This window comes from Echeneis naucrates, chromosome 6 (assembly GCF_900963305.1).
Source record: "Echeneis naucrates chromosome 6, fEcheNa1.1, whole genome shotgun sequence".
Classification (NCBI taxonomy): Eukaryota; Metazoa; Chordata; class Actinopteri; order Carangiformes; family Echeneidae; genus Echeneis; species Echeneis naucrates.
In genome coordinates, this window is record NC_042516.1 from 15923977 (window position 1) to 16045872 (window position 121896).

Here is a 121896-nt window from a genome sequence, read left to right on the forward strand (position 1 = left end):
TTTATCATGTTAATGAACATTTATCTGAAGGCCAGCTTATAATTACATTCATCTAATAAACAACAGCTGCCACAGCACACACTGCATCAGGATCCTGCACAGTTCCTCTGCTTACAGTTCTATCTGAGAAAAAACCTCAGAAGATTTATGCCCGCTGTTGTAGGTCAATGATTGGATCATAAATTATACTGAAATCCCTCCATTGTCTTTTACGCTGTCACCACTAGGGTGCAGGATTGTTCTGCTTGACTTTATTCCAAATCTACAGGTAGCAAGAAATTTGGCATGGCTGATGTTCATTTCTCTCTCTATCTGTGTCTGTTTGTGTATGCTGGATGGCGTGCCAACCGTTCATCTTTCAACTTTACTGCTTGAATTCTCCAGGAGCCTCAGCCAGAGCCTACAACGCCCTCTATGCCTCCAGCGATGATGCCAATGTCTGAACCATTCCCTGCAGTCATGTCCCCAACTCCTGTCCTACCCTGTCCACCGGTCCACACCCTAGGTCCCAGCAAAGTCAAAGTGGGGATCCATGACTTCAACTTCCTCATGGTGCTTGGCAAAGGCAGCTTTGGCAAGGTAACAACAGCAGCCGAAGAGACAAAATGTCACCTTTTCTACACACAATCAGCACCTCTGATCCAACGGCTGTAAGTGATATGAAAAGGCTCATTCATGCTGAAAATCTCAAAGGCCATTCCTGGCTTTAAATATTTTCTTCTATTGATGGACTTGACCTTCAGGTGGCATTTCATACGAGAGCTCCTGGCCACAGCAAAGCAGAATCTCAAAAAGAAAAAGAAGAAGAAGAAGAAGCAAAACTCCTCTTAGTAACATGCTCATTGTCTGTCCACTTACTGCCAAATTATTTGTTTAATGCTTTGGCTCTTTCATGCTGTCAGCAGTCGTGAGCTCAGGCTGGCTGCCTTCCTACATGCCACACAGAGAGACAGTTCTCCTGGAGGTGTTCATTTCAAGGGAGCCTCTGCTCTCCATTTTCTTTTTAATTCCCCAGTAGATGAGCCATAATGAAGAGAGTGGAGTTTTTGAGTCCTTCTTCCTCCTCTGAAATCCCTCTGTGCTGTTTCATAACTGTCAGAAGAGAGTCTACAGAGGGCAGGAGAAATAGACTCGACTTACGTAAGATGTGAGGAAAAAAAGCAACCCAAGAAAGGAGAGACAGACCCCGGGGCTGCTGAGTGAGAGAAAGTGAGAAAGAGACAGAGAGATACGGAGAAGTGTTACCGTGCTGCAGAAAGTAACAAAGTGACCAAAAGGAAAGCGGATATCAACAGGAGAAACAAGCAGAAATACATGAGACAGCGTCTGTGAGGTCTGTGATATGCTGAAGGGATAATGACTCCCATTTTCAGGAGTTAGTTTGTCACAACAGGGATGAGCAGAGCAGACGTGATCACAGAGGACGGCAGAGTTTCTCTCATCGACTGGCAGCTCATCAATAGCCCTGCACACACAATTACACAGAGAAAGAGAGAGTCAGCTTCTGCACCAGCACCTTTATCTAGACCACAAGGATTTCTGAAAAATGAACTTGTGTCATTTTCTGTACTATTCATTGCTATGTAAGTAAAGTGAGAGCCTTTATCGCCACCAGCCAGTGACCACAACCAGCACTGAGAGCTGAAGACTGGCCAGGCAATTTAAAACTGCCTTGTTGTCAGCACTTTCCAGTGCTCTTGACCACATCTTTCCTGCTAAAACATGGGTCACGTGGCTCCCATTGTAGAAAATATAGCATCATTAGCTCTCAGAACAACCCTGCCAGAAGCCAATTTCACAGGAGTGTGAAATTACAGCTGAATGTGTTTTTAATGTCTGATTGAGAGAGAGAGAAAAAAAAAACATGCTCGCTCCTTTGCCTTTTCACTGATGACATTAGGCTGTATGAAATCTTCAGGCATGGAGCAGCTTTAATTAAACATTACACGTCATTTCACTATTTCACTGTGTTGGCATAAATGGGCACGCTATTGAGCTTGTTTAAGCATTTTCAATGATAATGTAATAGCTCTTTTTTTTTTCTACTGCAAATACAAAATTCTCCTTTTCTTCACCACATAGTGTTAGAAACAATCCAGGACAGTCACAAGAACAAATGCCACAGTATGAACTGACAAGATGCTTTTAAATATGTAAATAAGATATAAACAACAACAATTTAAACTTAAAAAGGCAAGCATTTGTCCATCCAGGGCATTTGATCCTAATCCTAACTTTAGTTGATGGCCCAAACTTTCTAAATATTATCTGTACGTCACATTATTTTAATTCAAAACAAAACATATTTGTTTATTTATGGACAGCTTTGTCTCCCCTCTCTGATTCTCTTCAGGTGCTGCTGGCAGAGGAGCGAGGCAGCGAGCGCCTGTTCGCAGTTAAAGTGCTGAAGAAAGACGTTCTCTTCCAGGACGAAGACACAGAGAGCGCCCTGGTGGAGAGGAGGGTCCTAGCACTTTCCTCTCGCCCTCACTTCCTCACATCTCTCTACTGTGCCTTTCAGACAGAGGTGTGTGCCTGTCGCTCTCTGTGTGTAGGAATTTCAAAGGGTTCGTCTAAAATGGAACACACAACTTTCATTAAATCGTCTGTAAAGCTGCCCCAAGATTTTGTCTGCAGTGCCGTCCCAGGAGTTGTTTCAGGGCAGATTGGCTCTGAATTTTGATTAATAAATGAAATAATTAGCTGGCTTTCTTTAACAAGGTCCTTGGTCCTGGAGGAGAGGTTTTAAGAGATTGCTTTTTAATTTGGACAAGAGGTCATGTGTTTTGTGTGTGTGTGTGTGTGTTTTGTGTCTGCAGGACCGTCTGTATTATGTGATGGAATATGTCAACGGGGGAGACCTGATGTTTCACATTCAGATAGTTGGCAAGTTCAAAGAGGCTCATGCAGCGTATGTAGTTAAGAAGCTCCTTTCTTTGCCTGTAATCACAGTCCTCATCTACATGATCTCATTTCCTACCTCTTTTCCTCTTTTCTGTTCCGTACATGCACACTCGTCTCTGAGCTTTGTTCATTATATCTGGTGACTCATAAAATCTCATAAAAAAGAGTCATCAAGTACCTGCACTTCTGTCTTTCCCTGTCCGATTTTCTCCTCCCACTAATCTAATCTTTTCATCAACCCCCCACCGGCTGTACCTCTTATCAATAATGTTTGATCAATCATCTAAAACTAATTTATACACTGTTGCTTGTTTCGAGCTCTATTTCTTCATCTATTTGGTTCCTCTCCCTTTCATCACCATCTCAAGCTCCATTTCCTCTCTCCACAAAAAAAAAAAAAAAACTTGGGCAACCATCGGTGAGTGCCCTCTTCCTCTCCCCGCAGGTTTTATGCAGCAGAGATAGCAGTCGGCCTCCTGTTCCTCCACAGTAAAGGCATCATCTACAGGTAACAAAGTGGGTTACTCTTTTGGCATGGCCTGGTTTGATGCTGTCGCTGCTCTACGTGTCATATCATATCATATCATATATCATAACAGTCATTATCATGTAGATAATGACTGTTCTTTGATCTTATTCATCATAATGATTCACACCAGCGTGATGTATCTCTTTCTTTCTCAGGGATCTAAAGCTGGATAATGTGCTGCTTGACAGCGAGGGCCACATAAAAATAGCTGACTTTGGGATGTGCAGGGAGGGCATGTTTGAGGGTGACAGCACTCGTACCTTCTGCGGCACCCCTGACTACATCGCTCCTGAGGTATGACCTCACATCAGAGTCCGCAGTTTCTCTCATTTGTTCCTGACCATTCTCCTCATTTCCTGTTGTTTCACCCTGTTTGTTTGCGTGACCTGTTTTCACGGTGCTGTGAGACGACAACTTGCTTCTCTGCAGCTCCTCATCTCTTCCATCCTCTCTGACCTTGTCAGTGTTTTTGAATAATTAAGTTTGCATGATTCAATTAGCAGTGGCGTGTGCTTGTCCTATCATTGCACAGGAATCTCGGTCATCTTTCAGAGACCTTGTAATTCTAGTTTTGCCACCTCCTTTTTTTTTTTTTTTTTTTTTTTACTGCGACAAATTTATATTAACATTTTTCCTCACATCTGACCAATATCCATATCTGTAGTGAAATTGTACTTCAGTTACACAAAGGCATTAATTGATTCTATTCTAACAATTTAACTGCAGTGTAAAATAAACAAGATGGGGGACAATCCAGAGCATAAGCTTTCTCAGTTTGTCAAATCAAGTCCTAAAATCAGCGAAGGTGGTTGTCATCCATTTGATATGTAAAATTCTACATATTGTGCGATGTTTACCATACAAATCACCTGAAGTGTGTCTATGTGTGTGTTTGTGTGAAGTGATCGCAAATAAATGTATTCACAGAAAGCATGAAGAAGATTTCCAGCCTTTGGTTTCCTGACTAGCAGACACAGCAGAGCGAGACAGAGTGGATTTGACTGTTGCGCACGTCTTTGATATAGTAAATCTTGCTGTGGGACCCCTGGGTATTGACTCTCTTATGTAAACACACATTGATTCTCTTGCCTCTGCCATTTTGGAAGAGATACAATATATTTCCCTAGAGGCTGGGTCCTGTTCCCTACCCACCCCACACACACACACACACACACACACACACACACAAACATAGAAATTCAAAGTCATGTGTTGATTATTACTGAGCTCATTCATACATTTACCCTCACTACCTTTTGCTGCCTCTCTCTCTCTCTCTCTCTCTCTCTCTCTCTCTCTCTCTCTCTCTCTCTCTCTCTCTCTCTCTCTCTCTCTCTCTCTCTCTCTCTCTCTGTCTGTCTTCTGACTCCAGCTCCATGTCATCCTGCCAGTTCACTGTTGAAACTCTGCTTTCTCGTACTGCCATTTTCTCCTTTATGGGCTCTTCTCTGCATCCTTTGCAGATTGTGGCATATCAGCCCTATAACAAAGCAGTGGACTGGTGGTCTTATGGAGTGCTCCTGTATGAAATGCTGGCAGGACAGGTAACACTCAGCTTAATTCAAACATAGACCTTTGTGTGAAGATACTCAAGCCTCCAGTACTTGTCCTTTATAGTCACTTCAAACAAACTTAAATTTCAATATATTTGCATTGAGTTTGCCCGCAGATCCTCCTGGCTCCGCTCATTTAATAGCTTCTCTTATTTTCTTTTCCAGCCACCATTTGATGGTATTGATGAGGAGGAGCTGTTTCAGTCCATCATGGAGCAAAGTGTCTCATACCCAAAGAGTCTCTCTCGGGAAGCTGTTGCTATCTGCAAGGGAGTGAGTCACTTTTAATTTTCTCTTCAGCCATATAATTTTGAGTGCACAGTTAAGATTAATGGCATGAAATTACATCATATTAACTTCGCCTGACACCAGCATTGTTTCTGTCTCTTCAATGAGCACACACAATTAAGATAAATGCATATTAGAACGAGGAAAATTATACTATATGTGATACATAGAAAGAAAATAGAGCAAAACGCTGTTGTGTGACTATAGCCTGGTTATCTGTTATCCCCCCCCCCCTCCCCACCACCCTTTTCTTTACACTCATCATCCAGCTCCTTACGAAGCACCCGGCCAAACGTCTGGGAGTTGGAGAGGATGCAGAGAGAGAGATCAAAGAGCATCCATTCTTCCGGTGGATTGACTGGGACCGTCTGGAGAGACTGGAGATCCAGCCACCTTTCAAACCCAGAACTGTCAGTTTCCTTTTGCTTCTTTGTTTATTTGTTTCTTTCTTTCTTTCTTTCTTCTCACCCTCCTGTCTCTCATTCTTTCTGTCTGTCTCTCAGAGGGCACTTTTGGGGAATAGAAGCTGTTACGCTTTCCCTTTCTTTCATCCACTCAGTGTTGCCATAACGCCGTGTTCAAACAGCTGCCTCCCTCCCTCCCTCTCCCTCATTTCCCTCTGTTTCCCTCTGCTTCCTTCCATCATCTGTGTTGGTTCCTCAAGATGGGCACCTGCAGACAGTCCAGCCATAAAAGACAGGACCCTCTGACCTTGAGGTCCTGCCGTCTCCTCCCATATGCAAATGTATGTCATCATTAGTCTGCCACACACCAGTTAGTCGGCCCACTGGCAAATGTTGAGTTGTGCCTTGAGTGAGCTGAGCATACTCTGGGGTTAAAGGCCAAGCCCATTAGCTAAATGAGATTCAACAGAATGGCTGCCATGTGCTGTAAGGAGCAGGAGCAGAGATGTGAGCAGTAGGTGTGGTAGAGAAATTCTCTCCTGCTCCTGCAGGAGAAGAAGAGACTGTTGGTGAGAAATAAAAACAGGAGTTGGTAATTTTCCTCATCTTCTGTCTTCCTTCATGACAACTGGCTGAATGTGGATACAATGGCACCTGTTCTTATACGTCTTTATCTTAATCTTGTGTGTACATGCCTTCCTCTTCTTCTTCATCAGGGTGGAAAAAAAGGTGAGAACTTTGACAAGTTCTTCACAGCAGCTCCGTCAGCGCTCACTCCCTCTGACCCGGAAATACTAGCAGCCATCAACCAAGAAGACTTTGAGGGTTTCTCCTTCCTCAACCCAGACTTTGCCCCCTCACCTCTCACTGCAGTTTGAAAATATCTCCCACGCCTGCTCCTGCAGTCCCTTTAGGTGCACCCAAATCTCCCGGTTCTCCCCTTAACAGTAGTTTTATAACCAAGAATTTGAACATCTTGACACCTCTAATCAACAAATTCGGATGTTTACGGGAAAATGCCAAGATATCTTTATATCCAAACAGTCTCTTTGATGTATGTATTTTATCATTATAGTCACTTTGCAACAATGCAAACAACACCAATGTACTAGATAGCCATCTTAGAGTTTTTTGTAAGACATCTCTTAACTTGGTGTAAGAGTACTGTAGTGTGATTGTAGTATGATTACATTCTCCATCTGTATGCATGCAGTGTTTTAGAATGAATTTCTTTCAGATTCTAATTTTCTATAGCATAGATTATCCCAGAAAGATAAATAACATGACAGCCATTTCCTTTTTCTTTGCTTCGGTTGGAATCGTTTTGTGTTGTGAGAAACCAAACGTGTCAGGACTTTTCTCATGTAGGGGTGATGAACAAATCCAGATAATAGACAAAATAAGCAGTTTCCAATCACAATGAGGTTCATATACATGACATGAGGTTTCCTAGCAGGTACATACACAGTACAGGAGCTCACTATCGGAAGCACTGCAATTTTAATTATCCGCATTGTGTGTGACTGTTGACACTCGGGTAGCTGTTTTTTAATGTTTCTGATGTCAAGTAGAAGGGCTCAGTCGAGTTCCCCTGGCCGAGCACAGCCGCTCAGTAAAACATCATTGTAGTGACCTCAGAGGACCTGCTGAGGTGCTGCAGCAGCGCAGTGTGCACAATGTGACAGTCAATGTAGGCTGCAGAGCTGCCTGCGCCCCAACCCCTGCAGCTCAGGGCAACTCTGTGTTTTTCTTTTATCACCAGGAGGAAGTTCCCACATTGCTGCCATAATATGGCTGGCATCATTTTTTCTTTTATTTAATTTGTTTTTGTTTTGTTTTGTTTTTTTTAATATGGTTCTTGCGCCTACTGCAGGATTAGGCCTTATAAACAACAGACACTTCTAGTCACATCCCACTCAAAAATTTGATTGCAGCTTATGAAAATATGCCTTTTAGAAATGTATTTTGCAGGCCAATTAAGAGACTTGTTAGTTTGCTCTGGTATACACAGTATATTATGTTAGTGGTGTATACCATAAAGTGTTTTGCTGTGTAATGGCATACTCACAGCATTGATTAGGATGTAATTAAAAGGGAGGCTCACTGGGACTGTTCAATACATGGAAAAATAATAGCAGCACTGCCATTAAACACTATCTGAGCAGGCCAGGTGGCTGCAAACACATAGCTTTATAATCCAGTTTTAGAGCTCTTATCTCACAAAGCAGATGCTCATTACACACAGAAAATCTGTTTGGGTTCTATTAATGCTTTTTTATTATCATTATCACTATTTTTGTCCACATTCTGTGGAATCATATTAATTGCTGCAATCATGTCTCTTCGGGAGGAACAAACGGTAACAGTTTTGCGTTCAGAGCAGATGCTTGTGCCCCTGTAATTGTGGTCAACTGCAAAAGGTCAGAGCAGTCAATCTCTTAGTTTCAGCTCAGTTTACCTCGAGGTCAAATGTCACAACACACAACACTTCAATATGGTATAGATGTTAAATAAAACAATCAGCAATAGATAATGCGGTAGATAATTCGTTAATTGAGTTTATTTCTGTTTTTATGTGCTGGAAAAACAATGTTGAAATAAAGTCACTGAAAAAGTCGTGAAATAAGAACAAGTGTTTCATTCTGTAATATTTGTGTGAAGCTGCCAAAAAACGAGCACGCACAGCCTCTTGCTTTGTCCTTTCCACACGCCTCTCTGTCACGCTCCCTCCCTTCTTGCTCGCCTTTCACACATACTCACACTCAAAAGTGCAATCTCAAGAATGTGCGCACACTTGCAGGCTTTTACACACACGCACAGAAGATGCTGACCCCTCGATTTACTGTGGTACTCTAGTTGTCGAACCAGCAAAACCACGTCTGAGGCATTCCTCTTCCTACTCCTCCAAAGTGGCTCCTCTGCCCCCATCTGCCCCTCCCTCCCTTCAGTATCATGATGGGACTGATATCCCTGTAGAGATCTGAGTTATAACAAGTTGACCTTCACATTAAAATCTCATCAGCTTCCAATCTCCCTCCGTACCTCCTTCTCTTCCTCGTTATCTGCCCTTCATCTCTCTTCCTTGCCGCTTGACTTTTTGTGCCAGTCCTGGACTGTAAAGACTTTACTGTATTACTTTTTGTCACTCTATAAAATGGAGTGTCAGAATTTGTTGTTGTTGCCTTTAGACATCCTCGACTGTTTCCTGTTGATAAAAGTTTCTTGTTTTGTCAGGTGTTGTCTTGTCCCAGCTTTCCCATTAATAATCAATATCATGATCTGTTTCACACTTATTTTCACCTGAATGTTCAGAAGGCAGTGGAAGTGTGAGGATAAACCCTGCTCCCCTTAGTCTGCCCCATAATGCTCTGATCTGACAGACATTCATGATGAAGAGATATTTCCTACTTTTGTCTGTGTGTAAACCTGACATTTAAAACTCCCCACAACAACCTTTACTCCAACCTTGACAGCATCTGTCTTTGAGTAACCGAACCTCCAGCGCTCACTTGTGAGTACAGTCCGTCACTCGCCCTCACTGTGGCATGTCATCCCTCTTCTTCACTGCTGCCTCCTCTTCCTCCATCTTCCTCCTTCCTGTATCTCACTTCAATCTCTCATTTTCACCCCCCTCCCTCTCCTGCTCATGCCCTTAGGTCAGAGTGTGCTGTAGACTATTGATATAGTTTCTAAAAATATAGGATTCCTCCACGAGCCAGCTAAAAATAGAGCAAGGGACAGGGACCACAGGAGACTAAGGAGGTGGGGGCACAAAGTAGAAGAACAGAGAGATGGAGAAAGACAGAAAAAGCGAGAGAGAGGTCAGCAGCTGTGCTAATTTATCTTTGCTCACCTGTATTCAGGGTGGGGGTCAAATGAAAGCCACAGGCTTTTATACTTTCTCCAGAGTGCCAGTCATGTAAATCTGTGTCATATGGACTAAACTTTGCAGCCTGCAGCCCCTTCCCACTCCAAAGTCAGCTCCTTTGCCAAAGCAGTTAGGCTTACAAACCAAAGTGAAATGATTTATAAATGGTAGAAATTAGAAGTATACTGAAAAACAAGACACTGGTCAGTGCATTTCTCATTGTTTTCCTATCGTAGACTGACAGGCTGCGACCAGAAGTCAGTACAAGAAATAAAAGAATATTTAGGCAAAAGAAATTATCAATAAAATTTCTAGACATTTTTGACGCTACTGTATACACACTCTGCCTTGTTCAACATTATTCATCTAGAGGCAAAGAAAGGAAAAAACGATGTATGAAACGTAGAAAAGGAAGATATGTAGAAGTTTGCCCCCCCCCTCGCTCTCTCTCTCTCCCCCCAGCCCCCCGCCCCCTTACACTATGTCTCTTCAGTAGCCGAAGTCTCCTGCTGAACCGAACCGATCCACCGCAGTGCCTGGGACAGATGAGTGGAGGGGAGAGAGTGAAGGATTTAGAGGATGGGTAAGGGGGCTTAAGGCTAAAGACACGGGAAAAGAGAGCGAGAGAGGTTTGTGTGTGTGTGTTGTGGGGGGCTGGGGGGGAGATAGATAGAGAGGGAGACCAAAATCCACCAAACCTCCATGGTGTGAGCTTTCTTGGCTACTGACGTGTGCGCACGACTCTCGTGGCAGGGTGAGTATTTTATCTTTTGAATCCCACTTCTCTCTGCGTCTGCGGCTCTGCGTGTGTGTTTTGGCACTAATTTGTGATGACGACGCCCTTTCAGCATGACAGTCATTATAGATGTGTATATACTGCATGTGTGTGTGACAGAGATATGATGGATGTCAGCTTTGAGAAGAGCAGCATCCCTGACGTGTCCTCGTGCCGTTCTTCAGCTCGGAGCGCACATCTGATCAGTCAGATGTTTCCTGATCAGATCTTCTTTTTCAGCTTTTTATCATGAGCACTATCTGTTTTTCGTTTTTATCTCCACTGTATGTCTTAAGTCGCTCACATGCTCGCTGCTCTGTTTATCATCTCCAAACTCCGCGTGTGAGTGTGTGTGACAGTAGGGGGGAGGGATGGTGTGGGGGGGGGGGGGGCAGCTAAACAATCCTATGCGCACATCTCTGCTTCACTCAGTCCTCCGCGAGGATCCCGATCCGTGTTTACATACATGTGATAAACGGAAAACACCGTGAATGTTCCGGTATAATTGAAAGTGTGGCAGCGCAGCTCGGAGAGGTCCTGATGAGCAAACCAAACCCACCCACTGAGTCACGATATCTGCCGTTCGCTCCTCATGAAGTCATTTATTTATTTCCTGCTTAGTGACCCCATCATCCCCATCCAGCAGCTTTCTGCAGTCAAGGCTGGTCAGTTTAGCACAGGTGTAGGCGCGTCCTCGTTCGTGCACGCGAGTCCAGGCTAGGTACTCCCTCCATTGTTTTGTTTTTTTTTTTTTTTTGGGGGGGGGGGCAAGGTCTTTCTGTTCCCGCCGTATAGACTACAAACATATTTTGCACTCCTCCTCGCAGTTCTCCCGTCTTCCTCCTCCTCTTTTCTCTTTCCTCGGTCTTAGAGGTGATGTCAGTCTGTAGATTGTGACAGATTAGAGGGAATTAAACCTTTTGTCCCCCTTGTAGCTCCTATCTGACCAATTCAATTGGCTCATTTCTTTCTGGGTGAGAGAAGTGAGAAGCCAATCTCACAGTGCTAAAGTGGGACTGTTATCTCACATCTAACAAAAAAAAATAGATTTTTTTCCCCCCACTCAATCCAAATCCCAACTTCACAGCGTGGATTTGATCAGAATCCACTCTGAGCCATCTGAGGTTTTTTTGTCGTCACTTTTCTTGTGTTTGTCTGTGGTTTGTGTTCTGGAGAGATGGGGAGCTGTCCGTGGTGCTGAATAAGTCTGGACGAGCCACCGGTTTCTGCTATGTCGCAAAGACAATTGATTTACACTCCGAACCACTTTGGCACATCCTCCAACTGCTGGAAGGTGTGATAGTTAATCCCCGAGCCCCACTCCTCTTTGCTCTCTGCTCTTTATGCGCCCCCACTCCTCCCTGCCCTATCTGTGGCTTCACTTATCTGTCATTTTAGTGAGGGATTTTTTTTTTTTTTTTAATCTTACAGCGACTCTACCTCAGACTCTCTTACTTACACAGGCTCAGACTCTTCTCTGCCACGCTTGCCTGACTTCTGGCCTGAGTGTCAGTAACAGTGGTGGCCACTGAGGGGCAGCTCTGTGAGTCACAACTGCAGTTTAAAGACAAAGATGGAAAATTAATGGGACGGCTGTTACATATATCAACGCAGTCTCTACAGAAAAAATGCATGGTCAGGAATTTGCCATACACAAATGGCTTTTTGCGTGACTCTTGTGACCCCCATGTGGCACTTAGTTAGTAAGTTAGTCCTTAACACTTTTTGGCATCACTTTCTTGGCTGCTGAAGCACATATGTTATCTCAACAAGGTTAAAACAAGACATTAACGCGACTATAGTATAATATGGTCAACATGAATCACATGAATTTTATAAAGACCCATAACCCATTTTATTTTTCTAATTTGAAATTTTCTTATCTGCTCTGTTTGTCCATCTGTGGTTCCTCTCATCTTGCTTCAACTGCTCCCATCAGCCTTAACATGTCCAAACTTATTATATATCTGAGGCTTTTTGGTTCGTGTACCCTTTACCAACAACCAGCTCTCTTCTATCATATCATCCTTAAGCCTTGGTCACAAAAGGAACTCTATCCATCCCTGCAGCTGCATAGAAACTCAACTTACTCCTGTAGCTGCCATATCTGCCACACTGGCTGTTCAGATAAAATGAGACTGGGCTTAATCTTTAAGAGTTTATTCCGACACTAGAATTAATGGTTCTATCACAGCTGGGCTCTTGAAAGACTCAAAGGTTTGTCATGCAAAGAAGGAACAGAAGATGGAACAAAGTGGTTCTCATGTCTCCTTCATTCATTTGGCATTTTCTTCTGTTAAAGCTTGCTGCGTGCTTAATGAAATGGTAACCCTAAGAATTTTGTATTTTCTATTTATGGAATTATAATGTGGTAAAAAGGTCAGATCACCTGGCATTTTTGGCTCAGCATTCAGAGGGAAAAACAACTATAGCTGTAACACTCGAGGAATGAAAGTTAAATAGGCAAGCCGCAAGTATGCAGATGATCAGCACAGCGCAACAGCCATATGCAGTGGGAAAGCTCAAACACGTGTTTTCTCAAGCAGCTGTCAACTTCTATGAGAACAGGAGGATGAGGCTGTAGCTGTAGTTACTTGATGGTACAAACTGAAAAGCTCACAGGTGAAAAACACTGGACTCCTCCCTGAGAGTGAGGCTCAACCTCTCGGATACAGTTCAGACTGTGCATCTAATGCTAAGCAGATTCTTTTGTACATAACTGGGTTCTTCCAGGTAGTTGTTAATGTGTCACATTTCATATCTGTTGACAGAAATGAACTTCAATGACCTGCACAATCTGTAAGATACAATATGAAGCCACAGCATACGTGTAACAACAAATTAATCTGTGTCCACTGAGAAATAATACGCAAAGTAAAACAGCAGGTTATACACAATGAAATATAAAGAACCCAAAAGAGTCCCCAGATACCAACAATGATGGAAGATATGAGATGGCATGACAGGTCAGTTACAGTAATCATCCCCCTGTTGTGACTCCTAATGTGCTGTATAAATCAACAAAATTATGGTGACATTTTTCCAACATGCATTTATTCCCCATTTCTTGTCAAGCTGATGGTGCTGAACAGGCTTCCAAAAGAAACAGAATATGTGTGTGTGTGTGTGAACAATTGCACACATACTCACAAAAGCATGTGCACAGAGACTAACAAATCCATACAGACAGTGTATTCAAAAGATCTGTAGCAAAGTCTTTCTGCCAGAATTAAATCAAAGAAAGACCATGTGTGAGTCACACAGGAACTCTCTTCCCCTTCCTGATCTGTGTGTGTGTGTGTTTTTTTTTTTGAGTATCCGTCTTTCAGTTTTTCAAATCTTTGCCTGTTGCAATGCCTTCTCTCCGACCTTTAACAGGATTGGTTGCAACTGGATGTGTCACTAACTCATCTTTAGTGATAACATGGAAGACAGGGAAATAGCCAGGAGCTGTTTGTGTGAGTTCACATCACGTGTCTCTCTCTGTCACTGCGCCCCTGCTCCTGATGACCGCTCACCCATCACCCCTTCCACACATACCTACGTTTCTTTCACCCTTCAGTTCTGATACACATTTCCATTTCTACTCCTCCTCTAACACCCCTGGCTCCCTCGCTCTGCCCTCCAGATGAGTTCTTGCAGCAGCCGTGCATTGACGATCCTGTCCACAGTGTTTGGAGCCTGTGGGCTGCTGCTGGTCGGGGTTGCCGTATCCACAGACTACTGGCTGATCATGGTGGAGGGCATCATCCTGCAGCAGAACCAAAGTATGGAGGTGAAGATGGCGCTGCATTCAGGCCTCTGGAGAGTGTGCTTTGTGGCTGGTAAGGAGACACAACAGAATTTTTAAGCCTTCAGAAATTCAAGGGCGACTGTAAGAGACAGATATGTGTGAACATTCAGACGCTGAAGCACACAACACAAATCCAAACAATGCTGCGTGTGTATGTGCATATGTACACGTTGTTACCAAAAGCAATGCGAGAGAGAGAGAGAGAGAGAGAGAGAGAGAGAGAGAGAGAGAGAGAGAGAGAGAGAGAGAGAGAGAGAGAGCAGCACGGGGAAAAAAGAACGAGGGAGCTTCTGGCTTCTGAAATCATAGCTATCACAAAACATGACTGTTACCTGTGAGCAGGCCTGCAGAGACTCACACGTTTTATTCTGTCATTGTTTTGTTTTGTGGCTGCTGCTGTTGTTGTTTTTGTCAGCATGGAGCACAGATATGATCCAAAAAACAAACACTAATATTTTTCTCTTTTTCCCTGTGTGTTTCATCACAGGATCTGAAAACGGGAAATGTGTTGCATCAGAATACTTCACTGAACCAGACATAGAGATCACCACTGAAAATACTGCAAACATTCTCAGTGAGTAGAACACACAACAGCAGCAATGATTTTATCCATCACCTGCTGCTTCTGTGAGGTACTGCAGAGTCCCCCTATTGATTGGTTGTGATAACTAACATTTGATCATAATTTTAGAGGAAAGCAACAATGATTGGATTGATCAAATTTACACTGTAACACTTCTGATAGTTACCAAATGTCTCTAATTATTTTTCTAACAAATTCATAAAAATAAGTTTTTTCCACTTTTCTGATTTTGATATTACATATATATATATATATAAAGGTTTCATTTAAAATATATTAGAATAATTTGAACATGAGTTTCATCTTTGCTTTTTCAAACAGTAAATAATGTACAAGATGCAAGGTCATGGGTTATATTTATTCTTTAAAAGTTTCATTCATTTTGCTCAGACAGTACTTGGCATCAAATTCTACCAAAGTAAAACTGAGAAAGAAAGATGAATAAACATTGATTAAAATGTTCCTTATTTCTCTTTGCACTTTAGTAACAATTTACCCCATCACTCTGTTTCCTTGAGCATCAGAAGACACGTGGACTCTTTAATCCAAATGAATCCTGTTAGTTAGTCACTTGTAGACTACAGTGAAAAAAACTGTAATGTCCTCGAGGCGTCTCACAACATAACATCATCGTTTACCTTTCCAGCAGTTAAAGGACTTGTCCCGTCAGCTTTGTTTAACACTGTGACCTTTCTGTCCCCACAGAGATGGTTCGTACAGCCACACCCTTTCCGATGGTGTCATTGCTCTTTGTCTTCACGGCTTTTGTCATCAGTAACATCGGGCACATTCGGCCTCAACGCACCATCCTGGCCTTTGTGTCCGGCATCTTCTTCATTCTCTCAGGTGAGAACCCATTACTCACATCCTTCTGTCACAACTCCTCTGCTCTGTGATGGATTAGCTCTGCCTGGTGTGTCCTGTGTCACACATTGAGACACTCCATCATGGCCCTATTTTTAGTGCATTATACAGGTGTGTGGACTGTCAATGGGAAAGATTGATATTAGTCTTCTTGACTCCTGCAAGGTGAGAGTTTTCTGCTCTTCTGACTTTGCTTCACTCTGGGATCAAACTGACATCACTATCATGAGCGGGAGTTCGTCAGATTTCCATGAAATACACCTGAAAAATGGGGAGGGAAAAAAAAGCCAGATTTTTAAGTAGGGGCTTCTGCATCTGTGTAATTAACCTTGTTGAACAGCAGGTGGCTGTAATGCTCTCATTTCCTGTACTCACTGTGTGGAGGAAAAACTGTCAGCAGCCAAATTGGAGCTCATGTTCTCTGAAGACTGTTTCACTCAGCGTGTTGGAGAGGGAAGCAGCACTGCAGAGCTCAGAGGAGCATCAAACAGCCTCATATGACGGCTCCAACCTCTCATAGCACGGACTCACTGATAAAGGGTGTTGCAGTATAATAGGTGTTATGTAATGGGGGGAGCTTATGTAATGTTTATAGCTGTGCTGGAAGTGCTGCAGTGTTTTACTTTATGAGGCATTTTGATAATGGGGATATAATAAAGGGGCATGTGTGTCAAATTGCTTCTCAGCAGTTGCATATTTTCTGCACTAAGCCTCTATCGTGAAATACTGCCTTCCCCACTCACCCTCTCCCCTCCTCCCTCTGCCCCCCCCCCCTTCCTATTCATGCAGCTTCTCAGATTTCCATGCTTTTTCTGTCCCCCCTTCTCAGTCACTCCCTTCCTCTCACTTCCTACTCACTTGTTCATTCACAGTATATTCTTTCAGTATTTGGAGTCTGGTTGCGTTTGTGGGCCACTGAGAGTTTGAATCTATTCTGCTGGGATGACTGACACAGTGATCTGCTAAATATTGTAGTTTGGGTCGACTGTGTTCACGTTAACGGCAGCAGAGACAGTGTGAAGCCACATCAGTTCAGCTGCTCTCTTCCTCTGGCAAACACGCCACCGCAGACATTTTGCACATGTATTTGTACTTGCAGTTACTTCATTTATTTCAAAATGTTCTCCCTTCTTGCCTCACGTTTTTTTCTGCTTTCATTTTCCCTCAGTGCAAATGTGCAAGTGTGTTTCCCTGAGTTTACTGCTGTTACTTATTTAGATAAGGATGTACTTCCACCACAGGATTGACAGCAGCATGGTTTCTGCATTTCCCTTGCTTTTCAATTTTAAATTGACAACACAACCTCTTAAACCGACCATTCATGTAAAGGACATAAGTGCTTGGCAGCCCTGTGGTATATTTGAATATTGCAGCGAAAGCTAAAAATAACAATTTTTGGCTGCTTACAGCATGCGGTTTTCTTTGAATATTGATTCTTCGATGTTGGCCATATGTTGTATTGCATGAATTTAACATTTTCTCGGGCAGATGTAGTGTGTGAGTGTTCCTGGAAGAAGAGGGAGGTTTAATGTTCTATGGGTTGCTTCCGGCTGAAAAGCCTCTTTTGGTGGATGCAGCATGCAGAAATGCTTCACATGTAAGACATTTCAAAAATTTATCATGGAAGAATTTTCTAAAATCTCTTCTGCCCTTTTTTTTTTTTTTTTTTACTATGAAATAATACATTTTTTGGCTACTATAGTAAGAGGCAACATTTTACATTTGGAGAAGTAATTAATCAATATTTCTTTATCCTTCATTGTGATTTATATGCACACTCTCTTTATTAATGTTGGCATTTTGGAGGCTAATTGCTCGATCTCTTCACATCCCATCTCTTCCACTCCGTCTCTGTCTTTTAAATGCTCACCACACTGGGGCAGCTGTCTGCACTGCCATTTAATGATCTGACTCTGTATCTCTCTCTGACATTTTTAATGGGCTGCATGCAGGCCTGAGTCTGGTGGTGGGACTTGTGCTCTACATCTCCAGCATTAATGATGAGGTGATGAACCGGCCCAGGGAGCCAGAGCAGTTCTTCAACTATTACTATGGCTGGTCCTTTGCCTTCGCTGCCTCTTCCTTCTTACTCAAAGAGGTCAGTGTGAGCTCTCTCTGTTACTGTGCGTGTTTGTATGTGTGATAGAGAAAGAAATATGGGAAAGAGAAGGACATAGTTTTGGTTGTGTGGGTAGTTTTACACCACACAGCAGGTACAGTGGACTGCTGCTGCTGAGTGAGCACCCAGGTAATAGTATTAGTATTCTACAGATAATGTTATGACGCAAAGCTGCAGCATGGGCTAGTGTGTATCTCTGTGTGTGTGTGTCCTCATGTGATCACCCATGCATGATTCATTTTCATGTGACTCTTGTGCTCATCTCCCCACCTCCCCTCCCTCCTTTCCCCTCATCAGCTGAACAGCACTCGATGTGGTGCAGTAGACAAATCACAACCCTTTCCATCTTTTCTTCACGTTATTCTTTCCCTCTTTTGCCTTTTTCCAAAGCTTTAAATCCACTTAAGCTTAAAACAACTCATTCCATCTTGAATCCTTTACAGATGAAAGTACTTGCCACTTCCTACTTTGCACGTCACCTTTCACTTTTTCTTTTGATCACTTTCAATCCAGTCTCTCCAATCATCATTTCTAACAGCTACTGTAACTAAGCTCCTCTGTTGCAGCAGATCTCTTCCCATCGCTCACTTCTATCTTTTTTCACACACTGTCTCAGGGGGCCGGAGTGATGTCAGTCTACCTGTTTATGAAGCGGTATGCTGAGGAGGAGATGTACCGCCCTCACCCTGCTCTGTACCACCCCCGCCTCTCTGAAAGCAGTGACTACAGTGGCCAGTTCCTCCACCCTGAATCCTCCTGGCCCCCACCAAACCGAGGTCGAAGCACCTCTGAGGCCTCCAGTGACATCTCCATCCAGCTCAACCAGGCACCGCCAGCGCCAACCAAAAGCAACCTCCAAGCAGGGATCCAGGGAAGCCCACCTTCTGGGTCCTCCTCTGCAGGGAGCTACCAAATGCCCCCACAGTCTGCTGGCTACCCCAGCACGCACACCCTGCCCAGGTCACACTCCTCACATCCCCAAGGCCAGGCTCTTCCCATGGCCATGCCCCCATCACCCGTACCTCCCCCTCACTATCACACACACATGCAAATGAGCGCCTCCCCCTGTTAGGAAGAGGGAACGATTGGCAGGAAGGGAGCTACTGACTCCTCTTTAACATATAAAATGTACAGTTAGATCTGAATGAGATTTAATGCGGAGAGTGGAGGGAATCACACGTATCTTTGGAACAGTATCACACAAGAACAAAAGAGGTTTTGGAGATTGACAAGGAACCTTGATGGAGATACATAAAGAGACAAATATGACGAAAGAAATCAAAAAAGTTTGTCATGAAGGAAAGAAGAACAAAAGTGTTTCCTAAAAAGACTTCAGAGGTGAGGCTGAGTGACAGAGGAAATACAGGGGAGGGAGAGCAAGGCAGGGAGAGAGCAAGGAGCTGCGGTATATCACAAAGATACTGCAGTGCTGCGGCAAATTTGTATGCACTTAGAAATGTACAATGCAAAACACCTATCACAACTGGGGATGACATAGTTTTATGCGTACATAACTCATAAAGTACACGAACTATGTACTTTTGTACTAGAAGGTAAATGTGGTTAAACATTCTTGTCTTGAATTTCTTACATCATCAATCCAGTTTCATAGCTCACAATTTTGTCATGATAGTACTATAATATTATAAATTCTAATTTATTAGTTAATAATAAGGTTAATTCTGAAATGAGATCACTGTATGTGAATGTTACTGCCATTTGTGAAGCAACATGCAGGCAGACGCGGGTGACGATCTGAAATATCATGAGGAGAACTCAACATTATATTTTACATATTTATTTAAGATACACATTTCTAACTTCTTGTACATAAAATTGCACATGAGGACTTCTATATAGCTATTGTAGATTATGAATGAGGCTTTGGCACAAGTCACATTGAGATGTTATCTGAAGACTCTGCAACAGGCACATCACAACCAACACCACACCCCCCTGGATGCAGTGTATACTGGTTTGAAGGAGGATCCACCCAGCACAGATACAGAAGTCTGATGCCCCCTATTGGCCATTGCACTGTAATGACCCTGGACCAGTTCACTACTTCTTCATGCACCCGGCTTTCCTCACGGATCTGCACTCTGTCAGTAGATGGTGCATCACAGAGAGATGGCAGTTGGAGGCAGAGCTGTACATGGATCTTGATAAAAGCTATACAAAGTGATTAGAAGTATTTTAAGGAGGAATTTATTTTAACAGGATGTGAGAGAGAGACAGGAAAGATATGCCACAGGTCAGATTCAGAGCCGAGCTGCTGCAGGACAAAACCTTAATGGTATGCGCTCAACGACGTGAACCACTGGAGCGCCCCATTAAGACTGCTTTTTAAAGCTCTAATGCTGTTTGTATATCTGGAAGTCTCACATGATGAAAATATTAATTACATTTACACTTGATGTTTAAAAAGGACAATACCACTGTTTGGAAGACTCAGGTCCTCTTGTTCTGACCCAGCCAAGATGCCACCACTTTATTAAAACAGACGCGGTGGTCATTTGTGAGAGATTCCACATCTATACCTTTTAAAGGGTATGAAAAACTGTTGAATATGTGATCAGAGCCGTGGCGTGAGGAGGGCCTAAAGTATTGATTGTTTACATCAAGATAATAATATTTTTCTCTCTAATTGTCCTCTATTCAGCATTATTAAGCAGGATATGAACATTTAAAGGCTAGTTTGTTAGACATACTGTAATTATAAGCAGAAGTATTTATTCTTATTTGTCAACAACTATAGCTCTCCCTGTGGTTCAGTGAAATATTCACTGGATTTTGTAATTCTAAATAAGGTGGATTTTAAAGTGAGGTGCTGCCAAATTAATTTCTTCTGCAGTCATTGTCTCTTTCATTTCTGCAACTCTGAATGCGTCACTTTCTGTCTGAGTAGATAAAGCAGTTTTTCCATGTATTAACTTTCTGAATCGTAGCATGTCCTTCAGACGCAGCAAGGTAGCAGCCCAGAGAGTTACTGTGTGGAATCTCAAAGCTGTGCAATAATACTGATTCTCAATATTATCACTTCTTAAGAACAAAAGGACCTGCATGCCAGAAACAGTGGTACCTTCATTTAGTGCATCTATATTTTGTTTGCTTCTTTTTAAGGCACAACAAACATAAGGACATTTTGATACGATGTATCTGTGTAATGAGAATAAATCACAGCGTCATTGTGTAATGGCTGGCTTTCATTATCACTGTGATGCTGGAGAGAGGGAAACACAGTGATGTCCTACGGATGATATCATAGAGACTTACAGGGGAAATGTAAACTGAGATCACTGAGATATTGTCTCGTTGTATTTATTCTGCAGAGCTTTGCTAATTGTGCATGCAGTTTTTCAACAGCACCCTGTCTTTTTTCCCCTCTCTCTCTCTTTTTTTTATTGCAGCTGTGCAAATTCACATTGAGGTGAAGCCCTGTGTAACTGCAGCCTTCTGCTGTTGGTTCAGCAGTTACAGTTTGGGGGTTAAGTGCCTTGCTCGAGGGCACCTCAGCCGTAGCTGAAATCAAAGTATTTACTTGTATAGGTTCTTTCTAAAGTCCACCTGTCTGAACTTTAGACCACTGCCGACCCTGTCGTGACCTTTGAGACTGTGGAACACTTGGAAGCATTTCTGTTCCCTTCTGTCATCCACTCAGATATTTGTGGATATTTACGTTTTCCATGATTCGAACCATTTGATTATCATTTTCTGGCTCTTTAACGGCAGCACTTCTTTTCTTTTTCGTCTATGTATCACTTTGTTTTTCCCTCTCTACCTGCAGTCTTTTTATTTGCCTCTACATGATTACATAAAAGGGTTTAGCTTTGCTTGCTTCTGCAGAGAACGTTTTCTTTGTGCACAGGTCCATCTTTGATAAGAAAAACATGGGTAAAACAAATGCTTTTCAATGCTTCAATTAAACCAATGCTATATAATCTGGAGATACATCAGTCAGTAGGAATTGTAGTAAGATCAAAAAAAAAAAAAAAAAAAAGTATGTAGTAAGATCACTGTTCATAAAAGTGCTGACATCTGTCACTCACTTTTCTCAGATATTCCTGAATTAAACTTTTAACATGGATTAATTTCACCCTGTATGTGCCCCTGCTGGCTGCTTTTGCTTTAAAATGTGTTCAAGACATTTTCTTTTCAGAGAGCCATGAAAGTGTTTGTCTGGTAAGAACTGAAAAAGTAATTCCTAATTTTTGTGGCTGTTCCAGCGATATGATCCCACCACACACTTTCATTTAATTTTGAACGGTCAATTTGTAAGCGTCAGGGGTCACTTACATTTATATAACACATAAAGAGTGTTTTCTGGCTGGTAATGGAGGGAATAGCATAGAAGTGCAGACTATGCTGCAGTGAACCACTGTATGTTAACCAGACTCAAGGCAAGCCACCACAGCCTAAGGGCAACCATTGATCAGAGTGTTTTATGGGTATGTGTGCTTGTGCTTGACAAATTTTTTGCCGCACTTGTTTGTGTATGTGTGAAGGTTAAAAAATTGTTCATCGGAAGCAGCCTGAAAATAAACCGCAGGATTAAAACATTACAATAAATTATAACATTAAGTATTCCCATTTAAGGAAAGTCACAAATCCTTACATAAAATCTTCTCCTTTCACCAGACTTTGAAGACTTTGGCGCGTCGAAGAATTTCTTTCGCAGAATGGAAGTTTTTTTAGTCACATTCAAAAATGACAATCATGGAAGGTGTCATGTAGGTCGATGGATACTGAAATGAATATATAGCAGAATATAAATATATTAATGTCACAGTAAAGGTTTGCCACTAATTCCAAACTAACGTTTCTATTAAAGGTTTTATCTCATTGGTGTGTGTGTGTGTGTGATATAGTGAAGCTAAGACGAGTTACATTAGGAAGTCAGACATCAAACATCCACAGATCAATAAAACTAAAAAGGGTGAGCACTCTGCTGTCTGACTTCCAGGACTGAGACTTGTGTGTGTGTGTGTGTTTGTAAGCATCCCTCCTGATGAATGAAGCCTGACTGCTGGTGTAAACAATTGAGATTAAATTGTGACTTGTGGTTGTTCTGTGGCCACTTTTCGGTGATGTGAGTGAGAGAGTGTGTGTGTACTCGGGTCAGAGTGTGTGTTTGCTTCTGTCTCTTTTTCTTTTGTTTGTTTGTGTGTGTGTGTGTGTGTGTGTGTGTGTTAGTGTGGGTTGAGTGGATCTCTCTTTTCACCATCACCATTACTGCATGAAAGACCTGTCACTCTCTATTAGCTCTCTCCAGCTCTCCCTCTCCCCTTTCTGTGCGTTTATATGAGAGAGAGAGAGAGAGAGAGAGGGGTGAAGTGGACAGCAAAGCCATTTTAAAGCTATTGAAGGTCATTGTCTGCTCAGTTTTGTGCATCCTAACTGCTGTATGTGATCATCAGCTCAGCCACTGGCTCCATGTTTATAGATCCGTGGATAACAATCTATTCCATATCATAAACAGAGAGTGTCACGTGACCAAATAATGACGACAGTAACCGTTAATTATCACCATCATTACATAGCTTCTGTTGAGTTTCTGTCTATATTAATGGACTGATATTGACCTGTAAATATTTGACTCCATGATTTACCGCCTCTCTCTCTCTCTCTCTCTCTGTCTCTCGCTCTGCAGGGCTGCGCTCGTGCTGCATTTCCCAGAACAACCAGCGCGACCATCATCATCATCATCATCATCATCATCATCACCACAGAGGAAAACTGTCCCACTGCCGCTCTCTAGCAGAAAAAACAAAACAAAACAAAACACCAACATCGAATCAATAGCACACACACACACACACACACACACACACACACACACCCTGGCCATGGCTAATAGGCTCGTTCTAAACACACAGCCTCTCGCGCCCTGCACACGCTCCAATAAGCACATCCAGACCAGTTTCCTCAATATGAGGACTCAGAGGGGGGGCTAACCCTCCGCCATGATCTTATAACACAACATGCTGTGGCGTAAAAACAACCTTGGCTCGATTCTGACAGTATCCACCATCACTCACATCACTGAGGAGTTTTGGCGTGATGCGACAAGTTGCTTGCGTCGGTCTCAGAGAGAGCGGAGCAGACAGGCAGACAGGCGGGCAGGAGAGCGCTGTCCACCGGGGGAGAGGGGGAGGGGGGGGGGGGGGGGGGGGCGCATCCTCCAGAGCAGGCTACACACAAGCAAGCGACCACATCCACTGTAGACAAATCCGTGTTCAGTGACGTGTTTTGTATCAGCCTCTTTTTTTTTTTTTTTTTTTTTTTTTTTTCCTTAAACACACGTTCAACCACTTTTTCCATCACTGGCTGTTTTAAATGTAATCAGGAATTGAACCTTCAGTCCCTTGCCAGCTTCTTATTTTCATCAGTCTCACTCCCCCCCCCCTCCCCCGTGTATTTATTTATTTAATTTTTTGCCTCGATAGACCGGTTATTCAGCCCCTCCACCGTCCGCCCCCTCTCTCCTTTTCTCCCTGAGTCTCCTTCTCTCTGGGAGTGCGACGCGCTGCGAATCTGAGAAATAAAAAAAGAGAAGAAAAGGCCTGCAGGTAAGACGCGCTTCTTTAAATGATTATAATTTCTCTGTGTCACTGTTGTTTTCACTTTGCAGCCTAATGGATCACAGTTGATCCGGTGGATGTACACGCCACATTGATTTGTTTCACGTTGCCTGCAACTTAGCCCACTACTGTTGGAATTTAGGGTGAAAAAATAATTACTATAATCTTGAGACTTGTGCGGCTTCTCTGATTAAATACAGAACCGTCATTTTCTCACCTATTTGCGCGGGCCTATAATTAGCGACTGCAACGTCTATTATGCAAATGAGAGCCTTATAATAGCTCGTTTGAAGCTCTCCCTGCATCCTTTACCTCAGGTGTTGGCGCTGAAATATCTACTGTGTGCGACGAAATGTTACTTTACCCCACTATCAGGACTTATTCCTCTTATTTTCTGTTTCCTCTCAGTGTGTGATGTATCTCAGTCCGCTGAGTTTTCTCTGATGCTGGGCGTCCATTTTCCCCTGTGCAGCCTGTGCAGCCTGTGCATGCAGGGTGATGTGTGTGTAGCGTACTCTGTTAATGAATGCACCGCAGTCCGCATCACTATACTTGAGCTTTGCACGCTCCGAGCTCTGTGTGCGCCCGTTATGTGTCTGTTCTCTGCTCTGCTCAGCATCTGCTCACCGTGCGGGGCCGGCAGAGCTTCACGCCGGACCCGGGCCGCCCCGTTTCATCTGATGCGTTATGAAATTCATTTTCTATTCAGCCCACCTTCTCCTCCTCACCGGCCGGCCCCGTGCTCTGTCTTCTGACAGATCTAGAGGCAAAGGGCGCCAAACATCTGGCAGCCCCTTCAGTCATTCACTTTTCATCAGAGCTCACATGACACATGGGCAGAAGGTGGAATAAAATGTGTTGAATTTAAGATGGTATAGCGGGGTTCACTGCAGCACAGGGATTTCACTATCAAAAAACAGGCTTGTGAGCGATGCCTGCCATCAGCCGGGCTTCAGACCATGACAGGTACAGCCCTGATTGTTTTCTCAGAGATGAATAATCTTCTGTGAAATACCATGTTGTGTTTGTTTGCAGTTTTTGCTATAGCAGTGTCTGCCCACCGAGCTGAGCTTCTGATTCAGATGCTGCATCACTTTCGTACAGGAGAGTCAGCATAAATGACCAGGAGCACCTGCTCCTTCACGGTTTAATGCAGATCCACTCTGCTCTCACCTGATGTGGGCAGCATCGCTGGTTTACTGTTGAACTTCTTAATATTCAGGTGATTTCATACATTTGTGAAGTGCCTGTGTCAGAGTGTGGGCACCGACTGCCAGCTTATAAGAAATATTCCACTATAATTAAAAGCAAAGGTTAATTATGGAATTATTGTCAGTTAATCTGACAATAAGTGAGGTATGATATGACTTTTCATAGCAGAAAAAGTAAAAATCAAGCATTTTTCATAGAGAAGCGTAATTCCTCCAGTCACAGTGCAGCTCAGCCTTTAGTGAATTTTTCAGAGGTGTGGTTGACTGAAGGCCCCCCCCCCCCAGCCCTTCCACCTCCCACATAATCTACTAAACATCATCTTTACTATGTGCGTGGCTTTTATTATTATTTCCTTTTGGAATACTTTCAAAACTCAGCTGGCGCTCAGATCTGCTGTTTACGCTGTAAGGTGACTCACTGCAGTCAATACTGGTGCGTAGCCCACACAGGCACTGGTGGTGTTTGAGTACTGGCCAAATCATAATCATCTAATGCACAAGTGGACCAGAACAATTTGAAAATAAATAAATAAATAAATCTGTTAAACGTGTGAAGGTTTCCACTTGTTTTGGCTCACTGTGTCACTACAATTTCACACTATGTTTGGAAGGTCAATTCTCTTCTTACTCTCTGTCTCTCTGAAGAGAAGCACATCTGCATTGATCATCACACCTGCCATTCAGCAGCTATTGTTCAGAAGATAAACGCCTTTGCTGCAATTTTCTTGATGGCACTAGTTAGCTTATCTCAATATAATCTCAGGGTCCTAACAAATGTAATCATCAAAACACCTTTGTACAGTCACATTGCTGTATAACTTGTGTCCTCTGCCTCATTGTCAGTAAAATTACTTGGCGATAAAGTCTAAACCTGCAAATGTACCCGACTGAATTCAGATGACACGGGCTTGCTGCATTCGTTGATTCTGTTGTACATAATTCGAGGGAGCAGAGGCTTTTATGCGCAGATTTCTAATTGACCCGTGCATCAATTAACCCTCAGCTTTGGTGTTGTGTCACGCAAGGCAGCACACCCTCTGAGAGCGGGGTTGTCAGAGTCTGTGACTGAACCGTATCGTGTCAGTGATCTATTGTACTCTGACCTGTCTGTATGCAGCGGCATGCAGCATAAACATAAAGCAGACGCAGTGTTAGCATGTCTGACAGGCAAGCATGCTCACTGGACTGTAGACACACAACATGGGACCTGTGATGACTAACTACAACAGAATGCAGGAGTGTGATAGTCCCAGATGTATAAAATATTGAAGTTCATCAGCTCAAATTTCATCAACATTTTCAGGATTTACGTCAACCAGATCATCAAAATGAGATGACTGAGAGTCTTATGATTGTGTCACACATCATATATCATTCTCAGGTGTGTGGTTAGTATGAAGCTGGGTGGATTAGTTTAGCATAAAGACTGAAATCAGGGGAAAAGCTGGTCTTTTCTTCATATCAGCTTATTAAATAGCGTGGTTGGCTTGAATATTTAATCTATACAAAAACAACAGTATAAAAATGCCAATATGTGCTTTTAAATGGAGTTGGGTACTCAAGCTATATTTCTTGGCTCACTGCAGTGACTCCCAGGAGTCCCTTTTGGTGATGACAGGACTCCCATGTAGATACCATGCCAGCCAAGGAATATGAAGCTAGAGCCAACTGGCAGCTAATTTAGCTTATCACAAAGAATGAGAGATATTTTCTTAGCACTCAGCAAGGAAGCGAATGAGTGCATTTCCCAAAAGTACATAATAATTACTATTTTTTGGCAGATTGCTGGTTCCAAGGCCAAAATGAACTTCCAAAAGCTCAACAGTCATGACAATTGACTTATCATTTAGGCAATTTTAAGCACGATCAGCAGATATGGTCTCATGGACACTCTGAGTTGAGGCCATTTGTTACTTTTCTGTTTTATGAGATGTAAATTGACCATCAAAAAGCTCAACCCAGAGAAAATTTTTTCCCTTAGTGCAGGGGTCGGCAACTTTCAGCATTAAAAGAGCCATTTGGGTGCGATTCCCACCAAATAAAACCCACCTGGACCCACAAAACTTGTTTGACCGCTATAATGAAAATAGTTTCATAACAGCTATGCTACCTATATAAGAACTGTAGTTTGCTGCATTTGTGAAATAAAAGAACTACCTTTCCTCAGAAACTTTACTTTTTTGGGGGGATGCATCCATGGTTAGCTCACCGGGGGTCAAGAGCTCAAAAGAAGGAACCAGCCTGTTGGAAACAAGGTGCATATTTTGATCCGCAAAATAAAAATCCATTATTTATTCACATTATTTTCTCAAAGCCACAGGAAACCACGGCAGAGGGATGAAAGAGCCACGTGTTACCCACCCCTGCCTTCGACCAATCAAACGATGGATTAATCAAGATGCGCTGCACATGATTGGCATTAGCTGTCCTAATTGGACTGTTGTAATTTCATTTTTTCCCCCTCAAAAATTTGCCAAGATAAAATTGTAAATAATAATCAGTTATCATTATTAATGTTAGCCACAGAGTCTGCACTTGGGGAAACTGTTCATTTCTTCCTTATACATAGCAGGATAATTTAATAGCAATACATTTCTTTCTGTATAAAAACATGAATGTCAGAGGCCAAGTTTCCTTAAATCTGCTGCCAGAGAGTAGATTCCTTCTGAATATGGGTTTATTATGCATGTGCCTTGTTGCACATGTGCATGTTTGAGCGTCAGGTCATCCGGAGACACTTTATTTTTGGAGCCTCTTAGACCAAGGTGTTACTGTCACTGGCTCCTCAGGCTGTTCTGCTCAGACAGTCAGAGACTTGGTCACATGTAGTCTGATGATCTTGGTGGACTTCTGCTCTGCTTTGAAGTGGCCTAATTATGATTTTATTGTCATTTTGATACATGTGGGGGTTTGAGGCTGCATATGCGCTTGCATGCAAAAGGCTTGTTTGTGCGTTGATCTTTTTCTGTGCACCTGTGTTTGTGTCTTTTTGCCAGCCTGTGAGTGTGCCTGGGTGTAAATGTGTGTGCATGCCTGCCAGCTGCAGGATTGCAGCAGTAAGATCAGGTGTGTGGTTATTTTTTTGATGAAGGAGAGAAATAATCTCGGCCACTGCTCTGAATATTTAGACATGTTTTCTAAACGTTCACTGCAGGCATCAAGCACTCAGAATAGAATACGCTGCATGTATTTTTAGAGCTGTCATCATAAGTAGGCCTAATGCACTTTTTCTCTTGGTCAAGCAATCAGCATTAGCTTATGTCATCTCCACGAACTACAATCCTAAATTTGATCATTTGGAGAAGAGACATATCTTCTCTCCTCGATGCGGTGCGACTTTGTTGTGTATCTACATTGCGGCTATTACAACAGGCACACACAGAGCTATTGCTTTTCACATGTGTGGAAAAATTTATTACAAATGTCATCATTTATTCAACAAGCAGTTTGGTAGTTGATTTATGCAATGAATAGCTAATGGAGCAGCTGCTACAAAATTCAAATCTCCTGTGTGATTTATGACTGCATCATTGGAGCCACAACTCAGTGGGTGTGCTTATACTTCATACAAGCATGGCTTTCTGTCATGCTGTGGATGAGTCACACAGGTAGATCTGATTGCAACTGAAGCTTTTTGGACAAGTGAGAGCCTGGTCCTGTAATGGTTCATGCAGCAGCTAGCTCCCACAGCTATGCTCTTGGCCTTTGATACTGCAGTACCTCCTGCTGAAACTAATTGGCTCAGAGTCCTTTAAGTGTTGCAAACATACTACAAAACTACAACACTGTAAGGGTGAGTAGCCTCTTGGAAGCCCAGAAACATGTAGCCCACTATTGTTTTTAATCCAGCTATGTTCTAAATTTGAAATTACCCAGAAGGTCTTCCTACTCCCACCATACTGATTGCAATTAGAGACTACATGGAGTTTACAGGTTTAGTGATGAAATCTTACACACACACACACACACACACACACACAAAAAACAAAAAAACAAAACCAAACAAGGCCCTTCCTCCAGTTGTGAAGAGAGTACTCAGTAAATTGAGCACTCCACTCTTACAACATTGTTGGACTCATGTTGAGGAAAGGACTGGAAATTAATGACCAGAGATAATGTGCTATGCTGAGATGTGTAAGATCCCTTCTCCCCGACTGCACAAGGCCATACTGTTCCCTGATGATCGACCAAGCTTCCAAGCTACCAATCCCTATCAGACCAGATTCTCTTGACGACTCATCTCTTCTGAGTGCACCAACACCAACTCTAATATGTCTATCCAACACTTACTATGCACTTCAATGCCCTTACCCATTTAACTTGCACTTATTTAATAAGTGCAGTAGCTAGTACTTTCATGAATTCTCCAAATACACTAAAACTATAGTGTTGTACTCACTTTGAAGGGTCTTTAAAAAGAAAGCATCTATCAGTGTAATGAAATCTTAATGTGAGTCACATCACATTTATCAGTTTTAACATCCATCTAATACAGTTTCTTTCCCATATGTACTCAGCTTGACCTATACGTGGTTATAATGTTGAAAATGTATGCCAAATAAAACCTTTCCTGGAACTCCCCCCAAAAATCTGACGACCTAGCCATCAGCCAAACTGCCCCAACAGTTGATTAAAACTCTCACACTTTGTTTTTTTCTTGTCTTCTTGCTCTTTCACGCTCTCGTGCTTTAATCCCCCTTCCTCCCCTCTTTCTTAATTATTGGTGGAAAATAGAAATTACAGATAGTTAAATGACAATTATGATCTGCCACACAAGGGAGTTTTTGCTATGGGGAATAACTTAGTAGGTTACTCTTAAGGTCATTCATTAAATACTGGAGTCAGAGACCACACACTCACACACACACACAAGTACACACAAACACACATTAGATGCAGCATTTTTAGGCTTTGGAGATAGTGTATTCCCCTTCTGGACAAGTATTTTCCTCAGGGAGAGGCAGTATGTTGATAGGGTTGGAAGGTCATAGATGACACAAAATACATACACACACACAAAACACACACATGCATAATCACATTCACTTGTTTGCTTGCACATATGAACCCACGATGTATAAATAAGCTGCGCTGTGTTGGTGTCATTTGACGGTTTACATAATAAGAAGCCTGAACGCAGAGATAGGAGGCTAACTGTCTAACTGAGAGGAGCTGAGGGGAACATTACTGGAATTCAATCAGATTGGACTAGACCCATCCTCAGATGCAGTGGAGAGGAAAGAGACACACACATAATAAAAAAAAAACAAAAAACCACACACCCAGCACACCGTTTTTTCCTCCCATCTCTCCTTCTGTCTCTGGGGCAAAGCTTGGTTTTGGGTCTCACAATGCAAACAGGATGTAACCTATTTTGATCACGGTGCCATATTGCATCATAAAATATTAACAGACTTGACAGCACCACGTTATGTCTGCTGAATAATGTTTGCTGAATAATGGCCATTGCTTCATCTGCACACTGAGACTTTGTTCATGTGTATTCAGACATGCACATGCGCGTGTGTGTGCCTGGGAGCATCTGTGTTGCAGTGGTGACACACACAAGTCTATTGATAAAGCACTAGCGCACTGTCCGCCTGTCTGTCTGGGGTTTCAGACTCAACACTCCTAACTTGAAATATTCCCCCTCATTTCTGCCTCTCCTCTCTCTGTTCTCTCTCGTCGGTCCCCTCTCTGCTTCGCTCTCTCTGTTTCTTTCTCCCTCTATCTCTTGCCTGCCCCTCTCCCTTTCCCCCTCGCTCTATGCTGATCCAGACTTTGGAATTCAATGTTGCTATGGTAACAATGTCGGGTTGGTCCTTTCTGCCTCCCCCTCTTGCTCCTCTTATTCAGACTGGATGCAGTGAAACTCACTCTGGAGTCATTCAGTCTTTAGCCTGTGATGCTGTTACTACTATGATTGGTCTTTTTAGTGCATTTAAAGCGTCAGCCGTCAAAAAGATCACTTTGAACTGTTTTTACGGGAAAATGAATCTGCAACTCTAGCCGAATGAAACCAGGATCACTTCAGTTATTTCCGAGGAGCAAGAATCAGCCGTCAGTTACTCTTGCAGCTCCAAGCACAGAGGTGCTTTGAGCTAAATGCTACTGTCAGCATGCTAACATGCAGACTGATAATACTAACATGCAAATGTTCTCAATCTTATATTTAGTGTGTTAGGATGCTAACTTTTGACCAAAATGTGTAGCTGCAGTTGTTTTTTTCTTTGTTTGTTGTTGTTTTTTGATGTATTACATATTTGAATGTAAAATAAATACTCAGCAGAATCTATTTTTGAACTTTGGATGAAGCTGAATTAAAAAGCCACAGGAGATCACCAAAGTGGTTTGCTCACAATTCTTGCTGAGGGGAACATGAATGTGTAAACCAAATTTCATGACAATCTATCCAGTAGTTATTCAGATATCTCAATCCAACATTGTCATCCCCGGAGCCATATCACTAGCATGTCTATAAATATCTCAGCACAAGCGTCTCAGTTACTGATTACTGATTTTCTGCTTAGTTTCATTTTATGAGACAGTAAAGTGAATATCATCAGGTTTTTGAAACTTGGTATATGTATTTCTTCAACCTTTAATTATACAGATTGATTGAAAGAGAGTAGGTCGTTCTCTCATTATGGGAGGCATTGAATTTTAAACACAGCTGGTTAACATAATTATCAGATGAATCCAAAGTGAAAAGAATTGCTAAAATATAAGTAATTAACTGACGATACTATTGTTAAGAAACTGAACATATCTGTCCTCACAATACTTAATAAACCAGTAAAATGCAACATAAGTCTTTTGCTTTATTTCATGCAGCAGCAGAGTGATGGCCACGGGTTTTCTGCTTCACGCTTCCTGTTAACTGTGAACGGACAGAGAGCGGGACAACCGTTCAAGCCTTAACCTGCATTGCCCCCACCTTTCCTGGGAGGAAGAATAAGAGAGGGAGAGAAGAAGAGAGAAAGAGGCAAAAGACAGAGGAAAAAGTGCAAGAAAGAGAGAGGGGAGCGGGTGAAAACAGTCGATGGATGCTGTCCGGATTGAGGGGACAGCACGTTCTTCACTGACGAGGAAAAGAAAGATTTCAAAATTGAGTCGAAGGATAGAAACTCGCCGTCAGGTAAAATTTTACTTTACTTTCAAGTTTTACTTTACCGGATCAAAAGTCTGACTGTATCAGTTTAGTCAAAGCAAAAACCAAATTTTTGTTCTTAGAAATAATATATAAGTATCTTAAGTATCCATTTTAGGCAGCTGAAGTAAGTTTTCAGGCCAATGTGGTGAGCTGTAAATGAATTCAGGATTTGTTGTACATGTACATGCTATATGCGCCTTCATTGCCATTATTATAGACTTAACAGTACGAACGTGTGTATGTGAGTGCGTGTGTGTGTGCTCTGAGCTGGGGAGAGTGTCATGGTCATGAATATGGAGTAGCCACAGACTGGGAGGGTGTGAGCTGTTGTGTTTCACATCAATTTTGTCTTGTTAAGCTCAGTCAGCAGAGCCATCCAACTCTCCTCCAAGGACACATCATAAACCCACTTATGCGTCTCGTACATCTGCTTCCTCCTGGCTCTCATCTGCTTTCATCACTTCCCTCCTTTCCTCCCTCTCACTGGTGCCCCTCACCTCTTTCTGCCCCTCATGATCTCACTTGCACGTTGGCTGTCTTCTCTTATTAAACTCCACTTTCGGTGTTATTGCGAACACACTCATGCGTGGTTATCCCATTCTTACTCATTTTCTCGAACCACATGTTTATTCTTTGTCTTTCTCGTATTCAACCTTGCCCCTTCTTTCTGTCTGCCTCTAACTCCTCTCTCTCAAGGCATGGTGTGTGAGAAGGGAATCCAGATCCTTCTCACCACCGTGGGGGCATTCGCTGCCTTCGGCCTGATGACGGTGGCAATAGGGACGGATTACTGGCTGTACTCCCGTGCCCTCATCTGCAACAGCACAGCCAACATCACCCAGGATGACCCCCACAACAAGGACAAGAAGGACCCTGGAGCGCTCACCCACTCTGGACTGTGGAGGATATGCTGCCTCGAAGGTAGAGAAGAAGCTGTGGGAGACATTTTGGATTTGGTTGTTGGGATTTGGACTGATCAGGATGCATGTAGGAAGTTTGATGCCCCTAATTTCATTTTAAAGGATACAGTGAAGACTGCCATGGGGCATTACAGCTCTGGTAACATTATCCGAATACTTATTGTACTTTAGTACTTATTGTAGATTTAAATGCAGTCACACTACATCTCGTTGCCTTAAGGGCATGTTGAGATTTAACTCAAGCAGGAAAAGTAAAAAAGGAAAAGAAAAAAGTTTTTTTTTTTTTCCATGTAAGAGGGAATAGACCTGTTGAAATTACAAGTCAATATATACAAAATCATAAGATAAAAAAGTCGATCACAACTCCAATGTTCACATCATTGAGAAGCATCAAATTTGGCAACTGTGGCATGGTGTTTTGTTCAAAAGTGCCAGCCACAATGAAACAAAGTGTAACAACCATGTATAAACCAGAGCCAACAAAAAAGTCCGCCACAACCATTTGCCTACCCTGGCATGGCTGTGATAGACTCCTCAGCAGCGCTGACAGTAAGCCACAGAGCAATAACAGGACTACACAATACTGTTAACAACAAGTTAGCAAACTTTATTGTGTATTCTGTAGCTGTCACTAATGAAAACGGATGTGGAGGCCTATCATTATGATACCATACTCATTCAGCAAGGAGAGAAAAAGCCAGTTTGGAGTCAAGTTGGAGCCAGTTTGTAGGCAAAATCTTTTGAAACCTTCGGCTGGATGTGAGCTACTGTGACATCACCCGCTGGTTTGTGAACTGCTGTTTTGACGCCTCCAAGGAGGACGAGAGCATCTGGATTCTTTATCAGCTGCTACGGAGACAGCAGATGTATATTATTACTGCTGGATCATAAAAACATGAAGCCCTTCATTATAGCACAGTGTTCAATGAAGGTTTCTGTATTTAGACATCACACAATCGTATCTCTTTGACTAATCAATCAAGCTGATGGAGGTAATGACGAATCTAACTTATCAGCACTGACTGAATTGAAGTCATTGTGGTAAAAACCTTTTATCTCTGACAGAGGTGGCAAAAGTATTCTGTACTTAAGTAGAAGTACAGATACGTGTGTAAAAAAAAAAAACAAAAAAACTCTGGTACTGATTCAACTCCTTTACTCAAGTGAAAGTAAGAAAGTACAGGCTCTGAAATGTACTTTTAAAGTAAAAGTAAAAAAAAAAAAAAGTAAAAATGAATTTTTGCTGTTAATGAAACACAATACATCCTTTGATAGTTTCTGCTACAGTACAACTTGGTTCTCTCTCTACCGTCCCCTCACTCACTCGACTTCTTCCCACGGTTACCTGTCCCCAACGCTTATTCTCCCTCTTTCCCTCTCTAGTTCGTCACGTCTTTTACGTATGCTTTTACGTTGTGTTGTCATCTTAGGAGGTTTTTCTTTTATAAAAAAAGTCATGAACCTGTCTTTACAATGTAAGCATTAGAAAGCACATATTTTTGTGTATAAATGTAGGGAGTAAACGTGAAAAGTTGTCAGAAAAATAAATACTCAAGTAAAGTACGGGCAGTTAACGATCTCTCGGTTTACATTTAAACTGAGGTTGAAGTGCATCTGTCTCCAGGAAATAACTTCCTGGCTCTCCTGGCTCTCCTAGTCCTTCCTGTACTCGGTCATTTTCCAAAGCTAATATGTCCTCATCGCTAAGCTCCCTGATAGAAAAGCACCCAGTTCGAGATAAGCTTGCAGCTCTTCTGCAGTGCGCCCCACCCACTCCCTCCATTGTCTCGCTCTTTCCGTTTCTCCACTTGTTATCCCTCGTTCTCGCTCCCCCAAAAATGACTTTTCATCTTTCACTAGTTCCTCTTCTTCTTGCCTTCCCTGTTGCGTTTGGTCGTTCTCTTTGAGTCTTGTTTCTCACATTGTGGTGCAGTAAAGCAGACAGTGTCTTGGCACGGCTTAGAGGTCAAGTATCCTTGATGTCTGTGGAGTGTTCAGCCAAGATAGATGCTCAGTAGTCATGCAGTGATGCAGTGAGGTGTAGCTGGAGTGGAAATGCAGGACATGCTAGCTCTAAAAGATTTATGCCTGCGGGTGGGTGGCACATTATGCTGTGGATAGAGATGTGTGTCCTGTTGTCCTCTCCAGCAATTCTGCAGGTTTACTGAAGTTAGTGTTGCAATGAATTACCGGCCATTGAATATTTTATTTTATTTGTAGGATTTTTGTTCACAGATTTCTAAGCTTTTGAGAGATTAAATGACTTTCATTCGAGCCATTCAGGGAAAAAAAAGGATAAATCCTCCAGTGAGCAAGTATCACTATGTAAATACGTTCTTTTACTGTTCTTCAGCACAATCACAAAGTGCTCACGCTTTGCTTAAGTGTTTCCATTCTATGCTCTTTACCTGACATTTGAGGCTACTGGTCCATTTCAGATTGTTTCTTTCTAAAATATTGGCAGATTTCATAGAAAATGTCCAAATAAAGGTACTTCAATTTGCCTGGAAACCCTTTGGAGGGGACACGACCCCCCGCCAGATTCTATTCCCTGTCTGCATATAGAGCGGTTCACCTGATCAGCCATTTGTAAAATGCACTTTGCTCGTCGAGGCTTTGTATTAACAACACACCTTCGCCCAGAGGAAAATACTATAAATCCATTTTCCTGTCTATTTCTTTTACACTGAAGTATATTTAGCTCATAATATAGCTGCACCTTCATGTGAGTGCACGATTTAAAATATTTCTACCTGTGGGGTTTTCCTCTAAACACATGCTTTTATAATTTAGGACATCTGTCAAAAATGCTAACTTACATTCATCCATCACAAGGTGTAAAAAAAAAAAAAGTCTGTTGTAAAGGTGCATGAGCTTCAGAGTATGTTTCACCCAAAGCAGTCTGTTGAGCCTGTATCTGATACTGGTAACACTGATCCACGCGGCCCCCTTTGTACCTCCATCTGTTTCTTTACAGACCAACCTGTGGAAACATAGGAGCTGTGAGAAAGAGACCAGCTCATGTCACATCTGTCCATTTCTCCCTCCATCTGTGTCTCTTCATTCCATCACTCCATCTTTCTCACAATCCATCCATCAGCAACAGTGGTGTGCTGTCATCATCGTGCGTGCATCCCTCCGTTCGTCTGTCTGTCTACGTGCAAGACCCCACCGGGTACTTATCTGTCTGCCTGTGTGTCTGCATACTTGGATGCATTTACATGTTTGTATGTGATGTGACTAACTGCCGTTTCCTAAAGGAACCGTTAACCTTTGTGATGTTTTGTATGAGGATGCTGAAATGTAGCATTGGGCACATACTTTGAGCTTGGAGTAAGAAAAAAGGGGGATTTGACTGTGATGACTGTGTTCAAGTGTCAATCCGTTTGTCTCTCTGGAGGATATTTGCTGCTATGTTTTCTTAAGGTTGCAGTTATGAATTCTTGACTTTTGTTGTGTCTGGTCACAGTTTTTTTTTTTTTCCCTCCTTTTTGCATCCCAGGAGTGAAGAGAGGAGTGTGCTCTCAGATCAACCACTTCCCCGAGGATGCGGACTTTGACCATGATGGGGCAGAGTACGTCCTACGTAAGTCGATTGCAGCATTACAAGGTGTGGATGATGAGAGCGAGGGAAGCTCTACCAGGAGCCGAAGAAATGAGGAGAAAATAAGCCTAAATCTGCTCTCCATAACCTGTTAGTCCTGGTGTTTCTATTACTCATTCCTTGGACGAAAATCTCAGGAAAGAATGAACACATGAGAGTGCAGAGACAGTCATGGGAGATGGCATGCCCTGGTTGATAGTCTATGCCCTGCAGTGGTATGTTTCTGCTCCATGATATGCTGCACGTCTGCCTGTGCATACACAAGCAAAAGCTTGTGTCATGTTTACAATGTTGTGGAGACATTTTGCTGGCATTTAGGTGGCATTTTCTCTCCCGTGGCCTAGTTCTCCTCGATGTGAGGGGGGTGTTAATGTATGTTTGTATGTGAGTTGACTGCATGTGTGTGCATGTGTGTGCATGGTTGGCAGACCTCCTGAAAAGACTGAAGGCCACATGGAAAGTTTGGCTCAGTTGTGTGCTCAGAAATGTGAGTGTTTGTTTAATGGAGCAGTTTTCATTTTCTTCAGCCACCTTGTCTAGCTTCAAAACCTGGGTTGCATGGTATTGGCAGGTAATTGGCAGCTATGTGTTCGTTCTGCAGTGTAATACTGCAGTTACAGCTACATTGCAAAAGTACAGAGAACTGGTCTATCTTTTACCAAACACATGCAAACTTAATAGAGAAGTAGAGGTCAAAGAAAAAGACTGTCTTTGTAGAAGCATTTTTGCTCAATATATTGTCATATTTGTTATATTTCCCATGTGTGCCTTAAGATAAATGTCAGCAGTTGAATCCTTTTGGTGTGTATTAGCAGCAGGGGGAACTAGTAGTAGTCTGCATTAGCGGTAACTGAGAGAGAGCGACGCTGCATTTCATCCAAGAAGAATACAAGACCGGCAGAATGCAGTTTAACACAAATTTATACTCCTTTTCCTTGTTGTTTTCCCTTTGACTCTCTATTTAGGGGTAGTCAGGGCTTCCAACATCTTCCCAATCCTCAGTGCCATCCTGCTGCTTATGGGAGGGGTATGCATTGCTGCTAGTCGTTTCTATAAGAGCAAAAGAAACATCATCCTGGGGGCAGGAATCCTCTTTGTGGCTGCAGGTACGTGCATCTGTGTCTCAATACATGTGCTTACTCGTGCTCATGTCTGTCTGCATGTGTGAGTAGTTGTCTGGAAAATATCAAGTGCCATAACAGTTTTTATGCTTTGTTTGTGACTGTCAACTTGGGCTGAGACCGTTCTGTCAGTTCAATGTCGGGTTTTACATCGTCTGTCACAGCTGTCTTTACAGACTGTCGCTCATCATTGTGTCATACAAACTTTATTTGTACTGTAAGCTGGTCTGGTGGAGTCTTTTTTAGCCCTTCAGTAAATACCTTGTATTGTATTGCTATCTCAGGTCTGAGTAACATAATTGGTGTGATCGTGTACATCTCGGCTGCACTGGGGGACATCTCTCCAAAGAAGGACGAGGACAAGAAGTGGCAGTACTCCTACGGCTGGTCCTTTTACTTTGGAGGCCTGTCCTTCATCATGGCCGAGATGGTCGGGGTGCTGGCCGTCAACATCTACATTGAGAAGAACAAGGAGCTGCGTTGCCGCTCACGCACCGACATCTTCAAAAGTACCACACACGCCATGCTCCGCCTGCCCAGCTACCGCTTCCGCCGCCGATCCCGCTCCTCATCCCGTTCCACCGACCCCTCGCGCTCCCGAGACCCCTCGCCTGTAGGAGGAGGTGGGAGCAAGAACTTTGGCCTGCCCCCATCTGCGCTGCTCTCCCAGGGCCCCATTTCAGTGTCCACCCTACCAAACCCCCACTCCCGCTCTCACACAGCCCTGGCTGGAGGCGACATCTCCCTCTACACATTATCCCGTGACCCCAAACTGGGGGGTTTACCGCCCATGTATGGAACGGTGGACAGGGCCACACTCTATCAGCTCCACAACTGCTTTCCCAAAGATGGGGGTGGAGGGGGAGTGATGATGAGCGGTACTCTCCCCTCGCTTAAGTCCCACAATCCTTCAAATTCTTCCAACTCAAATGCACCGATGCCCAACTCGGTGGGCTCCGGCCCTCCACCCTTCACCTCATCCACAGTAGACAGAGAGCGTGGCATGGGGACTCTGGACAGGCTGAAGGGGGACAGGGAAAGCAACTCGAACACCCTCAATAGGAAGACAACGCCTGTGTAGAGAGAGGGAATGATGGGGGGAGCAAGGGGTGAGGGAGAGAAGAGGGAGAATGGCTGGCAGTGAAAGACGGCAGATTAGGGAGGAGCACTGTGTTTGTGTGGCTCAGCAGGAAATAGGAGAACAAACAGACAAATGAAAATGAAATGGGATATCTCTCCCTTCATGTTCACTGTTATTTAGTCTACTCTATCTCACTGAGAACAACAACAAAAAAAGAGTAATAACAGAGTGATAATAACAACAACAATGAACTTTCACAATAAAACTATTTTGATATTTTAATGTGCTAGAAATGATTTATTTTGTTAATGATCAAACGCAATTACCCTTGGGCTATTATGAAAATGTTCCACATTTTTCGTGCAATATTACTGCTAATTTAACCACATCATTATTAAATGTAAAATTGTTGTTGTGATTATTCTTAGCGTTATTACAGGCTAGCTGTATTTGCAAACACCATAGTTTGGAATGAAATCTTAATTTTTGTGCTTTGTTTTGATTCTCTTTCGTTTTAGATCTTGACAACTTTTACTGTGAATTTCTTCCATGCACAGCCTCTGGGATTGTCGGTGAGCTGTGTGTAACTGTCATGCATGAGTGTGCACAATATGTGGGAGAATGAGAACTTCTATTATTTTTCCTTAACCCTCACATTATATGATTTTCATTTATAACATGAAGTCAGATGTGAATACTGTAAATTGTCTTCCAATACTGATACAGAAAGAAATGCAACAATAATGTGAGTGACTGAGACAACTGACAAACTTCATTGTTATTACGAGTCTTGAGTTTTCTATGGGCCTCTGTTCGTCTTATTTCCATTCTAATCAGTGTTAACAGTAGTACTTGTAGGTATAGTCGTGTTGAAGATGTTCGTTCTTGGGCATTAACAGAAACCTCTGGCTGGAGGAAGCAGAAAAAAGAGACATAGTATAATACATTTGTACAGAATCAGGTAAAGATTGTTGCCTGAGCAAAAAAAAAAAATATATATATATATATATATATATTAAAAAAAAGAATCATTTTTTCTATGAAGAGTCCCAAAGTGGCACATGCAACTCGTCATTTTCAGTGGCAAAAAATACAATATGTATATGTGGGTTGAAAGGGTTTAAAAAAAAAAAAAAAAAAAAAAACACTAGAGAGAAAAACTTTTGGAAAAATAGCTGTACATTGTAATTTAAGCATTCATATATTTGTAACGTCTACCAATATGTTTCAGGCCCACTGTTCAGACCGGGTATGCAGTTTGGGCAGGGCGGATACGGCTCGAGGGTTTTGTTCCTGGTGTCCTCCCAGGATTTGGGTTGGGTGGTGTCATCTGCCCGCCCTATGGCGCCACTCTTGGCTGCTCCCCTGCCCATATTTGGTCACATGATCAGTGTTTCTCATACTTTGTCACATGACCAATAACAGATTCACCACACAGACGGTCCCTTAACCTCCCCAACGATTGCTTTCACTGTGCTTCCCCTGTGACTGTGGACTCCTGCGTCTGGACTCCAACCTGTTCTGTTTATGTTGATGAGAATGTGAAGACGTGTAGCCCCACCCCCACCCCACGTCTCTTTTAAATGAACCACAGTGGCGGCAGATCCGGGTTGAAACCAAGAACACACCTCCTACATGACATGATGAAGAAACAAAAGAACAACCAGATGCTTCCAGATTCTATATATTTTCATTTCTTTGATTTCACTTCAGAAAAAGAAAAAATGTGATAAAACTGCACACAGATAGCATTTATGTGGGCAATATGAATAGTATGTAGTTGAGAATAGATATATCTAGACAAATGATTATGGTTTATCTAAATGTGTGATAAACTTAAACACTGTACTGCACGAAGTTTATAAAAAAAACAAACAACAATAACAGACATATTCACAGACTTCTGTCTTTTGTTTTTTTGTTTTTTTTGCTGAGGAAGAATTTGGGGTCTCCCATGAAGAACAGCCTGAGCACATAAATGTGTTTTGAATATCCCTCAAGATTATTGGTTGACGGGCTACAGCAGCTGTGGAAGAGGTATTCTTAGTTGTAGCAGATGTCATTCTCCATTACAAGTCCTGCATCAAGGATGCCTCCACTCAGGAATATGTTTTGAGCGTTGCTCCTTCACTTGAGTGCTTGAGCTTAACTCTGCAGGATGACATCTGGGCAGAGATTGATACTAGAAACTCACCTTAAATCTCAGTTTACGAATATACAAGATGAGTGTGATGTTGAAACTGTCCTGTGCATCCATATGAGAGGGAAGCATTTTGTTCTGCAGTTAAACTTTTGAATTAGAGGGATGTGGATGCAAGTTTAAATACTTTAAACTTTTTTTTGTTTCTGTTTTTTTTTTTTTTTTTGCGCTTAGAAATTATATCAGATATAAATTATGATTTAAATAGGAGAACATATAATTCTTGAAACATATATACAAAAGTCCATCTATATGTGTAGAACAAAAATACTGACTAATAGACAAACCTAAAAATTTGTATCAAAGTACAGTACGTAACCTCTCCACCACTGGACTATAACACACAAACAGTTCATCACTGGTGAGCAAACGTTTTTCTTATAAGCAAAAGAAGTTCAAGGACTCTTTGGTAATCTTTGGCATGCTGTGATGCTAAAAGACACTGTCAGACCTGAGGCTCATAAAATTTATTTATGAATAGCGCCAGATGGGTGGTGATTAGCCAAGAAGGATAATGAAAATCAACTGAAAGTTAATTCAGAGTGCTCTTCTCCGACCACTGTCCTTCCTGAGTACAATGTGTGTTTTTTGTTTTTTTTTAATAGTCCCATCTGGTTCCTCATGCATGATTTTGCATGAATAATTAAAAAAAGCTGTCATTGTCTGCTTTGGTCACTTGACCTCACTGGTGGGAGGGAGGAATATGGAATATCTTTCAGAGAGGATCAAACTCCAAGAGAGTCCAAGAGTACCCTGAGAGAGTAAAGATAATGCAGATAGGTTTGGACAACAGGGAGGCGGTGTCACATCCTTGACAGGGAGTCTGAGATTCTTAGTAGTGCTCCTGGACCTAGAGGATTAGTTATCTGCAGGACTCTTCCCTGCTATTATCATACCTTCTGCAATAGTTACATGCTCACTGATGCAGTGATGATATTTTCGATGAGGAATTCTAAGAGTCTGCCAAAGCAAACTCGTTTCAAACCTGGCATTGTCCTTTATCACGGTCTGAAAAAATGTTGTCACTTATATTTGTGGTAAAATATCACTCATAAGAGTTTCACTTCCAATTTACAAGTCCTTTATCAAGAATTCCAGGAAGCCCATTTCCATTTGCAAACATGTACTAGTGTCCATGCAGACAGTCTCAGTAGAACTATTAACAGCTATATATACAACCAGGATAATGTGTCATGTGGATTCAGTTTCTGCCTACTGGGAGTTGACAGCATGTTTGTGTGTGTTAAAGTGAGCATGTGAGCAAATGTGACTGTCCAGATGCCACTAAAATCCAGCTGTGACAAAGTTATGAAGACATTTTTGAGTTGATCAGTTGTGCGTATTGATGTGGGGGGAAGTGAGGAGTGGAGGAGTTCTCACCCCCCTCCCCAGAGACATCAGAGAAAGTGGTGCACTGAGGTCAGGAGTGGAGAAGAAGAGGAGAGGGCGCAGAGGGCACGGAGGTATGAGGATAGGCCGACGGGGGGTACATCGTTGAAATTCAAGGGTAAGGTTTCCTAACCTCTGCAGTGAAATGCATTGCAATGAGCTCTGGTCTAATTATAGAGCAGCAGGTTTGGAGCGGGGGGCGTGTTTGGCAGAGAGGTTAGGAGTCACACTGTGCAGGGGTGAAAATGGGGTAAAGTTTGAGGGCAGACAGGGTCTTATGCCAACAAATAAGGGAGGCCATGATTGTTTGTCAAATCCCTTTAATGAAAAGCAGAACTTGTGTCTGCATACTGTCCTGTATGCAGACACAAGTCCAAATGAGTAAAATCTATATCAGGGAAAATATAATTTCTTCGTGGAGACAAAAGTTAAGCATCCTATGACACAAAATGTATATTGGCTACATACATGTTTCTAATAAAGGGACTGACATGAAATCAACAAACAAGGAACCTTTACAAAATATAAACAAATTCATTTCATGTACAGAGTTGATCTTACAAATGGAGTCCATAAAATAGTTTGATATACAAAACGGTATTTGAATCTCTTATCACAGTTGATTTCATCCATCTTACATTCATATACTAAAGCAACATTCACCCAATAGTTGTAAAACACACACAAGTAATAAATAATGGCAACTATAGCCTCTTTGTTACTAAGTATTAGGTGTAAAAAATGCTGTGTAGGACTGACTGCTAGAATATTAATGACACTGATTTCATAAGGTAAAATATAACAGATATCAGTAAATACTTGTTACTATTAAGTGAATATTTCTATAATGGAGCTGTTTTCATTTTCTTCGAGGCTGTTACTCAGCCACCTTGTCTAGCTTCATGGTATTGGTAGGTAATTGGCAGCCCTGTGTTCATTCTGCAGTGTAATACTGCAGTTACAGCTACATTACAAAACTACAGAGAACTGCAGCGAATACTAAGTTCTTTGTTTCTGTGGCTTTGTTGTGATGCTTCTGAAATTGAGACTGTGAAAGACAGCTTAGAGGTTTAAAAGGTGCAAGGTTCAATTAATAATACGCATTCCAAATCTTTTCATTCACTTACACATTTTTTGCTTTTTCATCAAGTCATAGTTTTGTAAAACAAAATTTTTACATTCAGATTCAGCCCCCCTATGTTATCTGATAATGTTGAGCATTGTCTTTTTCTAACCACCGTTTTCCTGGATCACCTGAACATGGAGGATGACTTTACATTTGAAAATCAAATAACTTTTGTGTTGACTTTACAAACCTCATCTGCATCTGTTCACTAATGGGATAATAGTTCATTTTCAAGCATTAAAATTTATGTAAATTTACATTGAAATGTAAGGTGAAATGAAAGGCAAACACAAATAAAATAGGCTATAACAGGCTATAGCCAGGAGCCAGGAGAGCCCAAGAAAAGTGCATAGGCATGTTGAGCTGTAGTCAAAATACAATTTCATTATTGTAATAATTGAAAAAAATGCAATTTATTATAAATGATTTTCCACCTACACATCTTGTCACATTTTTTTTTTGTAATTTTGTAATGTAAAATATATTTGCTCTACCTATGCACAACACAAAACTAGATATATAGGTTGTGCAATTTTAGGCAAGTTAACAAGCCTCCATCTATTTTTCTACAAAAAAAAAAAAAAAAAAAAAAAAAAAACCCAACAAGACTAATTATAGCCTAAATGAAAGAGCTTTCTCATGTGCTGTTGGCTTTTCTTATGTTTGATTAAGACCTAGTATGACCTCTCTGACAAATTAAATGCCAAGAGCAAGCTCATGGTTAGTGTCATCAGGAAATGAGCTCTCATGGAGGCCCTCAAGCGCTTCATCAAGATAATCATTTTGAGATTTCATAATTCGTGTGCTAGGTGGCGCTGTTCTTGTGTGGCAAGCATTTCTGCCAGGGGCTGAAAGGAAGAGAGAGGATGACAAAGAGAAAACCTCCAAAAATAAGAGTGACTCCAGCTGAACCTACAGAGGCCACTGACCAGGAGAGCTCGTGGTGTAACGGTACGGTATGGTCACTGGAGAGTAAGGCCAGCACAGACTGGTGGAATATCAGGATTGACAGAAGGATCAGTACGCCTGAACAAAGGGAAGGGAGTGAATAAAAAAAAAAAAAAAAAAACAACTATGAATACATCACAACATTTTAAAACAAGGTGCCCTCTAAGCCATGAAAAATATTTAAATACGATTGACGATAAAGATCAAATAGAAATGATCTTAACACACATCAGTTTATATGGGACATTCCCATGCTTCAGGGCAAAAAGGTTCACTCTTCCTCTCTACAGTTGAGTTATACCTGATAGGATGAAACAGAAGGCAGCTGGCTTGAGAAAAAAGCGCACTCCTTTGCTCAGCGACATGACAATACAGATGGACCCCATGACCATCATGGTGAGACTCAAAAGGGCCACGATAGCTGCTGCAAGATTCAAGTCTGTAAAAGAGAACAAAGAGACATGAATGATGGCGACATAATAAGAGTATAAAGATGTGTGTAAGATTTTAGGAAAATAGATGTTGCTCAAGCTTTCACCTGTAACTGACTGCAGATGCACTGAGATAGAAAAATGCTGTGGATTGTGCCTCTTCTCGTCGCTGCTTCTGTTTTTTGTTTTTTTATTATTATTTATATTTTGGCAATGTAAACCTGAACAGGTGCAACCCAAAAAGCAGACCCACATTTCATAAAAGCCAGTGCCAGGTGTGTCTTTCCACACACCACCACTCAGGCATTTTATTAATTTATATACAGATAAAACAGATAAAAGCTTTAGGAAAGAGACTTGTTAGTGAAAAGAAGAAGAAGCCAGATACCGCTTTTTATTGATTCACAATAAAAAGCGGTATAATAAGACTAGTATAATTGCGGCTTTGTTTTTTGTGTGTGTGACGGATTGAAAGATTAACTTTTCAGCTAGCGTGCCACTGTGAGTTTGGCAGTCATGAATTAGCGTGAAATGAACAGATTATTTAACGATTGTCATAAAATTTGATTCAGTTATTCACAAGCCTGTGAGAATGACTTGTGGGAACTAATGGAAAGTGTGTATAGAAAACATTATAATCACTTGGCATCAGCATGTTGGCATGGCATTTTTAGCATTTTAATATATAGATGTTGAGTCTTTCAGCTGTTAGCATGCCATTAGGCCATTTATGGCAGCCATTGGTTTATGATTCATGGACAATTTAGAAGCTACAAGATGACCATAAATGGTTTGGGGATAAATTAAATCAAGACACCCCTGTAATAGTTTCGACACTAACTAAGCATATTCATCTGCTTCTGTTATTTGAATTGTTACGTTTAGCTAAAAACCGTTCACTTAGTGTGTATCACATGTCGATGAAATGTATCAAGAAAGAAGTTTTCAGAGGAGATAAGGGTGATTCTAAGTTCACTGTGATGTAACTACCAAGAGCTCAAACTGCACTGAAGGCAGTGGCTCCTGGGATGGGAAGGTAAACACATTAATCAGTGTGAGAGCTTAGGGGTTTGTTCTGGAAAATGGGTGGCAGCAGAAGTTAATGAGCTAAAACATGCAAAAACTATCAGGATGGTCTGTGAGCACAGGGCTGAACATCTTTATATTGATGCTGGATGCTGGCTAACTGTTAGTACGTATCTGTATGTCAGAAATTGCAGGGGAAGATATGATGTCTCACTCCTGGTAGTTGTTTTCTTGAATATGACTGCATTCTCCCCAGAGGTGAAGAATTTGAAGTAGGTGCAGTTTGTCTCTGTGGGTAAAAAGAAAAGAGATAAGTGCTACAGACACAGACACACACACACACACACACACACACACACACACACACTCACTCTACGTATGGCTGCTGGTCTTCTATGATGTGCCTACTATGCATCCATACTCGCTGTCCTTCCAGGCATCATTCCTATTTATATCCAAGTGTTGAGCATTAGCTGGAATATCCAGAGACACACATTGCTAAACACACACACACACACACACACAAACACTGCCAAGCACTGCACATATGGTGCCGCCAGAGAGGGTGAGAGACAGCAAAACACTGAGGGTGAATGGCAGAGGGGAGGAAGGAATGGGAGACAGAGAGAAGGGGCAGATGGAGGTTAGAAATGGAGAGGCCCAGGAAGAGGATATGTGGGGCCAAAGATGAAGAGGGAAGCAAGAAATATGGATAAAAGCTCAGAGAGAGAGAGAGAGAGAGAGAGAGAGAGAGAGAGAGAGAGCGAGAGACGGCGTGGAAAAGGACGAGTAAGGCCGGTGGTGAGTGAAGGGGAAAAGGGAAGGGAGCCACAGATGGAAAAGGAGGTGAGGGGAGCAGGAGATGTCAAGAGGGGGAGGAAGCACAGAGGGGTTGGTTAATACTGCATTAGACACACTTCTCCCTCCGTCCATGTCTGTCCCTCTTCCTCATTTCCCCCTCTCTATATTTAGACAAAAACTGTGAAGTAGTCAGATTCCACTTGGCTTCACAAGCACATAGTGATGACTTCGATTGGCTGAACATTATGTGGTCCAAAGTGACCACATGCTTGCACACGCTCGCAAATTTACCACATAAATGTTTATGTCGGGGAAAATACGTAAACATTTTTATAAAAGTCGACCCAGACATTTATCAACCTACTCATTTCTTTTTCGCACATTATGGTATCATAGTCAACTGGTTTTGCTTTTGCTAGCCCTGCTGAGGCTGTAATTATTGAGCTGTCATGTTCCTCTCCAGCAGGCAGCAAAGATGGATAACTGGTCTTCAGATGACAGGCGCAGCATCAGCGTGCTGCACTTTGCTTGGGACATGAGCCAAAGGCATGTAAACAGGGATGTGACAGAGAGAAGCAGAGATGGCAAAAACAGTTGTTTTCCTCCAAACATGGGGAGCCCACGGCCATCTGCAACAGGCAGCGTGGGCCAACAGTGTGAGAAAGATTGTCAGAAGCATACTGGCTGCATTCACACACTAACAGGCCATCTTGGAAGTGCAGAGATATATTGTAGCTTGTGGGAAAAAGCGTGAAATGTAGGTCTTGTGACGGGAAAGATGAATTAGTCCATGAAAACTGATTATAAAACAATCCAGTGACACACCAGTCAAGGAGATGTATTGGAATTTTATTTTGTGCTCATATATATGATGTTATAGTGAATTGTTGCTGGATGAGGAAATTTCTTTTGTGTCTTCAGCGCTTTGTTGCATCTCCAAAAATTCCCTGAGACAAGAACTGATCCCAGGAGCAGCTCCTCATAAAGCCTGCCATGCCGTGCCCATCTCTATCTTACAATACCTGCATCTCGGTTTCTGACTCTTTTCAGACAGAAATAGGTCACCGTGCATATAATTGACGCACACAGAAGAACGTAACCAGGATCAAGTTGAATAAAGTGTTTTTAGAACAGCGCTGTCACGACGCTTAACATGGATGCTCATCAACACAATAAACCTGTATCCTTTATCACCTGTCTGCGTTGAGTGCGCGACAGATGTGAAGAGAAGAGAAGTGAAGAGAAAAGCTTAAAATTAAAAATGCTGAGACAACGAGACAACATTATGAATCACAAGGACAGTGTTATGTAATGTCGTCCCTACATGCAGCTTTGTGTGGTTACAGTAGGAGAACAATGGAAAACAGCTTTAGTGGCATCTTTTCCACAAGATCTGTTTCCAACTATCGTATTTCTTTAATGATTCAATGTGCACATTATATGTAGGATGACCTAGATACATATGTATGCAGGCAGCTTCACAGACTCTACTATCCTCCGTCTATTCCTTTGCAAGGTTATAGTGGATACAGATAAGCAGAATGCAGACACAATATGTCAAATTTCAGAAATGTGTTGATGACAATGCTTCATTATGTTTAAGGAACGCAAATTATTTAGATTTAAACCTATGGCATCTTGATTTCACTTGGTGTCTCATGGGTTCAGATGAAAGTCCTACAGATGCAAGCGTATTCCCAGAGGCCATACACCATATTAGTTATGCCTGCTCCCTCTGTTTTCACATCACTGATGATTGCAAAGAAATGCACATGTTTTTTTCCTCGATGTCAACAACTTACAGCTTCTCAGAAGTATCTCTTCCACCCTTTTCTATCAGCTCACTTTCACACTGATGCATGTTCTTCAGTATGGAGGGAGTCTTAATGTAGACTTGCGTCGCTGGGCAATTCAGTTTGCAGAAAAGCAGACATAAGCAGACAGTCAGAGAAACATTGAACAGACACATTCCCTCCAGAATCCTCACCTGCTCACCTCACAAAGAGTACAAAGAGGGTGAGGGGGGACAAATGAGCAAAAACTCACACGATCTCACACAGATATACTGGCCACAGGCCTCACCTCCAGGTAGTTCTGCAGGGCCACAGCTTGTCCTCTCTGGGTCGATGTCAGCCACCCACAGGGTGCGGATGCAGCCCTTCCACAGGCCATAGTGGGCCATCTGGCAAGTCTGGTTGCCACTGAAATTCTTGGGTTGGGCAAGCTCCACCCAAAACTCTGTCCCCACACCCAAAACCGTCAGGGTCACACCAATGATAGACACGAAGAAAGCCAGCTTGATCTTCCCTTCCTGGCTGTCACTTATCTTGTGGATCCGCCTCTGTCCCCTTCCTCCTTTCATTCCACCCAGACCCCCACCTTGTCCAGCCCCGGCGACTCCAATGCGACCTTCCTCATCCTGCTGTACAAAGAAGTTGGACCACATACTCTCAAATGGCCAGGCCTGACCAGAAGGACCAGGGGATGGGCCAACAAACGTGGGCTAAATATTACCCGAATATATGTTTATAATAATAGATAATAAAAGGTGAAAAAGATGTAAGGAAGAGATTCTCAGGTTAGATAGAGTGTTTCTTCAGGAAGGATAAACATGTATTGAAATAAAGGAGACACAGCTATGAACTTTCCTGTTACAAAAAGAGATTTGATTGAAGCTACAATGAAGTCGGGGTGTGAATGAAGTAGGTATTGATAGAATGAGAAGAGATGGAGGCAGGACCAGGAGGGCCAGTGTTTGTGTTTTGTCCAATCCACTAAAATAGAGAAATGAAAGAGAAAGATGAGAGATCATTCAGCATATGCTTCACATGAGCAAAATCCTTTCATCACCAGTGTGATTGTAATTTACAAAAGCTTCATCAGCATCTACACAATCCCCTCCTAAAAGCCATATGATTCACTCTCAGCCAATAAGCCATATGGTGTTTTCCTGAAAGGCAGATTTTGCTTCAGAGATAGAAACAATTTTGTTGAATGAACAAATGGAGTTGTTTGGTATGAGGTCAAGGTGAGAGATTACTCCATGGTGCCAGACAAAACCACCCATCTTCTATTTTCCCAAAGGAGCTGACAGCAGATCTCATCCCAGAGCAGGTAAACTATCTCTGGCTGAGAGGCACATCACCTATGATCTAAAGGGATAACAAGTTACCATAAATACCTCCCATCCTGCATCATGTGTATCAGAAAAGACTGAATCTTCAGAAACATGTTGAGTGTGTTTCAGTGTGTGTAGCTTACACACTGTAGCTTACGCACAGTTTCAGTTATTCCAAACTGTGAGTAAGTTTAAACAACATGAGTGACGGGGTGCACCGGTGTCGCCACTCTGCGCAGGGCGCATGGGAGGTGATAATTCAAGCCTGAACCCTCTGACAGAGTGGGGGCTGCAATAATTAACTCAGTCCAACAGGTCACATAGTGGGGGCCAGCGGTTAGGAGGGCAGCACCAACCGGCCACACACAGTTGGTAGATCACTTAATTCAGAGCTTTGTGCTGACAGCATCAGAGGTTTTATATAGGCAGGGAGCTACGTTAACCCACTCAGAGTATCATCTTTTATACAATATTAGTATATACACAGTGTAAACATAAGAAGCAGTGCACAACTTCTAACCCTAACCCTAGAAATGACAGTTTCTTTGGATATACATTTTGAAATTATTTCCTGCATAGTATTATAAAGATGGTCAAAAGTAAGGCCTTTCTAAACAGAAATATATATATATATATATCCCAAACAGGAGACTTCAGAAATTATTTAGAGCAGAGTTAATTATATAATTGATAAGATGAAAACAAAAACTTTCAAGAAACTGTTTTGATACAAGATTTGCTCCTTTATTCTGTTTTGTGTTATTGTAAACTTAAAATCTCTGAAACTGATCAGCTTTTGCTTTTGGAAGTGACTCCTTTAATCAGATAAGAGATGAATTTGATTGAATACTATGTACTTCTACTGGTAGGGCTATTTTGTTCAATAATCTTATGGAAGCTCTCTGTCTGTCTAAAAAATCAAGCTAATGTTCATGTTTGTGCTGCAAAAGCAGAATGAATTGTTTTCATTTACTGTTCATCTGTGAAACATGGAGCTTGTGTGAGAGCTGGTGTTTCTTTGAAGATTAGTGGTCTGTGCTTTTCACCTTTTTCTGATCATTAATGGATAGTAGAAATGTCTTCAACAATAACACATAACAAAGATCTTTATCAACATAATATTTTTGCTGTCAAAAGTATACTAACAATAATTCTGATTTATTGCTGTAAAACTAACTGACAGTAAGATTTGTAAAGAGATGTAATTGTCTTATCTGACACGCTAACATGTCTCTGATTAACTAATACTTTGGAATAGCAGCAATGCATTAAAATACTGCTCCAATATTAACTGTAATGAACATCAAGACTTCAGCTGCTGACGGCAAAGTCAGTGATCACACAATTACAAAACTCGACCACATTACATCCATATTAACCAGGATGATCAGAGGGGTTAAAGAACAATGGGGGCAGATAACAAATGCAAACCTTACTTTGTAATGAAGGATTATCCAGATCTGTACTGAGACATGTCTATGTTGTTTATAATGGATCAAAAACTATGGTGCACTGACTGCAGCTCCACAGCAGCTGAGCAGAGGGTCAGCTTGTACATACGGGCAGTTTTATGGTGTGCAAAAAGGGAACCCTCAAAATCAGTTGACCAACAGCAGCCCTCGCCATCTGTTTGACACATGGGCAGAAGAAAGCAACAACTAACTAACGCACTGGAGTGAAAAGAAGAATAAGTCTGACCTGTTTGGTGGTGTTGCTCAGTTCAGGAGGAAGAGACGCTTGAAACTTAACAGAGGGGGCGAGTGGTGATGGGAGAGTTAGTGGCAGAGAGAGAGGGAAAGGGGGTGGGAAGGAGGTACGTAAGAGGTATGGAAAGTGAGGATAACAGGGGAGGGGGCTGTGGTATGGCTGGTTAACACTGTTGATGATTAAATGTATGTGTTTGTGTACGTATGTCCCACACGCTGCCCCCGTAACACTCAGGAGCAGCACACGTCCATATCGCTGTCATGTCTGAAACCTTAAAGCAGTGAGCCAGGGTGACGCAGGGTGGTCCTCACATGACAGCAGTCCTGGCAGCATGATTAAAAACATGTCTGTAACTGTGACATCCGTGCTGTTTGCGTACTTGGGTCTATTTTCGAAAGCCACCTGTTAATGACATTAAGTAAGAGTAAAGGAGGAGCCTATGTTTATATGAGAGGGGCCAGGGCAGCATTTTAAAGTAACACAAGACACCGAGAGGAGAGTGAAAATCTGACACAGAGACAGAGTGAAAGCGAAACAGCAGACAGGGACACATATGGACTGGAGGTAGACACAGAAACGAACTACACAGCCTGAAAATGAAGCAGTTAAGAGCTGAAAAATCTAAATGTGCAATCCCATTTCATTCCTCGCTTAGCATGGTGTACAGAGACTGAGGGAGTCAGGCTGGTCTTGTGGAAAGCTTTCCTTGTGGCCCAGCCCTGCTTGGCTCCTGCACAGTTTAGGTTACATACGTGGCAAAGCGTGAGAGGAGCCAACCCAGCAGCCAGCCAGAGCTCAGGGGAGGAGGAGGAGGAGGAGGAGGAGGAGGCAGGGGTTAGAAACGGAGAGAGTCGAGAACAGAGAGGCAGAACAGGAGAGAATGGGACAAAACATGCTGCGGGCTGTGACAGAAAACAAACACCTACAATGTCCAAAACAGTCAAGCCCCATTCGCTTTCTTTTTTATTTCTTTAGAGGTTACAGTGAAATCACAGTTCTGATATTGGTGCAGTTTGCAGATGGACAAAGAATTTGGCAAATGGTAGCTATGATTAATGCATTCAACAGCAGGGCAACTACCTTTTTTGTGCCAATATATGTGTCTATTTTTTACACTATCTTTTTTCTCATTACATAGCTGGTCTCTGCTCCTCCATCATGTGAAATTGATAGAAAGTGTCCACACTCAGTCTGAGGCCATCAATAATCCACAGTATGCTGATGTGAACAATCTTGTCTCTGCATCACTCAACTGCCCCTGTCAGCAGTGCTGATTTATGCTTGAGCACGCTGAAATGCACACATGTATGCAGCCATGCACATACGGGTCATACTTGTGAACATCACAGCTGCATCATTTCCTTCCTGCGATGTTGGCAGCATCGGGGGAAGGAACTGAGAATATATTTTTTGGTTAAAGGCTGACTCAAGGCAGCTCCTCATATTATTCAATTTTGTTTTACAAATCCAATGAACAGCAATTAATCTATTGATCCTGAGGTATGTATTGTTTGTCAATTCATTCCCTCTGTGGAAGTTTTCAGTTGTTATCCAGCAACCATTAAAGGCTCATCAATCAGCCACACTGCAATGTGGGCAACTTCAGTTGATCCCTATTGCTCCATTTGGATGCTGGAAATACAAGTTAGTATCCATTAATCTGGTCACTTCTGCCACCTTTAATGTTACTATATAAAACAATTTTGGCAAATTATTATTATTATATTATATTTTTTTTATTTTAGCTGTTTTACCTATGGCCCATATTCCAATTCAACTTTAGCCAGACAGACAGACAGAGACATACTGTCTCATAGAAAGTTTTTAAACTCTTAACCTTTGTATAATACTATCAGCCAATACAAAGTAAAAATAAGGCCACAAACACTTAAGAGATTGTGGCTGTAACTCTCAAGTAACAAACCCCTTGTTGAAAATGGTGCAACACAGGTGAGTCACATCAGTTGTAAGAATACTGCTTAAAGCACTACTGACTGTACACAGTATTCTGTGTTTAAGACCACTCTCCTTTTTGCATGTGCAATTTTTAGCTGTTTGACAAATCCATTAGCCATATCCATAGGCTCAGTGTATAGTGGTATGTGTACACATGGTACTGAATGCAGCCTCCTCCAGTGTTGCACTCTCCACTGCTGCAGTGTTGTATCTTACTGAATGAAGATCAATGGGCAGGCACTGCCCAGAATGACAAAGACAGCCACCAGGCTTCACCTCACCACTAGAGGGAGATAAAGCATGTACAATCTGCACTGCAGCATCAGCCTGGAGAGGGTTGCTAATGGCATTTAAAAATGTCTTGTGTTAAGCAGCTGGGATGTCTGTAATCTGTAAGAGAGGCAGGTTCAGTTTCCATGTTTCCCCTAGTGACTGTAGCTTCAGCTGCCATTTTATCTTTCCCGTCGGACAACAGAGAAAACAAGAGTGCCGCCTGAGTGGCCCCACTGCTAGGTTTTGTGCAGTGAGGTGCAGCGATGCAGATTGTGATGGGCAGCCCAGAGCTGATACAGGACATTGTTTTATGTCAGAGACTTGTTGCTTTCTTGTAACTGCTTTACAGGAGATCCCTGTTGAATAAGACCCAGGTGACTCCAGCCTTCAAGGCATTTACTGCTATTGAGCAAAACTAAGTACTCTTGGGGACTGACGAAACATAATAAAAACAGGCATCATCGCAGCAGGCAGAGGCTGTAATCAAATGAAAGACATACTTCCTAAGCAATTTATGATTCAATACATTTGCCCGATAAGGGGTATAAAGATTACTTATGCTCATTTGCATAGAATCAGAATCAGAATCGAGACAACAGTCCCATTGATTACTTTAACCTTAAATATGTTAATGGACCACCCTGCAATGTACTAAAGATAAGATTACTGTCTGGCTAAGTAGAAGTGAATTTGTGACTATGACCTTATAAAAACAAAATACATATTTGACATTTTTTCATAGATTGGGAATTGATTTTTTTTTAAACAAAGTAATCAGTGATGACAAGAAAAGTTATTCAGAGTTCTGGAAAATGTATTGACTGTAAAAAAGCTCCATCATTCGGAGATTCCTATTAACTATTATATATTTACAGGGCTTGATAGATTGGCATCCAGTGAAGGAAAGTGTCCGGACATGGGTCCAGTCTACTCCAGCCCCAAAATGAGCTGTGAAGGTCATCACTTCCTGGATGAATGCAACTGTGCTGCACTCTGGTGTTAAAGGAAGATTTCTCCTGTCCACCTATTTGTGGCTGACTCAGGGTCAGAGGTTACTGTGAGACCTACAACTGATACGACAGCTACTGCACTAAATTTTAAGGCCTCAAGACAATTAGACAAAGCAAGTCATCCAGGACTCTGCTGCTTTCTTCATTATTTACAATAAGGGTTAGGGTTAACAATCTGGCTTCAGGAATTGGATGACCTGCACTAAGGATGTTTATTGAAACTGTATTATTCAAGGAGAATGGCTGATTCACCAGTGCAGTGACAAGCACAATGCCATTTTAACTCTTCCCTAGCAACCCTGGACAATGACGTTATATACAACTATACATAGTTGATCTTCCAGGATTGGCCAAATACCCAGAAAAAAGGTGGGAAGGAATGCGTGACTATGCAATCAGTTTCTTAACCGTAATCTCCACTATCTGAGAACACAGAGCCACTTGTTAGACCATCCAAGGTCTGTATATCAATCCAGGCTCCAGTAATATTTACAAAAAACTGCAGCTGTGTGACTGTCCGAGTGTTTCAATACCTCAAGATTTAATGCAGCATCAGATCTAGGCCTCACAGTGATTGCTGACCCTGACCCTCTCTTTCACGTGGTGGTTGTGCATATCAAAGGAAGCAAAAAAGAAAAGACCTCATGTAAATTCAGTTTTTAATCAACATTTGAAAACAAATTGGACAAATGAAACTGTTTCTGCTTTTATAAACTAGATGCTTTTAGGTTTTAAATCATTTAAGAAATCACATTTATTTTTCAGAGAAAAAAAAAGAAATTAAATGACACAGTGACACTGAAAAAGCAGATTTTCAGAAAGTAAGGAGTAACATTTCAAAAGTGTTATCACTGACACAACCTCTCTTCAACGCCATCTTAAGCAACCCAAAGTATCAAATGAAAGCAGAGTTTCAAGCCCATACAGTGTGAACATGTGGTCCTCAAAGAAACAAGGGTAGAAGATGAGGGAAATTAGAGAGTGGCAAATTTTTTAGGTTCATGCAATTTCAAATCTTTAGACAGGTACCTCTTAGATTTCATGAAAATCCCCCAAAGGTGAAGAGTAAAATGATGACATCTGCACAGTAAAAGTTATTTGTTGATTTTTTTGTCAGAAAGCCATTGCAGTGTTCAGGTTACTTTTTTCTTCAGTGTGGAAGTTATTCCTTATCAATTTATCAGCCTGGGAGTAGTTGTGTTGTGTAATTTTTAATTCACTGTAGCACAACATGAGTCATGAGAATCAGTAACACATTTATTTGGTCTTGTAAAAGAGGTTGAGATGCCTGCAAAAAAAAAAAAAATCCAGGAGGAGCCTACAAATCTTACATGCTGAATCTGCAGGGAAATGATGAAGAACAATAACTCCAAATGCAAGGCTAAAGCACAAGACTGACATTTATGAACAGAGACATCACTGATATAGGGGCAAGCCAAATTTCCTTCCTCAGCAAATTGAACTGGAATAACATTAAGGCTTTTTGGTAAGGAAAAGATAAATCCCCCATTGGAAACCAATCTCTTTGCTTCTCCCGGTCTTTCTTTGTTTATTTCCTCTTTAATAAATTCAAGACTCAACTGATGTGACACAACAATCTCACCTGTTAAAAGCTGTGCAGAAAGATGGGCGTGAAAAGGTTACAGTAAATAAAAAAAAACAGAACTGAATTGGTATAGATGAAAATGCTCTTTTCTGCAGTTCATGTTATTCTGTAGGCTGAATACAAGGCGATATCACAGCTCAAATAAGATTAGCTACACACAGTATCAGAACAATTACAGTTGACATTCAGATAGAGTCCAACCAGACAACAGATTCTCTAACAATCATCCTGAGGGGGGCAGTAGTTGGATGAAAATGAGGGAACCTGAAGTAAAAGCCCAAACATAGAAAAAAGTCTGCCCTTGGCTTTCTAATGATGGCAAACACAGCTACAGCACATCTACATTAGATGGTCAAACAAAAATGGGTCTTCATCTCCCCCACATTTCCCTTTCACAAATAAACACTCCCATCTTCTCCACCCAGTCACAATAGTCCAGTTAGTTCCATACTGCAACTCTTTTCTAATGTACTTAAAACAGGCTACCTCCATTTAAATACAAAGCTTAAAGCGTGGCACCCCCCTCCCACCCATGACATCCCTGTCTCACAAAGTATAAAAACTGTTGACCCAACCCTGGACCTATTATTACACACATTTCTCAAAAATTTTTTGATACCCCCCCCACCCAGCTACACCCTCACCAACCCAACCTAGCCCCCATGATGGACTGAATAGAAACCCTCCCCAGTTTTCTCCTGTCCAAATTCCAAATATCCTTTTTAACTGATTTTGTGTAGATTTCAAATGAAAAAACTCGATGTCACCAAAGCCATTTGTCAAATGCTTAATATTTTCAGGTCTACCTGAAAAGTAGCTCTACCAAATCAATCAGTGGGCTGATTTGGAAATAGACGGTATACACCCACCCACACCCCAACCCCCTTCATGCCTGCTCTACCAGAAGTCCCGGCGGTGGTAAGCGTCTGGATCGCAGTATTTGGTCACCACCACCCTGTTGGCAAACTTCCTTCCTGTCAGCCCCTGCATGGCCTTCTGGGAGTCAAAAACTGATGTGAACTCCACAAAGATCTACAGAGTGATAAAAAAGTTGAATAATCATTATCACTTTAAAAATTATTATTTCACGTCTTGATATTTACATTTTTATATGATATATTATTTTGTTTGCATGAATAGAATAAAACTGTTCTAACCTTGCCAGTCCCAGGCACTTCCAGGCCGTCCACAGGTCGAGGTATCTCAATGCTCTTGACTTGGCCGTACTTGCTGCACTCATCCCTGACATCCTCCACAATCTCCTCATACTCCTCATCATCCAGTAGCTCCTCGGGGGCCACCATGTTCATCAGACACAGTACTTCAGTGGGCAGACCTCCCATCTGAGTCACTGAGCTGTTCAGACCTGGCACCTGCAGCGTCACTGGGGTCTGGTTCATGCTTGTCTGAAAGGATAGTTTGCATTTAGCATAAGGTCTTCCCCAGCCCCCCCAAAAAAGTCTCATAACTACACTTATTCAGAGCATTACAAACTCATTCTTTCACCTGTTATCAAAAATTAAACCAAGATGGTGTACTATATTTTGGAAGCCACCAAGATGAAATACTGAAGTTGAGTGACTTTGCACAGTGTTGTGCTTACAGTTCATGACATGAGACCACGCACAAAACTGGCCGTTTGCTCACTGGTTGCATATTAGTCAATACCTTATACGTATGCCAAATCTTTGCATTAAAAATGCAGCTACCTTTACTGGAAATGAACTTGTCAGTCTGTTTACAGTAGCACATAAATTGCTACACAAGATCTGAAAAGCAGTTTGTCTTTATCCTTTTGAGAAAATCTAAAAGTGCATTGAGCCTCCCACCACCCTGCTGTCATTTGTCCAGCCCCTGGACACTCACCAGAGTGGCGTTCTTGGATCCCACACTGGCTCTTTGGACCAGTAGCTTCTTGTCTCCAAGCTGCATGCCGTTCAGTCCAGCAATAGCCTGTAATGATATCAAGCTTTTAAAACATACTTTCAAAATTTTGTGAAAGTTTTATTTGGCTTTGCAGCAATGTGTCACCAATTCAGCCTTGTTGTTTTACACATCCACCAACAAGCCAATTTGTAGAAAATACGGTCATTTTTATTGACAACTGACTATTTGGATTTGGAAATCACATCACCACTTAAGCCAATGAGACATAGGTATTAAATTGTGTGATTAAAAATCGTATGATCAGCTATCCCCATAAGGTCATGGTACCCTTGACGTTAACCTGTCAAAGTCTAATCAGTCTAATCACCATTTGCAACACAATGGCTCGACTAAGCTGTCCTACATTGAAAGCTGTAAAATGCAGCCTTCTCTTTCTTGGGCAGAAGGATCCAAGTGGTGAATCCTTCTTCCCTCAACCTATCTGAAGATTTCAACAGAATGCTGATCTGACTCTACTGCATGTACAAGAAAAAAACAAAACAAAACACAACTTCAGGGTATTGGTGAGATGTTACATGAATAAGAATGGTACCAATAGATTGAAGCACGGAAAACCTTAAAATAAAATGTCTCTGCTCTGGTTGCACAGTGATAAATTAATATCATGTTAACATGATTCTTTTGTTGCACTGATTACCTGGTCATTAAGGTTGACATCAACATATTCACAGAAGGCATATCCTTTAGATAAGCCTGTGGCACTGTCCTTCACCAGGTTGAAGGCCTTCAGGGGGCCAAATGATGTCAACAGCTCCTTAACCTGAGAGACAGGAAACAGAAAAGTCACTGAAAGCTCAATTTTTTTTTGTTTTGTTTTTTAAAACATCCACTGACTCCATAATCCCAAGACATAAATAAGATGAGTATTGCCCTAGATGACAGCTCCATTACCTTTCCTTCAATGATTAATTTCTGATTTTTCTGTGTATGTATGCTGTGTATACTGCTACATGAAGCAGGGTATCACCCAACAACATTAACACAGTATACTTCCAATTTGCTTAGCAGTGATCAATACAGAATCACAGACTAGGTAACTGGGTAGTTAATATTGTTTTCGAAGGGAGTTTGTGCGGTTACGTTGTGGTATATTAGCTGTACGTTTTAAGGCAAATCTGTTGAATGCAAAAATACTGACCTGGTCATCATTCAGGTAGTTGGGCAAGCCACCAATGAAAAGCTTGTGAGCAGAGTCAGGCACCACTGTGGACACCACTCCTACAAGAGAAACAAAGACAAGAAGCACACACATAAGTAGAAAAGCACAGAACACAAGCCCCCAATAGAGGGCGGATTACTGATTGATTATGAATTATGCAACAAGTACTTAGAGTTAAAAACCATTAATTGTCTGTGTACCAGGCACATATACACTGGGGTTCTCGCTCATGCCCGGCAGGGGCTGGTAATCATGGGGACGGCGAATCTTGAGGCTCTGGCCTTGAAAGATGATACCATCAAAGGCCATGGCCTGAGTTGTTTCATCCACTGAACGGAACTACACAAAAAAAATAAATGTAAATAAATTTAAACTGGTTCTTGAAACAAAGATTGATACTCCCAGGGAGAACAAATTGCATGTTTGTGAGGGAAATTTTCTCACCTCAAGGAAGGCAAAATTCTTATCCTGGTTGATCTGTACTGCTAAGACAGGGTTTCCAGGGGCCTGAGTAAGACCACCCAAACGCATCTGGGCATTGAAGAAGTCCATCATGGATTCCTACAGATAACAGAGAAAAGTTTCGATTTTTTTTTTTTACTATTACTGAAATTCCTAATAAGAAAAAAATGAAGCACAGTCCAACATGCTCATAACCCAGAACTGAAACAGCAAGCACTGTCCTGTTCCTCACCTCTGTGATACCAAAGGGAATATTGCCCACATAGAGTCGGCGGGCCTGCCGGGTCATCTGGCTGCCCACTACAGGTACGGGGGTGGGAGTAACAGCCAGGCCGTCTGGTGTCATAGTCGGCAGGAGAGCTGTGGCTGGGATCTGGCCTGCAGCTGGAGAGCAAAGATTCAATAATCTAATTAAGTTTATCTTTTTTACTTTAACCATTTACTGCAGTCAGGTAAGCTTGCTAACTACTGATGCACAATGCTAATTGTGTTATGTTATACTCTGAAGGCAAGAACATTTTTTAAAAATAGATCTAAGAAGAAAAAAAGACAGGAGATTGTTACCTTGCATGGCTTTGTACTGCATTGGAGTGATGTGCTCGAAACCAGGTGGGGGGACATCCCAGTACTTCTTCACCTTCTTCTTCTTCTCACGGTGTGGAGAACGGCTATTGTGGGAAGAAAAGACAGGTAAAACAAAAACAGAATGATCAATACACCAATGGGTAGACTTTTTGGGCTCAGGAGTAAAATGTGATATCTGATAGGGAGACAAATCTTTCAAAATATCAAAATATTCAATGCAAAATCTATCAACTTTGGGGGGGGGCATTCAAATCATTATAAAACTGATATCAGGAAAGGGAAATATTAAATAGAAAACCCAATCCAGGGCGATGGCTACACAATGAGGCAATAGTACTTGATTTGGTCAACTGATTGGCAGTTGTTGCAATAATGCACAAACCAGCTTTGTGTTAGTTTGCTGTATTACCTTCCAGCATTGTCCTGGGGGTAGCTGGATGGTGAGCTGAAATGACATTGGAAGGGTTTCACATTTCTCTTAAAATCATGACATTCACCAAAATTTCCACTATTTCTATTTCCACAGAAATAGAACCCAAATTTCTACAATCCTTGTTTGATACCCAAAAAAAAAAAAAAAAAAAAAAAAACACAACCCAAAAAACAATAAGGAACCCTGGCAACCCTTGTGTTTCTTAATCTTAATTCCATAGCAATATTATTTGAGAACAACTAATGATGCAAAGAAAGCATAATTTAAAATCTAACAAACACAGCAGCAGCAAATGGAAGGAGTCAAATTTTACACCCTCTAACCAAGGGCTCAAACTTGGAGAAACTCTGCTACTTAAAATTAGCCCTGAAAGAGAAGCAACAGCCATTCACAGGCCACAAGCAGTGGAGTTTACAAACATCACAACTATATCTTGGAAAGAATGATTTCCACACGTATCATTAGACGCCTCTAATCACATTCAAATCCAGATGGTGGGCAGTTTTCTCTGGTGGTGTTAATTTTCTGAGAGGAACTTGCACCTATATGAAACTTTCTCTGCTGCACAAGGTCTAAAGGAAATCTAACAATATAGCTAAGGCTCAGCAGACAATTACTGATGTGCTGCATGGATACATAATTTGCTGATTTTGTGGAGGAGTTCTAGGTATGAATTGTGTTTCTGGTAGAACTGGACCAAGTATTAGGGATTAATAACAGAGTCTGACTCAAACTCAACAGGCATGCTATTTTTAGAGAACACAACCCAAGCCTTATGCAGATAGCTTTACTTAAGCATTGCTTTTGTATTGTCCTGTCATACACTTCTTGTTGTTACCATGGTCACAAATTGTCTGGTTAACCTGATTATGCAGAAGACACAAACACGCATTGCCCCTTGGTAAATGACTTTGAAAAGATCAATATGCCTGATCCAAAGATCATTTTTTCAAAAATTATTTTTACAAATCTAGAACAACCCATAAGATCCCTTGAGACTCAGGTCGGGTATTTGACCTCTATTATTAACAATTCTTGAGGATGTAAGAGAAGCTGTAGCAGCTGTCAATTTGTGTATTCACAACTGTAGCCCAATGTTATGCTTGATTCGTGATTAGTACACTATCATTAGCAAAAGTGACAGAAGGCTTTGGGACAAAGAAATAAATAACATTATCCCAAATAGACTAAAAAGTCAAAATGTTCTTGAAGTAGCATGAAGAAATAATGTTTCTTTAACTAAGAGACAGCTTTCAGTAGTCCAATAAGCTCATTTATAGTCAAAATATGTTCAAGTTGGTCACATGAACATATTACAGATCTTGGTATCAGAAGTCATGTAGACAGCAGCTCTAACACTTTGGGTAATCCCTCTGGTATCCAGAATAAATTGATAGTTAGATGGCTTTATGGAGAGTTTTAGTTTGTCTGTTTCTTGTTTTTTTTTTTTTTTTTTTTATCAATCCAAATAGGTTGTTATTTCAGGTGTGCATTTGCTTGAATTTTAAATCTCCTGCCACCTAAAGTACAGCAGGTAAATCTTTGGATGCAGATATCAAGCTGAAGGCATAGTGAAGTTATGCTGGTGTGCACTGTGATATCAAACTTCAACAAGTGTCCATATTTGTGTACATTTTCTGAGCCATGGCTCAGTCCTTTAATGAACTACTTATGAAACAACCTTGCGGGTGAGGAAAATTGCTTTTTCAAATTGATGTAGTCAGAATCATTCAAATCCTTGTTGTGTGCTTGAGTGAAACATTTCCTGTTTACTTAGTGGAATATGAATTGCAAGGTCAATGAGGGGGGACATGATGATGAGATGTAGAAATTTTAAAAGCCTGGTTTTCTAATTACTAACCTGCGTCTGTGCCTGCGCTCCTTACTATCTCCACGGCGGTCCCTGCTGCGTCTATCCCTGTCTCTGCTCCTCCTTTTCCTCTCTCTGCTACGGCTGCGTGAGGAGGATCGGCGGTGGTGGCGGTTCTCTTTGTCCCTTTCAGCTGCAGAAATAGTGATAAATGACATTACAAACAAGGCATACACACACAATGGTAATTCACATAGCCTGCTAACTGAACAATAAAAATAAAAGGGATACACATCAATGACACTAGAAATATCCACGAAACTTTCCGGACAAAAACTTGTAGCTTTGAATTGTACAATGAATCGGTATATTTCCAAAATAATTTACTTTGGGCAATATTACATCTGATGTACAGTCAGAATTCTGCAACAAGCCCACAATCTTTAATCCTATCCTTTATTCAATTTAACCATATAGATAAATATGGAAAACTAGACAAAACAGGCACATAAAGTTGAGCACCAGGTTCAAGGTATTGCGTGTAAAGGCCAATCTGGGTTAAAGCCAGATTATTGTGGGATAAGGATAATAGCTACGATTGGTGACGTTTTCCAGTTTCTGAAGTCACATCTTAAGAGACAATATGTAAAAAAAAAACAACCAAACAAAAACTGGAAACAGCCACTAGTCCCATCAGCTACGAAGAAATGCTAGTTGGCCCAAATGTAAAGCCAGCTGGCACTGGCAGAAGCTCTCCCATGTCATAGGCTGCTCCTGCCAACAGGAACAATAGGACTTACTTTCACATTACTCAGCACGATAACACAATTCGTATACTGATGGAGCATTAAATTTATGGGTGGCCACAATTTCAGCTACAGCAGCTACATCGCATTGCTAAGAGTCCATCGCGAGTGCTAATAACGGTGCCTGCAGCGCTCCAGCAAATAGACATATCCATCCCTGACTGAGCTCAAGATAGGAAAAAATGCTGATTAAAAACGTCGTATTGTGTTTTCCAATGTTGGACTGAACGTGGTTCACCTACCTTGTTTGTTTTCAGAGAGCTGTCTTTCAAATTCGTCGAAGTCCGACATCTCTGTGAGCTGGAGACTGCTACTCTTTCAGAGCCTGCGTTGTTCAGTTGGCGACGGCTAGCTTAAGCTAGCGACAAAGTGAACAACACTTTTGGAAACAAAACGCCTGGCTAATGCAGCACAAGAAAGTTAGCTCTAATTGGAGGCTTACTCGACAACCGAGTTATCAAAAATTATTAACTCGCATTCGCAGGTGCGGTATTTGTTTACAGCGTAACAGGCAGAATCACTGAGAAAGAAAACGTGTTCGCATGGGTTAGCCTGCTAACGTTAGCTTGTAGCAAAGTCCAGGAGAACGGGCCTGCTGGTGTGGAGCCTCCTTAGCCAGCTAGCGAGTACGAAAACCAAATGAATGAGACTCTTTTCCAAACCAAAGGCAAAACCCGGGGGAAAAATGTCTCACGAGGCGCAGTATTTTGACTTTATAAGCCAAATATTTCTGCGTACATATGTTTTAAACCTGACGAAAACAATAAAGATTCAGTATGCCCGCTTTTTTGCTCCGTCTCCCCGGTACCCCTGACACCGGAAGTTGATGAACGTCAGATTTCCGGTGAGTAGAAAGGAACCTTTTGAGTGACACAGAAGAAAAAATAAACACATTAGAACACACAAAAAACTGGACATCGAACTAAAACTATGTCATGTATGCCAAATATATAAAATATCAAATGTCTGAAATGTCCTTAATTCCCCACAATTTAGTTGTCTCTGATCTTTGAACGATAAAGGGCATTTTTTTTTTTTTTTTTTACAAGATGGAATTTCAACATTTCGACATCCCAACATAATGTGTGGGATACAGTTCTGGCTGAAGGAACTCCCCATCTGCCACAGTTTCCCACAGACTCTGGAAGCATACCAAGAGGCTATTGGATTAATTTATGAATGTACAGTTGGACAAAAGAGCATCAATGCCCACAGCACAGTTTCCAAAAAAAATCAGATTTGCATTTAAAGTATGCAAATCCACGCAGAAATCCAGTCTAACCCACTCATGTTGTTATTATTTGTTATTATAATTATTTGATAGCCAATCAACTGTTTCGTTATTTTTTTAAGAAAAACTTCCAAGGACAGATTATTTAAATCCCCTCTATATCAGGATTTTGTGTTCTCTTCTGTTTTGGATTATTGGTCCAATAAAACAACCAATATGAATAGATCAATATTATAATCAATACCTTTTGTAATTTGGTAGTTGCTTTGAACTATTTAAGAGCTACAGCAACTTTTGTAAAAATCTGCATCACAGCATGTCCCACACATTCTGGTGGTAAGACAAAAAATTTAATGAGTAAGTGGCTGACATTTTTTCTTACATCCTTCAACTTCAACAAGCAGGACACAGATTTTAGCACAATGAGAATCCTACGGTGGATAAAATAGTACAAACAAGCAATATTTGTAGGAAATCAAAGGTTTTAATTTCTGTGTTACCAGTACAGGCTGTGATTCATATGCTTTTGCTTTCACTGCGTGCTGACTGTAGATGTTTCAATTTAAAAATTTTGTGGGAGATTTAATTTATTCATGACATTTCAGTTTCAGTATACAGTGAATTATTTGCATTATGACACATTTAATAAAAATTAGACAAGCAGATGTTTTTTTTTAAACTGCACCTTAGTGTGATTTCGCAAGGTCTGTTTAGCAGTTGAACCATACCTTACAAACAAACTTGAGTACCCGCCTCTGTTTACTTTTACAAAAATGGTCTAGTAATATATGAAAATTAACATGATTGTATTCCAATGCAACCTAATGTGTTTTGATATATGAGCTCGAATCATTTCACTGTACTAACAAAAACACCACACATTATCAATAATCAATGTCTCTGCTGCTTTGGAAATTACACATTTTCACAATTTCGCTATGGATCTGTGTACCAAAGAGCTCTTTTCACATGCATTTTGATGAAGTAATGAAAATAATGATAGAGGCTCTGTGTGCACAAGCTAACTACTTTAGCTGATGCCGTAACTCACGCTGAAAACTGATTGTATATTGAATTGCCACAATTTTTGCAGTGAACCAAAACTTATATAAATAGTATTTTTAGTAATAATCATTGTAAATGCTAAATACCATATTTTACAAAAGATTTTACTGTCACAAAGGCGATTCAAGAGCCTCAATACCAGAAGCATTTAGTGTATTTTTAGTGCAGACAATTAAAAAAGAGTTGGTTCAAGTTCTAGTAGAACAATGAAAGGCAGCAGAACTGTCAAAACTGGGCCAGACACCAAAAGGTGGACCTATAATTATGAGGCAAACACAAAAAATATCACCAACATTTGCATCTATTTCTTTGTGCCACAATTATCATCCACAGAAAAACACATTTGCATTGTATAATGTCAGCCTAGTCTTTACTATTGTCAGTTAATGGTCAAGTTTCTTTCTCTCTGAGTTATCCCTTTCTTTAAGTATGGATAAAAAGAAAGAAAAAGAGATTTCAGAACAACACCATGATTCTAATGCAGGGGATGGATGATCTCTTGCCTCAATTTCATTGAGGCAAGAGAAAATGATTTATAATGGCAATGACAAAAAATAAAAACAGAACAAAGACACATTGAGCAATATAAAGATAAAAAATGGGTGACAAAGTCTTAAAAGTATGGCAAAAGCTATGGAGTGCAAAATTTTTTCCATATTTTAAGGACTCGGTCGAAATTGCACATAAGTAGAGTGATTAAAAAAACTGCTTCACTAATAAATCACTTGGGCTTCCAGGAGCTGAAATGAATTACACAATCAATCAATCACCTCGTGAACTTTTGGCCTCAAAGTTATTCAGATGCACAGTCAAAGAATTTATTTGTTGGAATGCTAAATAAAATCTATGAGCATTCATTTATGTAGTGCAGAAGCAGTCTCCTCTCGTTCGCAAAGTTTGAATCACACAGTCAGACATTTGCTCTTAGAGACATGAGAACCATGTTCGTGTCAACAATGGTCAAGAAATTTGATTAATCCGTTCTGTATTGATAACAAAATTAAGACATGAAATGTCTGAAAAGCAAATGTCTCAAATGCAGCCCACATGGTCATATTCAGGACACTAAGTTAGTAAAATAAATCCTCATCCCACTGAATGTTTCTGTCCCTCAGATGTGATGTGGCCTGCTGCAGCAGAGCCTGTCCTATCTTCTCTTAATCACCAACTCAACTGATTATTAGAGACACTTCCCATTCCTCTGTCTGTCGCCCTTCAGTGTCTGAACCTGTAGGAGATGGGCAAGAGCAGGTTATTTTTCTTCAGTGCCTGCACCCTACTGAGTGTCTCCTCATCAAGGGCAGTGTAGCAGCGCCGGGCGTAGTCTAGTAGCTTCTCCTTCGATGGGTCAAACTCGCCTACCTCTGCCACCTTCTCTGGAGCTACAAGCAGCAACTCAGCAATGGGTGTGGTGGATGCCACCGTATTGCGGTCCACACCGTGGATTTGGAAGGCTTTGGACATATTTTTCAGACGCTGATATGTAAGCAGGATTTTCTTGTAGCGAAACAGCACCCCAGCAGCATCTTTTACTGAAGAAAGGGTATAAAAGATTTAGCTACAGCAAATGCACAACAGCTTGTAGGTGGATTTTCACACTGAAAGGTTGAATCGTGTGATGTACCTCTCTGCCGCTCTCTCGGCACTCGGAAGACTCGCCTTCTCTTTAACTGGTGTCTGTTGCTGTTGATAGTGTCTGACATTACATCTTCACCTGATATCATTTCTTCTTCCTCTAGGTAGCTGTCTTGCTCCAAGTATTCCTCAGACTCTGCCAGGAGTGAAAGGGAATCTGATAGGAAAAAACAGCCAGAGCAACTTTTATAAAACACTGATTTTTGTCAGTTTAATGATGCAAAGTTTTATGGCCTTTCATTGCTATTACCTGGACCTATGTTTGCATGGCCACTCATTTCATTCATGGATGACCTTGTAGCACTGTTGCTGTTGCCACTGGTGCTGCCGCTGGCTGTGGAACTTGGAGTACTATGGCTATGGCCTTGCAAGAGGGCCTGGGATTGTGTGGAGTTGAACAAAGCATTCATAGAAGCAATCTGATTTGTTAGTGGACTGGAGACATGGTTTTTGGAAGGCACCATAGTCGGAGGGCCAGGCCTTCTCTGGACAAACTGGCGTGAGGGGAAATGTTGTGCATCTGATTTCTGCTGCTCTGTAAGGAGAAGACATCTGCAATAATTGAGAAGCTAAATACTTAAGTTTCACAAACAATGTTATACAGAAGTACAGCCATGGCTAGGAAATGCACAAACATTTATCTTTACCAGCAGGACGATCTTCTTCTCTTCTTGATCTCCAATTGAATCGTCTGGACTCATAACCTACAGTGAGCCAAATGCCAAAGGGTTAGTTTGTTAAAATCAGCATCACTGAAATTCTTGGTGGACTTATCAGCTTGTGTCTTTCCCCTGTCCTCACCGTTACTATACTGGTTCTGACTCTGCTCCTGACCCTGGCTCTTTGTGGAAAAGATGAAGCGGTCAAGCTGGCAACGAAGGAAGTCCCTCTCCTCTTCCAGATCCTCAATCCTTTTCTGCAGCCAAGAGTTTTTCTCCAGAGAGATCTGTAGCTGGGTCCGCAGGTTGGTGATCACCATGTATGAGTTGTTGACTGGAGACGGGCCAGCTGATGTTGGTGAATCTGAGGGGGACGGATTGGATAGTTTGGACAACCGATGTGTGTTATTAGAAAACTTTGTGGGAAGCAAAAAAAAAAAAAAAGAACAAAGGATTAATCGAGATACTGACCGTCAAAATTGTGATCACTCTGATTGAAAAAGCCCTGCTGTTCAAAGTTGCTCTCCTCGTAGGGGATGGCAATTTCATAGGCATCCTCATTTTTTGGAGCTGTGAAAATAAGCACGATAAGCAAAAGTTGAGCTTAACTTCGAGGCATACTAAGTAATAAATTCAGTTTGAGCTTCTGAAATCTTACTCTGCAGGTGCAGTGAGCTCGCGTGGCTTTTGGATGTGGAGGCAGCATCTGTCCTGTTTCCGTCCTCCATCTCAGAGTCCAGACAAATGTTGGATTAGTTTGTTGGTTTAGAGAAATGTCATCAGGGTGTCCGTGTGCACTAACAGGGGCATGTCACACCGAGGCACTGCAAAGTTACAAATACACAAATATGTTTGTGATCATATTTATTGTAATGGCACAGCTCAGCGATGAGCTCTCGTAACGTGAACAGTCCTACTTTTATATTCACAGACACAGCCAGCAAACCAAAGGTACTTTTAATGTGTCTCCTCTGTCATGCACGTACAAACCGAAAGAGTTGCACGTCCCGTTTAAAATAAATATCATATAAGTTTGTAGCGGCCTGCGAGATTAGCTCCACACTATGTTAGCCTCATGTGATGTTAGCAAAAATGTAGCTGCGAATATAAAATTACAATCCTTTTCTCTCTGTACACTCAACTGTTTAATCTCGTCAGTCAGACATTAACAGGATGTCTATACCACAAATATATTCTGCAGAAATTGGTACATACCACTTTAGGTTTGTAATAACTTAATCGTGTACATGTAATAAGTCGTTATTACTCTGTCATATCTCCATTTCTCGAGTTCATCTGCTAGCTAACAAGCTAACAATAACAATTATCGCTCTTTTATTTTTTTAACGCCGCCTTGCGTCACTTCCGGATGAAATGAAATTAACGATCATCTCTATGAACTGGTCTGATTGAAAACAAGGCGCTGCGGCGGATTTGTTGGTCTGCAATTTGTGACTTAATTCAAAAGCAGTGATCCTTTTTAAAACGCACATACAATAATATATAAATATGCTTAAAAGTGTAGGTAGAGCAAATGCACATTTAGACACATTTAGAGGCTGTCAGTTGTCAGATTTTAGAAAAAAAAATAGTTTGTATAAAAAGGACTTTTTGATAATATAAGGTGCAGTGCAACAATGCGGTATTGTCACCTTGGAGCTGTGACATTATTGTGAGGATGGCAGTAGATCGCAGGACAGGTAGGACAGGTGGGGAGGTGTCAGGTTTCACCGCAGACTGCTGCTTTTCATAGAGCCCGTCCGGAAAGGTTCAAACACACGCTGTCCATTATAACATCTTTAGTTTCTGGATACTCAGCCATTTAATAACGTAAGTGTTTGGGCTCGGGGAGGGTCGTTTTTTACTAAAAATATATTCGTACATAAACGTCACTGCCTTGTCATGAGTGTGCATGGATAAAATGTTTAGCACGGGAAAGGTGTGGCACTTGTTTTGACTGTTGGAGTTACTAATGCCATGTCGGATAATTTTAAAGTTGCTTTATATAGAGTGCAAAATACCACTGGCCAAGATAACGCCTTATTTATTAATTTCAGTTGTATAAAAGGTTTCTTTTGGAGTCAAGAGATATTCGATATGAACTGAAGTCATGGAGGCAAAGTCACATTTATATAAAGAATTACTTCCCCTTTCTGTTGCAGTGCAGCTATGGCACCTAAGTATGATGGAGTGTCCCACTGTAAGCTGGCCCTGGTCTTTGCTGTCCTCATGGACCTGCTGGGGGTCATATCTCTGCTGCTGGGGGTGTTCGCCTCACTGGAGATCCAAGGACGAGACTTTGGGGATCTGCTGGTGTACTCAGGAGCTTTGCTGGTGTTACTGTCCCTGGGAGGCTGGGTCATGTGGTACAGTGGTAACATTGAGGGTCTGACCTCCAAGAAGGAGTTAGGAGGAACTGTGGGTGGAGCTGTGGACCGCCTTGCCCGCTCATTGAGCCGCAGAATCCGGCTCCCCAGGACTCACAGCAGCCCAACATAAGAGGGATACATTGGAGCTCCAAGGTCCCCAAAAACTGACTAAATGTTACATGGAAATATGGAAAGCCTAGTATTTGTCAGGTAAACCTGCCTGAGGCAAAGGAGTGTCATTGCTGTTACCTCTCTTCTGCAATTTGTCAACACCTTGTTCACACACATCCACACAAAAACCTGCTATTCATTCATTCATCATGCATTCACAAGTAAAAGTGGTAAATTTCTACATAATACATTTTGTGAACTTCTCTCCAGGTTGGAACCTGGAGAGAATTCCACAACTCACATTATAATGTGACTTGCACTGTAAAAGATGGATATGATTAAAACATTCATTTTCAGTATAGTTTTTTTTTTCATGGGTAATTACCTTACTTGTTACCTTACTTGCATTGGTTCATCAGATTCTGCTAATATCTCACAAAACTAAAGTTAGGCTGCTACTAACTATTGGAGACACTTTATTGATGGTCATGTTTTTTTCAACTGTCTCTCCAACATAAGTGCATAAACTTCAAATAGCACATACTGTAAATACTGCCAATGTAATAATTTTTATCACTTATCATACAAAAAGATTCAGAAACCAAATTAATAATGAAATAAATTACAAGGAAAAGCATTCCATGCCAATTAAAGAAACATATCAGTTCAGAGCTGATAGATGAAAATAAATAATTTCTTAGGACAGACATTGACATTGTTGATTCAGGAGATGGGATATCAGATTCACATATATTCAAACATTTATAATATGCAGTTATTTGTCATTACATCATATGCAATGTGGAAGGCTAAAAAGAGGTGTAAATAAGGCAGAAATGGCAAAATACACATTATATAATTACATTAAATTAAATCTGTTATGCATCAGGAGATGGGCAATAAAAAAAAAGGTCTGATTGTCTTTTCACTGTGAGAATAATCCCAGTTTCCATTTCAGCTAAAGTCTGTACACAGCAGCTTCAAGAGCAGATACATAATTAAGAAAAACCATGTGAACAAAAGATGAGTGAAAACCTGGTATCCTTTGTTGAATGCGGATATGAAAAAGTATATCTTCTTTTTCCAACAGTAGAAGAATGTATCAGAGTCACAGTCTGTCAGAAACTTAATGCATTCTTATCTTAGAGACAAAAATTATCTGAATTACTGACTCATTATACAGAATTGATATAAAAATCAGATGAAGGTACAGATTAAGGTGTTATAAACCATAAAGACAAATTGGTCAAAAGTCAAGATATACAAAATGAATGCGTTAAACAAAGAGAAAGAAGTTTGAATCCTATATTTTTCTTAAACAATACTTTTATTGCTGTCAAACTGAGATGTTGGTTCATTCAGCTCCTTGAAAGCACCATTTCAAATGTTGTTTCTAGTTATGCTGGTGTAAAGTCTCCAACTGAAGGGTATTACTATGAGATGGACGATATCATAAGGCAGGACTGGGCACAGCTGGGATGGGATTCTGCCAAATGATCATGTGACTGCGTTCAGATCTTTGAGGTGTAGTTTGAGACAATTCAGCTAATTCATCACTTGCATCATCTCCTGGGGAAGTAAATTGCATTTAATAAATTTAGCATACACTTTAAGACAAATCTATTCAAAATGCAGTGCAAAACTCATTGATTTACATAAGTTGACACAACTGTGTTATTTTCCAGTTCTAAACTCACCAATTCTGAAGTTGATGTAGCCCTCTCCTCCACTGAGGATAAGTTGAGAGGTAGTAACAGTACTGCTGCCAGGAGAGGTCATCAAACAGCCTATAATATGTAGATTAAACAAACATTATTTCAACATCATTGCCAAGATGAATTATCAAGTTATTACAAATTGCCAAGCACATTTCTGTAACTTATCGAATTATTACCAGATGCAGCAATGATAAATCTGACAGCTTGTCTGTGTCCATGGTAACACAGCTGGGCTGATGCAATGGAGCAATAAGGGATTGAAACAGCTTCGGATGCTGTGGATATTCATATAAATAATACTTGTTAGAGCACATTTTGGGCATTAAAAAAAAAATTCAAGCATCAAACACTCTTAGGCTAAATAAATCAAAGGGTCAAAACCACTCAGAGAAAGACTGAGGACATCTTTATCAGCAGGTTCATGGCAGCCCACATCATGGCGGACCTTACCTGGCCCTCAGGCAAAATGCTGTGGAGCATTAGGCCCAGAACAGCTAGGCTCAAATGCAGCCTCTACCCAGAGGCTATTAGACTGGTGAATTCCATGCCTCAGTGAACTGTTGTGTTATCTCAACTTAACATCCTGCTTTATTTTTAACACTGCTGTTTTTTTTTTTTGTTTTTTTTTTAAACATACTGCTCAGCTTTTCTCAATCCACTACACTACAGCATTTATTAGACATTCTCATTATTGTCACTCATTCTTGGTATATGATATATATTATTACAGATAAGACATTGTGTTGTACGCTGCTTGACTTCGAGTGCAGATTTCAGTTTATGTATAACTATGCAAATGACAATAAATCAACCTTGAACCTTAAAAACTCACTTATGGATAATGGGATGGAGAAAATGGCACCACCTCCTGTGCCCACCCACAGCCGGCCACAGATGACTGTTAGAGAAGAGATCTGGAGGGGCGAGAGTGTGAGGAAGGGTTGGCCTACAGAGAAAGACAGAAAGGTCTTAGTTGAGCAGAATGAAAGAGCTTAAACCCAAAACCGTCTGACATTTGGGCATATATGCAACTTAAAATGGTTGCTCATTACAACCAGTCAGTACTACTGGTTTGAGCCATAATACAATGCTTTTTCTTTGCACAATTTGATACTTTAGGTTGCAGAGCTCAGATATACATGTGCAACTATAAATTTGTCTTAATTTATCTTTATTTTAAGGTTGATTATTCATAAATGGAAAAAAAAAAAATTACACTACCTAATGATTTAGTGACCAAAGCAGTAAAATCGACTTCCTGTAGCGGGCGTCCAGTGGACCAGTCAAACAGCCTAAGAATTGGGTCAAGTCGACAAGATGTCCAAACACCACTTCCACCAGCACACAAGAAACGAACTTGCTGCTCATTGCGTTCAGAGACTGTGAATGTTTGCTGTTAAGCAAGTTGAAGCATAATGTTGGTGAGTTCAACAATGTTGTGTGCATGAGACATAAACAGTGTGGGTGCCTCCTCTGTTTCTTACCTCAACAGTCTTGCTGTCAATGTTGACAACATGGACTCTGTTCCAAAAACCCACCCACAAACGACCACCTTTTGCAAGGCAGCAGCGGATGGGCTGTACAGGGCTTGATCCAAGTGGCATCACTGAGTGTGACTGTAGATTCCAGCCACCTGTCAATCACAGTGCTCATAACTTGTTGGCCACCGATCATTAATTTATGTGACTCAAGCAAAAAGGAAAGATAGATTAACCCAGGCAATATGGCATTACTATAAAGAGGAAAGGCAAAAGGTTACCTGAACTGTGTGAGAAAAAGGCTAATGTCCCATCAGCTAAACCAGCAATGACTTGCCCATTAGAGTATCTGTAAAGGTGGATCAACAGTTTGGTTAAAATAATTTAAGGGAATTATTTTGAATTATTGACCTGTATCCATTATGATACAGGCAATAATTCAACGTGAATATTTAAATATTAATTTGTGTAGTTGAATCTCAGAGCAAACAATTTACGTCAGTGAGTAAACTCCCTCTGTGAGGGAAACAGACTGCAGACAGCGTCTCCTGGCAGCAGCGGCTGAGTGTACCAGTATGCTGTGGGAGAAAGCAATAATGGGAAGAAAACGATGAAGGAAAAAGAAGAAGAATTAGTCAGAGTGTTTTTCCAACATGTATTTTACTTGCTGACAGCAATTATTTATTGATGTGAACTGCTTATTCAGCAAGCACTACCTTCCTTCCTGAGTTCCAATCCATATGGTTCCTGCAGTGTCACCTGACAAAAGAAAGTCACAAAGATTGTGTCAAAGACAAAGCTCATTAAGCTGTGTGGACTTTTTACTGTTTCCAGTAAAAGATCAGTATGGTATGAGGGGATAGTACAAGTACAGAGTACATCAGACTGTGGACAGCAGTTGTCACTCATTGTTCTGGCACTGACCTATGGGAGGCACAGCACAGATGCAGAGTGCAGGGGCTGTGGGGGGGAGGCTGAAATGATCCAGTACTGTGTTGGACCGTGCTGGATCAATCACTGTAATATCACTGCTGGATGCAGGACCAGACACTACCCACACAGAGCACTGGCAGAGACGGACAAATGCAGAGTTTGACATGAAACTTGTTCCTAGGCAAGCGTTTGTTACGGCTGGATGGCACTGAACACGTACATAGTGATTAGAGTGTAACTACAGTTGCTATTTAACTGGGATAATGACAGACTTACTGTGGCTTCTCCTGAGACCTCAGGTGTGACGGCAACTGCACAGTTCAGCTGAAAAGAGCAAGGAACCTCCTTAAACTTCACCACCAACATTTATGGGTTCATATGAATAATAAATTTCATTTACCTTAGCAGTAGAGTCTCTTTGATCCAACAGTCTGAGCTTTACTAGAACAGGCAGATCTTTAGGCTCTGCAACTGGTTTTTGGGACTCCTACAAGATTTAATTGTATGTTAAGTTCTTTGTGATAAGGCTCTGGCATAGCATGTTCAACAGTGAGGTGGACTCAATTCTGACAATTTTCGTTCTTTTGGTTTGGCTTGAATAATGATCACAATAAAAGAGTCACAGCAAAACCAGGACAGTTTCACTAATATACACTTCTGTATTCTCTTCAACATACCGGCGTGTTTGCCAGGGGTATACTCCAGCCGTGCATCTGCTGTTTTCCCAGAATTCCCCAAATGTGGGAACGAATTTCTCTGTAGAGCTCCCTCCTCCTGACACGAGGTGAGAGAGAAGCAGGAGCAGCAGACCTAGAGAGAAGGTTCTGGGCTCTACTGATTTTTAATCATTGAAATTTGTAACAAATTAGTGGGGAATTTGTAGGGGTAGTTACTTACTCAGCTCGAGTCTGACTGAGAGCCGGTAGCTGTGGAGACCCTACAGGAGAGCGAGGGAATGAAGGGGAGGCTGGCAGGGCGAATGGAGAGGCAGGAGATGCGATTAAGGGTTCCTTGATTATACCAAAGAAGCGATTGAACCTTTAATAAAGAAAGAATTATTGATATTTCATACAAACCATAAAACTGCTGTCTGACTACAGCATCTAAAGTAACTTTCAATTATTCTGCAAGCTGTTATCACAATCATTTCACCGTGTCCATCTACTGGCAAATAGTTTTACTGAGAGATAGAGTATGAATCCTCATTCCTGCTTCCTGCATATTTAGTAATTCAAAATAGTTTTATAGTAGTTACATAGGAGACTGAAGCTGTCTACCACTGATGATGTAATTGACATTTTTATGTGTCAGGTTACTGTATCAACAGAAGCCCCAGATTACTTTCATTACTGATATTCTACTTTCCTGTTTTTTTCTACATGGCACCTTGTTTCCTTCATTTCTTGGTTGTTTTAACATACTAATCTAGTATCTCAAAGCAAGTTTACTGCCCTTTGTTTCAGGGAGGAAATCTGCACCTTTTTGTGTAATGACTACAATGAGATGAGACATAACACAAATACTTACTTCCTCCAGACACTGGACTTTTTGTCTTCTGTTAACCTCTCTTCCTTTGTAGCTCTATAAGAAAATAAACATTGTATGTATGGCTGTTTTGGGCCAAACGTTGAAATCTGTCGTTCAAAAGACAAACTGAAATGGATTAAAATAACAACAGAGAAAATGTATGTCCGGTCTTAAGTTTTAAGAAAAAATTACCTGATTGCCTGAGTATGTCTAATTGCCTCCTGCAGCTCGAACAGACGCTGCTTGTACTGGTTCTTCTCCATAACAACACGAGCCATTTCAGAACGAGAGAAGTTGCGTGTAGATGTGGAAAGAGAAGCCTGAATAGGAAGACACTATTACATGCTGTACATGTATTATTCTCATACATACATGTTGTAATTATATATTTAGAATTGAGCAAGTCATGCTTTTACAAAAAGCTTCACCAGATATACTAATATTATGAGTAAATAACAGTTAGACAAACACATTTCCTTACATCAGGATACTCCGACTGACATACTTCCAGTTCTTTACGAAGTCTATGAAAAAACAGGATATGCAGCACAATGTCACTCTACCAGTATTATTTTATAATAACACAAATGCATGCAATACATTTCCAAAAGATTTACAAAAAATGTTAAATATGGAAAAATGAAGAGCCATCTTGTTCACCTCTTAATTTCCTCCTCCTTCTCCTTCATTCGTCCCTCTAATCGTGAGACTGTTTCCTGAAGAGAGGCCACTTCTAGTTTAAGAGCTGAACGGTCATCAGTCAGCTCCACGACCCGAGATATCAAAACCTTGCGTGCAACCTCTACTAACTCACTGGAAAACAAAGGGTGCAAAGGAAGAGTGAATATCATAAGAATAAGAATTTTAAAAAGAATTTTAAGAATCAAGAAATTTCCAATCATTTTGGTAAACAGGATAACCATTCCAGTAAATTTGTGACTCCACTGATTCATGAAGTAAAAATGTTTCCTTAGAAAATCCCCTATGCTGTGAAATCTCACTGGACTTAACAGAGTCAGAGAAATTAAATATAGGACTCACTGTGTGACTTTCAGTTCCTCATGCTGAAAAAGAATCTTCTCAAACTCTTCTGTGCTGCCTAAAGAGAAAAAAAAAATCGTAAATATTGCTTGAACACAGGTGCACACCCTTTACAGCACTGTGATCCCTGAACACTGGGCCTAAAAGTTGGCATTGGCTTTGAAATCATACCCATGAATTTATTCTACAGGGGAAAATATACAAAACTGCAAAAAAAAAAAAGGAAGTAAAGCTACATGAAACCTCCAACAAGAAACCTTTTTCACTGATGTACTTGCACTACGTGTCAGTTAAATGGTTTCACTCTGTTGCCCAGTTACTTTTAAATACCAGTCTTTTACTCCCTTATTATTATGCATATAAATCTACCTCTAACACTGGCCCCGCAGTCAACACTCTCCACATAATCCCGACTCAGCTCTGACAGCTCCGAAAACACAGAGTCGGTGTTTCGTAGCTCCCACTCCAAACTATCCTCTTCTTTCACCTCCATCTCCTCCTCAACTTTTTCCTGCCTGTTGCCCTCTTCTAATTTGTGTTCCTTCTTTTCTTCACTCGCTTCCAGCACCCTCATCTCGTCCTCCAAGCTGGTTTCCGACTCAGCACTCTGTGGCTCCTCAATATCAGGTCTAATTGGGGAGCTGATGATGACCATAACGATAATGATGATGAAAGAACAAGAAATGTGAGAAAGTACAAAAATGTATGTAGGTCACCAAAAGAGAACTTTGATTTAATATATGATGACAATGTCAGATCTTCAGCCGGCACATTTTACCTTGCATCCACAAAGCCATGAAATTTTGCAAGCTCAGGAATGGAGCTTATGATATCACTGACAAACTGATCTGTAGAAGACTTTACTGCAATCTCAAGTGTTCTTTTTCCCTTGGCTACATCTTCCAAACAGGGAGGACCAGAAATTGAATGTGGTCTTTCAATCACCTGTTTAAAGAAAGAAAAGAGAACACAACACTACTTCTCTGCCAGTCTGTCTGATCTATTGAGATGATCCAAGGTTTCAGCAGATCTGTTGAAAATAGATGTGAGAAAGTGAGAATCTTTTTACCTTTTCATTAACACTGGATTGTGACAATACTTGGTTGGATGGAAATTCAGCATTCTTATGATGCACATGATTCCTAAATGCAATACAAAGAAATGCAGTGTTACACAGAAAGAAAAATTAAATTGAATAAACAGTATTCTGCGTTTTTTTTAAGACCTTGTACCACTTTTTGCAGCACTCATACCATTACTGAATTACATGCATTGATTTATGATCAACCCCTACAACAAATGCTATTTTACTTAGAAAAATTGTCGGGGGGGAAAAAAAAAAATAAATAAATCAAAAAAAAAAAAAAAAAAAAAAAAAAAATATATATATATATATATATATGGCCAAGGAGCTGATCTGTTTCATAAATATATTAAGGCAAAATGCAACAGGTCCCAAGCTGCTATTTTGAAATTACATTGAATAATTTATGTACTCAACAGCCTTGCAAAAAGTAAACAGATACTACTGTTATATATCCTCTTGTGAAATGTTAGCTAGCACATAATATATTGACAAAATGTGGGATTTCTTGGTTCCTGATCACTAAAGCCCAAGGTAGCTCAGATAGCTTTCCAGAGAAACAATATATACAGTACAAAAAAATTGTTTTACATTTCAATTAAGTGTTGAGGTTGTACCTTAAAGGAGAATCCCTTTCAGAATCCTTTCTGTTTTCAAAGAGCTCCCGATGAGTGTTAGCCAACTGAGGGAGGTAACATCAGTGATATGTAAGAAATATTCACAAAACGTTATTTATTATATAACACTGTAGACTAAACAGGAGTTTATGAATGACCTTGTTGTGAGCATGTCTCAGTGTGCTCAGTTCTCTGCTCAGATTTGCTTTCTGCTCCTCCAATGCCACCACTGTAAGAAAACAACAAATGTGGCTTTACTTGGTATCATCACTCAAGAAATTAGAAAGGACACAGTTCAGGTTTCTACTTTATCGTTACTGAAAACTGTATACATTCTAGGTTTTTTTCAGCAGCATTTAACATGTATGCAGTTATAGCTTGCACCAGAGAGATGAATCCAAATGGAAGGAGAGTAAGAAAGATGTAAAGAAATAACTACAAGTTTGGCATAGCTTCACACTTAGCTAATGAGCCATTAGTTGCAGCTAACGCTCAAAGCTTACACTGATCAGCTTGCTCTCTTGCTTTCTTCTCTAGGTCTCTGCCACGACGTTCTCTCTCCTTTTCCCTCGCCTTCATGGCTCTTCTCTCCTGTTCAATTTGGTCATCTAGCTCCAGATACCTCTAAAAAAAAAAAAAAAAAAAAAATGTTCAACAGCTCTGAGCACAGATAAACAGAATTTTACAGATTTTAAAAACATGTGACTACAGCCACGTTGTAACACTCAACATCAGCAATTTCAAAAGTCCATTAATCCCCACCTCCTGACTATCTTTCCTCAGTGCTTTCTCTGCTTGATATCTCTCCAGCAGCTCTTCCCTCTCAACCCTCTCCCTTTCCACCTCCTCTGCCCTGTCTCGTAGCTGGGCTTTGCAGCTGGCCAGCCCCTCCAACACCCACACAAATATGGGTACCAGTGACTCCACCACACCTTCACCATGGGTCTCAATGATGGTCTATGAAGATGCAAAGCAGCACAGTGACAAAACGGTTATGTCCAAACACATTAAAATAATGAGTGAAAAAGAAAAACTTGATGTGATACCTTACCTGTAGTTCTGAGTACAGTTTTCCTGCTTCTTCACTCACAATGTTGGGGTCTAGCTCCACCTCCCCTGTCCCACACAGCACTCTCTCATTGCACTCCATCAGCTTGTTATTTTGATTTGTTGTATTAGCTGCGAAAAATTCTGTGATCTTACAATTCTCTGCCAAACTGTTCTCCTGACTGCTCTTCCTTACCAACTAACGCTAGACTGGTGAAACGGGTTTTGTATGGCTTTTAACATTTTTACCAACACCAGTGCCACCCAACTTTCTCAACTCTATGTTCCATTTGTATTTGACAAGGGAGGCATCCTATCAGTTCAGCTTCCTGTTTCTGTTCTGGTATGTTAATCGGTGGTCAAGGGGTGTTTTAGAGTCCATCCTGCACAAAAAGAATAAAATATAATAATACACAATAAATTGCGTAATCTCTTTTATGATGTGCATAGTTTCATTCCAAAAGGACAGTCGACTTCTTTGTGCAGTAGTCAAGCTTAGACATGCAGCATGTTTCTCCTTTCTCTGCTCCAAACTAATTAGGAACAATAATTGGTTGAACATGGTCACGCGACTTTCTGCTGTTATAATTTGTGACTAACAATGTTTGTTTAATAGCAAATAGAAAACGAAGCATTTGCAGAGTAAGGATGAAATTTAATTACCACTGGCTGATCTTAAGTCTGGGTAGACACTAAAAAGAGATTCATTAGAGGTTTAGGTTCACAGACCGTACATGGTCTTTATTGGCTTTATTTCCCAACAAACATAAATCATTAACAGAAAATCATTATGTCACTATTTTGATAGCCAATTGTTTATCAGACATTATTCCATTAAAAATGCAATGAAAAGTAATTTATTCTCTGCTAGGATTTCCTTCTATCCTCTGCCCCTGTGATAAATAACTTAATTATCTTATGGCTGTAGACTATTCTTCAAACAATTACAGGGCTGAACCTTAGTGATATGAAATTGGCATTAAAATAACGTGACCAACTAACCTATCACCGATTGATGAATCCATAATTTTGTGTATTAAGCAACCGAACAGTGATAAAACCAACCTACAAGAGCCAAGGCCGAACTACTCATCTGAGCAACAAACAGACCACTTTTTCTGTCAGTCAAGCAATCATTAATCATAGTTAGAAATTTGTTCAGGCCTTAATAATAGTGACTAGATATTTGTCAAGGCCTGTCATGGCCGATCAAAGCTGCGTGGAATTGACGTTTCTTAAAATAAGTTTTGGCTTTAAAGTCTGTGTTTATATATATCCTCCCATACGGATGATACAATGGGAACACGGGAGGGAACAAATAGGCTCCTGTGTGTTTGTGAGTGTCGCTGTGTGCCTGCGTGTGTTGGACAACACCACAAATAGTACACGAAAACCAAACAGTTACATGTGAACACACAAACATGACAGTCTGAAGACTTGAAGGGTCGACATATGAGCGGTGATCCTTGGAGGTTGGCCGGAGGAAATGCCTTCCTCTCCCGGGCGCTCCGTGAATAAATAACACCTCTGACAGCGGACACCTTCAGAGGGCTTTGGTACCAAGTTTACACCGTTAAAACCCGCCGAGGCGGCCAGCTGTTCGTCTTCAACGGGACAAACTCACCTCCACAGCAGACTCCTCGGTATGTTTCGTTTCTCTGCCTCAAACTCCGGAAAGTCCAGCCATGCTCTCTCTTCTTCGGACGGTCGATATCAATTACACATAGACGAATTTGAAGTCTGGGTTGTTTGATTGTGACGAGCACATTCATGGCACATGACCGACCAATCAGAGCGAAGCAACTGTCCGCTTCAACCAATAGGCGACGAGCGAAGGCGGGACATGCAGGATTTTACTTCGAGAAGGGGAAAAAAGTTTCCTGAAACTTGAACGCGGACACGTGACCGCGGAGAGCGGTCAGGTGATCTAAGACATGAGGCAGTCTTACCTGTGCAGAACTACATGCCTCACATACCTGAGAGCCAGCTGGCCTCTTCACCTTTGCCACTCTGAGGGACTGTGTTAGAGTGTTCAAATCCTTAATCACGTATGTGTGTAAAAAAAAAAAAAAATGCTGAAGTACAACAGTGAAAATCTTGCTGAAGTAAAGATATTTAAGTCTTGCAAGAAAAAATATTGCTGGTTCATTCAAGAAAGTGTATTACACGATCAGATAATATCAATATTGGGGTTACTACTGATGCATTCATGTCTAAGCTGCATTTCACTTTTGTCTGCAGGTGAGGCAGGTTTTTGACCAATTTCTGCAATTCATTACTGCTGTCATTATGGATTAATGATTATCCTGATTATTGATTAACATTAAAAGTTCTGACTATAGTGAGAAGTGCAGCAACAAAGTGGTTGTTCCACAATTCCCATTTTCTGCAGCCAACTGACAAACTACCCAAAGATTTGGGTTTGAAAGCAAGTGAGGGAGAAATCATAGATTTGGAAAGCTGGAACAATTAAGCGTTTCTTTTTTGATGAAAATGGGCTTTGTTGGCTATCAGAGTATTTAACAGTTATTTATCTGCCAGGCAACTTAAAAAAAAATCATCAGATTTATAACTCTTGATATATTTCGTATGCAAAAGCAGTGGAGTAGTAGAAGCCTATAAATCGACATGAAAAGAAAGCAACCGGATGACCCTCCCCACCCTGTGAGCCTGCTACCTCCAGGGTGTGGCTGTTCTCCTCACAGGTTTTAAAAGTGGGTGCTGTTGTTCCAATTTGATTTTGGTTTGTGTTGATTCTCTTGCTCTTACATAACATTGTGCAACCGTCATTATTACACTGGAGTAAAGTACTGAAAAAACTAAATCAAATTTGTAATTGCTGAACTTGGACATGCAGGCGACCCAATGATGAACCACGTTTGCTGAGTTCAAGCTGAACCAAATGTATGAGACTTTTTTTGGGATGATCAATATGAAAAAATTGAAAGGAGAGGGTGAGGTTGCTATTCCATACAGTAAAGTATACAAAACAACAATGTGCATCCATCACAGAGAGGAAGTACAGTTAGTTTTATTTCCAGTAGATGGAGGTATGTCCCCCTGTCTGTCCTCCTCCTCTCCTGAGCCTCCCTTTGTATGTCTGTTGATGTTGTTCATTTCCTGTCTTCCACATCCTCTTTTTATATATTACATTTTAAGTATTGAGAACAATGTAAATCTGTCAGACTTGTGTCAGTGGTGTCGGTTTAGCTGATATGCAGCCATCTGCAGTTTGCACCACTTAAATTTCAGTTGAGGTTTGACTGACACTGTTGAATTCAATTATTTGTCTGATCAGGTAAATATAACAAATCACATTTATGAAATACAGAATAAAATGTCAAGAAAATATATTTATATTTCAGTTTTTTCTTTATTTAGATAATTTATTCTATATAGCAAATTCAACTCAATTGAGCAACGTTTGTGCATTATCCTGAATAAACACACAGTTCCTGCAAATATAGATTATTGTTTTCTGTGAAGACAGAAATTAATTCTCATCCATTATTTTGGCAGCAGCAGGATAGACTAATTTCAAAAACTCTGCAAACAAAATAAAAAATATGCTTGGCTTGATATTAGAAATAAATGATAAAAGAATAAATGCACTTTTTCATATACAAATATAAAAATGTCAGTTAATCCATTTATTACGTACTTCTGTCTGTATCAAAAGTTCCCCTAAAAATGTAGTGGACCAGCAGTAGAGAGTTGCATGAAGTTAAGGGAAAGTGCATTTCTGCATAGTTTTTGGAAGAGTTTAAAGAAGAGTGCAGGAGGTAGACTATAACTTTCATAGGTGAGCACAACAGGAATGTTTATTCCTGACCAGTGAGACTGTGTAATATGTAAAGAAAACCATATTTGCATTTTAGCATATACTCCGTTACACCGTGATTTTTTTGATAACCCTGTCACTCTCCACAAGAACTTCTTTTCCATCCTCTCTCTGCTGTCGTGTCATCTCTCTCTCCTTCTTTGTCAGGAGATTGTATGCCGCTACACTAGCCGCCATCACAAAACTTATTGCCAGGATTACAAATCCCAGTCCAAGTAAGTGCGAAGTTCCTTTTCTGGAATGGCTCAGTTGGTCCCACAGGCCCACAGCTACACAGCTGAAGCCGATGAATGTTTTCCAAAAGCAAAATGCCAACATGCAGGAGCCACAGGACAGTTCTGCACCCCCTGTTACCACTGTGATGCCTGCCACTGAGGTCAGCCCTTGTGGTAAGGTCACTGTTTCAGTTGTGGACTTGTAAGTCACAGTAGAAGCCATGTCTGATAAGGCCGAAGGATCAAGTGTTTCCATCTTGGTCGTCATGGTTGATTCACTCATCAGATAAACAAATGTTATCCTGGTGGTACTGCAGCTTCTCCCTATTTGTTCCTCCTACATCACAACAAAGAGAGTTGGTTAGAGGAAAAATACATTAACAGTGATATCTAAACAATTTAAATTTGAACAGAGAAATAGCCAGAATTACTATAAGAATTTTCTGAAGTTTGTCAAAATAGGTTAAATAGTTTCATTTTAAATACAGGAATGAGACTGCATGGGAAATGTTTTTTATGCTCTCTGCTTCATTCTTAACAAGGCCAGCATTATACATTCATTAACAAAATAGCTACAACCCTTCAAACCTTCAATTGAAATGAAAATCCTTTTCACAGATAACCAATATTTTGGGCAGAATATTACATTAGTTGAATAGAAAAGAATATGAGAAAGAAAATGTCAAAATGGAAGGTTTGGCAAGCATGTCTATCAAGACAGTCCTGATAATGTTATAAGAAAATGCATGTTACCTAAAAATCAGAACATTACTCACCTCAGTGGAAGTTCAGGAGCTGTCAAAAGTGAAAATTGCGGCACGTGACGGTCCTCTTAAATCATAAAAGTGTTGTTGTATTTTTTTTTTCCCTAAACTTGCGACTGACCTTCTCTGTGGATAATGGCTGTAGAATGGAAGCGGGGAGCAAAGCGCTGTCAGCTTTATCAAATACGTCACAACTGGAGGCCTTTCAAAATGGCAGACACAGTTGTCAAGATTGTAGTCATTTGTTTGTTCCCCTATTTCCTTGTGTTTAGTAGGAAGTTCTTGTCTGTCATTAAGCTTCATTATAGCCCATTACCAGATATTTATCTAGGAACAACTCCCTTCCTCTTTTCCTCTCTTTTTCAGTCTTAAGATTTGAGTGTTTTTCTAGCAAGACATTGTTTGGGCTGTGAAAGGGATTTTCTCCTTTTTTCCTGTTAAGTGTTCCAATTTCTCGTGCCATAGGTCCTGAGGTATTATGCATCAGTACTCTTACTTTTAAAACATTCAGATACAAGTTGGGAAATATGTCTCCCGGACTGTCATTTCAAAATGATGTCCATGCTGTCAGAGTCACTCAGACAAAAACTATTAATAATTGCAGACACAAATGCATCAAGAAGAAGAAGAAGAAGAAGTGTATGAATGAACAGGCCTAACTTGGTTTCCTGGCACCAAGTGAGGCAGATTTTCAGTATATATGTAAGTGCTGACATTTCACCAGTCAGTCCTGTAACATAGGTGAAGCCTGATTGTCACTTTATAGCCTGTAATACCGTCCAGCCAACTGGACTATTGCCAGTGTTGAGTCAATGGCCGGTTTGCAGATATTTATATATGTTTGGCTGCTACAATTCATAGACTTTTACTAATTGCAATTATGGCTGGTCTGGTCTCTAGTCTGTGGAGTGATCTGGTCTCTGGGGGGCTCTGCTTTTCTGTGCTGTAGTCCAGTCCATCACTCACTCTACGGACAATTTAGAGTCACCAATTAGCCTTACTTCCACTAATGAACTTACTTCCCAACATGACAGAAAAACAGCTCGTTTTTGTAGAGATTAGATGATGAAAGGTTTACAAACAAAATAGGCTCAGCATTGGGGAACTATATTGAAATGTATGTGGATACTTGTGGCACATGAGATATTGTACTAAAACACCTGGATAATATCCACACAGCTCCCCTTTAGGGAATTGGGAAAGGGGCCGACTCCAGGTCTTTGGGTCCTGAGTCTCTCGTCTCATGGCCGCTGTTCAGTGTTACCCACAGACATATATATAAAATTGCATACTCCGTTCACCTCTGTCAACTGTATCCACAAGTAGAAAAGCATTTCATGAGTGACTGTTAATCCTTGCTTGCGCCAGCTCTTGTAAGCCCAGGGTATGGGTCAGATGTCAGGGAATGTTATGTGGAGAGGAGGATATAATTGGCCATGGCGCTCACAGGATGAAGATGATGATAATTGGCTAAATGTTGGATTGGGTGGGATGGGGCGGAGAAAGACTAATCCAATAGTCCAATACAGTCCAATAATCCAATACTAACTCAGGTGCATATTTATGGAACAAAGACAAACCTGCAGCAAAAACAAAATTAGAATGGTAAACATAGTGTAATACATGCAATACTTGAAAGAAATGCTACTTAAACATTCATCTGCCATGACTGTTTACACATCACCTCGTGCAAAGATGTATCAGTATGTCACACATTTAAACATTTAGTTTAAAATTTAAAGTGGTGATAGCCGTGGCCCTGAGTTACAGGAACCAGGCAGAAAAGTGGAGTAATTAATGAGCATGTTTGTGTTAGCACATAAAATTTGACACCAGTGCACGAGACAATACTCTGTGTGCAGAAATTATGAAGAGTTAAGTCTGGTATGCCACAAAAAGACAGGGAGAGACAAGGGGGCACTCTACAGACAACACAATTTGGTGACAAAGAGGCGACACTACTGTAAAAAAATTAATCAGGCAACTGACAGGAAAGGCCAAAATGATAGCTGCCGTAGGACAAGAAGGAGGTCAAGGAGTGATGATTCTCTGAGGGGCGTGGGTGGGATTTGAGGTAAAGGTAGGCAGGAGGCAGATGGCAGACTGGAATTAGATGTCGTCAACTAAACCCACTGAAAGGCCACCACTGAAATAGCAAACGTAGTGGTGGAAAACCTAAAGCTAGCTTTGAAAACCTACCTAAAGCCATGCTCACAGCGCCACCACGTCTGCTAATCTGTTAGTTTGTGTTTTTACGTTTTTACAATTCATGGCTCTCAAACACCTCTGACTTCCATAAAATCCCGGTTATGAAGACACAGTGAAATGCCTTGGACATGTTTTAAATTATTAATATTGTCTTATTAAAAAGGAAAACGTTAAAATATTGGATAAAACACAACAAAGCATACCAATAACTCAGTTTGTATGAAAAAAAAAAATTACGAGAAAAATGAGCTCAATATGGTTATACTGATATTTCAGTAGATATTTCTAGGCATCTTCCTAATTGAGAATATTAGGATCTGGAGGTTCATTTCAGTCAATAGCTCAGCCACCATAAATCCCGCATTAGCAGTATTAACCCAGTCGTCCACAGTAGGAGTGAGTTTCCCCCTGCCCTCCTTATCTCTCTCTGTCTTACAGTTGAGACGAGACAGCCTCCTGCCATCGTCTCCATACTCGGCAAACAGGTACATCTGATGTGATTTGATGATTCTGACAAGACAATCTACTTAGGAGAGTTACGAAATTCAAGCTGTGTGAATAGAATGTGTCACATTTCTAAATCTAAACATTGCTCTTTCAGTCACTTGCAGGGTGTTGCTTGGTCAATAACATTAAAAGAAGAAGTCAAGTTGGTGAACGAGAATATATTTTGATCAAAGGAGTCTTCCAGGTGGGACAGGAAAGGAAAGCTGGTGAAGAACCCAAGTGCAAATACTTGGGAGTTTTACAAAACTCATAGTTTTTTGAGAAACTGAAAGCAAGTACCATGGGAAATACCACCAGTAGCGCTATATCAAAACAGATCTTGGACGACCTCAAGCTCAGCACCAAATTCACCGAAAATGAGATCTGCCAGTGGTACGAGAACTTTCAGAAGCAGTGCCCAACGGGACGCATTACTCCAGAGGAGTTTGAGCAGATCTACTCCCGCTTCTTCCCTGAAAGTGACGCCAAGAGCTACGCACGACATGTGTTTCGCTCCTTTGACACCAACGACGACGGCACTTTGGACTTCAAGGAGTACATCATTGCACTGCACATGACCTCCACTGGGAAGACCACCCGAAAACTAGAGTGGGCCTTCTCATTGTTTGACGTTGACAAGAACGGATACATCAACAAGACCGAAGTGACAGAGATCTGCCAGGTGAGAGCAGTTCCTGAGCTGATGTTTGAAATAAAGTGACTCATGCCATGATTCTGAAATAACAAAACAGGAGTGGTGTGATGAGCTTTGCCTTTTCCTGACAGATCATTTTCTAAATGTGTCTAATTTTGGAAATAAACAGTTGGAAAAGGTAACTGAAATAGTTATGGTCTCAGTTAAGAGACTTTGTTTCATCACAATAATTGTGTTTGTGAGTGGATAGTATCAGAAGTCCAAGTGTCTTTTTCCTGGTCCTGGGAAGGTTTTATTCTAAAATGTGGACAGAAAAAAATCACAGAAAAAACTGTGCCACACAACACCTGTATAGTGTCTCTGCATTTTAAATCTTACATGGTCCAACTTTCCTGCGTCTTCTGTCAGTGAATTGTTGGTCCGATTCTATGGCAATAACTTTGACGCTTGTAACTGTATTATTGTTGGTCTGCAATCCACTGCCAGGTTTTTCCTGCCACTTTCTTTAACATTCACATTCGATCTATTGGTATTTGTTGGACAGTATCCAACCCTCTCATGATATGTAGGTTCCACTCCTAATTGATTGCCCAATTGGCCTCAAACTCCTGATAATCTCTGTGATTACAGATTTAGCTCTCAGACAATATTGACAGTCCTACTATTGAACCTGCCAGTAGAAAGTCTCATCATATCAGATTAATCTATTTTATTTATTAGGCTGTCACTGTTGACTATTGACTACTGTGGAATAATTGTTAGTCATTGTTATCATATCAAAACTGACTCTGATGGTGTTAGTAAAGTTTCTCATCTTCTGTTTCAAGACAAATGATATAGAATTATTAGCGGTTTAGACAGATCAGCCAAGAATCCATCTGGCGTTGTAATGGGATTTAATTCCTGGCCAACTGGCCGGGGTGTTTACAGCCACCGAACAAAATGGCTGCATTTTAAAACGCTGCTTCAAAACTGAAAACAGAATTAGATTGTTCCTAATCTCCAAAACATTCTAGGTGTAGTTAAAGACGTGTGGACACAGCAGGTAACAAATGTCTGAGGACATTCTCTCATTAGCCACTTTCTGTGTCCATCACATGCACACAGGAAGTCACAGGTACACAACACAACAATGCTGAAATGTCTTCTAATGTTTCTAATGTAGGAAATGTGAATGAAAAAGGATGAAATATCCATAATTATTCCGTCTTGTGTGGTATGTAATACAGTGACGGGCCAGATGAGGATGTAAACTGTAGTTTACTTGAACGTGGCCTCTTACACTGCTTGCTTTTATTTTTATAACAGAAACAAAGCTCACAACCTGCTGAGCTACAAACTCTGTTTCTGCACACACCAAAAGATCTGAGGGGCGAGATAGAGTGAGAGTGCAGAGAGAAAAGAGATGACATCTTGGTGTTTGGCCTCCAGCCTGAGTCTTGGCACTAATCCATGTTAATCTAGGTGTCTTAAATGTGGGAGATGAGTTCTTCCACACTAAGTGGGACACACACTTAAAGGCCTGACCCTGAAGTGCACAGTCATTTAGTCATTTAACAATCTGCTGCATTCTAAGTGGCCCAATGCAGATTAACTATCTGCGATAAATGAGGCCTGTATGTTTCTGCTGTGGACTTACTGTGCTGACATAACCAGTGAACTGAATAGCGGGCCACTTGATTTGGTTATTTTTAGTCAAACTTCATAGAGTTTACAGAAACAGATTGGATAAAATTCAGAGCGTCTCTGTAAATATCAAGTTGTTTTGCATCAGAGCATCATGTCCGCACAAGACAATAATTCACCAAGCAATAACAAAACTTCCCCTACAGGCTACGTGTTTCTACATATTGGTGTTATGCGCCGTGCCTATGTTTCATTCATTGTTTGTGTAGGAGGAAAGTTGCAGCATTATCATGAACCCATTTTATACCCAACCCCCTCTCAGGCCATATTTAAGCTGATCCCCAAGGAGGAGCAGAGCAGGCTACCAGAGGATGAGAACACACCCGAGAAGAGAGCCAACAAGCTGTGGGCTTACTTTGAAAAGAAAGACAATGGTGAGGGAACCACCACACATGAAACACGTGTACGGTGCATGTCAGGCTGTCGTGTTCTTACTGCTATACACTGATATTAGAGAGAGAAAATCAGTGTAAGCTCCTACTACCTTTCTTCAGCAGCTGTTCCCACATCCTCTGGCGAAGATTACATTTTACAATCAGCTGTTTGGCTTAACAATAATACAAACAACAAATCCACCTGGGGGCACAACCCCAGTTGGAGCGTCACTTGTGTCATGCAAGCCTTGTTATGTAGCAGTCCTCCGGTACCTCCAGTACCTCCAGTGCATTGCATGCTACTGCCGCACAACCACACAGTCAAGACCAGATTTCTAAGATGAGATACTGAAGTCATTATTCAGTCTGTGTTTGTCCCCCACACACTTATTGTACAACTTGGTGTTTCCCCACTTTAACTTCTTCTTTCTTCCTTCTGCCCCTGCAGAGCGACTGGCTGAGGGAGAATTCATCAAAGGAGTGATTGAAAATGAGAATGCAATGCGTCTTATCCACTATGAACCAATCAAACAGTGAAATCAGTCCCATTCTCCCCCTTTTCTTTTTAGTCTTCCCATTATTTTAGAACTTGTTTTCCCCTAAAAGTCTCACAGTTTTTCTTCATTCCCGACATCATTCTACCCAACTCCTCCATGTAAATATTCATTTTGCAGTGTCTTGTTGCAGCTGACCTCTCAGGTTCTTTCTTTTAAGTGTCACGTTGGTTTATTCATTTGTTTTTGTCAATGAATTTATATCGAATAGAGGCTAACAGAGGAGAACTCTTGCATAGTGTTTACAGACAAAAGTAAATGTTTATGGTTATTATGTTGTGGCAAGATACATTATATTGTGAACTTGTAAATTTTGATTGTAATGACAAGTATCACATGAAATATTAGCTTTTTAAAGTTGCTTTTTTTTATTCAATGTCTTAATATAGCCTGTAGCTGAAAAGCTTTGGACTCTATTAACTGTATTTTAAATCAAAGCTCTTTTCAAATATCTGTACCTGAAAATAAATTTATTCATCTTCCTCAGGAAACAATAAAATCTTCTTTTCACTGAGAAAAATACAGTGTAAGATAATATCATATTAATCGTTGCAAAAAATTGTGATTTGGATTTCATGTTTTAATTCATCTGGGACAGTAAATCTAATATGATCATAATATCATTTATAGACATTGAAGGTGAATTTCCTATTTCACATTAAGCAATGCCCATTTGTAAACCATTATTTCCCTCAAATATTTTGTTTTTATGGCATAGACGCATGTGTTTGCAATCTACGGCAGTGTGTTCTGACAATTTTGCCCCTGCCCCTCCCTCTCCGTATCCATCCCTTCACATGACTTCCATCTTCCTCACTCTGTTCCTCCTTCTTTCCATCCAACTCGGGATTACTGGTTTACACATAATCTTCTGTTCAACATCAGAGAGCAGACTTTTCAAAATCTCTGTAATCTTTCTACCTCAATGTGTCTGTCTGTGCGTCTGCAGAGAGACCGTGTTTGTTGTAGCTCTGTCATTCATGGATCAAATCAAAATTCTGCATGTCATAGAGAAAGAAGACTTTGAAATAGGAAACACGTTTAGTGTCCCACTCAGATAAATGAGAATATATAGTATATTTAGTGTTAAGGGACAGACTGCTCTGTTGGGCATCAGCGGAAAGGAAACAAGCATCCTGCTCACACAATGAAATGATCACTGAGGTGACTCCTGGTATACTGCAAGTTAATGTACAAAAATTAAAATTTATATGCATTTACACATGGAGACACATTTGCTTTCCTATCACGAGGCACTGAGAAATACCCAGAAAACATGCACTCTTGCATGTCAGTGTGACCCATTCCTACATTGAAGTCATTTTTTTGTCCTTCAAGCCTGTTTGGTCCGTCCCTTTTTCTTTCTTTTGTTTAGTTTTTAGCCCTTTTGGTCGATGGGCATGACTCCTTAACAAGGGGAATCAACTCGGTCCATGCCTCCCTCCATCTCATCCATCTCCCTCTCACAGTCTTCGCACCCTTCAGGCCCACAGCCTCCAACCAAAACCAGTGTTGGTACATCCCCATTTCCCATTCCCACAATGCTGCCATTCGGGGCCCACGCCACATCAATCATGCCGTCCGGACACTGCAGTAGGCCACTGATGGAGTAAAGTCCACCCCCTGGAACAACCTCGTCGTAAGATGGGGCGTGACTGGCAGCTCTCGCTTCTTCCAACCGTAGCCTCTGTCTGCGACGGAGCTCGATGATGGTCTTTGTGTAGGAGTTGAGTGTGACCACAGCTGCACCCATACAGCAACTGAAGGACACCCACGCGAGACTGGGAACACGGGATATGTGAAATGGTAAGAAAAGAATAGAAAGATTTCTACAGTATTGCAGATATCATGTATTTTATACATACATTTGTATAATACAATACAATGTAATCAGTATGGGCAGACACCTACGCAAATGACCAACCGTAATCCCACGACTGCGGTCGCCAGTCTTTGGGGCCCACAATGACTGTCATCTGAAATACTGTGGTGTACATCATATGGGCTACCATCCCAAGAAGGCCTACAGGGAGGTGAAACCAACAACGCATGAAAATAGACATTAGGATGAGGGAAAGATCAGGGACTACTATCTATAAAAAGAGGAGGATAATAAAATAGTAAAATATTAAGGGATATAAAACAGATCACCTGATAGCACAGTGCAGATCGCTGCATAGGCATTGATTTTCAAAGAGTGCATTTCTTTGTGTGAACACAAAACTTCCAGCCACATCAGCAGGAAGCCCATTCCCAGCAGGCCAATGTACGTAAACTCCGAAATCACAGACAGCCAGAGAACACCTGTGACACATGCAAACAAATATACAATGGATGCATCGATAACCGTGCATCAAACTACAGTATTTACTGGGTTCAAGAGAAGCACAACCCACCTTGTGTTTCTCCTGGAGTTAACTCGATAAAACTGCGACATTTCTCACCTGAAGCCAAAAATTTGAAAGCATTTTTCTTTGGACTTTGTGTGCATGTAAGGCTTAAAGCTAAAATAACACTTAGATCTGTAAAAGCTCATTGTATTGCAGTTCAGTCACTGGGTGTGTGCTTTGTGGTCTCACCATCACTGTGTTTCTCACAGCTTTCCCAAAAACCAGTGTGGAAGTATCTGAAGGTAAACTTGTCTTCCCCTGTCTCCCAGATGTAGTGCACTGCATTAGCCAGCTGTCTCTGTCGGATCCTGGCCAGCTCCTCCCTCCTGGCAGGAGACAGTGTGCGGTTGAAGGGGTTCTGAGTGGGACTCTCTGCGTGTCAACAAAAGGAGACGGCACTGACAAACACATCATATGAATGTTCTTTTATGTGTTTTATCTATATAGACAAAGCTCCTCCAGCTCCTCAAAGTTCTTCAGACACAGAGAGCCAAAGACAGACAAAGATGTGCTCATATTTAGGGTGAATCTATGAGTATAAGTCAAACCTGCATTTTTTTTTTTTTTTTTAGAAAAAGCATTGTGACAGGAAACCCACATCCATACACACAATCACACAAACAAAACAAACATGGTCTTCCTCTGAGATAAGAGCCGTAACAACCGATCCATCAGGGCAAACATAAAAAAACAAAGGCATGTGTAGACAAGCAGACATAGACGTCATACACTTTCATGCCACCTATCTTAACAGGTTTGCTGTTTCTGTTTTCCTTTGCCAAAACCTATTGCACTAAAAGTCAAACAAATACAAACTTTGCATGGAAACATGCAATTCTGGGGATTTACTAAAGGCCCACTTGAAAAGAAAAAGAGTATGGTTTCATAGTGAGACTGAGCAGCAAAAATGGTGGACAAAAAATAACTAAGTCACCCTGTACTCAAAAGTTACACTCAGTGTTTTGTAATCACGTGGAGTTATGTTAGCCACCAGCAACTGTGTATTTTTAAAGCACATTTAGAAACACTTGTGCATTAGTAAAGGTAGATCTTATTTTTGTGAAAAAATACAAAGTACATGCAGTGTCAAAAGTTATTAATCTCAGAGTGGATTAAACATATCCACTTAGAAAATAAAGACCAGAGAGCACGCAGTGCAAAACTCTTCTCCATGTGCAAATAAACATTTGGGAAACGTCCTCACACTACACAGATTATTTCTAAGCCATCATTACATTCTCTCTGACATAAGGTATTGGCCAAAAGAGATTAATAAACATAAAAAACCAAGAACAATCAGGGAAGTCTGTCAGTTTATCCAGCAAGATTAGTTCCAATAATGTGGTGGTTGCCATGCAGAGTGCAAAAGTCAACAACAGAAAATAACATTTTTGGAGGACTTAATATTAATAATTGTAATACCTGCAACCTGTGGATGACTAAAGAAATCTAAGACAACATCAGTGAGTGTTGTGTGAGGTAATGTGGATCTCATGTTGCCAATAGCAAACTGTTAGATTCCTGGGAACATGTTGCAGCGGAATTTGGAATTAGTCACCAGAAGACCTTTCCTGGGCATTTTAGGTAAAGACATTGATATTACGATGTAATGCAGAGACAACATGTTCATGTATTATTTGGATTCATCTGTAACACGTTTCCTGCAGTTTCCTTTAAATGTTTTATCCGGTAACTTGATAGGAGCTTCTCAGATTGAATGTAAAAAATACTAAGCGGTATGTGTTTGTTTTTTTGTTTTTTTTGCTGTCTTCTGCTCCTACTTAGAGAATTTCCCTACAAGGAATAGAGATGTAATTTTGCCTTTATTGTTGCATGGCACCACGACTACATAGTGGTTAGTGCTGTTACCCCACAACAAGAAGGTTGTGGGTTCGGTTCCTGGGCCTGGGGCCTTTTTGCAAGTTTGCACGTTCTATGCTTGTGTGGGTTTCCTCCCACCATCCAAAGTCATCATGTTCGGGTTCATCTGTGAGTCTAAATTGTCCGTAGGTCTGAGTGTGAGTGTGCCTGGTTGTTGGTCTCTGTCTGTCTCTGTGTGTTGGCCCTGTGATGGACTGGTGACCTGTGCAGGGTGACCCCGCCCTCACCCAGTGCGAGCTGGGATTGGCTCCAACACCCCACGTGACCTGTAAATGGATAAGTGGTAGAAGATGAATGAATGAATGTAACTTTTCCCCTCTCATCACATTTGGGCACATTGCAGCTGTAGCCACTTGCTCTTAAATGACAGGAAGGAATCTTCGCATGATCCTCGTTTGCTTTGAGCTCAAAGCTTAATGCCATGAATGCTCCTGTTCACTGTTGTAGCTTTACTAACAGCTACTTTAGTTCCTTTACTAGATGATATTTTACATTACACCACACAGGCATCTTACAAAATGTGATGATCAAAGGTCAGTGAAATTGTTTAGTTATCTCTGTGTCAGCCTGCTTCATGCTAATACATCAACATGCATCAGCAATAGCAACCCATTGTCCAAACTACAATATACTGCATGCATTTGTTCATCTTCAACCACTTATCTTTTTCTGGGTCATGGGGGGCGCTGGAGCCAATCCCAGCTCACACTGGGCGAGGATGGGACTTACAGACAATTTAGAGTCACCAATTAACCCAAACATGATGTCTTTGGACGGTGGGAGGGAAACCCAATAAACTTCGTATAAATTCTGAGGGCCATTTTGTTTGTATTTTGGCCAGTTTTTACATTGAGTACATTCCTGGGTTTATTTCAGTAAAAGCTGTGATCATTTATTATTAAAAAAAAAGGTTAGGGGATTCCAAGACTCAATGCATTGCTGTTATTAAGATATTGAACATTATTTGCATATTTGTTGCAATAATCATCACAGCATGGCTCTTCATGAGTGTAAGCATTTTGATTCACAATCACAAGGAAATGCATAGATATATAAGTACAAATGCTTGTCCAAGGGTCAATAAAAATAGTGATGGAGGAAACAAATCAATCATGTGAAACAGTACAATGAAGCTGGACAAAGCATTTGTTGACATGAAGAGGCAACAGTGTTACATCTCAGTACCTGTGGTGTAAGGCTCACTGTTGTTCTGACCACAGTTCTTCATTTTGACAGGAGACAGGCAGAGGGGCTTGACCACCTTGTGGGTGCCCTCACACCAGTAGGAGGTGCAGAGAGCCAGGATAGAGAGGGCCAGAGCCAGAGTGGTCAAGGTCAGGGAGAGCAGGGAGCGAGAGCGACGAGACATACGCTCCAGCATGGCCACTTGATAGAAGGGAGAGGCAGTAGGGAGGTAGGCTAGAGAGAAAGGGAGGGGGGAGGAGGTGAGGCAAAGGGGAAAACTAGACGTGCAGATAAGACAAACTGGACAGAGGATATGAATGCAATCACAGATGTAGCTGAGAGGAACGGACAGATGCTTTGAGGTGGTTTTAAGACGTGATGAGCTTCCAGGTTTAAACGGAAATGTGACGTAACAGCACTGACAGAAAGTAACTAAACAAAGCTGACAAAGAGATACTGTACACTCAGGGTGATTAAAAGAGAGCACGATAAAGACAGTGAATTGGGAGGGAACAGTATAGGGTGCTCTGCAGTGATGTGGGAAAGGACAGATGGAAGAAAAAAGTGAACAAAAGAGGATTTAGGTAGATGACAGTTCACATTAGGAGAGCAGAGTGGAATACAAGCGCATAACAGTATGCTGCACAGAGAGCTTTAATGTGATATCCTGCTATTGATCCCTGGGATGAATGATGTGGCCATACATACATGACCTCAACTCCTGCAGACCCTTCTGTCTGAATGTATTAGATCAGTGGGCCTGTGCTAAAAAAGCATAAGGTCGCTTGAAAATACTACAGATTGTTATTAAAATTTGTGTATCTAAAGTGGAGATGGAGGACATCGTTAAATGTAATTCATCACCTGGCAGCAATGGAAAAGTAAATGCTTGAGTGCAGCACATGAGGACTAAAACAGTGTCCATATGGAAACATTTAAGGGGGTTGGCTGTTCCTCGTGTCCAACCCTAACCCTGACCCGGCTTTTATAAGGAGGGTTTATAGATAATATCCTGAGACCCACATTAAAGCATTCCTGCTACCTGATTAACACACTCAGGCCTGGCCCTGCCACTCATTATCAGCTCCACTGCTGGACCATGAGTAGAAGAGAAGACAGAGGGGAACAAAATCAAGAGATTACATTTTTGATGACATTATGGATAAACCACAGATCTAAATGAAATTTTTGCGCGTAATCCCTGATTATCTGGTTTAATCTGTTTGTGTTAGGTGTATCTTAGTTTGAAGTGCATTCTCTGTCCCTCATGTAATGTCTGCTTGTCAGTTCGCACCCCCTGAAACATATCACAAATTAAACCAGGGTGAATATAGCCCAAGCACTAGTTCACACAGTGGTGATTTCTGTTATCTGAATATTGGTGACAATAGAAAATACACACATTAGCCTAATGTCTAACAAAAAAAAAAAAAAAATCAGCGTAGATTTTTTTTCTGTATTAGCAGACAGATCTGTACAATCTATAATGTCCTCAGAAGCTAAGTCCTTCTTAAAAACTGCAATAAGTGCTTTCTGACATGTACAAACTCATCATCATCCATCATCAACAAACTTTTTTTCATGTTAGACATACGTCAAAACATTACCCCTCAATTCATGGTTCAGTCAGAATGGTAAAATATTGAGCATACAGTTTAAAAGTTAATTACGGCTTCAGGAAGTGCGATTCCAACTAATTCACAAGCATAATTAAGCATGAAGACTGATATTAGTTATTTTAAACCTACAAAATCATGAATTCTTTCAACACCAATTTAAATCTGTCACGAATACAGGGTTGCTGCATTGACAGGTATGTCACATAGAAAACTTGGCCACAGTTAACCGTCATTCACTGATAAAATCTCAACTATCAGTAGCTCAGAAACATCAATGTAGGCTTAAATGACAAATGTAACATATAGTTCAGTTATTTTTAGGGCAGTAAGTATAAATTTTTTTCAGCCTATTAACATAAAAAAATTTGAAAAATGCTTTTCATATAATTCCAGCCTATGGTCACATTTCACTTGTTTTATTTATACAACCCTGTAAAACTTGATGCTACTCAGTTAATCAGAAATGGACATCGGTGACAAGTTCCTACTGCAGTTTAGTAGCTCGTAACTACCACAGTAAAACATTCACTTCTCGCAGACTTCTAAGCCGACAATCTCTGGTTATCTCTGCCTCATTCAAAAGCTCTTAAATCAAAAAGCTCCTTAAGATCTTGCTTTAGTTTCTCCATATCAGCCCTTTCATAGTTTTCAGTATATGAGTGTCAGTGATCCTTACCTCTACAGCTACACGTCCCGCTTTAACCCTCCCAGCCAATAGATGGATGGAGACGTGACGCTGGTGAAGCAACTGTCCGTCTCCACGCCACTGCACTCTTTTCTGTCTTTCTTGGGAATTTATGTTACAAACCCATCCTGAATCATGTAATCCCTCTAAGTCCATCTGTTACTGCAGTGCCCCCTCTCATCCAATGTGTGTCCCTTTTTTGAGGTGATTCCATCTCAACCTCCCAAAAACCTTCACAACCTGTTTAACATCCCCTACATTACAACTTTATGTTTAACCAGAGAAACATTATAATAAGAGAGATGGTAAAGTGTTGAGCCAACAGCCATATGAATGAGCTCTTTTTGTAACTTTACTCTGAGCTGCACCGGCATAGTGCAAAACCAAGTGCTGTGCCCAGAGGTGTAGTGGTCATTTTCAGGTGTCAAATGTTGTGGTTAAGAGAAAAACAAACAAACAAACAAACAACCAAAAACCGTGGAACGCGCTGTGCAGTCACAATAATTTATTCACAATATGCATATACATGAAGCCTCAAAGAAAACAATCGGCAAAGTTTCAGGATCAGGTTAGGAGGATAAATTAAAAAGAAAAGGGGTAAAAAGTGAGTTGCAGTTCAAGAGATCAACCCCAAGCTTGAGATTTACAATAGTGTAGGATCAGCTTGCCATCACTTCCAAAACACTGAAAGAAAGAGAACCTATTAAATAAAACAGTGAAATGTGCAGCTGCAAAATTATTCTACTGATAAGCACTTTGAGACTTTAGTTGTCATAAAATATATATATTACTACATTTCAAGCAGTTAAGTAGTGAGAGCAGTGGGACAATCAGATGTTCACACTGAATTCTGGACTTTGAGGTCTTTCCTTTTCAAGACATCCATCAGTAGCAGCGGACTTTAACATGTGTCCACATGGTTTTTCCTAATTATTGCCCCCTCTGCTGGTCAGTGTACCAAATGGACCATTCACTTCTATAGCCATTAACATTGTTTATTGTTTAAGAAAATAAGTTGTAATTAGTTGCACTAAACATTAGGAACAAATAATATTGAAGGTTGTGCCTCTGTGTACTCACGTCAAAAAGGACCCCCACTTCTTGATCTGGTGAGGGTGCAAAAGACTGGTTAACATAGATGAACTGAAGGGGGGGAGAAAAAAAAAGATGAATTTATATATTAAGACATACTGAGCTAAAGCATGGAATTATCTGTCCAAATCAGGATTTTGTAATTCATAAGCAAATGCATCTCTTACTAGCTGTTCATTGGCATCAATTTTGAGGAAGCGTAAAATGAACTGAGCCAGGGACTGCACCGTCCTCCCCCGGTCTACTGCCCACTTCTTTGTTTTCATAATGGGAGTGTCTCCGACTGCCTTCAACAACACATCAACTGTAAAAAAACAATAAAAGTGAAAGTGCTGCTGCCAGCAAGACAGGTCCTGACAAATCTAAATGGCAATTGTTCAGGGAAATTTCTCTAGAAATTCTCTTTGAAATCCACAACTTCTATACCAGAGTGAAAACAAGAACTATAACAGCAGTATTGTCGTTAACAATGAGAAATCACAGAATTGAAGAAACAGAAATTGCAGAACTGGCGTATTTAGGATGGGAGCTATTATACAGACAAAACATTTTGTGCATCTTTTGGCTCCTGAACAATTTTATTATTTTAGCCTAAGGTATTTATGTTAAAAATGTCTTTATCTATCACTTGTCTCATCTCATCCCATCATCTATCAGGATCACGGATGGTGTGCAGAAGCTAATCCCAGCTGACACTGGACGAGAATGAGGTTCATCTCTGACAGGGCGCCACATGTAGACACACACAATGTGAGAAAGGCCACAGGCCCAGAAATCAAACCCAGAAGGCTTCTTGCTGTGACGCAATGGAACTAACCAGCAATCCACCTAATCACTTGTTATATTTTCATTATTTGAATTTCCCGATGGCTCTCTGTATTTATTTGCCTATTTCTGTCTGAAAGTCTGTATCTGTGGAGAATCTCTATATATATTGCAGGGTAAAGCTGTGATCTGCATTCTTTACATACTTTAATGAAAACCCATCTCAGCATGGATTGAAGTTACAGCCCCAAAACAAGCTAAATATTTTTTTAACTAACTGTTAAAGGTTTAGCTTGCTGGTAGAAAAACGGTAAAAGTGAACTGCCAAAAGAGAAAACAAACAAACAGTATTTCTGCAAAAATAACATGTAAGGAAATAAATGTTAGCTTTAGCTTTAGCCAAGCTCCAAACCAGTAGTGCCACACGGTAAAGAGCAAAGCACTCATTGGCTGAGCTGAAACAACAAGGCACTCTATTGGCTAAAATTGCTTCTCACGTCACACGCCTTGGTTTGTTTTCTTTAGCATTAGCAACATTCCTTTAAACAGCTGAGCACTTGTGACAGGTTACACGTTCTTACTCTTTTTCTTCTCTTCGTTAGCCGCCGAGTCGTCTGACGGAGGCTGTGGCTCCTCTTTTTGTGTTTCTGTTGGAGACTCTGCACTGTCAGACATCTTCAGGGCTGCACTTCTGGCTCTATCCGCACTTACTTACATACCTACTTCCGCGAAGCGAGAAAGTCGAACTCCTATTGGTTCTTAAAAACGTCAATCTCGAAAACGCGTACTCTCATTGGTCAGTACTCTTCTGATAGGGCGCAGCTTGAACTTCCTGGTATCTACATGCTAGGTGAGTTCTTATTTTGACTTTGGAATATATTTGTTAAAAACGTAGTTGTTTCAGGACGGATTCAGCTGTGGATAGTATACAGTTATTGATATTTCTTTAACCGTGTAAAGTGCCGTTTTTATACAGTATTAAATGTCTTTTCTGTTAAATACTGACACTTTGTTTTGTTTCTAATCACACAGGGACGTCGCATGGGGAATAATACTTTAACCTAACAGCTCCCGTCTTCATTTCATTTGGACATATCAAGCAACAACAGTAAGTCAACTTTTACATTACATACATACATACAAGCTCGTCACACTGTCGCAATTTTAAGTGTCCCTTTTGTGTTTAGCTGTAAAACTTTTTTAACAACTCTGCAACAACAACATGAAGGAACCATTTCTTAGAAGGAAGAGCAAAGTACACCAATTCTAAGAAGTTAAGCTCCAATTCTGAAGCATGTGTCCATTAATGTTCCATAAAATTAACAAGTAGGACTTTGTCTTATTTGTCTTTGAAACAATACCGTGTATCTTCTGATCACTTCTTTTTGTTCCGGTGCTCTTTCAGTGGCAAAAATTGGACGGCTCTCCACGAAGGACACAGTGCTCTTCCTGTGTGACATGCAAGAGAAGTTCAGACCCAACATCTTCCAGTTCACCAACATTGTCAGCAATGCATCCAGATTGCTCCAGGTTGGTTCCACTTACAGTTCCGCTCCTGTTCGTATTTACCATTTGAACAGATGCGACCGAATCAGCCTTTTCTCTCCTCTGACTCACAGGCCAGTCGTGTTCTGGGTATCCCCTCCATCTTGACGGAGCAGTACCCCAAAGGTTTAGGTTCCACAGTGCCAGAGCTGGGGGCAACAGACCTGACAGCTCATGCTAAAACATCATTCACCATGATGATAGAGGCGGTAGAGAAGGAGCTGCAGGCCCTCGGAAACCCCAAACAGGCTATACTATGCGGGATAGAGGCACATGCTTGTATTGCAGTAAGATCTTTGCCTTGTATTTTCAGTTTAGTCATTTGTTTGTTTGTGTGTATGCATTTAGACAGATTTCTCAAAGTTAACAAATGATGTGAAAAAAGGCCACTGCTCCTGTTTTTTAGTGCACAACTTTTGACCTGCTTGAAAAGGGAATGGAGGTTCATATTGTGGCTGATGCCGTCTCATCCAGGAGGTATCTTTGTAATTTTTTTGTTACCACCTGACTCCTTCGTAAAAATCCTTTTTACTTCTTTTTACTTTTGTGTCCCTCTCCACAGCCAGACGGACCGTTTGTTTGCTCTGTCCCGACTGAAGCAAAGCGGTGCTTACCTCACCACCACTGAGGCTGTTCTGCTGCAGTTGGTCCAAGACGCCAAACACCCCAACTTTAAGGAGGTCACTAAAACTGCTCTCCGCTGCACTCATGAATGGCTCTTTTGTGTTTAGATGTGTCATAAGTGTATTCCTAACAGTATGCACCAAAGGTGAACATTCTTGGTACAACGTCAGACTCCTGCCAAAATACACAGCCTTCAGATCTTTATCATAGACACTGTTCATTACAGCTGACTACACACTAGTATCCTGAGACTTCATTCTGCAATGATTAACTCCAAATGTAGTTGCCATCTTGCCTTTGCATCCATTCTAAATTTGATTTACTGAGCAGAGTCCAAATTTAAATAATGAAAGTGATTAATTCATATTATTTATCATCTTTATTTGCAGATCCAGAAGCTCTTGGCCCACCCCTCCCCAGACACTGGCCTCCTTGCCTTCTTCAGCGCTCTGTAGGGAGATTATCACCTGTCATATTACATAAACACTGCAGGATTTCACTGTCTGACATGCTGATGAATTTCTTCAATAAAGCGATGCTGCTACTTTGAATTATTGCTGTGCTGTGCATTTGTGTCTATCAAACACTCATTCCTTATCGATTGAGCAATAGAGCCACAGCTTAAGAAAAGGCTGGTGAAAGGCCAAAGAGGTGGGACCTGCTCCCGGGGGCGGGTGCAAAGAGTGATGTCAGAGCCGAGGGAGGAGTGAGTTACATCATTCTGGTAAAGTCAGAAAGGGAGGGGTGAGAGAGAAAAAGGAAGCTGTTCGATAAGTTTCTATGTATATTTCTTCAAAGTTGAACAAGCTTTCACATTCTAAAGGTATGATTGCCGGCTTTGTCGGGATTCTGGTGCTGAAGAGAGATATCTGAAGAACAGGACAGACACGGGCTGTGCTGTTGTTCAGAGCTGATGACAACAACAAATATTAACACTCTGTAAGGCCTTGTGCCTCGAGTGACTACAGAGAGGTAAGAAAACCATTCTTCTTCCTCAGTCAGAAAAAGGGATTATAAGAAGAAATACATTTGTATGCAATCACATCCACATCCATGTCCATGTCCATGTCCTTGTGTCTTGTAAATTGATAGATTCCAGAGAAAAACAATGTTTCTTGTGTCTTCCTTGTTGGTTTGTATGTAACACAGGCTGTAAGCACACTAACAGAACCGTTGACAGTGTTGGATTACTAACAGTGAGGAATCCACTGTGGCATTTTCCCTGTTTTTAGCAGCTTCCACTTTAAAGAAACAAAAGAGGCATGCCGATCCAGAACCTTCTCTGATCCCTCAGACCCTGGACAGAGAAAAAAGAAAGAGAAAATGTCCTCTGACTTGGACTCCAGTCTCACCAGCATTGACTGGCTGCCTCAGCTGGGAATCAGCAGCCTGCGCTCTGGGAAAGAGAGAGGAGGAGTAGGGGAGAGGGACAAGAGAGACAGAGGGAGGGAGAGAGGAGACTTCCCACTGTCCACACAGGATCCCTCCCCTTCTAATGCTAAAGGGAAACCCCCTCATAGCTACGCCACTCTAATTGCCATGGCAATAGCAGCTGCACCTGAGAGGAAGTTGAGTTTGAATGACATCTACACCTGGATCAGTGACACGTTCCCTTACTACAGTCGAGCAGGCCGGGGATGGAAGGTAATGATTGATGTAATATCTATGTATAACAGTGTGCTTTCAGTGTGCCAGAATACTTTCAGTTCATTTTTACTATAGTAAAAGCATGTTGAGGCGCATTTGTTGATTCATTTTAATATTTTAATATTATTTGCATCACAGAACTCAATTCGACACAATCTGTCTCTAAATAAGTGCTTCAGGAAGGTTCCTCGGCCACGAAATGACCCTGGCAAGGTGAATGTCACATTTTTTATTTTAATGTTGTGTACTTTTGTTAGAATTTGCATCATGGGGAGAAAGAGAGAAAGGCAACATGTGCTGTCTATGTAGGGTTCCTATTGGACGATGGATGGGCCTGCAGAGACGAATCAAGTGAGGGCGCCTAAACGTCCCTATCCAAAGGAGGAAGAGGAGCAGCAGGAGGTATATGGCTTAATATCAGTCACTCGGTTATTAATTATCACATGTGCATGATCTAAATGGAAAACAGTGCTAAATGTTAAACTACAACTTACTTCATTCAAGTATGGTGTTCTAGATTCCTTAAATTTAACGTCTAAATCCTGGAAATGAATCTGTTTAATTATGATGGCCTGTTTACAATTGCCAAATAACAAAAACAAAACGTTTCTCCTTTTGAATCAATGAGTTTATACATTTTCAGAGATGACATCACTGTTACTCTGACTAACCGTGTGGCAGTGGATTATTGCTGGTGTGGAAGCACGTATCAGATGTGGCAGTTAAACTTGCTTGAATTGCTCTTCTCTCTCTACTGAGATTTTAATATTTCTCTCACGACTTTGCTAGTTGCAGGGTCCTGAAGGTCCAAGGCCACAAACAGACAGAGGACCATCCCCTCATCAATCACAACCAGCCTCCCACACAGAGCCACTGAGAGCCATTCAGCAGCAGTCCCCCCAGTCGGCCTCCCTCTCTCCTCCTCCATGCAAGGTGGAGCTACTTACTTTGTTATTTTCCACCACCAAGAAAAACCCCTCCAAAACAGCATACCAATGTATTATCTTGTCTTTTATCTTTACAGCAACCATCACCCTACATGCCAAGCCCTGTTTCCAGACTCCCTGTCTCTCATCCGTCTGTCTCTCCCTCAGTAGGGCTTCCACCTGCTGCCCCCATGTCCTCCATTAGTTCTTTTTCCCCTCCTCCTCCACCTGGCCCCAGTCTTTCCATCCCCACTGCTTCTGCTTCACCCCTGTCCACTGTCAGTATGTCGACAGCTACTCCAGCTGCTCCCTCTTTCTCTGGTGTCGTTCCCTCTTTTCCCACTAATTCAGGGCCGGCATCTGTTTCCACTTTCTCCTGCTCCTCCAACACGCAACCCATTCCTGTTTGCACAGTTTCAGGCCCCGTTCACTCCTCTGCATCTGCTGTTGCCCCTCCTGTTGTGTCATTAAACTCTGCTGCTGATCCTCCGCTGCGTTTCACCTTTGATGAGCTGAATTTACCTGACTTGTATGCATCTTTCAAGTCTCTCTTCAGGACCATGCGCGAGAGGGGAGGCTCTCAATGTGAGTGCAATGTGTGCGTTGTGCGTTTGTGTGTGTGTGTGTGTGCGTTAGCTGTATAAATTAGACAATATAGACTCAAACAGCCCACATGAATGACTTTCCTTTTTCTCTACAGCAGATGCTGCTCCCCCGAGTCTCCCCAACAGTGACACTACCCCACTCCACACTCCAACTCTGCTGCCGATGTCTCCTCACCCAGCACCAAATGCACCACCTGCAGCAGCTGCAGCAGCTGCAGCCGCTGGACCAGCTTCACACCATCCATCACAATACAGTAAGTCTTACATGATCTTCTCCACTCAGAAAGGCTTGAATTACGTTAGACTCAGCCATGTAACATCAGATATTCATTCTACTGCTTTCTAAAGTGGCCCTCCTATCCCCTAGTGGTGCCACCCGACTGGCTGAGTAACCCAGATTCTCTGAAGGAGAGCTTCCGCATTGCCAGCAATCTAAACTGGGCAAACATAGACCTTTCTGGTCATCCAGGTCTGTGCAGTTTTTGACGGTCTTGTTTAAAGGACAACTACATCCACATCAACTAAGGAATATTAATGACTTAACTATAATATCCCATCTGCAGAAATGTTATTGACCCCTTTTGAGTGAAGGAATATTCAGTATTTTTCATTATTTACAAAACACTTTGGCTCTGCTGTGTTTGCGTTCAGACCTGCTGGAGAGCATGCGGCAGGCGGAGCTCTGTGACTGGGCCCTGGACCCGGCTCTCTTCACCTCCCTCTGTGACTCCTTGAACCGCTTCTTCACTCAGAAAGGCATGATCTCCTCTGGGAGTAACTCCCCTCTATCCCTCGGTGCACTTTACTCCTTACAATCTCCACAATTCACCTCCAATCCACCCCCAACCCTCGCCAGCCTCACTCACCCCTCACCCCTGCCCTACTCTCCCGCAGTTCCCCCCACCAATGGAACACAACCACCTCGGAGGGCTCTGCACATGCAGGGCCTACAAAGACCACAGCTGACGCAGCCCGCGAACACAACAGGTGAGATGGGATATTATTTTCAGGATTTTCAAAAACATTTTCTCTTTAACCTCTTATGGAAACTTTGTAAATATAGTTTAATCCAGTCTGTCTTTCCAAACTGAAACAGTTAGTGTTGTTGTTGTTCTCTAAATGACAGAGATCGCTTTAATCAGTGGACTTTAATAAGTGGTGGGCGTAGAGATGTTGACAAAAGCTTTGCTGATGCTACCATGAGGCTTCAAAAGTCCGAACTACACAAATGACATAAATTTTAATACAGGCTTTGTTTTTGTTCTGACTTTCACTGCAGCTCTAAAAAAGAGTCACTTTTCAGTTAATTAGTTGGCGCTGAAAACAGTAGACCTGTTTGTGAAGGAGAAGTTACTGAAATAGAATTTTTATTTTTTTCATATTTCACTTCCTCTTGTTCTCTGACTAAGGCCATGTTTCTCTGTGTCTCAGCTGGGATGCAGCCTCAGTCTATGGCGCCACGTCAGCGTCCTCCATTAAAGAATCTGCACAGCAACAGTGAGGAGATTCAGGACGACTTCGACTGGGATTCTCTGCTTGTTTGACCTTCACCATTTTCAGGGAGAAATGATTCAAACAGAACTTTTCAGAGAATCGAGACTCTTCCCAGCCATGTACACTAAAATGCAGGCGCTGGTTCGATGTTGGACATCTTGAAGCTCCTTTTGGGAGCAAGTTCTGGATGCGGTCATCACATTAGACTGAATGCTGTATTTAAAGGTTGAAATAGTTGTAGTTTTTTTCCACTTATATTCAAATCCATATGCTGTAATAGCATTCGTTTTTCTGCAGGTAATATGCAGGGTGTTATTTTGTAACTCACTGTAGTTTCATAAACATGTTCAAATAAAATGTAAATCTATTCTTGTCACATTATGTAGTCTGCAGCAGTAAAAGCCAAACAAACAAACAAAAAAAAGAGAAAAATCGTTTATACAATTAACTACAGACGCAAACATGAAACAAGCCCAACACATATCCTGTGTTTTTGTTTTATTTCATAAATTTCTTTTGATTTTTTTTCCATTTTACTTTTCAAATGTGAATGTTCACAGTCACCACCACACAGAATTCAACCTTACCTAATAAAAGATATTTTTCTTGTTGATATAAAATAAATTCATCAAACTAAATTAAAAGAACAGCATGGAGCATATTAAGTCCCCGTTTTTGTTTTCCTTCATTCATTCAGTGAAATAATTGTCTTTTGTTTTTATTTTATTTTTTTTTTAAGAAGCATCAGTAGCTCTTCCTCCATGAAGGAAACAGGGATGAAACACAAGGGCAGTGGTGATCGAGGATGCCTGTGCACCAGGTGTCCCTTATGAAATGTGTGATTTGGAAAGAAAAAAAAAAAAGAAACATTATCTTTTTCTAATTAACGTAACACAGGTCGTGACGATTCGTAAAGAAATGAGTGACCCTTATAATACCTCATTAGGAATCCCAACATTACATAGGATTGATACAAGTGACAATTTTTTAAGAACAAAAATAATTGCTGTCATTTTTCCTTTCTGAGTCACTGAAATTAAATCAGACAAAAAAAATGGAGACAAGACAGTGACATATACACAGAAACAGGTATCTGCACTATTGTATACCTGTACACTCACAGATGAGCATTCATGTTCTCATTCATTCTGTGTGCACACGCACACACATTCAAACAGCCCATCAGACCATGGATGTCAGATTTCTTTAGTTTTCTACAATAATTGGGGAAAAAAAAAGAAAAGCATTTGATTTAAAATGGCATCAGCAGGTTTGATTTTCCTTGTTTATTCATTTCCAAGAAGTGGGAAAAAATAAATTACATTAAACATTAAATTAAATTAAAAGTGAAATAGTTGAAACAATGCGACCACACTGTGTCTGAAATATTAATGCAGGCTTTTCAGTTGATATTCATCTGGAGTTCATTAAAAATGATCCTTTACGCGCTTCTTTCACTTCAGTAATTCAGTGTTTTCAGTCTAGAGGGAGGCAGTGGAAAAGGCAGGTGCAACAGTTTCTCTGTTCAGTTTTGTTAGTGGCTATGTCCCCTCTCCCTCAGTCTCTCTCAGTGCAGTAATATTAGAATAGAGTGACACTGCTGAAAATGCTTTCTGTTCTCAGACTTACCTTCATCTCAAACAGCACTGGAAGAAAAAGACTCAACAAAAACAAAAACAAAAAAAAAAACAATACAGAACAGAATTAAAAGAAAATAAATAGATCTCTATTTCCCACCCAAAAATAACCCATAATGAAATTAAACTAAACTAAATGTTGAAAATTATTCTGAAATGAAATAATGCTTTTTAAGGAAAAGATAAACAGAATTTTTGACTTTTTCCTTAAATATAGAGATGAAGACATTTTTCTTTTTGGACACAAATTGTTTTTGGGGGAGGGGTGAATGAAGGAGACAGCAGGTACGACAGAGGAGGTTCAAACAACTGAGCGAATGAGGGGTGACCCTTCCTCAAAGAAGAAAAGGGTTGGTGCTTGCTCCCGTCGTTCCTCCCCCTCCCACTGATCCTCCTGCCCCCATCACTCCTCCGGTTCCAGTGGGCCCACCCAAAATCAGCTGAGGAGGTGCTGCACCTCCAGGCCCCAACAGACCTGAGCCAGGCGGCGCCATCGGAGAGAGGCTGCTGTAGGGCATGCCCATGGGGCTGGCCTGCATCATGCCCAGGCCCATTCCTGGAGCCCCCATGCCCACACTCATTGGCCCTACACCCATTCCTGGTTGCACCATGCCCAGCATGGGATTGGGAGGCACAGGACTGGTGCGGAGGCCACTCAGGCCAAGCGATGAGGGCTGAGGTGAAATGGAGGTCATGGGTGGGGCCACGCCAAACGGGTTGGATGAGGCAGGCGTTGGGGAAACCCCCCTACTGGAGATGGTGCTGCCTGGAGTGACTGCCATGCCAGGAGCAGGAGAAGAGCCTGAGAGCCAGAAGTCACAGTTAGATACAAAAAGCATCGCACTGACCTACAATCCTAAAAGATGATATGATCACACCTCAGTGAAAACCATGATCCAGTATGGATGAATGTGACGCTGTGCTCACTCATATTGTGAGAATTTAATATACTTTGATGCATTGTTCAACGAGAGAGAAAGCAAGATGCAGGTTTGAGACTTCAAAGTAATTTAGCTCTCTAACCCTAACCAAAAAAAAAAAGAACTAAAACATATAAGACAGATATTATCCCAAGTATACACATGTACTAAAGGTGCTCAGAGACGGAAACATTTTTCTACAGATTATTATATTACATGTTTGGCATCTCTTTAATGCATATTTAACATTTACAATTTTTTGTTAAAACAATTCACTTAAACGACCCAAATGGATAAGTGGTAAAAAATGAGACAGAGAGTTACTTAAACAGATGGTCATTCAGTTCCTGTAAATCTTTAGATTTATCACTTTTCCAGTAACCCGCTCCCCAAAAAGCAAATAAACAAAAAAACTACTCCTACTTCAAGCAATGCATCTGTTTTTTATTTTTTTGTTCAGCTGCAGTGTTTATTTGGTACATCACAGCGTTGTTGTTTGGAACGGCATGCCTCATAATTTATTTTAATTGTTGCATTTGAATTATCCCAGAAAGGCTTCAGTTTAGTGTAGCTTCAAAAACATGAACATGATTTGTCTTGAGGTCACGCAATTGTTCTTCTTTTGATTTTATAATGTTCAAAGGAACCAAATTTTTTACAGTCCAGTTTTCCATTTGTGGGAGTTACTGGTAATGCATTGCAATTTAATACATTTAATTTGATCTCTTTAAAAAGCATTTCAATCAAATAGTCATTTGATGCCAGCTGCATTTCATATAATTTAAAAATGAATATGAAAAAAGATCATAATTGCATCTTAAACTGCAAATATTTGTGGACCCAAATGGGTCTACTTAGTGATTCATAATACTCTGCTGGAACAGGCAAAGGCTGATCTAAGCTCTCCTTCTAAAAGCTATTTCTCTGTTTACTCACAAGACAGAAGCTGCAACAAACCTGTGTTCTGAAGGAAGGGGTTGTGCGCTGATGTGGAAGCGATCGAGGGTGGTGGTGGCTGTTTGGGTTTGGGTTTAGATGACACCAGGGAATCAAGATCCACCAGTGCGGCATTGGGACCGAGGAAGGACTCTGGAGTCTTACGAACAGGAAGTGAAGTACCGAGAGTTGACATATCAAAAGGGACTGGTGAGCCTGAGCTGTCACACGCTGCTGCTGAGGAACCTCGCTGCTCTGGATCTCCTGAGGAAAACAGGAGAAAGTCAGGCACTGATGGAAAAATTTAAATCGCAAAAACAGCATTACAACACATACTAGAGGAGGATGGAATGCAGGACAAGACAATTGTTCTGAGTGCATGTGTTCGACATCTGTATCTTAACTATTAAAATGTACAAGTACCTTTTTTTTTGTCAGTCCATGTAGCTTTAAGTGTAAATGTACCTGTGCCATTAGTGTGTTTGGCGGTGCCACTCCAGATGTCGGAGGTGATAGGGTCAGAGGCAGGGACAGGCCCGTCCCTTGCCCAGGGGTCTACTGGCCCCCCCGAGGAGGAAGTGCTGGGAGGCACTGGGGGGCCCCAGGGGTCGGCACTTGGGGGTGTCACAGCTACAGGGGATGGGAGGAGACGCAGGGGAGGGGAGGGTTAACACAACACCTGACAGATACATTACACAACAAGGAGGGAGCAGGAAGCTGGGCTGGGTTCCAACAGTGATGTTTCTCTCCTTAACCTCTTCATTATCACTAACTGGATAAATAAAGGCAGAAGAATGAGCATTTTCTGTCTGTCTGCCTGCCCAGTTACTTTAACCTTTTTAATATCTGAAGCTAAATTGAGGTAAAGGAGAGATAAAAAGCTACCCCATACATTAAAAAGGCAAAAAAGGGCAAGAGAAGAGAGAGTTCTGGTTGAGACACAGCCACAGTCAGTCCTGAGTAGAAACAAAAGGATAGAAAATCCCTGGTTTAGACACAGAGGGAGAATGGATTCAGCATGCTTGCTTTCCTCATATCAAACTGAAAGCATGTGAGTGAATGAGAAGTTATGACAGACAGCATGGCGACATGACAAAGTGTAACAGGGCCGTTATGTAGACAGGAAAGGGAGAGTGAAGAGGAGTAAAAGTCAAGAGGTCTTTGCATCCCCTTTCATGCACAGAGCAGGACACAGTTCTCCTTTAATACTCAGCCACATCAACATTCCTCCAAAGCTTATTGACAACATCAGCAATATTTGACCAGAATTACAGCTACATACCTGAGCTTCCCCAAGGGTCAACGTTGTTAATTCTGTTGGATGTCTCTCCCCAGGGGTCTGGGGGAGGGGCTACAGTAGATTGAGCTCCCCCACCCCATGGGTCAGAGCTTGAAGGAGATGTGGGTGATGCCACTCCCCATGGATCTGGGGGTGCTGCACCCCATGGGCCTGAAGCAGCAGGAGCAGCAACCATGGGTGGAGGTGAGGGGCCAGCAGAGCCCACAGTGGCTGCAGCAGGGGCCCCCCACGGGTCCACAGCACTCAGCTCCATCAAAGCACTCTAAACATTAGAAAAATAAAAAGCAGAAGGAAACGTGAGAAATGGACTCGACTTAATACCAATCAAGTCGTCATTTGAGCATCAGAGTCTGAGTACTGTCACTGATCATGTGAGTCCCTTAATGGCAAAAAAACTCGCCATCTTCCAAAGACTACATCCAGCATAATAATGCATCATGCCACAAATCAATAGTGGTGTTGTTATAGGGAGGAGGGAGAACTGATAGGCTTTAACGCAATTGTAAAGAGACATTTATTTCACTTAACATGGTATTGTTAGATGTATCTCCACTCCCATCTAAAATTATTTATGTTTACATTGTGAACTACTAAATTCAGCAGGCTCAATTCTTGCACACTGCTCAAGTGCACAATTAACACAAGGTGGGAGAATTGAAAGAGATAGGTACAGGAGGTCAGGAGGTTGAGAGAAAGATTTTACACATACCTCCTCAGGCTTTGGTTTCTCCCTCTTGCTCTCCTCAATGGCCATCTGTAGTCTCAGGTCATCACCCCTGCGGAGTCGCTCCTCCTACCAATAACACACCGATGTCAGTAACCTGACACATGTGACCTCTAAAGCACACCATACATACTGATTCAGAATCAGTTTATTCCATAATTTCATTCTGAATTAGTGCAAGTTAAAACTTCATCTGTGCTTGTGACATACTCAATGGATAGTTTAACCAATCAACACATTTTTGTTGAACAAGATGCATTGTTCATGATACATGTGTATTTGCAGAAAATGAAACAAATAAGAACTGGTGTGAAAAACAACACCGGAACTGCCTGGCATGAACAAAGCCCAATCATTCACCTGCACATAGAAGACCCTCTGTAGCATCTACCCTACCTGAGGTATTAACTGGTATTAACACATAAGCAACAGAGATCTTTCATATTGATTCTGGAAATCCAAACCAATTTTGTGTACCTCAGGTCTTACGTCTCATGTCTCTAAATAACAATTATGGTGTTTACATGGTCTTTAGCATCCTGGTTTTGAGCATAGCCAGGATATGATGTTTACGTGAAACACAAAGAAAACTAGTTATTCATTTCCCTGTATACATGATGAATACCAATAACCTGTTTTCTGATCACTACATCCTATCTGCGCATGTGTGTGTTACGTCTTATACGTTTTTTGTTTACAGTTGCCGCGCAACAGATTGTGCGGCAATTGTAAAATAAAATAAAAATGAGACCTCTGTGGCTTCTAGCAGGCTTAGTCTTGTTAAATGCCCTTGCCGCCATGTTGGTTGTATATCTGGCACCTGCACAGACGGTGCTCAGCTGTGAGAAACTGAGGTCCGGTGTATACATGCTCTGGTATCCCGGCTTCTATCGGAGTACTCCAGGTGACAAAGCTGGTTTCTTGAAGCCGGGAAAAGAGCATAACCCAGTTTCTGAATTTGGGATATGGTGTTTACATGGACAAACACAAAACCGGGATACTAAAGACCATGTAAACACAGTAATTGATGACATTGTCCTTTATTTCACCTTCAATGATTTATATGCTAAAACCAGTCAAGTGGTTCAGTGGATGCTGGACTTTAATCATTTGTATACCTCAGACACTCAGTAAACACAGCACAAGAAAGTTAGAACAGGAGACAGTTGGAACAGGTAAGGCAGAGAAACTACTTGATATCGAGACTACGGAAGAGTGCATGCTCTCAGAGGGAAAGAGGGTGGAGAAGAATCATCAATGTTAAGAGACTCAATTTTTAATTTAGTTCATCATGACGAATTATTGCAAATGACATGTAAATTGCACAATTAAAAGGTTTGCGTTAATCAATTCTTTAAATGCTCACTTTTGTGGAGTTAGAATTTATCTTGACAAGGAATTGAAAAGCACTAATATTGCCCTTTTTATAAGTGCAACCAATATAGGTAGGAACATGTGGATTTACAACAAACTAATGTCTTGTTACAGTGTAGATTAAATCTGACATTTAAATTTTTAGGGAAATTACACACGACAAATAAGATCAGAAATGAATCTTTTTTTGATTGATCAATACTTGACACGTGTTTGAGCAATTCCAAACGACAGAGACACGGATATGTGATGACTGGCAGACCAGTCAGCTGGGCATACTCTCTGCCCCTGACCTTTTGGTGGATCTCTTTGCTGAGTGTGATTGCATAGCGGAACTCTGCATCCTCCAAAGGGTCCGCGCTAGTCTGGGGAGGTCAGGGGGTTACATGGTGAGAGCAAATCTAGGTGTATGTCTGGATAACATCAGTAATATCCCCCTGTTCACACTGCTGCTGAAAGTAAACATGGCTATGTGCCACCAGTGGGCGGCTTTGTGCTACCTGCTCTGCCTCTTCTTTACTCATCGCCAAAGCCAGCTGGAGCTGTAGATCTTCCTCTCCAGAGCTCTGGGGCCACGCTTGCTCAGGATCTGCCCCTCCTGAATGTGAGCCCAATGAAAGGCTGCCTCCCAGAGTGGGTGCTGAGGGAGCCGAGGAGGCTGGAGCAGAAACAGCAAGGTATACACATAAGTGAGAGCGAGCGGCTCATAGTGGCAGCAGCGAGGCCCTTCAGTGTGCCCAAAACCCTCAGAGCACTTAAAAAAAAGTGTTTTCATTATACAACAGACAAAACTGAGAAAACTCCCCTAACGTGTTAAGATTGTTAAAGTGTTATGAATAAAACCAAGAACCAGAAAGAAAAAGGGTTAGGTGTTATGAGGCTTGAAAAAATTAACACATCATTTATGTCCTAACAACAATAGATTAAAACAAAAAAGTTATTCTAATTACTCATGACTTGAGTAATTAGGAATCAGTATAAATGACATTAGCAATATTGTAACTCCGAGCACTAGTTGAATTCAGGTAAACAGTTGTGAAAGTAGCAATCTCACCACTGGAGGTCTGTGCCATCTTCTCTTTGGTTTTGAGGGCATGGATCCTCTCCTCTCTTAGTCTCTCCTCATCTTTCAGCAGCGTTACCAGCTGTTTGGCCTTTTCTCTCACATTTACTCCCTGGAGAAAAAAAAGGCATGAGCAAATTTCTATTCTAATGTTAAATATTAAATATGACACGATAAAGCATTAATTACACTGCAAAGCTTATTGTTTGTTTTACAGCTTGCCAACTTCTGCTTTAGTACTCACCAATAAATACTTTAATGGCTGGCAGATTTGCACAAGAGGTCATATACTCACTGTAATATGTCCTTGAATGAACCACAAGGACATGTTTGACAAAGTGTGCCTGCATTCCTGCAATCGTGGACCTCAGCCAATAATTATTTTAACTTTCCAATCAGCTTTGTTGACGTGGGTATGTCTGTGTATGTACCTGGTCTTTGCCGTCCCTGTCTATATACTGGAAATCCTTGAGGGTCTGGACTGCATATATGTTCTCTCTGCACTGTTGGGCAACTCGTTCTGAACCAGTCTTGATCAGGTACTCCATAAGAGTCATAGCCTGGGTGAAAATAAAAATCACAACATGTAAATGTTGTTACAGCAGCTTTTTCTTTCACTTCAACATACACACACCTTGTAGACATGTCTCCAGTTTTTGCCATGGTCATTGAGGCGCTTCCACACCATGCTCATGATTTCCGAAAAGGCCACAACATTGTATGTGAGATCAGCAATCTCTGACATCAGAGAGCTGCTGGGGCCCCATGGGTCATTGGATGTCGCCTCTCTCACCTGGACACAGCAGGGGACAAACTTTAATTATCTTTCATCAAAAAAGTGTGTGGCAAGAATAATTTTAAATCATTAAACTTACAGACAATTTAATGGGTCACAATGTTCTCAGTAGCTATGCAAACCCAATCACGACAAGCTCAACAGAAGCATGAATTGCTAATTCTATTTGATTAGCTCTTACTGTGTATAACAAGAACAAAGAGTGAGGAGATTCCTTCAAAAATAGTATTATCTTAGCAGCAGCTAAATGTTGTTAATTTCTGTAGCAGAGATACACGGGCTATAATTTAGCTGTAGACATATAGGAAGTGTGTGGGTGTAAAAAAATAAATAAATAAAATAAACAAATAAAGACGAAGAGGAGCCAGAGAGGCACAAAAGGATACTCAACCTTGATTTCAGCCTCTGAGTAGTTGTGGACGATATTCTTTACTTGTCGCCGTAGCGATGAGGTCGACATGGCAACGGTCTGACCGCTGAGTTCTGTTACAATCTGGCCAGCAGTAAAGTTTAAAGTTGTAAAGTTTAGTTAATCCAACACAAACAATCATGGGGCAACTAATGGTGAACAAAAGAGTGAGACCACAAGGAGAACAATCAGTAAGGTGGTTGTAAAATTGTTTATACCAGAAAGCAGTCTTAAACTGTTCGTCTGCGCTAACTGACAGCGAGAGAATGACAACATAATACACACCTGCTACACTAGAATGATGCAGAATAAGGGTCGCTCCTCTAGCTTTCCTTTTAGTTTTCCTGTCTTTTAGGACACTCATTCAGGAAGTGCTTTGTCTCCGTTTGTCTGGTTCTTCCCGTGGCAACATTGGGTCTTAAAACCGCAGACGTAAGGAGATGAAAACTGCAGAGCAAGATCAAGATTAACATAACAAATCATGCTGTGATTTGGAGATTACATCACAGCAAACAGTCATGATAAAATTTATGCACACATTAATTCCAAAGGAACCATTACAGAGTAAGGACAAAGGAGACACTCAGCAGCAACATCATATGATTTTGTGCTGACCTGCATCAGTCAGAAATATGACTTATCAATTATCTGCTTCAACTTCACACACTCAGAAAATAAAAGCCTTTAATAGGGGGGAAAATGCAGCTCTCATAAAAATTAGCAAGTAGTATTAAGACTCCAACATCATAATGTGTATCGTTGTACATAATTCCAATAATATTTATCATCTGATTGATAACGCAAATACATCCATCCATCTTCTATCGCTTTTCTGTTTCTGGGTTGAGGGGGGTGCTGGAGCTAATCCCAGCCAACGTCCCGGGCGAGGGCGGGGTAAACCCTGGACAGGCCACCAGTCCATCACAGGGCCAACACACAGAGTTGGACAGAGACCAACAACCACGCACACTCAGACCTACAGACAATTTAGAGTCACCAGTTAGCCTAGACATGCATGTCTCAGTATGGTGGGAGGAAACCAGAGCACCCGGAGGAAGCCCACGCAGATACAGGGAGAACATGCAAACTCTGCACAGAAAGGACCCGGGCTGGGAACCGGCGACAGCGCTGACTACTACGCCGCAGCGCTATGCAAACATATTTTCTTGTATCTTGCTATTTTCAATTCACATTACCAGGCTGCAAAATCTAGTAGTCCTCAGAGTGATTACCCAAATTTGCATTACCTACTGTGAGAGTAATAATAATAACAGTCATTGAAGTAAACCATTGGGCCAAATGTATGCAAAGTGAACTATTAAAATACTCTGTACAAAGGCAGCTGTCAAATACTGATGCAGCCAACCTGTATCAGGAATAGACCATATGTTTAAATTTTGACCGTTATATGCAAACTCTTATTGACTGTAATCATTTTTTGCACTTTTGACTCTTATCTGACTGGAATACGTTCCTGCATACACACATATGTTTTTCTTTTTAGCAGGTCTTTTCATTGGTTCTTTTTTTCCATCAATTTTGTGAAGCAATAAACCATTGCGGTACAATAAACCATAAGTTTTTCTTTAATACATCTGTTCACTTTGTTTCCTTTTTCATTTATTGCTTTTTTTTCTATTCGTTTTTCTTTTCTCACTGAAAGCTTTCTTGCTGCTTCCTTGTATTTTTTCATGTCGTTTAATTTGCTGCTACTGGCTGCCTTGATTTTTCTCAGAATCAATTAAAATTTTATCTATGTATCTAGTTATTAACAGAAGTTTAACTGTGAAGTTAACGTGTTGTCAGCAAAACCTGAAAATTACATTATTGAAAAGCATTGTCTGCATTGAATTTTAAAGAGACATTTTAGGCTCATCCTGTCTGCTGCTGGTGGTGTGATACCATGTAAAGAATGATTACGTGGTACAGTACTGGGTCTGTCAACACCTACTGACTAATTTGTTGTTTTACTGCTTACACAGCAGGCTGAAATCGTTTTCTGACCAGAATCCTTTCACCAAAGGTTAATCCCTAAGCTGCATTAAACAGAAACGAGGAAGTGATAGGAAAAAACTCAACAAAATAAATGTAATATCGTCACATAGTGCTCAGCTACTCCTTTAACTGCCACCTTCCATGAAACAAACTAAATATGGCATTATTCATTGCCTAAGACGATGATGAACCCATCTCACCCACTGCATGAGCATCTCCCTTCAATCAAAGAAAACAACCCTGACTGGCAACCAATATACAGTGTTGCTCTCTTAATTTCCTCAGCAGTTCTTACTCACTAATGCATTCTGACTAAACAATGACAAGGAAGCAAATACACACACCTGTGTCATAATCTATGGCGTAAGAGAATGTGAAATCCTCTATAAATGTAGGACTATTACTTTTCTACCAATTATTTTCTGTAATTATTAAGTTATCCCAATATATTTATTCCAAAAGCCTAATGTAACATCTTAAACCAAAACCAAGAGATTTGTTTAACATAACAGTGCACAGTGAAGAGGGGATTTATAAATTCCTTCTTTAAAGAAAAAAAAAAAAAAAAACTAATTGTTGCAGAGTCTATGAGTTTTTCATTTTAGTAGCCTAAAGAGAATTTAAAAAGAATTTAATAACCTACTCTGTGTATGAAGACAGTTTTCGTAAATCTGTATTTAAAAAAATCTAATATTGATAAACTACACTAATAGTTTATAACTCTGTATAGTTTTTAAATCTACTTTGGCAACAAGACAGAGTTGACGTTACAAAGGACAGATGTCCTGTTTAATTGTAAAGTGAATTGCATTACGCTGAAACAGAAAGCAGGCACAGATTGGCTCATCAGACAATTATGAGGCCATGTTGCATAACTGAGCACAGAGCAAGCATTGCAAAAGTCAGTTCAGCTCCTCCTGGAGCTCTGTACCAAAGTTCACACACACCACCTTAGCTTTGACAAGGGACAGCTAAAGCAGGTTTCCTAATTCACATTCACAATCTCATCACAAGGGGAAAAACTAATTTAACTTCATTTATTCCTTAGAGAACCAAATAAACAACCGCCACATCGACTTTTAGAGCAGCAAGATAACTTATTTCATTCATCTTACAGCTAACTCAACGATCTGCTGCAGCTTATGAGAGAAGACGAATGAATCTCGGTTCCTCCCACGCTTTGATATGCAGCTGTATTAGGTGACTGTACATAGATAAACAATTGGGCAGAGTGATCATTCACCCAGGCTCACTTCTTCCTCCTATCACCGGCATGCACAGCCCAGAGACAGAGTTACCCCACCCAGCCAGCCTATGCACAGATAATGTTAACAATCGTTTCATGGACAAAATGCACTTTTCCCTGTCACACCTACCAAGTTAGCTAGCCAGAGTAATGCTAACAGCCTGTCAGTCAACCGCTAGTTAAGCTAACCAACTGTTAACTGAGGCTGGCGGAGTGACTTCACGGGCTCTTCTCACTCATTACACAAAAGTGTCCATAAGAAACACACCAGTGTCACAAAGTCCACAAAAAAATCAAGTTCAGTAGCATTTAATGAAAATAGACAGGTAACTGACGTGAGTTGTCATCAGGTGCTATTAGCTTACATGAGTGAATTAGCAGCCAACTCTACCATCCTCACCTTAGCTAATCGAAACTGTTGACTAGCACTTTGCCATCGGTGCCTCGGTAAAGTTTCAGGACTGGTACGGAAGGTAGCTGGGTACGAATGAGTGGACAGACAGAGGTCCCCGGCACAGCTTTGACCACAAATCACCGGTTAAGGTTACCTGCCAGTTTGACTGATGGAAGAAATCACTTGCTGCTGCTAGGAACGATTAGCCAGCTAGCAATTAGCCGGCTAGCTGCTGCTAGTTCGCAGCTGGCAACAGGACTGTTCCGCTGTACGTGTTCTACGAAGGACACATCCTGTATCAGGGCAGTACTGAATATACGCGTTTAAACTACAGACCAAAATGTAAAAAAATGTTGACAACAGTCCACAGTAAAAATCCAAATAAAGTGTGTACTGACCCTGCTGTAGCTTGACTGTACGAGGAGATGGCCGAATTTCCGCTTCCGTTCTCGGCTACAGGAAAGAGCGCACCACCCATAGCTCAGTTTCGCTGGGAAGGTAGCAGGAGACTCATGAATAACTAATGGTTCTTTAACATCCCTAAACACACAAATGTACATTTATGTAAATAAACCATATGCTAGTCATGTGTGTGTGTTTGTGATTGGTCCGTAAATTCTCAGCCTAAGTAGCCGGAAGAAATCACATCCTGTTTTGGAGCTTGTGTGAATACTTTAGAAAACTCTGCTGTTGTTTCTCTTTCTTTCAATCTTTTTACCTCACTAAATTTCTGAACTTAATTTTTATTTGTACATATATAGTAAGTAAAATAAATCGAAATTCTGTGTAAAGTGAATAGAATTTTCATATTGTTATTTTATATATATTTTTTTACATTATCAATATTGATTGGAGTGGGCTTTAAGATTGATGTGGAGATTAAAGTAACACTCAGATTATCCATACAGGACACACAAACTACTCAGTGAACCTAAATATCTATATCAATATCTATATCAAACCCATAACTTTCTGGCTGCGAGGTATCGGAGCAAACCACCGTCACATTGTGGACGTTTTTCATTCAACAGTTTCTTTTGCCATTTAGGTAAAAGATAAGCAGGTAGCTTATCTATTATTTTCCCATGAATCGCTATATAAACATAATGTTAACAGTCAACATGAATGCTCATCAAAAATAACTTGTTGTCAGAGGCTTAACAGGGAAGCACAGACTGTTTGTTGCTAATCATCAGTGGTTT

General features: G+C 41.1%; 13 protein-coding genes across 26 annotated transcripts in view; 6 read left to right on the top strand and 7 right to left on the bottom strand.

The window, feature by feature from the left end:
* prkcg (protein kinase C, gamma) overlaps positions 1 to 7404 on the top strand; it is a 13847-nt gene extending 6443 nt beyond the window's left edge. Inside the window, exons 8-16 of the mRNA XM_029503971.1 lie at positions 385 to 579; positions 2354 to 2527; positions 2820 to 2911; positions 3350 to 3412; positions 3589 to 3727; positions 4897 to 4977; positions 5152 to 5259; positions 5544 to 5684; positions 6395 to 7404. Coding sequence (XP_029359831.1) covers positions 385 to 579; positions 2354 to 2527; positions 2820 to 2911; positions 3350 to 3412; positions 3589 to 3727; positions 4897 to 4977; positions 5152 to 5259; positions 5544 to 5684; positions 6395 to 6556 — 1155 coding nt within the window. The 3' untranslated portion in view covers positions 6557 to 7404. The remainder of the gene's footprint in view (positions 1 to 384; positions 580 to 2353; positions 2528 to 2819; positions 2912 to 3349; positions 3413 to 3588; positions 3728 to 4896; positions 4978 to 5151; positions 5260 to 5543; positions 5685 to 6394) is intronic.
* Positions 7405 to 13949: 6545 nt separating this feature from the next.
* Positions 13950 to 18752, top strand: cacng7b (calcium channel, voltage-dependent, gamma subunit 7b). 2 transcript variants are annotated; one of them, XM_029504102.1, is made up of 6 exons: positions 13950 to 14145; positions 14602 to 14688; positions 15403 to 15543; positions 17514 to 17659; positions 18297 to 18513; positions 18685 to 18752. In XM_029504102.1, the coding sequence occupies exons 1-6, from the start codon at positions 13950 to 13952 to the stop codon at positions 18750 to 18752; spliced, it is 855 nt and encodes a 284-aa protein (XP_029359962.1). The 2 variants fall into 2 exon arrangements, with proteins under 2 accessions (XP_029359962.1, XP_029359961.1); XM_029504101.1 differs by having other exon boundaries at positions 18297 to 18752.
* A 13734-nt stretch (positions 18753 to 32486) lies between these two features.
* Positions 32487 to 39351, top strand: cacng8b (calcium channel, voltage-dependent, gamma subunit 8b). The gene is made up of 5 exons (XM_029504071.1): positions 32487 to 32610; positions 33322 to 33546; positions 37048 to 37131; positions 38115 to 38255; positions 38555 to 39351. Exons 2-5 carry the CDS (start codon positions 33324 to 33326, stop codon positions 39349 to 39351), a joined length of 1245 nt encoding a protein of 414 aa, XP_029359931.1. The 5' UTR covers positions 32487 to 32610; positions 33322 to 33323.
* Positions 39352 to 44723: 5372 nt separating this feature from the next.
* cacng6b (calcium channel, voltage-dependent, gamma subunit 6b) lies at positions 44724 to 52165 on the bottom strand. The gene is made up of 5 exons (XM_029504111.1): positions 52089 to 52165; positions 49355 to 50046; positions 46686 to 46760; positions 45316 to 45453; positions 44724 to 45092 (listed from the first exon to the last, which is right to left on the bottom strand). The coding sequence occupies exons 2-5, from the start codon at positions 49716 to 49718 to the stop codon at positions 44872 to 44874; spliced, it is 798 nt and encodes a 265-aa protein (XP_029359971.1). The 5' UTR covers positions 49719 to 50046; positions 52089 to 52165; the 3' UTR covers positions 44724 to 44871.
* Positions 52166 to 55978: 3813 nt separating this feature from the next.
* Positions 55979 to 64964, bottom strand: u2af2a (U2 small nuclear RNA auxiliary factor 2a). Of its 6 annotated transcripts, none has more exons than XM_029504033.1 (12): positions 64387 to 64964; positions 63390 to 63531; positions 61505 to 61540; positions 61075 to 61178; positions 60743 to 60894; positions 60493 to 60609; positions 60249 to 60387; positions 60028 to 60107; positions 59527 to 59649; positions 58809 to 58895; positions 58100 to 58348; positions 55979 to 57974 (listed from the first exon to the last, which is right to left on the bottom strand). In XM_029504033.1, the coding sequence occupies exons 1-12, from the start codon at positions 64433 to 64435 to the stop codon at positions 57840 to 57842; spliced, it is 1413 nt and encodes a 470-aa protein (XP_029359893.1). In that variant the 5' UTR covers positions 64436 to 64964; the 3' UTR covers positions 55979 to 57839. The 6 variants fall into 6 exon arrangements, with proteins under 6 accessions (XP_029359893.1, XP_029359892.1, XP_029359897.1 ...); XM_029504032.1 differs by having other exon boundaries at positions 60231 to 60387; XM_029504037.1 differs by lacking the exon at positions 61505 to 61540 and adding an exon at positions 62301 to 62342 and having other exon boundaries at positions 63390 to 63524; positions 64383 to 64435.
* Positions 64965 to 65829: 865 nt separating this feature from the next.
* On the bottom strand, positions 65830 to 71076 carry LOC115044803 (coiled-coil domain-containing protein 106-like). Of its 2 annotated transcripts, none has more exons than XM_029504073.1 (8): positions 70387 to 71076; positions 69393 to 69558; positions 69206 to 69304; positions 68877 to 69098; positions 68723 to 68779; positions 68326 to 68610; positions 68065 to 68232; positions 65830 to 67972 (listed from the first exon to the last, which is right to left on the bottom strand). In XM_029504073.1, exons 2-8 carry the CDS (start codon positions 69460 to 69462, stop codon positions 67656 to 67658), a joined length of 1218 nt encoding a protein of 405 aa, XP_029359933.1. In that variant the 5' UTR covers positions 69463 to 69558; positions 70387 to 71076; the 3' UTR covers positions 65830 to 67655. The 2 variants fall into 2 exon arrangements, with proteins under 2 accessions (XP_029359933.1, XP_029359932.1); XM_029504072.1 differs by lacking the exon at positions 70387 to 71076 and adding an exon at positions 69950 to 70349.
* Positions 71077 to 71677: 601 nt separating this feature from the next.
* LOC115044743 (C-Jun-amino-terminal kinase-interacting protein 3) lies at positions 71678 to 82404 on the bottom strand. Its single transcript, XM_029503943.1, has 28 exons — positions 82284 to 82404; positions 80664 to 81042; positions 80375 to 80569; positions 80116 to 80236; positions 79771 to 79841; positions 79613 to 79677; positions 78981 to 79053; positions 78690 to 78856; positions 78281 to 78552; positions 77912 to 77969; positions 77531 to 77683; positions 77352 to 77394; positions 77063 to 77190; positions 76871 to 76924; positions 76241 to 76381; positions 76021 to 76153; positions 75744 to 75830; positions 75620 to 75667; positions 75335 to 75476; positions 75127 to 75169; positions 74908 to 74988; positions 74692 to 74759; positions 74417 to 74565; positions 74154 to 74325; positions 73765 to 73878; positions 73109 to 73207; positions 72912 to 73001; positions 71678 to 72783 (listed from the first exon to the last, which is right to left on the bottom strand). Exons 2-28 carry the CDS (start codon positions 80760 to 80762, stop codon positions 72665 to 72667), a joined length of 2985 nt encoding a protein of 994 aa, XP_029359803.1. The 5' UTR covers positions 80763 to 81042; positions 82284 to 82404; the 3' UTR covers positions 71678 to 72664.
* A 6070-nt stretch (positions 82405 to 88474) lies between these two features.
* Positions 88475 to 91425, top strand: rcvrn2 (recoverin 2). Its single transcript, XM_029504140.1, has 3 exons — positions 88475 to 88855; positions 90777 to 90888; positions 91337 to 91425. The coding sequence occupies exons 1-3, from the start codon at positions 88475 to 88477 to the stop codon at positions 91423 to 91425; spliced, it is 582 nt and encodes a 193-aa protein (XP_029360000.1).
* On the bottom strand, positions 89835 to 99291 carry LOC115044811 (germ cell-specific gene 1-like protein). 3 transcript variants are annotated; one of them, XM_029504083.1, is made up of 8 exons: positions 99194 to 99290; positions 96899 to 97987; positions 95941 to 95979; positions 94022 to 94204; positions 93839 to 93886; positions 93594 to 93746; positions 93354 to 93465; positions 89835 to 93223 (listed from the first exon to the last, which is right to left on the bottom strand). In XM_029504083.1, exons 2-8 carry the CDS (start codon positions 97092 to 97094, stop codon positions 92851 to 92853), a joined length of 1104 nt encoding a protein of 367 aa, XP_029359943.1. In that variant the 5' UTR covers positions 97095 to 97987; positions 99194 to 99290; the 3' UTR covers positions 89835 to 92850. The 3 variants fall into 3 exon arrangements, with proteins under 3 accessions (XP_029359943.1, XP_029359945.1, XP_029359944.1); XM_029504085.1 differs by lacking the exon at positions 93839 to 93886 and having other exon boundaries at positions 99194 to 99291; XM_029504084.1 differs by lacking the exon at positions 95941 to 95979.
* Positions 99292 to 99687: 396 nt separating this feature from the next.
* atg12 (ATG12 autophagy related 12 homolog (S. cerevisiae)) lies at positions 99688 to 101785 on the bottom strand. 2 transcript variants are annotated; one of them, XM_029504149.1, is made up of 4 exons: positions 101641 to 101785; positions 100462 to 100598; positions 100283 to 100308; positions 99688 to 99886 (listed from the first exon to the last, which is right to left on the bottom strand). In XM_029504149.1, exons 1-4 carry the CDS (start codon positions 101732 to 101734, stop codon positions 99862 to 99864), a joined length of 282 nt encoding a protein of 93 aa, XP_029360009.1. In that variant the 5' UTR covers positions 101735 to 101785; the 3' UTR covers positions 99688 to 99861. The 2 variants fall into 2 exon arrangements, with proteins under 2 accessions (XP_029360009.1, XP_029360008.1); XM_029504148.1 differs by having other exon boundaries at positions 100283 to 100345.
* A 45-nt stretch (positions 101786 to 101830) lies between these two features.
* On the top strand, positions 101831 to 103793 carry isoc2 (isochorismatase domain containing 2). Its single transcript, XM_029504134.1, has 7 exons — positions 101831 to 101909; positions 102092 to 102167; positions 102465 to 102589; positions 102679 to 102891; positions 103011 to 103081; positions 103167 to 103284; positions 103618 to 103793. Coding segments are annotated over exons 2-7 (594 nt in total). The 5' UTR covers positions 101831 to 101909; positions 102092 to 102166; the 3' UTR covers positions 103684 to 103793.
* Positions 103794 to 103944: 151 nt separating this feature from the next.
* foxj2 (forkhead box J2) lies at positions 103945 to 108561 on the top strand. 3 transcript variants are annotated; one of them, XM_029503994.1, is made up of 11 exons: positions 103945 to 104200; positions 104461 to 104872; positions 105014 to 105088; positions 105185 to 105277; positions 105665 to 105808; positions 105900 to 106386; positions 106502 to 106660; positions 106774 to 106875; positions 107058 to 107162; positions 107301 to 107393; positions 107838 to 108561. In XM_029503994.1, the coding sequence occupies exons 2-11, from the start codon at positions 104552 to 104554 to the stop codon at positions 107948 to 107950; spliced, it is 1692 nt and encodes a 563-aa protein (XP_029359854.1). In that variant the 5' UTR covers positions 103945 to 104200; positions 104461 to 104551; the 3' UTR covers positions 107951 to 108561. The 3 variants fall into 3 exon arrangements, with proteins under 3 accessions (XP_029359854.1, XP_029359853.1, XP_029359852.1); XM_029503993.1 differs by having other exon boundaries at positions 106505 to 106660; positions 107058 to 107393; XM_029503992.1 differs by having other exon boundaries at positions 103946 to 104200; positions 107058 to 107393.
* A 7-nt stretch (positions 108562 to 108568) lies between these two features.
* Positions 108569 to 121214, bottom strand: epn1a (epsin 1a). Of its 2 annotated transcripts, XM_029503976.1 has the most exons (13): positions 121093 to 121214; positions 117345 to 117506; positions 117042 to 117143; positions 116489 to 116647; positions 116286 to 116414; positions 115846 to 115966; positions 115292 to 115449; positions 115085 to 115156; positions 113403 to 113486; positions 112676 to 112955; positions 111859 to 112023; positions 111415 to 111657; positions 108569 to 110339 (listed from the first exon to the last, which is right to left on the bottom strand). In XM_029503976.1, exons 3-13 carry the CDS (start codon positions 117108 to 117110, stop codon positions 109873 to 109875), a joined length of 1947 nt encoding a protein of 648 aa, XP_029359836.1. In that variant the 5' UTR covers positions 117111 to 117143; positions 117345 to 117506; positions 121093 to 121214; the 3' UTR covers positions 108569 to 109872. The 2 variants fall into 2 exon arrangements, with proteins under 2 accessions (XP_029359836.1, XP_029359837.1); XM_029503977.1 differs by lacking the exon at positions 115085 to 115156.
* Positions 121215 to 121896: the final 682 nt, after the last annotated feature.

Excerpts from the sequence above, each read along its gene's own strand:
- cacng7b (XM_029504101.1), top strand. The coding sequence starts at position 13,950 with ATGAGTTCTTGCAGCAGCCGTGCATTGACGATCCTGTCCACAGTGTTT. Across the intron at positions 14,146-14,601 it reads GAGAGTGTGCTTTGTGGCTG|GATCTGAAAACGGGAAATGT; the intron begins GTAAGGAGACAC and ends GTTTCATCACAG. Across the intron at positions 17,660-18,296 it reads CTTCCTTCTTACTCAAAGAG|GGGGCCGGAGTGATGTCAGT; the intron begins GTCAGTGTGAGC and ends ACACTGTCTCAG.
- cacng8b (XM_029504071.1), top strand. The coding sequence starts at position 33,324 with ATGGTGTGTGAGAAGGGAATCCAGATCCTTCTCACCACCGTGGGGGCA. Across the intron at positions 37,132-38,114 it reads TGGGGCAGAGTACGTCCTAC|GGGTAGTCAGGGCTTCCAAC; the intron begins GTAAGTCGATTG and ends CTCTCTATTTAG. Across the intron at positions 38,256-38,554 it reads AATCCTCTTTGTGGCTGCAG|GTCTGAGTAACATAATTGGT; the intron begins GTACGTGCATCT and ends TTGCTATCTCAG.
- cacng6b (XM_029504111.1), bottom strand. The coding sequence starts at position 49,718 with ATGTGGTCCAACTTCTTTGTACAGCAGGATGAGGAAGGTCGCATTGGA. Across the intron at positions 45,454-46,685 it reads CAAGAAAACAACTACCAGGA|ACTTGAATCTTGCAGCAGCT; the intron begins GTGAGACATCAT and ends TCTCTTTTACAG. Across the intron at positions 45,093-45,315 it reads CTTCTGTTTCATCCTATCAG|GCGTACTGATCCTTCTGTCA; the intron begins GTATAACTCAAC and ends CCCTTTGTTCAG.
- u2af2a (XM_029504032.1), bottom strand. The coding sequence starts at position 64,435 with ATGTCGGACTTCGACGAATTTGAAAGACAGCTCTCTGAAAACAAACAA. Across the intron at positions 60,388-60,492 it reads AGAATTTTGCCTTCCTTGAG|TTCCGTTCAGTGGATGAAAC; the intron begins GTGAGAAAATTT and ends TTTTTTGTGTAG. Across the intron at positions 59,650-60,027 it reads ACTACCTGAATGATGACCAG|GTTAAGGAGCTGTTGACATC; the intron begins GTCAGTATTTTT and ends CCTGTCTCTCAG.
- LOC115044803 (XM_029504073.1), bottom strand. The coding sequence starts at position 69,462 with ATGGAGGACGGAAACAGGACAGATGCTGCCTCCACATCCAAAAGCCAC. Across the intron at positions 69,099-69,205 it reads GAGTGATCACAATTTTGACG|ATTCACCAACATCAGCTGGC; the intron begins GTCAGTATCTCG and ends CGTCCCCCTCAG. Across the intron at positions 68,780-68,876 it reads TCAGAACCAGTATAGTAACG|GTTATGAGTCCAGACGATTC; the intron begins GTGAGGACAGGG and ends GGCTCACTGTAG.
- LOC115044743 (XM_029503943.1), bottom strand. The coding sequence starts at position 80,762 with ATGGAGTGCAATGAGAGAGTGCTGTGTGGGACAGGGGAGGTGGAGCTA. Across the intron at positions 80,237-80,374 it reads TGAGGAAAGATAGTCAGGAG|AGGTATCTGGAGCTAGATGA; the intron begins GTGGGGATTAAT and ends TTTTTTTTTTAG. Across the intron at positions 78,553-78,689 it reads CATGGCTTTGTGGATGCAAG|CTCCCCAATTAGACCTGATA; the intron begins GTAAAATGTGCC and ends GGTCATCATCAG.
- rcvrn2 (XM_029504140.1), top strand. The coding sequence starts at position 88,475 with ATGGGAAATACCACCAGTAGCGCTATATCAAAACAGATCTTGGACGAC. Across the intron at positions 88,856-90,776 it reads AAGTGACAGAGATCTGCCAG|GCCATATTTAAGCTGATCCC; the intron begins GTGAGAGCAGTT and ends ACCCCCTCTCAG. Across the intron at positions 90,889-91,336 it reads CTTTGAAAAGAAAGACAATG|AGCGACTGGCTGAGGGAGAA; the intron begins GTGAGGGAACCA and ends CTGCCCCTGCAG.
- LOC115044811 (XM_029504083.1), bottom strand. The coding sequence starts at position 97,094 with ATGCTGGAGCGTATGTCTCGTCGCTCTCGCTCCCTGCTCTCCCTGACC. Across the intron at positions 95,980-96,898 it reads CAGTGAGCCTTACACCACAG|GTCACGTGGGGTGTTGGAGC; the intron begins GTACTGAGATGT and ends ATCCATTTACAG. Across the intron at positions 93,887-94,021 it reads CTGTGAGAAACACAGTGATG|GTGAGAAATGTCGCAGTTTT; the intron begins GTGAGACCACAA and ends TTTTGGCTTCAG.
- atg12 (XM_029504148.1), bottom strand. The coding sequence starts at position 101,734 with ATGTCTGACAGTGCAGAGTCTCCAACAGAAACACAAAAAGAGGAGCCA. Across the intron at positions 100,599-101,640 it reads TAACGAAGAGAAGAAAAAGA|TTGATGTGTTGTTGAAGGCA; the intron begins GTAAGAACGTGT and ends GTTTTTTTACAG. Across the intron at positions 100,346-100,461 it reads TTGATGCCAATGAACAGCTA|TTCATCTATGTTAACCAGTC; the intron begins GTAAGAGATGCA and ends CCCCCCCTTCAG.
- isoc2 (XM_029504134.1), top strand. Across the intron at positions 102,590-102,678 it reads ATGCATCCAGATTGCTCCAG|GCCAGTCGTGTTCTGGGTAT; the intron begins GTTGGTTCCACT and ends TCTGACTCACAG. Across the intron at positions 102,892-103,010 it reads AGGCACATGCTTGTATTGCA|TGCACAACTTTTGACCTGCT; the intron begins GTAAGATCTTTG and ends CCTGTTTTTTAG.
- foxj2 (XM_029503992.1), top strand. The coding sequence starts at position 104,552 with ATGTCCTCTGACTTGGACTCCAGTCTCACCAGCATTGACTGGCTGCCT. Across the intron at positions 105,278-105,664 it reads AGGAAGAGGAGCAGCAGGAG|TTGCAGGGTCCTGAAGGTCC; the intron begins GTATATGGCTTA and ends CGACTTTGCTAG. Across the intron at positions 105,809-105,899 it reads TCTCTCCTCCTCCATGCAAG|CAACCATCACCCTACATGCC; the intron begins GTGGAGCTACTT and ends TTATCTTTACAG.
- epn1a (XM_029503976.1), bottom strand. The coding sequence starts at position 117,110 with ATGTCGACCTCATCGCTACGGCGACAAGTAAAGAATATCGTCCACAAC. Across the intron at positions 112,956-113,402 it reads AGAAACCAAAGCCTGAGGAG|AGTGCTTTGATGGAGCTGAG; the intron begins GTATGTGTAAAA and ends TCTAATGTTTAG. Across the intron at positions 110,340-111,414 it reads CCCCTTCCTTCAGAACACAG|GCTCTTCTCCTGCTCCTGGC; the intron begins GTTTGTTGCAGC and ends TCTGGCTCTCAG.